The sequence below is a fragment of the Ostrinia nubilalis genome, chromosome 17 (assembly GCF_963855985.1).
Source record: "Ostrinia nubilalis chromosome 17, ilOstNubi1.1, whole genome shotgun sequence".
Taxonomy (NCBI): domain Eukaryota; kingdom Metazoa; phylum Arthropoda; class Insecta; order Lepidoptera; family Crambidae; genus Ostrinia; species Ostrinia nubilalis.
Window position 1 is genome coordinate 11,333,700 of NC_087104.1, and position 127,033 is coordinate 11,460,732.

At 41.8% G+C, this 127,033-nt stretch overlaps 6 protein-coding genes across 7 annotated transcripts; 3 read left to right on the forward strand and 3 right to left on the reverse strand.

The window, feature by feature from the left end:
- Positions 1-1,015: 1,015 nt before the first annotated feature.
- LOC135080260 (MAU2 chromatid cohesion factor homolog) lies at positions 1,016-20,744 on the reverse strand. Its single transcript, XM_063974946.1, has 16 exons — positions 20,500-20,744; positions 20,152-20,331; positions 17,648-17,770; positions 17,173-17,301; positions 16,022-16,130; positions 14,787-14,951; positions 13,671-13,857; positions 13,374-13,495; positions 13,222-13,320; positions 13,070-13,168; positions 12,766-13,011; positions 7,509-7,618; positions 4,581-4,682; positions 3,966-4,069; positions 3,214-3,416; positions 1,016-1,332 (listed from the first exon to the last, which is right to left on the reverse strand). The coding sequence occupies exons 1-16, from the start codon at positions 20,722-20,724 to the stop codon at positions 1,145-1,147; spliced, it is 2,391 nt and encodes a 796-aa protein (XP_063831016.1). The 5' UTR covers positions 20,725-20,744; the 3' UTR covers positions 1,016-1,144.
- A 571-nt stretch (positions 20,745-21,315) lies between these two features.
- On the forward strand, positions 21,316-26,001 carry LOC135080082 (large ribosomal subunit protein uL11). Its single transcript, XM_063974758.1, has 4 exons — positions 21,316-21,489; positions 21,568-21,641; positions 22,191-22,371; positions 25,777-26,001. The coding sequence occupies exons 1-4, from the start codon at positions 21,453-21,455 to the stop codon at positions 25,977-25,979; spliced, it is 495 nt and encodes a 164-aa protein (XP_063830828.1). The 5' UTR covers positions 21,316-21,452; the 3' UTR covers positions 25,980-26,001.
- A 769-nt stretch (positions 26,002-26,770) lies between these two features.
- LOC135080083 (tumor susceptibility gene 101 protein) lies at positions 26,771-29,179 on the forward strand. The gene has a single exon (XM_063974760.1). It carries the CDS (start codon positions 26,896-26,898, stop codon positions 28,096-28,098), a length of 1,203 nt encoding a protein of 400 aa, XP_063830830.1. The 5' UTR covers positions 26,771-26,895; the 3' UTR covers positions 28,099-29,179.
- Positions 29,180-29,311: 132 nt separating this feature from the next.
- On the reverse strand, positions 29,312-44,408 carry LOC135080084 (serine--tRNA ligase, cytoplasmic). Its single transcript, XM_063974761.1, has 8 exons — positions 43,997-44,408; positions 43,666-43,882; positions 42,969-43,129; positions 42,415-42,596; positions 41,819-41,909; positions 40,645-40,901; positions 39,867-39,993; positions 29,312-29,553 (listed from the first exon to the last, which is right to left on the reverse strand). The coding sequence occupies exons 1-8, from the start codon at positions 44,315-44,317 to the stop codon at positions 29,422-29,424; spliced, it is 1,488 nt and encodes a 495-aa protein (XP_063830831.1). The 5' UTR covers positions 44,318-44,408; the 3' UTR covers positions 29,312-29,421.
- Positions 44,409-50,539: 6,131 nt separating this feature from the next.
- LOC135080261 (dnaJ homolog subfamily C member 13) lies at positions 50,540-95,863 on the forward strand. Its single transcript, XM_063974947.1, has 45 exons — positions 50,540-50,661; positions 51,029-51,378; positions 51,635-51,981; positions 53,070-53,205; positions 53,616-53,734; positions 54,117-54,263; positions 54,301-54,447; positions 55,327-55,426; positions 57,214-57,386; positions 57,884-58,091; positions 59,587-59,742; positions 61,130-61,372; positions 62,044-62,220; positions 62,545-62,757; positions 63,185-63,393; positions 64,053-64,212; positions 64,308-64,408; positions 64,643-64,820; positions 66,010-66,212; positions 67,286-67,406; positions 67,807-67,971; positions 68,283-68,434; positions 69,177-69,378; positions 72,720-72,908; positions 73,708-73,843; positions 74,558-74,748; positions 75,344-76,174; positions 76,616-77,121; positions 77,279-77,537; positions 77,592-77,684; positions 78,286-78,447; positions 79,002-79,220; positions 80,228-80,360; positions 81,378-81,671; positions 83,035-83,147; positions 84,285-84,457; positions 85,769-86,000; positions 86,063-86,122; positions 86,542-86,730; positions 87,278-87,466; positions 87,950-88,159; positions 90,449-90,616; positions 91,653-91,799; positions 92,296-92,521; positions 95,594-95,863. Exons 2-45 carry the CDS (start codon positions 51,040-51,042, stop codon positions 95,665-95,667), a joined length of 8,790 nt encoding a protein of 2,929 aa, XP_063831017.1. The 5' UTR covers positions 50,540-50,661; positions 51,029-51,039; the 3' UTR covers positions 95,668-95,863.
- A 6,368-nt stretch (positions 95,864-102,231) lies between these two features.
- On the reverse strand, positions 102,232-119,327 carry LOC135080087 (tyrosine-protein kinase receptor torso-like). Of its 2 annotated transcripts, none has more exons than XM_063974765.1 (15): positions 118,856-119,327; positions 115,020-115,062; positions 114,260-114,417; positions 113,180-113,438; positions 112,623-112,684; positions 112,401-112,536; positions 111,846-111,997; positions 110,808-110,922; positions 110,297-110,439; positions 109,600-109,792; positions 108,679-108,844; positions 107,030-107,461; positions 105,710-105,847; positions 103,940-104,122; positions 102,232-103,072 (listed from the first exon to the last, which is right to left on the reverse strand). In XM_063974765.1, the coding sequence occupies exons 1-15, from the start codon at positions 119,045-119,047 to the stop codon at positions 102,961-102,963; spliced, it is 2,484 nt and encodes an 827-aa protein (XP_063830835.1). In that variant the 5' UTR covers positions 119,048-119,327; the 3' UTR covers positions 102,232-102,960. The 2 variants fall into 2 exon arrangements, with proteins under 2 accessions (XP_063830835.1, XP_063830834.1); XM_063974764.1 differs by having other exon boundaries at positions 109,600-109,795.
- Positions 119,328-127,033: the final 7,706 nt, after the last annotated feature.

Genomic DNA, 127,033 nt, shown 5'->3' on the forward strand with positions numbered 1-127,033 from the left:
ATTTTACAGGGTAATAAATTTCGTTAATAAACCCAATAATTTAGAATACTTTCGTTTAGGAATCTCCTTAAAAACACTACAAAATCTAACCATAATACTATCATAGACGCATAGGCGTGTCCCGTCTTTCTACGTCGAAGGCAACCTTTGAATTAACAATCTTACATGACATTCACACACACATTTACAGTTCCCGACATCAGATCATGAAACACAACACGGTTCGCCCGCACTATCACTATCCAAACGTCAGTTAAGTCACTGGCATGGAATATCACTTTCTGGTAATGTCTTTTAATTTAGGCCAATAAAATATTGTACTTGTGCGCCGGTGTTTAGCGACCGGCGTGAGTACTGTTCGTCTGTGCGGCTGAAACGTTTACCCCGACTCTTTTATTTACGTAGACTACAGTGAAAATGATATCTAACAGGGACCGATACGACAATAGGGGGAGTATTGCAACAATCGGGACAGAGTCCCAGTCATAGGGAAGCGGAGTGGTAACACTAGAAATATTTGTACATCGAACGAGGCGGGTTCAGCACTTTGTCACCGGACGACCTACTCAAAACACAACACATTGCACCGTTGCTCACTTCGCGCACTGATATCTCGGTCGTCAGTCACGTATTGCGCGGCCTTTTGCTGTCGCAAGGCTTTCAGGCCCGGCTGCATGGGTGGATCACCGCCACCGGCGCCAGTCGTGGTCGCTACGAGCGAAACGTAGTGTCACGTGGTAATGACGGCGCCTACGCGACGTGACGTCACGTGATTTGGGACGCCTACTCGACTTGATGCCACGTAGGTATGGGCGCTCACTCGACACGGCGCCACGAAGATGAAGGCGTCTATTCGACATTGCTCCACGTAGGTGGGGGCGCCTACTCGACTTGGCGCTGCGTTGGTGGGGGCGCCCACTCGACTTGGCGCCACGTAGGTAGTAGCGCCAACTCGACGTGACGTCACTGGAATTGTAGCGCCTACTGGACTTGGCGCCATGCAGGTGGGGGCGCCAACTCGACTTGGCGCCGTGTAGCTGGGGGCGCCAACTCGACTTGGCGCCTCGTAATTTCGGGCGCTTCGACGCGTCATTCCGGTGTCGTCGCCCAGTCCCCATAGCCCCCGGGGCCTTGGTCTCAGCGCCTAGGTGGCGTGGCTGACGCTGGGCGGCGGCGGCAGCGCGGGCGGCGCGCCGCTTGTCCAGTGCACGAGCGCGTGTTGTGGCAGCTGTGTGGCCTGGAAGTGGTCCTTGAGCAGCGCCTGCGAGAAGTTGCAGTGCATCTGGTACGCCTCGTTCTCGCGCTCCGTGTCGCCCGCCAGCCGGTACAGGTCTGCGATACAATACACAGTAGATTGAACACCGGTTAAAATAAAATCTACTTGTGACATTTATTCATACACTAGCTGATATTCAGACGAAGATCGAAAGTGTCTTCGAGGTGAAATGAATTTCAACGTATATTACAAAACATCTTAAGTGTATCAATGTGAAAAAAATATCAAATAAATGCCTTGCTTGGTGGTAAAAATTCCCAACAGTGGCTGCATGACCGGGGTCATCATGTTATTGCTCTCGCACGAGTTGTTGATGGACAGGAGATAGCATGTTATGTATCAAGAGACTCACCCTTGAGTATAGCGGAGGCCCACAGCTGGACGTGGACGTCTGGGATCTTGCTGGCGAGCTGCATGGCCGGGGTACCCATGTTCATGCTCCCGCGAGTTGTTGATGGACAGGAATACACGGACAGCTCGAGCAGTTAGTGATCAACATACACGGACCGCTCTTGCAGTCAAGAGTCAACAGCTTGAAGCTGCCAGTTATAACTGCTCGAGCAGTTGGTATAACTGCTCAACAAATCACAAACGCGCGCGCCGTGGAATGAAGAAAGTGGGCGGAGGTAACTGCGCGAGAGCTGTCGACAGCTCGAGCAGTCAGTGTATGGCTGGCGACTGCTTGACCGCACGATGAAAATTCACCGTGCTGTCGACCGCCCGAATCAGTTGCAACTGCTCGAGCGGTTCGTGTATGTGCGTCCATAGAACTCTGCAGTTCACTGTGCAGTCGCAGCTTGAAGCTGTCGACCCTGACTGCTTCAAGCGGTCCGTGTATTGCCGGCCGAAGATAATGATGATGGACAGAAGATAGCATGTCGTCGTGTATCAGAGACTCACCCTTGAGTATAGCGGAGGCCCACAGCTGGACGTGGACGTCTGGGATCTTGCTGGCGAGCTGCATGGCCGGGGTCACCATGTTCATGCTCCCGCGAGTTGTTGATGGACAGATGATGATGATGGACAGGATATAGCATGTCGGCATGTATCAAGAGACTCACCCTTGAGTATAGCGGAGGCCCACAGCTGGACGTGGACGTCTGGGATCTTGCTGGCGAGCTGCATGGCCGGGGTACCCATGTTCATGCTCCCGCGAGTTGTTGATGGACAGATGATGATGATGGACAGGATATAGCATGTCGGCATGTATCAAGAGACTCACCCTTGAGTATAGCGGAGGCCCACAGCTGGACGTGGACGTCTGGGATCTTGCTGGCGAGCTGCATGGCCGGGGTACCCATGTTCATGCTCCCGCGAGTTGTTGATGGACAGATGATGATGATGGACAGGATATAGCATGTCGGCATGTATCAAGAGACTCACCCTTGAGTATAGCGGAGGCCCACAGCTGGACGTGGACGTCTGGGATCTTGCTGGCGAGCTGCATGGCCGGCGTCACCATGTTCATGCTCTCCCGCGAGTTGTTGATGGCCAGGAATACACGGACAGCTCGAGCAGTTAGTCAATAATCAACATACACGGACCGCTCTTGCAGTCAAGAGTCAACAGCTTGAAGCTGCCAGTTATAACTGCTCGAGCAGTTGGTATAACTGCTCAACAAATCACAAACGCGCGCGCCGTGGAATGAAGAAAGTGGGCGGAGGTAACTGCGCGAGAGCTGTCGACAGCTCTAGCAGTCAGTGTATGGCTGGCGACTGCTTGACCGCACGATGAAAATTCACCGTGCTGTCGACCGCCCGAATCAGTTGCAACTGCTCGAGCGGTTCGTGTATGTGCGTCCATAGAACTCTGCAGTTCACTGTGCAGTCGCAGCTTGAAGCTGTCGACCCTGACTGCTTCAAGCGGTCCGTGTATTGCCGGCCGAAGATGATTATGATGGACAGAAGATAGCATGTCGGCATGTATCAAACACTCACCCTTGAGTATAGCGGAAGCCCACAGCTGGACGTGGACGTCTGGGATCTTGCTGGCGAGCTGCATGGCCGGCGTCACCATGTTCATGCTCTCTCGCGAGTTGTTGATGGACAGAAATATATGCCCGAGCAGCACTAAGGAGCATGACGTCAGCCGATTCAGGTCTTCGGCGTTCGCCATTTTTAGCGTTTCGCGGAGGTAACGCCTGGGAATAAGTTACAAATTAGTTTCTAGAACACTTCACAAAGGAAAGAAAAAACTATTAGAACACATAATGCTTACAGATCGTATAATATTTTGGAATTTTTAAACCACCTAAATTAGGACTACCGTTTTAAAGTTTACTAGTTGGCGCCATTGTGAAGTCCTGTGACTTGTCTCCTTAGTGGCTAAAACAGTGGCGCCAACTGTTGAGTGGCGTTCACAGTTTACTGAGTACTTAATCAGTAGGAGAGCTATTGCATTCAATAGGGTAGCATCATTGTAGAATAAGGTCCTATCATTCGCCATTGGGTAAAACAGTGGCGCCAACTCTGATGAGCGGCGCTAACTGAGGATTATTCATTTGAAATCAAGCCTTATATCAGTCGTCATCATCATTTCAGCCGCAGGACATCCATTAATGAACCCAAAGATTTCCAGATTGGCAGCGGCCTGCATCCAGCATCTTCCTGCAACCTTTTACGAGGTATCTGTTGCGGACTTTTGAACCGAGTGTATTTTAAAGAAGCACATAAATAAATAAGGAACTCACTTGGCCTCGTTGTAGCGGGCCTGGAAGAAGGCCTGCAGCCCTAGTACGTAGTACGACGCCGCTCGCAGCCCGTGCGCGTACGCCGGCAGCGCTTCGGGCCGCACCTGACACATTATACTGATCATTAACTTTTGTTCTTGGCCGGAGAGTAAAGCGGCGTATTTTCTAAAATTTGTGCTTTCATCATAATCATCATCAAGTAGTTTGGTCTCCACTGCAGGAGGAACATGCTCCTCTCTAATTGAACAGAAGCAAATGGAGAATTCGGCCTACACTTTCCACTCTGGCAAGGAGGGTTGGTGAGGCCAGGAGGAGGAAAATTTGTGTTATATACCATAATTTAAAAAAAAAACCTAATATTATTGTAATGGTAAGTTATTAAATATTAAGAAAAATATTTTTGAATCGGCGAGTATACTAAGCGTAATGAATGAAAATACTTCAACATGCATCTGCACACAAAATTACTTTGGAAACAATGTTGTTGGTGACACATAAATAATGTCGGCATGTTTATGCTGTTAGTAAGTTATGTTATGGAAATGTTTTAGATAAAATAATCATGTAATTAAAATAAATCCAAAATTACAAAAAAGTGTGTTAGATTTCACATACCTGTTCCATGAGTTGCGCCAAATCATTGTCCCTCCTGCCTCGCAAATATACAATAGCTAAGTTGAGTTTCGCAAACATCCATAGATCTCTTTCTTGTGACATCTGCGAATAGAAATGCATAATGCATTACTTTACGAGTCAGTGTGACAATAAATTGTACCTTTGTGTGATTTGAATAACGTCATTGTCAACATATTATTGTAACCTTCACGATTATTCAATCGTCATATAAGTTTTAAACACAAAATAGCCCACCCGCTATACACTACTACTTTTTTATCACCGGAAAATTTTTAACAGGTTATGTAGAAATGTGTGAAAATTATAAAGTAAAAAAAAAAAATTAAATTTTTATAAAGTTAATTTTTTTATTAAATTTTCTTTAGTCCCTATTTTACGCGTCACAGCTGGGCCACTCCGCTGCTCGTTCATTCAGTAGAGTAGTCGTACGCGCTCGCACATTGATCTGTCTGTCTCGCTCACGCCTTGACCACGCTTCCAGTGTTATTATTACTAATTTAGACCATTATAATGCAACATTTCAAGTAATTTTGAGTTCTAATAAGTGTTTCATTACACTTACGTACTTCTTTACGTGGTATTCTGACTGTTAACACTAATTGTAAGTTAATAATACAATGAAATACCTACCTACTGTGAATACGTTACGAATACACACCAATGTGTCGTTACGAGGCTACTACGACTTTAAAAGAAATTTGTAATTCAAAGATCTGCCACAACAGCGGCTTTCAGTGTTATCATCACAGAATAATAATAATGTATTACTTAGCTACCTATCTTAGGCTATTTTTATTGCAACATTTCAAGTAGGTAATTAGAATTGTAATTGAACGCAGGGCAAAGGACGAAAACAGTAATTTAGTAATTACGTAATACGTCACGTTGTATTTCTGTGAGTTTTTAACACTAGTTAATAATAATACCTACTGTGTAACTCCAATTGAGATCGCGCGTCGTTCGTAGTTCGTGAATTTAAGATCCGCCATAACAGCTGAGTAGTGCGAACAGTTTTAGATGGTGGTTTTAGTAGGCGCTTAGGTAAAATAATAAAAATAATTCAACTTTCCCTTCATACTTACCCGGGCTTAGGATCGGCCTTAGGACCGGCAAAATTCAATGCTTTGATAAGCACCCTGCATCGTGCTGAAGTGTGGCTGTCCCGGTACAGTCGCAAAACTGCACTACACAATTTCTCCGGCCAAGAATAATAATGCACGTATCATTAACACGTATTCACGTGAGGTGAATTGGTAAGACAACGTAATAATTGCACGACACTATTGACTTGATTGATACAATGTTAACAAGACACTTCACGACCGATAAAGAGCTCGCGCGCGCGCAACTGACCGACCGCGGCCGGCGGCCGGAAGAGCGAGAGGGCGGCGCGGGCCGCGGCCCCGCGCCGCCCTCTCGCTCGTGGCTCGCGGGTGATAATGGCCGCACAACAAACGTACACCGCCGCCTTTAGGAAGCGTCGGGCCGGCAACGTCGCATCTCTCTCCATAGTAACGGGCGGCCTTGCGTTGAGCGTAAATAGTGCTAGCGACGCGTGTGTCCAAATATTACCAATTTTGGGATGAAATTTTGAGTAGCTTTATTTAACTTTTTTTTTTGCATAAATAGGATCAGTATCAATAACTCATTACCCAGATTTTTTTTTTCCGGTGATAAAAATGTAGTGGTGTATACGTGCAAGACCACAATATTATAGTGGAGGGCAGCGGGGATCAAACCCGTGTTCCTCGGATGACGGGTCGGCCAGTCCGACCTCTTCACTGTTTGGCTATCGTCATGGGCACACCCAGATTCTGCCCTAGGGGAGGCAAGTCATAATAACTAGCCTAGGGGAAAATCCGATTTTTCAAATCGTTTGACATCCTTCCAACTCTTACGTTCTTCTGATTAATTTCGTTGCGGGTCCAATGACAGTTTAACTTTCCCCCGGAACAATCTTGGCCCTCACTGGTAGGGTTCTTATTTGGCGGTCAAGCTGTAGATCCTGGCTACACAGGAGTTGCAGCGGCGGGAACGAGAGTTGGGAATAGTCCCGTGCTCCCATCTGGGCACGCTCATGGCTGTCGTCGAGTTGGGTCGTGTACTCTTAGAGTTGTGTGGTGTACTCATCGAGTTGTGTGGTGTACTTATCGAGTTGTATGGTGTACTCATCAAGTTGTGTGGTGTACTCATCGAGTTGTGTGGTGTACTCATCGAGTTGTGTGGTGTACTCATCGAGTTGTGTGGTGTAAAGCCTGGTCCGTGAGCACGTAGAATTTTGTCCAATGACCCCAAGCTACCCATCCTTATCGCTCGAGCGTAATAGGCTAGTTTAATAAAAAAAAATTTTTAGTCCGTCAACATTAATATAAATAAATATTGGACACGTATATTTTTAATTGTCAATCAAACAAATAATTACAAAGTTATAGTGCGTTGAAGTTCCGCGCGACGTCACAAAGTGCTGCATTTTTACGCACTCACTGACGTCACTGGCCTTTTCTTTAGAACTTTGGCACGCTTTATCTCTTTACATTTTCATTAGTTTTAAAAAGTGAAAAATACGTGTTGAGTAGTTTTTGATAAGCTAACTGACGGACTAATTAAAACTCTTGTTTTTTTACCCAGGAAACATCCCTATTATATTGCTGTCGCGACTGTGCGACGGGCGCCCGCAGTGAGTGTGCGAGCGCGACAGCAACATTATTACGCGCGAGCGATAAGGATGGGTAGCTTGGGGTCATTGGACAAAATTCTACGCGCTCACGGACCAGTCTTTAATCGAGTTGTGTGGTTATATGTCAACGCGAAATTGTGAACTCCGTTAGTTTATAACGCGTGAGATTGTAAACTAACAGTGGGTTAGGTTAGGTCAGATTATTACATCGATATGTGTGGTGTACTCACGTGTATGGCGGTGAGGAACTGCGCCTCGGCGGCCTCCATGCAGTTCATGGACATGGCGTACAGGCCCAGCAGGCAGTGCAGCTGCGGCGTATGCGCAGCCGCGCTGCACGCTACGGAGGAACGGTCCGTTAGTATACAGCGTGAGTCACGTTAAAGTGTACATATGAAAATAGATGAAACTAGACCTATTTTTATCGACAAAAAAGAGATTTAAAAAAAAAAATTATAGAATTTTTTTTTCCATTTACTTATTGTAAAGAAAACGTAATAACTTTTAAACATTATTACTGTTTTTGTTTTATCAGGATATACCGCTTAGTTTAAAAGTTATTACGTTTTCTTTACAATAAGTAATTGGAAGAAAAAGTCTTAGAAATAGAGCTATTCTTAAAAAGTTTTGATATTAATGTAATGTGTATTACTGAACACTGGCTAAAGAAATATGAAAGCTCTTTTCATATAGATAATTATCAGTTAAGTAGCGCGTTTTTTAGGAAGTCGGCCATTCACGGAGGCACCTTAATATTTGTGAATAATAATATCAGATATAAAGAACGCAAAGATGTAGTAGGGCTATCAGTTGAGCGTGTTGTCGAAATTTCCTGTGTCGAGCTTGAGAGTTACATCATTGTATGTGTGTATAGACCCCCTTCTGGGGACTTTGGTATTTTTGAAGCGGCTATTGAGGATGCTCTTAATAAAACTTGTAACAGCAACAAAAAGGTCTTAGTTTGTGGAGATTTTAACGTCAATTTACTAGATAGCTCATCATCATATTCTGTAAGACTACTTTCCCTTTTTAAGTCATTTAATTTGTTTAGTCAATTTAAGGAACCAACTAGAATTACGGAAACCACAGCTACTTGTCTAGATAATATTTTCTCTAGCTGTGTCCCTGACAATAAAGCTGTCATACACAATCTTACGTCAGATCACTGTGGTATTAAAGTAGAATTTATTTGTAATAATTTGAATAATAAAAGTAATAAAAATGCCGTATGTAGACCTGTAACCATTAGTCGTCTAGAACGTTTTAAAATTAATCTTGAAAATAAATTGCATTTAGTCCCGTATGTGCAGGGAGACCCAGATGCTCTTTACAATAACCTTTTCGAATGTATTAAAACCGAACATGACAAAGTTTTTACGGTAAAGCCATTAAAAACAAATACCAAATGTAAGTTTAGTGACTGGGCTACTAAGGGAATATACAAAAGTCGAAATACGTTATATGAACTTTATGGCATGAAAAAGTATAATAATAGTGTATCTTTTCTTGAGCATGTAAAAAAGTATTCAAAATTTTTTAAGAAAGTTTGCTTCATGGCTAAGTCTTTCTATATTCGGGACAAGATAGGGAACGCCAGTAATAAAATAAAAGAAACTTGGAATGTTATCAACCGAGAGACTGGTAAACTAAAACCAAGAGATAATGACTTTTCTCTCAAAGTTCACAATAATTTGATATCTGCAGATAAAGATGTAGCGGAAGCTTTTGACAAATTTTTTGGTAATATAGCTTCAGCAACAACTGCCAACTTAAAGTCATCTCCCTCCGAGGCTGAAGAAATATTGAAAACCCACGTGACACCCTGTGACTCGCACTTCTCTTTTAAACATATTACTCCATTAGATATCACTAAAAGTTTTAATCTTTTAAATGTAAAGAGTACAACTGATATCTGGGGCATCTCTGTCAAGATAGTCAAACACATTATTGATATAATTTCCCCACAGTTAGCGATAATATTCAATAATTGCATAGAGAAGGGCATCTTCCCCGACCTCATGAAACATAGTAGACTAATGCCATTATTTAAGTCTGGTAGCAAAACCGACCCTGGCAATTATAGACCCATTTCTATCTTGCCCGCTCTAAGCAAGATTTTTGAAAAAATCATACAGGAGCAACTTATGATTCACTTTGGCTCTAATAAACTATTTCATAGTGAACAATTTGGTTTTACCAAGGGTCGTTCCACCACCGATGCCGGGGTTGCACTACTTAAACATATCTTCGAGGCTTGGGAGAATTCTCAAAATGCACTAGGGGTCTTCTGTGATCTCTCAAAAGCTTTTGACTGCGTAGAACATCAAACGCTAATTCGCAAACTGCACTATTATGGGGTGAAGGACTCTGCTTTGGATTTAATACAATCCTATTTAAACTTTAGAGTTCAAAAAGTTGATATAAATGGTGTTTTGTCTTCTGGGTCACCTGTGAAAATGGGAGTTCCGCAGGGGTCCATTCTGGGTCCATTCTTGTTTCTTATATACATTAATGATCTACCATATTTTGTTAAGGACTCTTGCGAAATCGTGTTATTTGCTGATGACACATCTTTGATTTTTAATATTGATAGAAGTAAAAATAACTTTGACGATGTAAATAATGCACTAACAAGAGTTTTAAGTTGGTTCACTACAAATAATTTACAACTCAATGCAAAGAAAACAAAATGTATAAAATTCTCTTTGCCTAACGTAAAAACAGTTAGTACCCAAATAGAACTTAATAATAATGCAATCGATCTGGTAGACTCTACTGTATTTCTGGGAATTACCCTGGATTCAAAACTCCAGTGGGGCCCCCATATAGAAACTCTGGCGGGAAAGCTCAGCTCAGCGGCTTTTGCAATAAAAAGGATACGGTCATTAACTGATGTTTCAACAGCTCGCTTAGTCTACTTTAGCTACTTTCATAGCCTAATGTCATATGGAATCATGCTATGGGGCAAAGCTGCAGATTTTGAAACAATATTTATTTTGCAAAAACGTGCGATAAGATACTTGTATAAAATGAAAGCAAGAGCGTCCCTTAGAGAATTGTTTAAAGAAATTGGCATTCTCACGGCCGCTTCACAATACATCTTAAACTGTATTCTATTTATTCAACAAAATATTAACGAATTCAAAAAGAAAAGTGATATTCACCAAATTAACACTAGAAATAAAAATAAATTGGCTATACCCGCTTTTAGACTTAATAAAGTGTTTGCCACTTTTATGGGACAAGGTATCCATTTTTATAACAAAGTCCCTGATAAATATAAAGAGCTACCGTATAATAAATTTAAAGGTATAGTTAAAGATCACATGCTTAAAAAAGCCTATTATACAACTCGAGATTTTCTTAATGATAAGTCATCCTGGGAGTAGGATTATGGTCCTCTCATGCTCGCACTAAAAAGAATTAAAATGAAAAGTAATATTGTATAAACTAATAATAATTTCTCAAATGTTATAGTGTCATGCTTCTCAATCTGGACTGTTACTTAGCTTTATTATTAGTTTTTTTTTAAAGAGATAACTTGGCATTGTCATTCTCACTAAAATGTCTCTGGGGTGGTGGCGTAGTGAGGCGGGTCGTTACATTCCCTCTAATATGGTCGAGTGAAGCGATGGCTGGTTCACTCGTCATGTCTGTGAACAGGCGCTGCTTTCGGGGACTGGTCAATCCAAGTTATTCAAATTTATGTATGCGAGTCATTTCTACTAGTACCTTAATATGTAAGTCTAGATATTAGCACGTCACTACCTTGTTTAATATACCACGCAATCTTGTATACCCATTCTTATGATACACCACACAAGAATGCATGGTAAATTCAGTGAACTGCTCCTGAATCGAATGTACCTACTACTACTATTTCTATTTATTTATATTAACCGGCAGACAGTGGTGACTGAGTTTGTTGCGGCGCTTCTTCTCAGCACTTGCCAAATGTTGGTCTCGAAGCGCTGGTAGGGTAAAAAGATTATGAGACATGTAGAGGCTCCTTAAGAGCATATGACGATTTGTAAGAACTATTTATTAGTCTAAACAAATAAAGAAATTTTGACTTTGACTTTGACTTTGACTTTGAAAAAAAAAATCTAAATTTTTTTTTTTAAAACTAAAAAAATTTTTGGAACTCTTTTTTGTCGATAAAAATAGGTCTAGTTTCATTTATTTTCATATGCACACTTTAACGTGACTCACACTGTATTGTGATAGATTGGGGCGTCTTATGCGGTTGTAATAGTGGCTATTTTACAACAAAAATGTAGTTGGATTGTAACTGTACTTCTTGCATGCATATAGTAATTTTATTGTACTGTCGACTGTAAGTACGTCTATGAAGAGAATATTATTATACTAAAGCCTGGTCCGTGACTGTGCGACGCGCGCCCGCAGTAAGTGTGCGAGCGCGACAGCAACATAATTACGCGCGAGCGATAAGGATGGGTAGCTTGGGGTCATTGGACAAAATTCTACGTGCTCACGGACCAGGCTTTAGAGAGTCACAAGAGACACAACAAATAGCAATGCCGTAGGTGTTAAAAATTTTAGGGAGTTCAAATGGAAGAGGATTATAGACACGAGGTATTAGAACATCTAAACAATGTCTGTAGGCAAAGATCGGCTCGTATTCATCATCATCTCAGCCATAGGACTGAGAGCCATAGTCAGCTGAGCATAGGGCTCCCCCAATGCTTTCCATGTAGCCCGGTTGGTAGTGACCTGCGTCCAACGCCTTCCTGACACCTTTAAACTTGCCTGGTATACGACTTCATCGAATCGAATCGATATCGAACGTCACATTGTCTACTGACCCGTGGGCGCGACGGACAGCAGGTGCAACAGCGATCTCATGCTCCTCGCCGCCGGCTCCACCAGCGCCATGCGAGCCGCCGCGCTAGTGTCACACTGGCTACAGACCATTCTGGGAGTGGGTAGTCAATGCGAAAAAACGCTCAACGGTTAGAATGTGCAGGTGTCAAAATGTCCATACGGACCGGCTGTTAGTGTGGCAAAAAGTATGAACGTCGAAATGAGCAATGGTTAAAATGATCTGAAGTTAAAATGTCTTCGGGTTTATTCGAACAAGTGTCTTATTGTATAATAGCTAACGTGAACACGTGCTTAAATGCATCAAGGTAAAAATGTCCAAAAAAAACGCTTTATGACTGGACTACAAGAATATTGAACATTTTGACATTTAATTTTATTAATTTAATCATGAGCACAATACATTTTATCTATCACACCTTTTGTTGTACTTGTATTTTGTGATGTGTACCATTTGTCACTAAACCATTGTAACTATGGTAATAATGTACATTTTGACACTGGGACTTTTTTCTTTTTTCATACTTTTTGCCACACTAACAGCCGGTCCGTATTAATAATGGACATTTTGGCACCTGCACATTCCAACCGTTGTGCGTTTTTTCGCATTGACTACCCACTCCCAGAATGCTACAGACTACTGACCCGTGGGCGCGGCGGACAGCAGGTGCGCGGCGCGCGCGATCTCGTGCAGCGCGTGCGCCTTGCCGCCGGCCACGAGGCGGCACAGCGCCGAGTGCTCCACTAGAGCCATGCGAGCCGCCGCGCTAGTGTCACACTGGCTACAGACTACTGACCCGTGGGCGCGGCGGACAGCAGGTGCGCGGCGCGCGCGATCTCGTGCAGCGCGTGCGCCTTGCCGCCGGCCACGAGGCGGCACAGCGCCGAGTGCTCCACTAGAGCCATGCGAGCCGCCGCGCTAGTGTCACACTGGCTACAGACTACTGACCCGTGGGCGCGGCGGACAGCAGGTGCGCGGCGCGCGCGATCTCGTGCAGCGCGTGCGCCTTGCCGCCGGCCACGAGGCGGCACAGCGCCGAGTGCTCCACTAGAGCCATGCGAGCCGCCGCGCTAGTGTCACACTGGCTACAGACTACTGACCCGTGGGCGCGGCGGACAGCAGGTGCGCGGCGCGCGCGATCTCGTGCAGCGCGTGCGCCTTGCCGCCGGCCACGAGGCGGCACAGCGCCGAGTGCTCCACTAGAGCCATGCGAGCCGCCGCGCTAGTGTCACACTGGCTACAGACTACTGACCCGTGGGCGCGGCGGACAGCAGGTGCGCGGCGCGCGCGATCTCGTGCAGCGCGTGCGCCTTGCCGCCGGCCACGAGGCGGCACAGCGCCGAGTGCTCCACTAAAGCCATGCGAGCCGCCGCGCTAGTGTCACACTGGCTACAGACTACTGACCCGTGGGCGCGGCGGACAGCAGGTGCGCGGCGCGCGCGATCTCGTGCAGCGCGTGCGCCTTGCCGCCGGCCACGAGGCGGCACAGCGCCGAGTGCTCCACTAAAGCCATGCGAGCCGCCGCGCTAGTGTCACACTGGCTACAGACTACTGACCCGTGGGCGCGGCGGACAGCAGGTGCGCGGCGCGCGCGATCTCGTGCAGCGCGTGCGCCTTGCCGCCGGCCACGAGGCGGCACAGCGCCGAGTGCTCCACTAAAGCCATGCGGAGTCGCCACGCGAGAGTCGCGCCGCTTCGCGCGCTAACCCCGCTGGATTCTTCGCTGCATCCGCTTGCTGGACATAAAAAAAAATTATTTTTTAGTATAGTCTGGTCGTCGAGCACGTAGAATTTTGTCCAATGACCCCAATGAATCCTTATCGCTCGCGCGTAATTATATTGCTGTCGCGACTGTGCGACGGGCGCCCGCAGTGAGTGTGCGAGCGTACCAGAAACATAATTACGCGCGAGCGATAAGGATGGGTAGCTTGGGGTCATTGGACAAAATTCTACGTGCTCAGAGACCGGGCTTTAGAAAAGTCAAGACAAGCTTGGATATTTCCTTAGAAAACCGCGACATTAATAACACAATGCGAGTAGGAAAAAAGACATTAAGAAAAGAAGAAGACCACATCCAGTGTTGGCCGAGTTTGTTAATAACTGTTATTTAGTACCAAATAGTTACTAGTTTTTCCCAATTACATCATCGTCAGATCATTTAGTTCACTACAGAGATTTACAAGAGACAAAAGGAGGATTAGACCAACACTGTATTGACGTGTACACATATTTATCTATTAGGAACTACGCTAAAAGGTGCGCGGGTGCCCCGCACGAAATTATCACAAGTACGGCGCGAACGCGTGTCACAGGTTTCCACATGCGCGCTTACACGTCACAGACATTCATTAAAGGCGCGCGCATACGGGTGTCTTTTGTCACCGTAACAGTATGTCTCTTTATAAAATTGTAAAAAAGAAAGAGAGCCTGTCACGGTGACAAAAAAATGCAATTAACTTATAGCCTAAAAAACGGGTGCAAGAGAAATGAGGCTAGCGTAGTTTTCATCATCTCTATCCACCAAGTGAGATGCAGACCAAGAACTTCCCTGGCTGGTTAAAAAAATAAAAGAAAACAACAACAAAAAAAAAGATTTTCAGTTTTTCCGCCATCACTCACAAAACAAGAACATAAAAAGATTTTTTATTCTCCCGCCAATACTCACCAGTGAGCTTATCGATCTGCGCCAGCGCCTTCTCAGTATACTTGTGCGCCTTGTCCATGTAGCCGGCCTGCGCCGAGTGCATCACCGTCACCAAGTAGACTAGCACGTACAGCTGCTGCCGCGACAGCCACACGAACGACTCGCCCGGCGCGCTGCCGCACACGGCTGCGAGAATAAGCCAGTTACAACACTATTCAGCCGCCGAATGTTCCATTTTTGAAATATAACTAGCGGCACAGAATAATAATAAGTACTACGTACAGAAGTTTTACTTCGCGAAAGTATTTAAAAAATGTATGCTCAATGTCATTAACAATATGGTGTAATTTAGCCTGTCTCAAGAGTAAAGCACCGTTTTGTTAACAAACGTCAGCGATCGGCACTGCGCCGAAGCTATAGGGCTGACTTCGGTAAAATGATGTGACGTGAGGTGCCAAATTGCGGAAAATGGCGGAGGAAATAGGTACATGATTTAGCATGAATTATCTACTTATTTACCTCTCAGTGTCTTGAGGCAACTTATAAAAGGACATTCTGTGTTTTTATTATTATTTAGGCAGTTAAATACTGCACAGTACACCATTTTCTTTATTTTCTTCCATCATACACAAGAATACGAGTGCGTGAGTCAATGTTCGCTCATATGTGAGGCCTTGTCGAATAGTATCCTGTAGGTGGGCCATCGTGCGTGTTTTGTTTTCGATGTAAACTCGCGGAGATGAACAGGCCTGCTAGCGGCTCGAATGGCCCGGGAGGACACTGTCGAGTTTTAGTGAGTAGGCTCCGCCTTTATGGCGGGGACAGTTCCACATAGCGCGCTGGCCGTCCTCACCGCACAGTAGGTATGCGCAAAACATTTCCCGACGGAAAACAAAGTTTAAAAAAAGTATACTATACTTTGCACACATAAAAGCAAAGTCCTTCGATTTTAATATTACGCGTCTACCGTAGTTTTTGATGGCTAAGTCAAGCATAACATGTCTTTTCGTCAGTTCGTTGAGATTACGAAAACTGCTTTTTTTATGTATCCCCCACAATATTATAGAGCTGTGGTTTTCTGAATAAAGAAAAATAAAATAAAAAATAATTGAAATTCATAAGCAATTTTTAAAGTTTACTTTTTTTAATTTTCTTTTATTATTTTAAATAAAGTTGTATTTAAAATAATTAAAGAAAATTAAGTTACAGATAGAACTTCATTGATTTATTAATATACTCTTTTGTAAATAACTCACCATCGTCATCTGGCCACGTGGGAGCCATGATGGTCTGGATGCTTTGCTGGAGCTGCTTCAGGCAGGGCTTCACGCTCTTCACCTGTCCTGCCATCAGGTAGTGGCATACCTGAGCAACAAAACATATTTTATGTAGGTACTGTATAATAAATAATCTTTTTGTTTGTCTCAAAAGAAAGCAGAAGAAATTTTTTCGTGTGATGTACGTCGTAAGACTTAACAGGAAACACTTTGCTGCTTGCCAGCTCTGTTACTTAAACTTGGCTGGACACGCAACCGCGTGTCTAGTTAATTCCTGGGTAAAAAAGCAAGAGTTTGAATTTAGTCTGTCAGTTAACTTATCTAAAAATATACAACAATATTTTTTATTTTTTCAAACTAATGAAAATTTACAGAGATAAAAGCGCGCGCCAAAGTGCAAAAGAAGAGGCACGTGACGTCAAGGCGTGGTGAAAAGTGTAGCACAGTGTGACGTTACGCGGAACTTCAACGCACCATAACTTTGTGATTACTTGTTTGATTGACAAATAAAGTTAGACGTGTCCAGATATGTATTTTTTAATAATAAGTACGATATTGTAACAAAAATGTACCTACAGTCTGATGTGTTGTAGATTTTAGGGATAAAAAGAAGCCATGGCCATTTGAGAATTGTATTATCTACAAGACAACTAATAATAATTTACAGCTGTGATATTTTTTACCTTAAAACATTGTCAAGTATAAATTAGCTGGTACCTAATTATTATCAAAAGCTGAGGTTATCTCTGGATTCATGGACCGTTCTGCATGGTCACACTTTAATTGCTCTATTGTTCTATACTTAGACAATGACACTGTAGGCTCATTGTGTATCTCACAAAAATTAATTTAAATTGACAAAAAATCTAGTAAAGCTTTTTTTTACATAATGTATCTTTAACAAAACTTTTGTATTATCATCACACTAAACTCATATAACATGAGACATACCTGAATTAACTTAAATGTGTTTTAACGCGATACGCGGATAGGTAACATTGTAAAATATTACCTGTATTTGCCTGACGTTTTGACCAGGTTGCAGCGGCCGTGGTCACAGGCTGACGGGTTAAAACCTGTTTAAATTAATACAATTGTGCAACGCGAAAGTTTAAATTAATGAGACATACCTGCAAGACAAGGAAGAACACCTTCAGATACTCCTTCTGGTGGGGGCTCCCTGTCCAGGAGTCAACTAGGTGCCCGGCCTGGTTTAACAGCGGTAACACTTCTTGGATCTTTTTGTCTATTAACAGCAACTGCAAATGCAAATAAGAAGTTTCATCGTAAGCTTTTAATTTAATTAAATAAATTCAGTGTCATTTAACTTTCTATTTCTTTCTTTCTCTAATCTTCAATCCAGATTTAAAAGTAAAACACAACATCGACATTATCAGTCTACACCCAGTGAACTTACTTTTTTCATGCTTTGTTGAATCAAAAATATTTTATTCAATTTTGACCACTGGTAGCACTTATGAACGTCAAATATAGTAAAAAACCTATGAGTCAAATATTAAAAATTAATTTTTTTGACTGAATTACTTTTCTGTAGGTACTTAAATAGTCTTCTAACAGGACTACAAAATATAAATCGATACATACCATTACCCTACTGAGCAGAAATAGTACTCGTGTGTACGCAGCGTTTGATATCTGCGCATAGTCCACACCGACACCGAGCAAACTGCTGGCAACTTCATATTCACGTTCCGTTGCATGGATTTGCTAAAAATTCAAAGAACATTAAATTACATAAATATATCAGTGCCAGTATCAAAATTTCCGATCAGTCACATATTTTTACTGGTCAGAAAATTGTGTAAGACTATAAATAGGGGTAAGGGTATTTCGCCGAAACAGTAAATTTTCTGTGTCCAGGCAGGCGAAGACATGTTTTTTTATATTTATGTGTATAAAACTATTTTTATGGGAAAGTTAATCAAAAGTTTTATTTGTTTTTGCTATTACAATAGCAGAAACTACAAATAATACCGTAGAAAAACTTAATCAAAAGTCGTTTTTCTAATTTCCTTGTTATGTCCATTACTGTTGTTTGCCAAAATGAAGGCACATTATAACAAATTGAAGCGTAATTTCATTCTAATAGCACTCTCTTTATATTTGAGAAACGTTTGGCTATCGGAAAATAAAAACTTTAAATGTCAAATACTTAAAGGAAGGAAATAAAGTGAAGTTAAGTTCTTGTCCGAGTCAAAAGTATAATTTCCCTGGGTCTTCTTTTCGACCATTGTAGTAACGAAACGAAAGAACTTAGAATGTAATGCACTGCACCGTTACACTCGGCCATTTCGTCCCAAGAGGCCATCGAGGCAGGACAGTACTTCGTTGAACAGTTTCGCGACAAATCGCATAAGTAGGTCCCTCCTTGGGTTTTTGTTTACTAAAAAGTCAATTTCTTTGGACGGTTTTTTGCAGCTAAACAATTAATTAATTTTATTGTTTATTTACAAGATGTAATGTCTGTAGGGGTAAACCCATGATTTAAATAGTAAATGCATAGGGTAAATAGGTTTTTGTCTGTGGTGTCTTTTAGGCATAAATCTAATTTCTTTGGCCCTAATTTCCTTGTTTTCCGTGGCATAAAAAGGCCTAGGAAATTATAAAAGACCATTTTTAATTCGGCGTAAAGTCAAATTTTGAGTATTTCTTTATTGGAATAAGTTTAAAATTTACATTTTAAGAAATGGGTATCAGAATAGATATACAGGGTGTTAGGTAAATGGGTATATGAGCCGACACTAGCCCATGTTAACATGGTCATATAAATGGTATGGTGAAGTCAGAAAATTGATATCTTCATTTTAATTATTTTATTTTTCATACAAATCGGATTTTATAAAATTTATTTTGTATGAAAATTAAAAAAATTAAAATGATGTTATCAAATTTTTGACTTCACCATACCATTTATATGCCCATGTTAACATGGGCTAGTATCGGCTCATATACCCATTTACCTAACAGCCTGTAGAACAACTTGTTTTTAACTCTTAACTCAATCTACTGAATTTATCTTCCTTAGTTGTGTAAAAAGGTCGTAATGATACAATATTCATTGGTATGTTTGCTTGCGAAGGTACACAAAAATGGGTGGAACAAAAAAAAAGCAAACCTCAGAAGAAAACTTAGAGAAAAAAATATTTATAATAATTTCCTTGGCTACCAAAAATTCATGACCTTATAACTTTGTTTCTAAAACGAATTATGACACCCATTTTAGATATATTAGCTTAGTTTTTGTTACTTAATACAATGGGAAACTAAAAATAGTTAAAAACAAAAATTTATTTCGTACCAAGGAAATTAGGCAAAATTGACCATTTTTGGCGAAATACCCGTAAGTAAACTGATTTTCTCCTTTTTTTCCAATTTAATTTTCTAATTGTTTGGTTATGAATTTTATAAATAAAATTTATCCATACAGGAACTATTTATTTTAGTCAGTAAATTGATTGGTAATCACAATAAAATATTTTTCCAGTCCGAAAGTTTTTTTTATAGATTTTTGTATTGACCTAAAATATTTTGAAAGTATGTGAAATTACAATTTTAATTGCAAATGAACATAATGTCCACTTTAGGAGTCAATGCTATGATATTATCTGTAAGTACAATAAATGAAGTAGGTATTTATAGTATTTATCTGCATAAATTATTTTAAAATGTCTGGAGCTTTTAATTTCATGTACATCATTAGAATTAATTTCAGGTATGTTTTTAAATTTTAATTAGCTTAGGTCATTGATTAACACTAATAAGCAATGAAAACAGCTGATTAATCATAAATTATAATAAAAAGAAAAGGTTTGTTTTTATGGGACTTTTACACATCTATTTTGGAAGTTTTATACAGTTTTGACAATAAATTACTACCTATCTATTCATGGTTTATGAATGATTAATATTATAATAGTAGTAATTAGAATAAAAATCTACAAAAACAAATTTAAAATGACCATGGCGGCAGTGGGAAAATTCCATGTTATCACAATCATTGCATTTGCATTTTATGATGTCAATAGCCACAATCACTTGTCATGTATATTTATTTAGCAATGTCCTATAGAATATAACATAATACTTACTGCCAGTTGGAATATCAGTCTACAGTGCCAGTAAACACTGTGTTGTGACAACTCAATCGCTTTCCGTAGAATAGGTTTGGAGTGAGTGGGGTGGCCCTGCTGCTCAAACAACTCGGCCAGCACACTCGCAGCCTCGAACTTGACATCGTCGAATCCATTGATAGTCTGAGACAGGCACCACTGCAACCAAAACACCATACTGACCCATTTCTACATCATTGTTTACATTCATGACACTTCCCTTTCACAAGACTCAGGACAATTGGGATATATCCAATGACTGCAAGGGCTAACACTCCTAACCACAATAGACACTTCGAAATCCACAAATAACAGAAAAAAACTTACACTCTGCTCTAAATGCGTCCTCGCTAAGTCGATGTTTTTAGTGTGTGTCAGAAGGATATTACCGAGTTGTAAATGAGTTCGGGCCTCCACTCTTTGAGGTGGTTTGAAATTAAACACGGCTTGTAGGCATTGAATACAACTTTTTATGTCAGGAGGATTTGATGTACGGAAATGTTCTGCTAAACCAAGTAAAGAAATATACCAAGCGTCCTGCGTTGACGCCATTTTGACATTTCTGATTGGAGGGAACGGTGTTGCAAGCAATACACTATCAAAATCTACTAAATTCTACTAAAAAAGCTTCAATACTAAAAATGGTAGCTTCTATGAGCATTATAAAGTTTTTTTTTATGGAGGGAGGACATGCCTTAAAAGAATTTCGATTTTTGTCTGATCACTTGTCCGTTCGGTTCTTAGGAGTTAAGCGGAGTTATAGAAATGAAACCTATTTTTTTAGGGTTCCGTCCGTAGTCTTGTCTGTCTGTTCTGGCTACCGATTGCGGTAAAATTTTTCATCTGCAAGTGCAACGCGATTGACGATGAAATACTTAAAATATTTTAACACGGAACCCTACACGGTTTTATTTATTTATTTAATTTTTAATAATAAGTCTTATTAGATAAAACTGGAAAAAAAATATCCCTAATAAAATGAAGTACCACTTTTTGTGTTTTTTTTTAAGTTAAAAAAATGTGATCTACACGATACGATACGATAGTGGAAACCAAAAACAATATTATTCAATTAGAATCGAATAAAAATATTTGCCCATCAGCACCATGTCCCATCACTATAATCAAATAAATGTCAGATTGACAGCTGACCGAAGTCTTTTTCCGGCGAGCTTGCGACGTTTACGGAACGTGTAGAGCGTAGCTCGCTTTTAAATCCGTATTAATCGGTGTGAATTTTATATTTAACACGGGTTTAATACATAAAATAAACAGCCACAATGCCGCCTAAGTTCGATCCTAATGAAATTAAAATCGGTAAGATTGATTGTCAGTGCAAATTCAAGTGAAACTTTGAAAGTGGATTTTGTAGCTATTTTCTTGAATTCTTTACAGTGAACTTGAGATGTGTTGGTGGGGAAGTCGGTGCCACATCATCCCTGGCCCCTAAAATCGGTCCTCTTGGTTTGGTAAGTATCATAGTTTTATCCTAACCTCTAATCTGCTTGGCAGTCTTTATTATGAGAATGGTGGTGTGCTGTGGTTCTTCCACAGTGCACTGTTTCAGGGCAATCAAGATTTGGACCTCAAATCTATTAAATTAAGTAAAAATTTAAAGTTACATTCAAATACATGTAGTTGCACGTGATGTCTTGATTGCCCCATATTGATGATTGAATGATCTTGGGGGGTGCCTCCCTACCAGGCGCGTCCTTCCGGGTGGCGGATGGAAGGAACCCGCGACTCAGGATTCTTTCCCTGTCGCGGCTACTCCGAATGTCCAATAAGGAGTCGCGGACCAGGCAATATTATGACTGCCAAGCTTTCTTTCTAGGTTATATTCTGTAATGCACATGTTCATTGTTCATTAAATATATCTAATAACCTACATTTTAAACATGTTGAATTAGATATTGACAGTCATGGAATGGAGAAATTTCATTCTGCAAATGACTGACCCGTAAGTATTTCTCTGTTCACTGACTTGTGGATATTGTACTAATGTTTTTCTGCTGTAGTCTCCCAAAAAGGTGGGTGATGACATCGCCAAGGCGACCAGTGACTGGAAGGGATTGAAGATCACAGTCCAGCTGATCGTACAGAACAGACAGGCACAAATCTCAGTGGTACCTTCTGCTGCTGCGCTGGTCATCAGAGCACTCAAGGAACCACCACGTGACCGCAAGAAGCAGAAGAACAGTAAGTTAAATTAAATTATTAGTTTAAACATTAAGCACATGATGCAATTATTTTGTAGTTACAATTAAAAAATTAGTTTTTAGTAGTAATCCCCTATACTAAATAATAAGTAGTAAACCCCTGAACTTGAAGCTAAGAAGAAGATTTTTGAAGAGGATTTGCAACATAGCAAATTTTGTTCTGTCTAAATACTTAACCTTGTTTGTAGTACATATCTATTTCACACTTGTTGGTAGTTTTGAGACTGGTATGCTCAAGTCATGGCTAACCTCGTAGCGCCCACGGATTTTTTGGATCCTCTTTAACTACGACCAAACCGTCCTTCTTATAGGACTTATAGTTATAGTCCTATCAGCCCAAGATTTTGAGTTGAAATTCGTATGTGTTAGAGTTACCGGTTTGAAGTGAAACTTTCAGGGTATAATTATGATTATATTAGCATGTGTTTTTAAATTCAATTATTTGTCTACCTTTTGTTCTTTACAAAGGCCATCGGGCCACAAATTCTAGATTAAAAGGAAGTATTAAGTGATGTAAAATTAAATAATACAAAAAATTTGTAGTGTAAAAAGTATTAAATTAATAATAATAATAAATATAATAAATATTTTTGAACAATTTCACACATAACGCTATCTAGCCCCATAGTAAGCAATTAATATGCTTGTGTTATGGGTGCTCGCTTAACGGATATACTACATTATACAGGGTGTCCCGTAATGTAACGTCAAGCCGGAACTGGGTGTTGAGGCAAGTTGTGCTGGTTATCAGAAAAATATAAAAAAAAATCTATGTGGCATATTTTAAAAATAATAGGCATTTAAAAAAAATCAAAAAATTCTACTCCAGGTGACGGTCCTTTTACTCGTGTTGCCACAAATCTTCACTTTTTCCACATTTTTTTTTTGTTATGTAACCCTGAATAATGCTTCTCTAAATTGTTATCAAAATTACAAAACCAGCTGCTCCAACTTGGATGAAAAAAATACATTATTCCCAAAAAAAATATCAAAATAAAAATTTTGCCTAGTTTAAACTGACTGTACTGAAAAAAAATTGTACTACGCGAGTGTGGCAAGTGACGTCATAATTTGGCGCATTTAGTAAGGATTCCAAAATGGTATAACACTTTGTAAAATCTTGCTGTAATTGTCGACAATTTTTGTTTATTGGAAATAATCGCGTTTTTAACTTTATCTACCTTGGTTAAAAATATTATTCTAATGTGCCCAAAATTTAAGTTTCTGGTTTAAGTGAGGTGGAGAAGCCATTTTAAAAGGTATGAGCGGGACGGAGAGGGCCATCTTACCAAGCAGGGATGTTATGGATATCCGTAACCGTAACCGAAACTATCGGATATCCGAAATAAAAAAATGTCCATAACCGTAACCGAAACTGATTCAAAAGTTACGGATAGTTTCGGATAAATGCCAGACTGCAAAACTCTATGAAATTTGCAGTATACACGCCGCAGCTGCAATGCCGCGCTGCCGATTTCATAGTTTTGCAGTTTGCGGTTGCAGTTTGCGGTCTGCGGTCCGTCTTGGAATTGTACCTTAAATCTTAATATTTGTTACCAACTTGTCTGGCATTCGCTGGCGCCATCTAATATGCCAGCCTATTTTACCTTTATCATACATAGGTGTCGTCTTAGTTGGTACATAAAGTAGCTATGTGGGTCACGCTCACGCAGCATCTTGCTATTTGTATTATACCTACATTTTTGAAATTCTAATAATTCCGTAACCGAAATTATCCGAGACTTTCGGATAATCTGAAATGATTTCATATCCGTGACCGTGACCGTAACCGAAACCGGTATAATTTATTCTAATATCCGTAACCGTATCCATAACCGAAACTTCATATCCTTATTATCCCTGTTACCAAGTACAAGTGCAGGCAGAGCAGGTAGTAAAGGCGCGCGCGCACGGGTGACTTTTGTCACAGTATGTCAACTACTAATTACTGTCATGGTGACAAAAGTTTCTGTGACTGACTGTACGGTAGTCAGTCACAGAAACTTGAATTTTGGGCACATTAGAATAATAATTTTTAACCAAGGTACCTAAATAAAGTTAAAAACGGGACTATTTCCAAAAAACCAAAAATTGTCGACAATTACAGCAAAAAATTACCAAGTGTTATACCATTTTGGAATCCTTACTAAATGCGCCAAATTATGACGTCACTTGCCACACTCGCGTAGTACATTTTTTTTTCAGTACAGTCAGTTTAAACTAGGCAAAATGTTTATTTTGAAATTTTTTTTGAGAATAATGTATTTTTTTCATCCAAGCTGGAGCAGCTCGTTTTGTAATTTTGATAACAATTTAGAGAAGCATTATTCAGGGTTACATAACAAAAAAAAAAATTTGGAAAAAGTGAAGATTTGTGGCAACACGAGCAAAAGGACCGTCACCTGGAGTAGAATTTTTTGTTTTTTTTTAAATGCCTATTATTTTTAAAATATGCCACATAGAATTTTTTTTATATTTTTCTGATAACCAGCACAACTTGCCTCAACACCCAGTTCCGGCTTGACGTTACATTACGGGACACCCTGTATACGTTTTAAATACATACATATTATACTAGTAACACCCAGACCCATCACAGAAATTAAAATTCATCATTTCAATTTCTGCCCGGCTGGGAATCGAACCCGGGACCTCTCGGCATAGTAGTCCCTTTTAGAACTACTACACCAAACGGCCGACAAATAATTAATTAATTAAATAAATTATTAGTGAAAGATAAGTTGCATTTTTATATTAGTAATATTCCATAAACCAATATAACACAAAGCCACAAACTAAAAATATTATGATATTTTTAGTACTAGCTTCGACCCAACCGCCTTCACAAAGTACATATTATTTCAAACCAAGATTTCGCAGAATTTCTGCCCTAAAAATGCAAAGTAATTATCTCTATTTAAGTAATACCTATTCGTTAGCAACTTTTTGCATAAAAACATACTCGACAACCACGGATTATCATAAAAAAATGCGATTTACTAACTACGTGTTAGTGAGCCGTCCATACCGCCGGCCATTTTTCAAAAAATCCCATCTGTCAATTGTGACAGCCAATGGTAGCATACCGGAAACTGTTCCCTAATATTTCGTTCAGAAATCGAATTAAATTATTTCTTTAAGCCGCGAAATTTCAAAAATCTAGACAAAGTTTAATAATATGGCCTTCTGAAAGGCGCATGGGCGGTAATTGAAAGTTAGTTGAAAAAAGTTCTGGGCTGTAGTCGCCATGTTTATTTTGGGTTATCAAAAGGCGCGTGGGCGCTACGAGGTTATAATAATGACACACCAAGATAGGAATTGCCCAAAAATCTTGCCAAATTATTATTCCTGTAATTTGTAATAACATATTAACTTTTACTTCCAGTCAAACACAATGGCAACATCACCCTTGAGGATGTCATCGGCATCGCCAAGATCATGAGGCCCAGATCCATGGCGCGTCACCTCTCCGGCTCAGTGAAGGAGATCCTCGGCACCGCACAGTCCGTCGGATGCACAGTGGAGGGCAGGCCTCCCCACGACCTCATCAATGACATCAACAGTGGAGCCCTGACCATTGATGAATAAAGATTTAAGGATATAACTTAAATTGTTGTTTTTTTTGTCCGTATTGTTATCCTTTAGTTAGAATGTCGATGTTTAGATTAATTAAATTACAAAAAACTGATAAATATTCTAAATGTCGTTTTTGGACTTTGAAGGGAATAAATATGTGGGTGTGCTTTGAGTGAGCACCCCTTGGAAAGCATTACATTTATACTTATCTATTAGTAAAAGGCCTGAAACAATTTGTAAAAACAATCTCCATTTGTAAAAAGATTAATGAATCGTCAGAGTAAATATATTCTTTGATTATATTTCCACTGCTGGGAAACGGGTTACAATTTTTTTATTAGATAGCAAATCCTAAATAAGGAGGCTTAGAAGAGAATCTTAGGAAATGATATTCTAAACTTCATCTAAATCCGTTCAGTACTTTGGTACCCATTTGCTTGAAAGCAACAACGCGCCCATCATCTATCTTCTTCCTTCACAGAGTAGGTGTGATATTTGTAAAATGTAGGTAGGCAACATAATAATAGTATGAGAAAATAACTGCTAGATTTTTTAAATATAATTTAAGTATTCAATTCTATATTTAATTTTATGGTCAAATAAGAAATAAAGCGATTTTTTTGGTTGATAACTCAGACCAAGGATAAAAGTTGATAACTTTTTTGTATGGACAAGAATAGCCTATAAGTTTGTATGATCTTTGGACATTAAATTCGATTATCGATTGTATGAATTTGACACAAGAGCTCTTTTGTCTGTGACCTTTTATGCTCTTTGTCTGTGACTGTAATGACAAATCAATCGTCAGAAAAGAGTTTATCTCCGTCTGTTGAAGTGAGTTTGTTTCAATAATTCCTGTTTTCGTAGACTCATTGGAGTGTTTTTCACTAAATCGAGTTATTTACTTTATTGTACAACCATTTCCATCATGGCCAATGACGAAGTGATCCTAAAACAGTACTTATCAAAATATAAACACAAAGATTACACCTCACGAGAAGTGATTAATTTGATTCAATTGTACAAAAGTCTGACCTATCGTTTGGAGGCATTTGTTTTTAACAATGGCACGAGAAAGGATTTATTAAACCTGGAAGGTACTATACCAGTGAATTACAAAGGCGCATATTACAATATTCCCATTTGTATCTGGCTCATGGATACTCATCCTCAGAATGCACCTTTGTGTTTCGTGAAACCTACTGCCGATATGTCGATCAAGGTCTCCAAGTACGTTGATAGCAACGGGAAAGTATACCTGCCATATCTGCACGAGTGGAGCTCAAATGGATCTACATTGCAGACATTAATCCAGTGTATGATCACTGCGTTCGGGGAATTACCGCCTGTATACTCAAAACCGAGGACCGAGGTGAGGCCTCCGTATCCTGTGAGTTCATTCATGCCTCAGCCTGGCTATCCTTATCCTCAGCAAGTGACCTCACAGCCTGGTTATCCAACAGTGACCCCATATCCTACCACTTCAAACTTACCCTACCCTAACTATGGGTCCCCATATCCAGGAGCTGTCAATACAAATGGCACCCCATACCCACCACCTGCTACCTCCACACCCTATCCACAAACAAGTAACTATGGAGCTGATCCCAATGCCACTGGAGGTACAATAACTGAAGAACACATCAAAGCATCTTTACTGTCAGCTGTAGTTGACAAAATGAAAAGGAGATTGAATGAACAATCCCAGCAGTCTCAAGCAGAACTGGAGACTTTACGTCGCACTCAACAGGAATTAAGAGAAGGCAAAACCCGGCTTGAAGATATTCTAGCAAGACTTGAGAGAGAGAGATCAGAGTTGGATAAAAATGTAGTTGTCCTGCAAGAAAAAGAAAAGGAGTTGCAAGCTGCAGTGGAACGCCTAGCTGAACAGGAAGGGATAGACGTTGATGAGGCAGTTGTCACCACTGCTCCTCTTTACTCTCAGCTTCTAAATGCTTTTGCTGAGGAAGCTACATTGGAAGATGCTATTTATTACATGGGTGAAGCTTTACGTAAAGAAGTCATTGATCTAGATACGTTTTTGAAACAAGTACGTACACTAGCACGCAGACAGTTTACTCTACGCGCTTTGATGCACAAGTGCAGGCAGAAGGCTCAACTGGCGTGCTAGTAACTATATCCAGTTGCTTTTGAATGTTAATATCACTTTCTGTGTACCTACCATTTATAGACAGAAGTTTAATGCTTGAACTATTTATCCATCTAGTTTAATTTTGACATGTAATAAAATATCTGTAACGTTTAAATTTTATTCATGATCTTGTTATATTTCACAATATTGTTTTATTTGTTCATGTTAGATTATATTTTTATTGCTTTAGATCTGCATCTTTTATGGTCTTTTGTATCCACTGTATAGGATAAAAATTGTGCTATATTATGAAATATATTTGAGGCAGGGTGTTTTCATTTATGTATGCTAAATTGGGTAAGCTTAAAATTACATATTTATTCATAAATCCTAGATAAGCATTTGTGAAGTGTTTCCCTTGCTTTGGAAATTGCAATTGCTTTGTTAATCATGTCTCTTATTTTAAGAAATCAAGAACTCTGTAGAATGCAAAGCACTGTTGTGGCACTCGTGACTGTTATCACTTAGTAAATAGTGCTAGACAATAAGATAAAACACATTACCAATATGTTACATGTGAAGAGGATCCTAATTAAATGTAATCACTGGTTGTTAAATTTAGATGTGCCATTTTTCAAGGCAGTAATGTGATTAACTATGAATATGTTGTTATTGTAGTATTTAAAGTAAGGTTTGCTTTAACCCTGGATGACTGTACTTGTCTTTTTACAAGTCACACAGGTAAATATTTTTTTTGGAATTACATCAGCTCAAAGAACTTTTCCCTTTACAGAGAAACTACTCTGAAGACAAATAATTACTTTTGTATTAGGATACCAAAAAAATTCACGTAAATAAAGTAATTATAACAATAAAAGGTAATGATATGCTAAATGTTTTAAATATTTTTAATTTATTTCCTTGTAAGGTTTTTTTACAGAAAATAGTTGATAAATACTTGCTTTACTTTATGCTGTTTAGTACATTTTATTTACTACAATAGAGGAAGAGAATATTATAATAATCTGTTTTATATCTTGAGATTGTAAATAGGGTAAGTTTTACATTATACCAGTCCATTGGCTGATAAACTTTGTCACAATAAATAATGAAAAATATATCATAACATGGTTTTATTTTGGGTTTTACAATTCATAATCATGTTAATGCAATAGTTGAGTCATACATTCTGTAGCAGAGATAAGATACAAGCAAGTGTATTTATTATCTGAAACTAAATGAAACAGCAGAATAAATCAGGCCATAATTTACTCAAAATATAAAATTGTAAGCTAACAAAGTAGGCTTAGAAAATAAATAATGCTTTATCTGGCGGGAATGACGCTTTGAGCTAAATTGCGACTATTTCTTGTCTTCTTTTTTCTTGCCCTTCTTGGCTGCAGCCGCTGCCTCGAGGTCGATCGGCGCTGGCTTCACGAATGGAATAAGCTCTTGGTACTGTTCTGGCATCCATGGCTTCAGAGCTTCTGGGACCTGTATGAAAAAATAATGTTTTAGTCACAGAAATACCAGTGATATCAAAGTTCAAATTAAGAGATGGGGAAAATTGTAAATATAGTTTTCCACATGTTAAGTTTATATTTTCGCTTTATACTGAGCGAACTACGGCATGGATACCTGAAATGACGGCTAGTGTTTACGCTCACTAGTTGAGCTACTGGCAAGTGGCAGGACCTTACAGTGGCGCTAACTGGTGAGAAGCAGCTGTGACTCAAGTGCGAAGGGCTAAGGTCAGTAGGTAGAAGATAGCCCTGCAAGCAGGCGAAGCCGGTTCGCATAATATTGCCCGTAGCCGCGTTCATCTTCTGACCGTCTCTGTGGGCGCGGGCACAGCTAGTATATGACACTGACCTTGACCCCGTCCTCGGTCTGGTTGACCTCGAGCAGCGCGCAGATGACGCGCGTGATGGCGCACATGGTCGCGTTCAGTGCACGTACTCTGTGGCCGCGATCATCTTCTGACCGTCTGTGGGCGCGGGCACAGCTAGTATATTTTAGGGCGAGCGAAAGGGTGTGTTACTTATATGCTTTTAACGCTGTAACGCTGCCAATTCGCTCATTGCACGGTCTGTCCCGGCCGCTTGCTTTGGTGTTGGCCTTGAGGGAGAGCGCTGGTTGTGTAGATCCTCAAGGCAAGCCTGACTGTTATCCTTCTCGTGGTTGCCGCCTGTTTTTGGTCTGGTTCCTTATGAAACAGACGTAACGGAAATGGTCAGACGCATCCCATGCTCCTTAACACCCTTTTCCTACCCCAATCCTGCTTTGCTTTTGCATTTCCTTCCTCTCCTAGGGATACCACAAACCTTGAGGTCCTTAGCCTCCTCAAAAAGTGTGGTCATGGCTACCTTGGGAAAGTACCATGGATGATTTCCCCCTAATTCAAGGTGTGATGCGAACCGTGCCGATGAACGCGTGGCTGAGAGGGAGCTCAGTCTTGAACGGTGCCTGCCCGAGACCAGAGCGATTCGGTGCAGTATTCAGCTCTTCCCTGGGCATGCGGGGCTCTGCCGAGGGTGACCGATTACTTCCCTAGCTACTCGTGGGAACTTTTATGAATACCTTTTCCATAAAAACACCCAAAACTCCTCCCTTAGGGGAACAATTGGACAGGCCTGACGGAGAGCCTTCATTGACCTCCAAATCGCCTTGCTCCAAAATTTCGGAGAGTCTCTCGGCTATGTCTGTGGGGGGCACTAGTGCTGAACCACAAACAGAGTCGACAAAGACCCCGAAGGACACAAAGCGTGCCAGGCTTTGTGGTGCGGCCAGGAAGAGGTTCCGGAGGCTGATTGCAGCGGAACTTGGTGCTGAACAAGCCCTTGCTCTCTGCAGGAAGCCCTGGGATCAAATTCCGGTCGACAATCCTCCTCCCGATCCAAAGGCGAAAAAACGCCTACGTTCGGAGGAAGAATCCCCGCGGGAACAGCCGAAGAAAACCTCTAGGCTGGACGTCACGGCAACCCCCCTCCCTAAGGTACAATACAGCGTTGTAGCTGGCGCCGTGCGAGTGGGTGTCCGAAATTCGGCCCCCATGAGCGAGGACCAGATGCGACTGCTGCATGACGCCCTTCTCGAGTCCATCGCCAAGATGGCCGGGAAGAAGGGAGTCCCGCGACCAAGATTTGCTGGTTTCTCCTACAAGACGGGGTGGGTCCTGGTTAACTGTGAGAACCAGGAAAGCCATGACTGGCTTGTAGGAGAGATCAGGCAAATCAAACCGTGGCCTGAGGCGGAACTCTCGACCATACCCGAGAGCGAACTGCCTAGGCCACAGGTGGGGACCACTTTCATACCCATCAGCGAGGCGGCAACGGTCGAAAAGGCTTTGCCGCTGCTGGAGGCGCAGAATGATGGTCTCAACCCGGGGCTATGGCGAGTTCTCCATAAGCGGGCCGAGGCGGGAGGGACTGTGGTGACCTTCTCGTTGGACGATCCGTCGGCGGAGACTCTCCGTGCAAATAACGGCAGAGCTGGCCTTGGCTTTAAATATGTAATATTTAATGTCAGGGGGGGCTCTGCCGCGGAACAGCCCAACGTGGAAACACCTAGGCCGTCGACTTCTGCTGGAGTGCAAGAGGCAACGAGGAGCCCTGCGGGGACCTCGCGCCAAAGGCCTCCGCTGAGGTCGACCAAAGGCCGGGGTGGAGCCACGAGGGGCGGCACAAGTCGTAGGGGGGTAAGAGGTGGCGGAGGGAATAGAGGACGTCCACATCCCCTACCCAAGAAGCCTCACACACCCGCCCTACGCTAAGCCAATGGCTCCCTACAACAGCAGAGCGAGGATCTTGCAGGGTAACCTCCATCATGCAGCAGCTGCGACTGCGGTGGTGGAGTGTTGCTTTGCCAAACAGAACATAGACCTCGCTCTGATCCAAGAACCTTGGATATCCAACGGCAACATCCAGGGGCTAGGGGCCGCCGGTAAGATTCTCTTCAATAATGGTGGCTATAGACCCAGGGCGTGCATCGTTCATAACAAAAATATTGACCTTTTACCTGTTCCAGAGCTTTGCAATGACGACCTGGTCGCAGGATACATCAATCTCCAAGGGTGGAGTGGGGCTAGAGTAATCGTCTGCTCAGCCTACCTCCCCGGTGATAAGCCCAATCCCACAGAAGACCTGGTGAACGTTGTGGCCTACGCACAAAGACACAACGCCGACCTGCTTGTGGGATGCGATGCCAATGCCCACCACACCTCGTGGGGGAGCACCGACATCAACAAAAGAGGGGAGTTACTTTATGACTTCCTTCTATCTAACAATCTGCATACACTTAACCTAGGATGCACACCGACCTTTGTAACGTGTAACAGACAAGAAGTTCTTGACATAACTTTCGCAACGAATGCCTTAGCCAGGCACGTCATCGACTCACAGTAGTTTGATTTTAAAAATAGGTGGACATACGATCGAAAGTCATAATTTCACCGAAACAAAAATTGTTTTGGATAGCATTTTGAACGCTGATCAACATTTGTCATTATGCATTTTTCGATAAAACAAGCCTTTCATGCTTAAAAAAAATATGTCAAGAAAATTTGTATGGAGAAAAATCTTTTTTATTTTTTTTCTGGCTACTGTTGCAAACTGTAGCGGTCAAACCTTATGTAGTCGTAAGTACCTATGGTGCCTAACATTACTACATAAATACTTTTTGTGGGCACGCGCGGCGAAGCGAGTAATGGACATGCAAAATTTTAAATATTTTCATTTATTAATTATTGATTTTAATGCCCTTAAAGTAATTATTAATAGATAAATATACTTAGTCTAACTTACTACAGCCCCCTATTACCTCATTTCACGCTAAAACCTTTCAAACTAGAACCTAAGTTTGTAGGTACTAGGTAGTCTAAGTTGTTTTTATTGTCATTATAATATTCACTACTGGTCTACTGGTTATCGTTTAAGATAGATTAGGTAGATATCAACCCTTTACCTAGGTATATACCTACTTCTTGGCACTTATAATACCGACATACATGATTAAAAAAAGTCTTCAAGCAAGAACCCTTGACTTCAATGGTTATGAAAGATTTTTTAACTTTCTAGAGTAGTCCTGAATAGATCCTTAAATCATTTTGACTGTCATAATCGATTACAGTAGGTAGCGGGATAGTTTCAATTTTGATAGAACTGTAATTTCCAGTTCTTCTGTTGAATAGTCTTATACTTTCGCAAAAATATTCTTTTTTTTTGGCACCTTTAAAGAGGTGTAAGTTTCTTTCCCTTCGTCTTAAAAGATAACGTACATAACACCTTTATAAGTAGCCTCAAACATAAAGCATAAAGCATACTTTTACCCAATCAACGAACTGAGAAAAATCTGAAATCCGACATTTATCACCTTCTTCCATTCATGTCTTCAATTATTATCTTCGTTCGAAAAACAATCAAAAAAAGATATTTTAGCCTATTCACTTATCTTGATCAGAGTGTTCAAAATAATCAAAGTCACTCACATACTTACTTTTTCCGAAAGAATCCAATAGGCAGGTTTGCAGTACACAAAAATGTTATCACATTATCTGCACCATGTATCAGTAGTTTTTGTGTACGTTAGCTGGCATATAAAACTATAGGTAGAGGTGTACATAATGGATCTGCAATAATGTGTGGCAATACGGCTCGGAAACGTGGCCTCTCAATATAGGCCTTATAAATAAGCTCAAAATTGCACAACGTGCTATGGAGAGGGCTATGCTCGGTGTTTCTTTACAAGATCGAATCAGAAATGAGGAGGAGATCCGTAAACGAACCGAAGTCGTTGACATAGCCCAACGGATTAGCAAGCTAAAGTGACAATGGGCAGGGCACATAGTACGCAGAACTAATGGCCGATGGGGCAGCAAGGTTCTGGAGTGGAGGCCACGTACCGAAAAGCGCAGCGTAGGACGTCCACCCACAAGGTGGACCGACGACCTCATAAAGGTAGCAGGAAGGCGCTGGATGCAGGGCACCACCAAGCGGCCATTGTGGAAATCATTGGGGGAGGCCTATGTTCAGCAGTGGACGTTCTATTGTTGAAATGATGATGGATGACGAATAATGTGTAGAAGAGGGTTACGGATATTTCCATTTATGATGGAATTATTTGACTAACTGAATGGAGAGCCATAAAAATGTATTGTTTACTATATGGGTTGAAACCCGTACTGAACCCACTACCTACTGTAATCGATTATGACAGTCAAAATGATTTAAGGATTTATTCAGGACTACTCTAGAAAGTTAAAAAGTCTTTCATAACCATTGAAGTCAAGGGTTCTTGCTTGAAGACTTCTTTTAATCATGGTATGTCGGTATTATAAGTGCCAAGAAGTAGGTATATACCTAGGTAAAGGGTTGACATCTACCTAATCTATCTTAAACGATAACCAGTAGACCAGTAGTGAATATTATAATGACAATAAAAACAACTTGACTATCTAGTACCTACAAACTTAGGTTCTAGTTTGAAAGGTTTTAGCGTGAAATGAGGTAATAGGGGGCTGTAGTAAGTTAGACTAAGTATATTTATCTATTAATAATTACTTTAAGTGTATTAAAATCAATAATGAATAAATAAAAATATTTAAAATTTTGCATGTCCATTACTCGCTTCGCCGCGCGTGCCCGCAAAAAGTATTTATGTAGTAATGTTAGGCACCATAGGTACTTACGACTACATAAGGTTTGACCGCTACAGTTTGCAACAGTAGCCAGAAAAAAAATAAAAAAGATTTTTCTCCATACAAATTTTCTTGTCATATTTTTTTTAAGCATGAAAGGCTCGTTTTATCGAAAAATGCATAATGACAAATGTTGATCAGCATTCAAAATGCTATCCAAAACAATTTTTGTTTCGGTGAAATTATGACTTTCGATCGTAGGGGAGACCTAGGAGAGTTGTGACAGAGGTGAGTTGTGACAAGGACGATTTCTCCTTACTTAATATAGTTAGGAAGCTGGAAAAAACGCTTGTTTGTCGCTTTTAACACGCTCTTCTTGACTAAGTACCTGCGGGCGGCGCAAGAGGCACGGTTACGTAAATATGACGTCTGTGTACAAAAAAATGCGAAAAGTAAGTTTTTCGTCAAAATTTTATTTCAATTTTAATCACGTCTTAGTAATTATGTGCACTGTTGTGTTATTTTTTCTCAAGTTGCATGGTTATTCAAGTTTCAAAATGTAGCACAGATATTTTGTGTGCGCATCGTGTTTAGAAAATAAAAATTATTATTCGAACCAAGTCGTCATTTCAAACACCTAGGAGAGTTGTGACAGGCTGTCACAACTCTTCTAGCTTACTTAATTTTTCTGATGGGCCATTTCCACGATGTTTTTAGATGTTTTTTGTGTGTTAGTAGGTTCATAATTAATTTGAATAATTGCCTGCTGCTACTTTTTTGATTCTGAATGCCTAATGACTATACATGAATACCATATAGAGGAACTGCTTGCTGGAGTCGAAATATAGGACCTGGCTTATGTAGACGTGATTAGGATAAAAAGGGTTAAAGTTTAAGATATGCTGCGACCTCTTACAATCTAAACTTGTAAAGATATGTTAAGAAGAAAGAGGCTTATCAAGTAAACCCAGAAGGCGAAGCTCCGTGTATGGATTATACCACCGAGTCTATTTTATTTTTACAGAAGACGAAGAAAATATATTAAGTGACTATATTAGCTAAAAAATATAAGTAATTAAAAAAAATCCAGTCTCGTGGGAAAAAAATGAAAGCTGGAGAAATGGGGCTCAATCTGCGTAACGATATCCTATAACTATTTGTTTTAATTGTTACGAAAGGATGATGAAAGTACTTTTTTGCTAAAAAATAATATTTGATTGAGTATTATGGTATTTTTATATCTAAGAGATGAAATACAATGCTGTCACAACTCACCTCGGTACCTGTCACAACTTACCTCGGTGCTAGGAGAGTTGTGACAGAGGGAGTGGTCTAAGATTTTGGTGATTTTCTTAGAAACCCTAATACTTTAGTTAACTTTGGTGATTGTTTTGAAAACAGAAGGAACGGTGCTACATTAATTTGTATGATTCATAGCTGTGGAATGTTTTTTGAGCGAGATATGGCCCCTAAAGTAAAAATTGTCACAACTCTCCTAGGTCTCCCCTATGTCCACCTTTTTTTTAAAATCAAACTACTGTGCGACTGGCAGGTAAGTAATGAAAACACTATGTCAGATCACCGACACATTCGATTTAACCTGGAAGCATCGCTGCCAAGGCGAATCGAAACCTACAGGGATCCAAGGGCTACTGACTGGGACCATTTCAGGGACCAGTTAAAAACCAACCTTGATGTGATCCCAAAAATCATCAGAACTGTGGAGTGCTTGGAATTAGCAGTGGAGGTAGTCACAGTAGGAATAACCAAAGCCTACGAGGACAGCTGCCCTGTGAAAACCAAAGCATCCACAAGTAAAGTCTCATGGTGGAACTCTAAGCTGCAAAAGCTACGAGAAGAAACCAGGAGACTCTTTAATAGAGCTAAAAAATCCCATGAATGGGACACATATAAGAAAGCTCTAACCAAATATAACACTGAGATCAGGAAAGCAAAGAGAGCATCGTGGAGGAAACTGTGCGAGGATGTCGAAAGTCTTCCTCGAGCAGCAAGACTCCAAAAAATGATCTCCAAAACTCCTGTTAGGCAGATTGGGCTTCTGAAAAGACCCGATGGAACTTTCACTTCATGTGAAAACGACACATTGGAGCTGCTGGCAGCAACCCACTTCCCTGGATCGGTGGGCAGCAATTGCTCGGCGACTACACATAGCAACCTTCGCAGGCCGAAGAATGACGACTGGCGGAGGGCTGCTATAATCATAAGACCCAACCAGGTAAAATGGGCCATCAGCTCCTTTAAACCATATAAAGCGTGTGGCGAGGACAACATATTCCCTGCTCAACTGAAGGAGGGGATGGAAATCCTCACTCCACATCTGGTCAAAATCTTCAGAGCCAGCTTGGCCTGGGGACATATACCGGAACGATGGACCACAGTAAAAGTCATATTCATTCCAAAGGCTGGCAGAAAGGACTACGCCTTGCCAAAGTCCTTTAGGCCAATAAGCCTCTCATCCTTCCTTATGTAGGTTATGGAAAAGGTAATTGACATCTATATTAGGGACGTAGCACTAAAAACGAAACCTATTCACCACACACAGCATGCCTACCGCAGAGGTAAATCTACGGAAACAGCCCTGATCAGCCTGATTGACAGGGTCGAAAAGGCACTGGAAGACAAGGAAATCGCGCTTTGCGCATTTCTAGACATAGAGGGAGCTTTTGACAACACTCCTACTACACTGCTGGTCGAAGGTCTGGTTGCAAAAAGCCTTGACCTGACGACCACGAGATGGGTGGAGTCGATGCTCTCCAACAGGAGAGCTAAGGTATCTCTGCTTCAAACCACTATGGAAGTTACAACCACCAGAGGATGCCCGCAAGGGGGCGTGCTTTCGCCCCTTCTCTGGACTCTGGCGGTTGATACACTACTGTATAAAATGGCCGACCTCAACATTGACACTCAAGGGTACGCTGACGACCTTGTTGTCATAGTAAGGGGCTTCTGCCAAAGTACAATATCTTCCATAATGCAAAGAGCGCTAAACACCATAGGTGGGTGGTGCAAAAGAAACAGTTTATCAGTTAACGCTGATAAAACTGTCATTATTCCATTTACCAGGCGTAGACAGTTGAACAAACTAGTCAAACCCTCTCTAAATGGAAAAGAGATCGAGTTTTCCACGGAAGTCAAATATCTGGGCGTCACTATCGACCAGAAACTAACATGGAATACTCACCTTAATAACATCATACAAAAGGCAAAAATTGCCTTAGGCTCCTGTAGCCGCATGATGGGCAACAATTGGGGCTTGAATCCCCGATCTGTCTTATGGCTGTATACCACTATCGTGAGGCCGACTATATCGTACGCCTCTGTAGTGTGGTATCACAAAACCAGCCAAAAGACAGTAACAGTTAAACTAGGTAGTCTGCAAAGGCTTGCCTGTCTCATGGCAACTGGGGCAATGTCAACCGCACCTGGGGCGGCCCTGAACGCACTACTGTGCCTAACGCCCCTAAGTATGCACATTGCTAAGGAGGCGGAGGCAAGTGCCTACAGGATAGACGCTCAGGGGGGCTTCCATTGCATATCCCAGAGAATGAGAACATTACTGGAGGCTATAAAGAGCACACCTACTCTTTGCATGACTTCTGACATCATGGTTCCAAGTTGTAGCTTCCAAAAGAACTACAAAGTGGAAATACCACACAGGGAGGACTGGCTGAACAAGCAAGTCACCTGTGAGAAGGGCAGCCTTATATGGTTTACTGATGGGTCAAAAATGGGCCCTAACGTAGGCTTTGGCGTGTATGGAGAGCAGCCGAAGCTTAGGCTATCTCAAAGCCTGGGCAAATTTGCCTCTATCTTTCAGGCAGAAGTCTACGCCATTATTGAATGTGCGGAAGCTAACCTGCGAAAAAATTATGCCAACCACATAATTTACATTAACTCAGACAGTCAGGCCGCGCTGCTGGCCTTAAACTCCAACTTAATCACCTCAAAGTTGGTAGAAAACTGCATGAGTCGACTAAATACTCTAGGAGAACGAAACAGAGTAACGCTGAGATGGGTTCCAGGTCATGCGGGAATCGAGGGCAATGAAAATGCCGACGAACTAGCCAGAGCGGGAGCGGAGGGAACACAATATGGTCCAGAACCCTTTTGTGGTGTTCCCAAAAGTCTCGCTCGAATGACCCTGGAAAACATCTATTTAAACAAATCCTTTATGGCATGGTCAGACACGCCAGGATTAACTCATTCCAAAGCTCTCATAAAAGCCTATGATCGAAAAAGCTCTAAGCAGATCATAGGACTGAGTAGGACCAAAATGCGCATCTTAGTTCGAGCCCTCACTGGACACTGCAGCTTAAACAAGCACTTGTCCACTATGGGACTGTCCGAAACAAGAACGTGCAGGATATGCCAAGAGGCAGATGAAACGCCACTACACATGCTCACGGACTGCGGACCTCTGATGCGCAAGCGGAGCTTACACCTGGGCAAACACATCCTAAGCCCACAAGATGTAAAACATATCGCCCCCCAAAAGATACTGCACTTCCTAATGGATGCAGGACTCGGAGTCGAACTGTAAGGAAAACAGCGGCGATCACAATAGATCGATAACGGTCGCAGTGATACTAGGACTTTATTGAACTAGAATAGCCGCTCAACACAAATAATAATAATAGTATATGACACTGACCTTGACCCCGTCCTCGGTCTGGTTGACCTCGAGCAGCGCGCAGATGACGCGCGTGGTGGCGCACATGGTCGCGTTCAGTGCACGTACTCTGTGGCCGCGATCATCTTCTGACCGTCTGTGGGCGCGGGCACAGCTAGTATATGACACTGACCTTGACCCCGTCCTCGGTCTGGTTGACCTCGAGCAGCGCGTGGTGGCGCACATGGTCGCGTTCAGTGCACGTACTCTGTGGCCGCGATCATCTTCTGACCGTCTGTGGGCGCGGGCACAGCTAAAGCCTGGTCCGTGAGCACGTAGAATCCCGTCCAATGACCCCAAGCTGCCCATCATTGTCGCTCGCACGTAATTATGTTGCTGTCGCGCTCGCACACTCACTGCGGGCGCGCGTCGCACAGTCGCGACAGCAATATAATTACGCGCGAGCGATAAGGATGGGTAGCTTGGGGTCATTGGACGGGATTCTACGTGCTCACGGACCAGGCTTTAGTATATGACACTGACCTTGACCCCGTCCTCGGTCTGGTTGACCTCGAGCAGCGCGCAGATGACGCGCGTGGTGGCGCACATGGTAGCGTTCAGCATGTGCACGTATTCTGTGGCCGCGTTCATCTTCTTGGTCTGGCCGTATCTGTGGGCAACGCATTTCTTTTAATACTTTTATTTCGACGAACTGCAGGGCTAGGATGCGCGCCGGGATAAAATCTTATCGACGATTTTAGACGACAAATGTATGAGCTTATCGCGTAAAATCGATAAAATGGCACGATAAAAGCTTATCGGGCGCACATCCTACGCCTGCTGGTAAAGATTGCGGGAAGCACCTAGATGCGGGCAGCCAAGGAACAGTCGTTGTGAAAGACCATGAAGGAGGCTGTTTTCCAGCAGTAAACAGCATTAGGTTGAATAGAAATATAATTTTTGATACTTGAGGATGAAAGTCACGTATTCACCTGGATTTGCCACACAAATTAAGCGCACGGTTTTTCGGTTCTGTTACTTTTAGATGAGTTTAGATCAATAACTTTTGCAACAAACAAGGTATCTCTTTTGCCCATTTTTGACTTTGAAGTAAACCTATCACGAAAGTAATCAAATGCCCTACTCTACTCTTTCCTCACAAAAAATGTGACAGTTGGAATCAACTCTGTATAACAGGACTATTCCCACCTCTCGTGCCCACCGCTGCAACTCCTGTGTAGCCAGGATCTACAGCTTGACCGCCAATAAAAACCCAGCCAGTGAAGGTAAACCAACCCTGTAACCAACTCTGTATAGTTACCTAACAAGCAGCCTCCTAGCCTGGTACTCCAAACAGTTGCTGCACGACACTAGCTCACGGTAAGCACCAGAGCCCGGGAACCAAGCCTCCAAGTCCAGCTTCTTGGCCGCGGCGTGGTTGAGAGCCCCTGACACGATGTTCACCACACGGTACGGGATGCCAAGGACTTGGCAGAACTCCTCGGCGTTTTGGATCATCTCATCCATCATCTTCCAAGAGGCATCGTCGTGGGGAGACGTCAGCACGAACTGTTCTACCTTTAAAGTAATAAAACATCTTAAAACAGCACTCTATGTCAACTACTCTTAAAAAGTTTTACAGTACTACCCGTTCGCGCTAAGTTTGCCGGTCCGTGGAATGCGCGTCCCCTCTCCCAACCGCCATTAAACGCAATTAGTTAGTGATTAAACGCAATTAATGTGTCTTATTTTACGCAAATACACAATTTTTATCAATAACTAGCGGCCGCCCGCGACTTCGTACGCGTGGACCCCGTTTTACCCTTAGGGGTGAAGTTTCGAGTTTTTTAGGGTTTACCCGGAAATTATTCAAACTTTTCTCGCTGTAAAAACCATCCTTGGACTTAACAAACATTAAAAAAAAAGAATTGGTAAAATTGGTCCAGGCGTTGTTGAGTTATGCGCTTACCAACACATTTTGCGATTCATTTTTATATTATAGAGAAGATAATATATAAAAAATATTTTAAATATAGTTTGTTATAGTTATAGACGATTCCATTCGAGTGACGTCATATTATCGCCAGCGGAAAACTTAAAGCGAACGGATAGTAAGAAGGTTTTAAGCAATCACGCAAGCTTTTATTGTACATCATCTATCATGTTGTGTGCATATTTTTAACAACTTAAAAAAAAACATGTTTTATGAGCAACATGAGAAGTTTGATGACTTCATGGCTTTACTATCCATCAGCAGATTGATTCATTAGCCCGCAATTCGTTTCTTTTTTCTCCAGTCTTTAATTATCTAGACTTTTTTTTCCATTCACAGACACAATAAAAAATGTTACAATGTCCTAATTAAATGTTACATCATGCCATAATAAGTGATTTCTTAGAAAAAATGATGATGCAATGTTCACGCTAAGTTACATCATGTTCATCTCTAATGAATAGTCGTACATAAGATTTTTTATTATTTAAACTTAAATTACCTTTTCAAATTGATGTACCCTGAAAATACCGCGAGTATCGCGACCGTGGGAACCGACTTCTTGTCGGAAACACGTGGACAGACCTGCATACCTGTGAAAATAAATAAAACTTAATATGTTGGTGATCATAATCGGGTCATTTAGTGCCTTTTTCCTGTGATGCGGATTTCGGCACGCGTTTAATTAGCACGCGGGCTGCCCGCATTTAATTATTTCATACATCTTTTTCCTTTTACGGCCGGTTCACACATGTCTTCGTTTTACTGTTTCGTTTTATCGTGTACGTTTTTTTTTGGAGACATGTGTGAACCGGCCGTTACGCGGACGGACCAGACCCCCACGCGTGCAAAAAACCGCGTTACTGGACAAAGCCACTTGGACTTCCCTACTACAACTCTACTCTTTCTTTACAATTACTTTACTTTTCGGCAGGAGTACAAATAGCACAACCCTCTCTAATATTATAGAAGCAAATCAAGGATTTGCACCTATAAGATTTTTTTTTCTATTGATAAAGCACAATGATAAAGGCACCATTCATGTTTAAATGACTATTGCTGTTGAATGATTGTACTTAAAAGTTAAAAATGAACTACCTAATAGGTAAGGAAGATTCTGGTAGCCACTCATCCCTGTGGTAAGCTGCAATAGGCTGCTCTGAGGTAGCGATCAGGTACTTCTCTTCAATGGCCGCATCTCCCTTGTTTTCAGATCCTTTGCCAACCACTTTGTACAGTTCTTCATCAAATTGAGCTAGCTGGGCCACTTCTTGCATCACCTAAAATGAAATAAATACATATTTCATCAGTTTATTTTTTCTGTATTACAATAGATATAAAATAGCAGACTTAATGCCAAGAAACATCCTCTACCTGTCAGCCAATAGACATCAAAGAAGTTGATATTAAATTTTATTCATCTGTCTACCTAGCAAGCTAGGAGAGCTACAACTGTTCACAATCTTCTATGCTGAGTTTTTAGTAATTATTAGCAAACTATAGCCTCAGCAATAACTAATACTACTAATAACTGATTATTGGCTTCCATTTGTAAAATATATTTACAAAACAGTTTTTCATCCATGATTAGGGGAGGACTAGCCCAAAATAACAAAGTGTCTAGTTAAAAAATCTAGTATGAGTGTAATCACCTCTTTCCTCATGAAGAATGGAGTGTACAGTGGCGTGTATCCTTTTTTCAGCAGTATCCTTAGAGAGAGTTGAACCAGAGCTTGTTCTAGGAACACTGCTGGGCCCTTGAGGTAGTAACCTCTGCCACCAGCCACTGCTGCACCTCTTTCTCCATCCATACCTGTGGATTTATAAAAAAATAAATAGGCATGTGATTCTGCTTACTAAATGGATTTATTCCTGAGTTTTGCCCATCTAAAGTATCCTAATTATCATCATCATTTCAGCCATAGGACGTCCACTTCTTTCCATGTTGATTGATTGGTAGCGGCCTGTGTCCACGAAACTATCCTAATGATTATTCATACAATGACTATTGGACTTGGGCTATATTGGACTACATAATTTCCTAATAAATATATTTGTGTAACAATTGCTCCAATTACTAAAGAGTACATACAATAGAAAGAATATAAAAACAATAGAAGTTATTTATTTTGTACTTAAAAAATAATAGCACAGTTTAATGCTTTCTGACATTATAGTCATCAGCTTCACTGTTATTTATTACACACATATTTACACAAGTGTTCATGAATGTAAAGTCACATTCATTTCAACAAAACAAGTTTGGAGTTCACTATTGAATGTTATCTAGTTTTATACCTAGACAATACCTTATACTAGATATTAGTTGTAAGAAAAGGATAAACATACCATCAATCATACAAATCAGATCCACATGAGAGTATTTGTTCCTCACAGTGCAGTCACCATGCGTCCTCTCCACTGCATTGTGGTCTTCATCGTCGTCTACTGGCACCGAGGAGTGCAGGTGGTTGCCCACCTCTCTCAGGGCGTTGGAGCGAGCCTTCTCTGCCGCAATGAGACCCTGCTCATTCTTTGTAATCGCCTCATCTATCAAAATTCGCACCTGAAAAGTTATTTAAACTGAACAGCTGTCATTGATTTCAATAGGTTTTCTTTTGAATTACAGAAACTTAACTAGATAAAACTGCTATTATGTGGCTGGTTAACAAACACCTACCTTTTTAATCTGGTTCACTGTGAGAGGTTTAAGATTATCGCCAGTTAGTTCGCTCAGGTTACCGGCGACTTCAGGCGGCACTGGCTGGTCCTCCGGCCCAACAGGCTCCTTGCTCTTCATTTTAAGACCGATCTCTTTGCTGCAGACATTCTTCAGCTTGTTCAAGTTGTCTGCTTCGTGGCGCAATCGTCTCCAGAGTAAGTCTTGTTCCACCACGGTGTCCACCAGACCCACATCTTTGAATCTCTTGCGCTGGTTTTCGCGGATTTTGTCTGGGTCACCATCCTTGTCGGCACGGAATAAGTCTAAATCGAGCACCATGATGATTTTAAGTAAAAGTAATGATGAAATGTGAAAGAAAATGTGAACGTTGCAGTCTCACAGCTGCATGCGACAAGAACTACGTTCAAAAACTTAAACTAACTGTCACCCAGTTTGACTAATATTAAATCAAAAACAGTGAAATTTAAAATAATTTTAGCATATCCTACTGTTTTATTATAGTAAATTATGCTATTATTAACTTTAATTATCAAATAAATAATATTCCAATAATTGATCATTTAAAAAATAAGTTTTTACTTTTATTGTTAATCGCAGTTTTCGAACGTTACCCGCTGACCTCAGCCGCTGACAGCTGTCGTCAAAGAGCATAAAAGAGTAGAGACGGCACTCCATAGATATTTTTTGAGCTCACGCACACATATGCATTTTAGAGAACGACCCGCAAATCTTTACCAACCGCACAAACTACAGGCGGAGCTACCAACATAATGCCTTATTTTCTGACAGTATTAGTGACGTTCGTAATAACTTATCGATTATCGATACTTTGCTAGGGTTGTAATTGCATATCGATATCTAGTATAGGAACCTTCAATATTTTAATGATTACTATTTTTATTTTATACTATGTGTAAGTAAAACGAAGTTTTGTAACGTAAATTATTTATTTCGAAATAAAATAGGTATATTACAATAAGTATTGAACATGACATAGCAGTTGTAGGCATGAGGAATTATTGAAAATTATAACAAAGTACAGAAATGATAATTTTGTAAACTTTTATTTTCACAACTTTTTCTAAGAAAAAAGAGGATATTTATTTATAAACATCTTTAATTTTCTTATCAGCTGATCGAACCTCAGCCTCAAGATTACTTTTCAATGCTTTGTTGCTGTGCTTTTTTACTTTTGTCAGCAAAATTGTTTTCACTTTTTATGAAGCTGTCATTAATGATTTTACAACTTTTTCTTAGAAAAAGGTAACTTAATATTTTAAACATCTTATCATAAATTTCTTTATTATGTTGTTGACATTTAAACCAACTAAAATTACAATTTGTACTCAACATTAAGAAAATGAATTTTCCAACATTTTCCATATATATCTGGTCGGCAATATGGTCATGATAAAATTGTTTAGCTTCATTTACGGTGGTACATAATTGAATTGTTGGATAAACGAGACTTTTTTTATCATGCCACCATTCGCGAAGAGATATATATGCATACAAATCATTGTCAACAGGAGTTTTCACGCTCAAACACTCTTCACAAATTAAACAAGAACTGTTCTGTAATAGTTTGGCAGCTAAATACCCGCTTACATATACTACTGGTTGGTTTTCAAGGCTACACAAATTTTCAATGGGCTGTTCTAAGTTTTCAGGGTCCGGGATAGACAACACAGGATAAAATTCAGTGTCTGTGGAATCTTGAACATTAATTTTTATTTCTGTTGTTTTTAAATTAGTTTTTAAAATGTCTTTATATTCCAGCATATGTTTATTGTTGTCTGCTTCACAATTAGCACTTCTGCTATGAGGCACTTTCAGCCCAGTAACCATGCTTGTTTTAAGCGCTGCAGTAAAGTGCGTGATAGTGGGATTTCTATTGGTTACACTGTGTTGCCTAATGATTCCAAATAAGTTTTCCAGAGAGTCTTGGTTAAACTGTCTAAGGTTCATATATTTAAACCCTTCATTCTTTAACTTTTCCCAAATATCGTTTAAGGATTTGATAGATATTTGATATCCCTTTACGCATTTAACATTTTTTAGTATCGTGTTTTCTGCTGTTATAAATTTTATGGTTTTTAACTTATCAGTATAAAAGGTCCAAGACTCAATGTGATTACTTGATGTGGAAACATTTTCCCGGATCCCTTTCTTTACGTCATTTAAAGATGATGGACCATTTGTACAATCAAATAGTTTATCTAACTGTTCAATCACAAATGCTGTATCATTGCAATCAGAAACTTCTTTCCATGCCATCATTTTTAAAATAGCTGCCACGGTATTACTCAGAGCATGCGCAGCATACTTCACCCTCATCTTAGTTTTGAATGTTGGATTTACAATGGTACTATTCAGTTTTTTAAAATTTAAAAAATTTCTGTTGTGTTCTTCTGCAACTACCAAATGCCTCCATTGTGCAATTTTTAAATCGAAAGACATATTTCCACTTTTAAAGAAATTGTTTCGTAATGATTTGAACAAGTGAGGGATGTCATCCCAACTAATATTATAAATGCGAAAGTAACTCTGTCTGTCTGTCTGTCTGTCTGTCTGTCTGTTACGCTTTCCCGCTTAAACCTCGCAACCGATTTTGATGAAATTTGGCATAGAGATAGTTTGAGTCCCGGGAAAGAACATAGGATAGTTTTTATCCCGGTTTTTGAAACAGGGACGCGCGCGATAAAGTTTTTCTGTGACAGACAAAATTCCACGCGGGCGAAGCCGCGGGCGGAAAGCTAGTAGATTATAAAAATTTTGTCATTATTTACAGAGAAAAAGTTGCTATCTATGCCTTGTCCACAGTTTCTTTTTAACATGTTAAGAGCTCCTATATTTGTAGATCCCTGATCACAAACTGTTGTTAGAACCATAAATCCGATTTCTTTTAATTTTTTGATGATGTCCGATATAATTTTTGCCAGTTTTGCTGTTGATATTGTGCCTTCCACAAAATAGTGCGCAATATATTGTTTGTATTTATGTTTAGCACCCTGTATCATAAACACTAACGCATGGTCTGCAATTTTCTTTTCTCGTCCCATGTTCTCGCCCTCACCATAATCCACGTAGCCATCCACTTTATCAGCAATTTCGTTATAAATTATCCGTTTCTTTAACGCCATCTCGTCAAATATTAACGAGCAATATTTATTTTCCTTTGGCATACTTGATGCTTTTGCCTCTAACATATCAATTATATTTTTATTTATACCAGGCTCCATTGGTATATTTTTTAAAATCCTTTGGAGCGTTTTAGTGCTTGGTAGCGTAAACAGCTTTTGCATATAGCGGTATGCTTTAGGGGACCGTTTAAATATAGCCAAAGCATATATTTTGTTGGCTAAAGTCCACCTTTTTCCTTGTGACTTTTTTTTGTTATTCTGCACTACATCCTTTACTAACGATGTCAGCACTTCCGAATCTAACTTGTCTAAATTCACTCTTGACTTCGCTATATTCCTTATTGTTTTTTTTGCATTTTGTAACTGTCGCCAAAGCCTCTTCTCTTTAATTGTAAATGTTGATGAAGTGTCTGTAATAAAAACATTTCCATTAGTAAAAAAAACAACATTAAAGCAAATTGAATTGAATATTGGTTAATTAATCAGCAATTTTACTTAGTTTTTTAAATTAGGATGTTTTATCTTACCTTTCATTTCAATGTTTTTCTTAGGTCTTTTATAACTGTGGACTAATATTTCTGCCTGTGCATCTTGATGGCAAATGTTTTTATCATCTGAAATATTATAAATATGCAAATTAGTTTAAAATTTATTTTGTTGTTTTATGAAACATATTATTTCCAAATCAATCAATCATTATCAAGTTTTAAAAAAATGCAAAGACAGGATAATGATAGCTCTTCTCATAAAATATGAAGCGTGGGCCCACCTTCAATAACAATGACATAATATTAAATTAAAGGCATTTAGAGGTTTTAATGTTCTGCATTCTGGATGCAGTCTGCGGGTATGTCAAGACAATCTGTAAGTGGTCGTGATAAGGCAATCAGTCACGTGTGCTTTGCGTTCTTTGTTCGTATCCGCACGGTCAAATAGCATTAATATAAAATGTACAGAAACCTAGAATGTTGTACATATAAGTTCATTTTGACCTGACTGCAGACTGCAGAACGCATCCAGGGTGGCATTCTTTAGTTTGAGGGAAGGCATATTTTAGAAGGTAAATAATTAGTTTGTACACTTACCATGAGTAATGGGTTTATAGGTCATATGTTCTGGTGCATTGGAAGTAGAAGGAAGAGGTTCAAAAGTTGTTTTCGCAGAAATACCAGAATCTGGTATATCCACAGCTCCCAAACATGTTGAATTTAGTTGTTTGGTTGTAGTTGTAAGGGGAACTGAAAGCAGATAATGAAATGTGAATTGGGTAATAAAATGTCATGTTCTTACCCAACTTTAGGGTACAATCAGTCTAGTACATGTCTTGCTCACATTAAAAATTACTAGCTTATAAATATTATTAAACTAGCTGACCTGGCTAATTAATGTAGATTGCCTAAAATTTTTCAAATTGGTCCGGTACTTTTTTTGAAGAATTTGTATTACACAAATTACTAAAGTCCCTCTAACTCAACACACTAAGCTAAATTGTGTTACGAGTGGGTTTACTACAATATTCAAGCTGTGGGGTTCTAACCCGCACTTTAGGCTATCTTGGCTTCGAGTTACGGAGCCGATCAAATACAAACAAACAATTAAATATTTCCTTTTTATATTATTAGTATAATTTTAGATAAACATACCTCGTTCAACTGGATTTGACTTCTTTAGATAGATATAATTAATAATTAATAATTAATAATTGATAATATAGATATAATTAATAATTGAAATTATATATTATTTATTGATAAGCATACAACACATGTTTGTGGTTACAAAGAAAGAACCTTGTTAAATTGCATTCGGTTGGTTTGTTTTGGAAACCAAAGAAAATTAATTAAGACATCTAAATAATTCAGAAAAATTGATAGTAAATTAAATTTAAAAAAAATAATTGAAGTCATCATCATACCTGTCTTGAGGTTTTCTTTATTGGAGTCTTTTACATGAAGAGGAAACTCTGTCAAAACTTCATCTGGCAAGATGGGATTGCTCAATTCCAGTGTTGGAATAGCTGAGTTCTTCAGCCGAGTTCCTTTGGCATTGAAGGATTCAGGAGTGAAGTGCCCACCACAAACAAACTTCAGTTGGTGTAACTTTTCAATAGGTACATATGCTAAGTCTTCTATGCCAGCATTTTTAACCCACATTCGACAACTGAAATAAGAAATACCTATTAGAAAAGAAAAAGAATAACAAACTGAAATTTATTCATCAACTAATTTCTTTTAGTATTGTTATGCAATTCATTTACAGAGTACGAAACAAAATACTGAAATTAAAAATTGGTTATGGTTATTTACTGTATGATTAAAAATATTAATCCCAGCCTTTAAGTTTACACAATCAGTAAAATTATCTTGTAATAAATGAGTGTTATTAGAAACTTACCGGTCAGAATCCAGAGGAAACCTACTCAAAAGTAAGGGTGATCCACCACGACTTCGCCTCTTATTACAAATAACGCACTTCTTGTTGTTTCTACTCTCCATTATCAGTAGAAGCCTAAAATGAAATAGGTATTAATTAAACAAAGCCTATAATTTCTCTCCAACCAGTGTCAATGCCCTGGTTCATGCATTTACCAGTTTTGAAAGTACATTTACATTTTCATCACATAGGGTTGTTTTTAATGAATAATAGATTTGTAATAGATCTAATATTTCAAGTAAGTAGATAACATACCCATTAAACAGAAAAGTAAATAAGAGTTTAAACTTCTGTAGAAGTTGAAACACAGCTTATTTAAAAGAGTCTCTATCTCACAAAAAACATAACACTGAACAGCAAACTTTATCACGCCCGATACGGAGGAACTTAATCAACTCAACGTAAACGACAGAAAAGTTTATTTACAGTAATATTGCACCAAATCTGAGAAAATAACTTCACACGAATCAATTCGCCGGTTAAAAACTCAAACTCAATTGACAGACATTTTTTTTCATTTGTCAAACTAACAATACTACCAACATAAGGACACTAACAATTATTTTTAGTATGGTGGTATTGATCCGCGGGTTCCCCTGCTGTAGTGAAATCAATCCAAAATGCACTTTATTGCTTAAGGGATAAGGTTGTATATCAATTGCTACATATAGAGACTAGTTTTTGAATGAGAAGTGTCTACCCACTGGCTGTCGTGTTGGTTCAGTCCGATTACTTTTCTCTATGGTCCGAATCCTATGTATTACTTTTCTCTATGCACCTATAGAAAATTCACAAAAAATATTGTAAAGTTTTAGCTAGGTTTGCTAATTATCGCCTAATGTTAAAATTTGTATTTTTAGTGGTATCTTTATTTCAAATAACAAATAGACCACACATTGATTAAAATAATTTGATAATTAATTTGAGCTAAGGCAACATTTCACTTTAGCTGTCAAAAACGCGAATGATTTGTCGGTCCCTTTCATAAGCTCATCGTTTCGAATTTTGTGATTATTTTGTTTATTATGTGGCTTATTTTTGATACTAGATGAGGCGACAGAATCTGTAATATCTCACCAATAAATTGTAAGTATTATTACTGTTGTCATTTAGCTTTGTAAGGCCTAAAACAACGTTGCTTTAGTCCTTGTTTACACGTCCACAGCGCCTTGTTTCCCGATCTATTTACAAAGGGGAGGATTCGTACTGATTAAGTATTGGTTGCCTGTTTAAATGGAATATCTTAATTCAGTTGTCATAAGATATAACTGATTCCGATTGCAAACTTCGTATTGATGCAAGGATCAGCAATATGCTGCGACTTGCCTACACCTGACTGTTATTTTATCATGAAGCAACCCACTTGCTCACAACTGTAAATTCAGCCCCCTTTTCCCGTATTTGCGCAGTTGGAATACGGCGTAACAGAATAATTAATGTTTTCATTTTTCAGGCGATGTTAAGATGATTCCTTTGAAAGATAACCAAGATGTGGCTTCTTTCCTCGTCACGAAACACTCTTGGAAGGGCAAGTACAAGAGAGTATTCTCGGTGGGGACTCATGGAATCACCACATACAACCCGGACCGTCTGGAGGTGACCAACAAGTGGCTGTATTCGGACGTGGTCACGGTGGCCTCGGCCAAACACTCCAATTCAGCCTTTAACCATGACTTCACACTGGTCATGAAGAAAGAGAAGAAAGTGGATACTATGAAGTTTTCCTCTGAACACAAGTGTCTGATTCTGACTGAAGCTTTCAAGTACAGGCACCTGTTTGCTGAGAAACCTAAAGATGTTTTTGTAAGTTACCTCCTTTTTAACTTATAAACTAAAAAGCTTTTATTTCCAGAAAAAAGTTTGACTACAATAAATAAATTCTTTAAAAATATTTGTTTTGCTAATTCTTGTGGCACCCTGTGTGGGCAAAAGCCTCCTCCATCTTGCTCCACTTTTTCCTATATTAGGCTAGATCAAGCCAATTTTTGCCTTTTTAACTTATGCATTTTAAATTTATTAATTTTCTTATTAGAATCTGATTAACAATCCTATATTTCAGAGATATCAAGCATACAAACACCACTGGAGCGGGACTCGTCTCCCAGTTGTGTTAGAAGTGGGCCCTTGTGCCCTAGAGCAGCTGGATCCTTCCACTCACACCTTACTGGCCAGCTATCCATACCATGACATCCAAGGCCTGTTACAAGTGAGGGATGTCCCTGGGGGCATAGTCCTGGCTGTGGGAGGTTATAGTCGGCTTCATCTCTTCTCCAATGCGATGGAGCATCAAGCAATCATTAACAAAATGCTGGAGATGGCCAGCCTAACACTGAGTACAAGCATAAAAGTTCTCTCCACTATGATTACGCTGAATGACTACCATGATCAAAGATTTGGGAAGTACAGGTGAGATAACTTACTAAACAAAAGTGTATTCAATAGGTTTTTGGACCACGCAGGTCCTGTAAGACACATTTTAATTTAGTAGCATAAGCATATTGCACCATGTTTCTTCAAGTTTTATTATTTGAATGAACATAATGATGATGAAGTAACAAACAACAAAAGCTTGTTCTTATTTGCATACTCAAAAACAAATAGAGAAAAAAAAAAGATTCTATAAAGATAAAACATTTTTCAAAAATATTGCAAACAGCAGATTATGTAATGCAACAAATACCTAATGTATAACTCTAATGTTAATTAATGGTAATGTAGTTAACTTAGTTCATGATTAATTAAAACAGCTAAATAGAGTCATTGTCCATTTTCGTCATGCAAACAGAACAATGATTCACATGACCTTGCAACTTATCTATTTAATATGATGCTATCACTCCCTAGTGGATCAAATTATAAAGTTTTGGTTTTGATGTCATGTATGTTTTTGTTACCTTTTAATTTAATAATATTCACTCCTAAAATGTGAAAAGAGATGTCGTTTTAATAGTTATTTATCCACATACTATAAAATACTTCTAATTACAATATCATTTAGAGGATAATTTAGTTTCCTTTTAGATATTGTTCTATTTTGTTAGTCTATTTACGAATCAATAAAAAATGTTTACTCTTTTACCTGATAATTATCCATTCTTTTCAATATGGTTTATTTATCCGAAATAGTATTTGAAATCTTTTACCGCCCGTTATTTCGTCGCCCAGTGAAAATATCTCGCTCTAGCACATTACGACAAGCCTAGAGGGTTACTACACATACAATAAAATCATTCTAATTACAATATAATTTAGAGGATAATTAAGTTTCCTTTTAGATATTGTTCTATTTTGTTAGTCTATTTACGAATCAATAAAAAATGTTTACTCTTTTACCTGATAATTATCCATTCTTTTCAATATGGTTTATTTATCCGAAATAGTATTCGAAATCTTTTACCGCCCATTATTTCGCCGCCCATTGAACATTATCTCGCTTTATCACATTATGACAAATCTAGAGGGTTACTACATGTTGTTTTATTTGTTATTTCTAGTGGGGACCAGCACCAGACGTCGCTAAGCGAGTTTATGGTGCATAAGGTGAACCCCGCGCGTCACATGGAGCCTATGAGACGTACGATGTGTCTTTCCGACACCTGCATTCTGGAGAGGGATCCTCAGACTTATTCAGTAAGTTAGAAATGAAAAATCTTTTTCATTTATGCTTGAATTTATAATCAGGCGCATAAAGTAAAGCGGTAGTAGACGCGCCATATAGCTCGTAGAACTGATGGCCTTAGGAGCAGTTCTCTCGATAGAAGTGATATAAACAGGCCTTTACTCGATGGACTGACGACGTGGTGAAGATTGCGAGAAGCGCCTGAATTTGGGCAGCTCAGGACCGATAGTTGGGAGGCCTCTATCCAACACTGGACCTCAGATGGGACTCGAAATCGCAACCTATTTACTACTGCTACAAAGATGCTAATCCGAGTGAGCTAGCGTCGCAATGGAGTCGATTATTTTCAAATAACACACCAGAAATCTTATCTCTACCTGTCATATCGACACCATTTCCTCAAATAAACCGTTAATTCTAGGTGGTGTGTCTGCGCCCGTTATGCGACGTGTTCGCTTTAGTACGAGACCCCGAACATCCTCAGAAGTTCTCCATCGAATACCTCAACGGCCAGACACGCACGTACCTCGCGGGAGAAAGGTCAGATTCTAATATAAGAAACGCAAAATTAATTTCAAAGCATTAAGTTAAATTTATTCTACTTGTAATTGAACAACTCTCTTTGTTATATCATCGTTGTAACATTGTAATCTGTATGCATTGGCCTTCATATTATCAGTTACTTCACAGTTTACACTACTCATTATGAGCTGCTAAGCTGCTTTACATAAGACTGTATTTGTTCAAGCTTGGCATTAATAATAGCATGAAATAACGACTAGTATAATTTTAAAACGTGGTGAGATAACACTGAATGTCACTGAAACAGCTAACCTCGGACCGTATTTGATCGCCAGAGTGTCATAATATCTTCTCATATCGGAATACAATTTTAATTTGGTCCTTATTCCCACGTGCATAGGGACGCGCTGCTAGCCTCTTTATTAGACGGCGTGCGCTCAGCGGGACAACGCGACGTGCACGTTCGCTCGGTGCCTACGCCGCGCGGGTTCCGTCTAGGGCCGCTGCATCAACCGGTGGACGAGGAAACTGAATCTAATCATCTCAGGTATGCTTTATTATCGATTTTATTCCCACGTGCATAGGGACGCGCTGCTAGCCTGTCTGTTAGACGGCGTGCGGTCAGCGGGACAACGCGACGTGCACGTTCGCTCGGTGCCTACGCCGCGCGGGTTCCGGCTAGGGCCGCTGCATCAACCGGTGGACGAGGAAACTGAATCTAATCATCTCAGGTGCGCCGTGTTCCTCTTCCTCAATGGATTTTTATCTTTACATTTTATGTAGTAAGGCTAAAGCCTATTAATCAATATTGTCATTTCTTGGTAAGTTCAATACAAACATAATAAAAAAAAACAGAATAGAAAAAGAAAAACTTTATTTAACTACAATGGCAGCGCAGAAACTGAAAACAAGAAAGAAGTGAATTTTATGTCTAATAAATAGCGCGCTCAGTATCCATCCGATTTGCAGAGGCTGCTCTTAGCAGTTTTGCCAGGCCTGTTCATCTCTGCGAGTTTACATCGAAAACAAAATACGCACGATGGCCCATCTACAGGATACTATTCGACAAGGCCTCACATACGAGCGAACATTGACTTACGCAAGCGTATTCTTGTGTATGATGGAAGAAAATAAAGAAAATGGTGTACTAAAAACTGTGCAGTATTTAACTGCCTAAATAATAATAAAAACACAGAATGTACTTTTTTAAGTTACCTCAAGACACTGAGAGGTAAATAAGTACTAATAAGTAGTTAATATTATTCATGATAATTCATGCTAAATCATGTATTTCCTTCGCCATTTTACGCAGTTTGGCACCTCACGTCACATCATTTTACCGAAGTCAGCCCTATAGCTTCGGCGCAGTGCCGATCACTGACGTTTGTCAACAAAATGGTGCTTGACTCTTGAGACAGGCTAAATTACACCATATTGATAATGACATTGAGCATACATTTTTTTAAATACCTTCGCGAAGTAAAACTTCTGTACTTAGTACTTATTCTGTGGTTTTGCTAACAACTGCACTGCATGTTATAAAACTATCACAAATGCTACTTTGTCAGGTTTGATTTTGATTCAATATCGATATGTTTTTTGTCCTGCAGGCTGTTTCAAAACCCAGTGGGCATGTGCCGCGCGGAAGTGATCGAGCGTTTCAACGCAAACGTCGGCTACAGCGGCCTCAACTACTCCGTCAGCCAAGACGTAAGCCCCGCCCCTAGCCGTAGCCCCGCCCACTGCCCGCTTGACTAACCGGCACGACAGACGAATATCAGCCGTATTGGTATTGTTATAGGTCTTTAAGTAACGTTAAGACAACTACGGGTCGAGCTAAATAGAGTCGTATCTGTACTTGTAATAGTTGCGTGATGATCAGTCCGTTAAAATAAAAAGTATGTACAAGCGACAGGACAGCGTAATTTTCTGTAAATGGGTGTTATTTTGATTAAAAAATTCAAGGTCTCATTTGAAAAATCTCTTCTGGACCACAATGTTGAATGCTATCGGGCAATATTGTATTTACACACGAGATCTCTGGGATTAAGACACTGGGCTTTTATTGACAAACAAAAATTATTTAAAAAGATTTTAATCTAATAAAGTGTCCGTTTTAGATGAAGCGATTGCGATAATAGTGGACTGTACAATAACGAAAGGGTGAAATCACAATGCTGATATTTGTCTGTCTTGTTTTCATACAATTAATATCTATTAATTTCATATTTTTCGTTTAAAGATAGTTTTTTTTTGTATATAGAGTTCACAATATTAACAAATTAGGCCTAATTTCATTTAAAATAAGATATCAAATGAATTAGTATAAAATCCATAGTTAATACATCAGTAGCCTTATTCACGTAACAAAACTTCAACGACAACAAATCGCTGAATGCTATCCTATCGAGTAATCGTTCTATCGAAATGACCCTTATGAATACGGATTTAGAGCTGTTTTTCAATGGGACGACTTCTGAACGTCAGCGAGATTTGACTGTCAAAATACGTGAATTAGGCCACTGAAAGCCCAACGTAAACTCGCTTGCTTTTGTGATTTGCTTTGCATCTTCAATTCACGTTTTGCTTGATTTTTGTTGCTCTCGACTGGGGTGTAACATGATGTTGTGTGCCCTGTAGGCTCGCCCCCTGTTGTGGCTGTTTCTTACGTGGGATATCGTAAGTCCCTCATGTTATTATTATCTATCCACCCTCTGTACACTTAGATCGGTCTTGGAAGACTCAATGCAGAATAATAAAAAAATATCAAAGAAGCATGACTGTGGTGATTGGATTTTGGTGACAGGTTTTTGCATGAACTTGAACTCTTTTCATTTTATTTTACTCGGTTCTCAATTTACTTTTTTTCTGAAAGTTTCTGAAAATGTCATTCAATAACTATAAATAGAAGAAAATTTTTATTATTCTGTGATCTATACGTATCTTTTCTAGAGACTCAACCGAATTCATAATTTTTGAAACGGTGTGGGATATGAAATTTATTTCATTTTTATCATCAATATTAATAAAATTACTAAACATAGACATATCACTTCACTTTTAGTCATTACAATTAATAGTTGATTTTAAGTTTCTGTAAATAGCCATCATTTTATTGCTTTGTAAAAATATGCAGATACCTATTTGTGTTTTTTTGAAAGTTGACAACAGGCCGCCTGGCCGTTCTAAAATCATTACATAAAAGATTGTACCACACTGATTACGCTAACACATGTATAAAATCAACATCTCCAAAATTAGCTTCTCAAAGCAGTTCGCAGAGAAAACAAAACTGTAACTGTGGTTAACAAGTATAAAAGATTTATACCTCATTGATTACAGCTTGATAATGGCTTCTCAAAGGTGTTCTGTCGAAAATCAAAATAAAAAATCTATTCAATTTATACCAACATTTGGCGCTTGTGTTGTCAATAACCAAAAGAGTGCCTCACTTATTACGTCATCACACACAATACCAACACACCTCCTCTTCTCAGAGGCTGTTCGCGGAGAACAAAGAGAAGCTGATTACCGGAGCCCTAACTGCTCTGGTCAGCAGTGCCACGTCTGGTGGAAGTCTACCGCCGCGGGAGTTGGAAGCGCAGTTCCATGCGTTGAGACGACTGTGCGCCAGCAAAGTTGGATTTGCTGCATTTACTGCTCTGCCGGGGTGAGTTCAATGACTTTTGTAAAGTTTAGTGATGTTGTGAGGTGTGACTTACTTGACCTACCATGTGGTGCACCTTTTTTGCCTCTCTCGGCTGAAAGAACTAATCCCACTTTTGGTTTTCACCACTGTAACTTCTGTCTGTACGCTACACAGGTGGGCTCAACTCCTTAGGCCCGGTTTCAACCAAGCGGAGCAGAGCGGAGAAGTATTTTGAATAATCAATCAGATTTCATTATTTCCAATTCTCTCCGCTCAACACCACGCCGCTGCCGCTGTCAAATTCTATAGAAAAATAAGTCCCCCCAACACTTCTCAGCTCTGCTCCGCTCCGCCTTGGTGGAAACCGAGCTTAAGACAGAAATGTGTAGTAGTGTGTTCCGATAATACAATGTCTTGACCTTTCTGATCCTGAATTAAATGGTCCAAATTTCGTCTAGCTTATTATTTTTTGACGAGAAACCTTGTTGATTTGTATTTGTAAGTTATCCCTTTCACAGGTTCCGTGAATGGATCGGCACAGCTGTAGTCACGGCACTACGCCGCGGATCTCCAGCTTGCTCTCACGCGGCTTTAGACGCGGTCTGCGCTCTAATGCAGCCCATGCACCAGGAACCCGACCTTAGACAGGAGCAGCTGAATAAGGCCAGCATGCTGTCTTCGGCCTCTTTCTTGGAGGGGCTGTTGACCATGTGGGCGGAGCATGTGGTGAGTCCTCCGTCCTTGTCTACCTACAGCGCGGGTGTAGTGACGTCACTGATGCAGCACGGGTGTAGTGACGTCACTGATGCAGCATGACTGTAGTGACGTCACTGATGCAGCCCATGCACCAGGAGCCCGACCTTAGGCAGGAGCAGCTGAACAAGGCCAGCATGCTGTCTTCGGTCTCTTTCTTGGAGGGGCTGCTGACCATGTGGGCGGAGCATGTGGTGAGTCTCCTTCCTTGTCGAACTATAGCAGTGACGTCACTGATGCAGCACGGGTGTAGTGACGTCACGGATGCAGCACGGGTGTAGTGTCGTCACTGATGCAGCCCATGCACCAGGAGCCCGACCTTAGGCAGGAGCAGCTGAACAAGGCTAGCATGCTGTCTTCGGCCTCTTTCTTGGAGGGGCTGTTGACCATGTGGGCGGAGCATGTGGTGAGTCCTCCGTCCTTGTCTAACTACAGCGCGGGTGTAGTGACGTCACTGATGCAGCCCATGCACCAGAAGCCCGACCTTAGGCAGGAGCAGCTGAACAAGGCCAGCATGCTGTCTTCGGCCTCTTTCTTGGAGGGGCTGTTGACCATGTGGGCGGAGCATGTGGTGAGTCCTCCGTCCTTGTCTAACTACAGCGCGGGTGTAGTGACGTCACTGATGCAGCCCATGCACCAGAAGCCCGACCTTAGGCAGGAGCAGCTGAACAAGGCTAGCATGCTGTCTTCGGCCTCTTTCTTGGAGGGGCTGTTGACCATGTGGGCGGAGCATGTGGTGAGTCTCCTTTCCAGTCGCACTGCAGTTCGGCTGTAGTGACGTCACTGATGCAGCCCATGCACCAGGAGCCTGACCTTAGGCAGGAGCAGCTGAACAAGGCCAGCATGCTGTCTTCGGCCTCTTTCTTGGAGGGGCTGCTGACCATGTGGGCGGAGCATGTGGTGAGTCCGCTCCGCCCTGATACCTAGCAATCCTCCCAGCCATCTTCCCATTGAGCTTTAATTTCAGTCGTTCAAATTTAATTGAAAAAAGATGTTTAAGAGTGTTCTATCAAGTTCACAATAAATCAAAAATCCCTTGACAGTGTCAAGGGATTTTGCAACAAAAACACTTGTATAACGGTAAACAGATATTTACCCTCCCGACGTTTCAACTCGTTTGCACGAGTCATGGTCATAATTTTATTTATAGTAAAAATGCAACACATTAGTTTAAAATATTATAAGTCAGAAATGACTAATTGTGAGACCTAACCATTAACTGTATCCATCTCCTGTACCACATTTATAGCAAATAAATGATGATTCTGATTCAAAATGGCACCAACAGATGTCGCTGTATGGTATTTTCATTGCTAGCTGCGGATGTATTGTGTATTTGTAATCACGGTAAAACCTTATTGTTTTGAGACAATAATGTGGAGCAATTTAGAGAAGAAGCAACGTTTAATGCTGATGCGCAAGCGTAACAAAACGTTTATCCATCGTATTAACCTGCTCCATTTGTCAGACATCGGGCAGTGGTGCGCTAGTCGTGGCGGCCATGTTGGACTTCCTGACGTTCGCTCTGTGCGTGCCGTACAGCGAGACGACGGACGGGAAGCAGTTCGACCAGCTGCTGGAAATGGTCGCTAATAAGGGACGCGTTCTGTTCAAGCTGTTTGAGGTGGGTGCTTTTATTTTCTGAAATATTTTGATTGTAAGCATTGTTATTTTTGTTGTGATAAAAACCGATCGAAACAGATAAAACGATCAGAAAATACTACAATATGTGCTCTAAGCAAGTCATTATACATGTCGTTATAATTTGGAAAAAAAAAACAGAAACATATTCCTTCCTAGTAGGTTTTTTACGTTATTGTTTATTTTAGATTCCTTGAATATGTTCACTGTATTAGTGGCAACCATTTGTCATTTATGCCCATGACAATCGGTATAAAAATATATCATCAAATTGATGGATGATCGCAGTGGCGACCATGGGCTGGAAGACGTAACGTAAGCAGGCCTCTTACTAGGCGGACCGACGATCTGGTAAAGGTCGCGGGAAAAACCTGGATGCGGGCAGCGCAGGACCGTTCATTGGCCTTAGGGGAGGTCTCTGTCGACGTCATCTAACTGAAACGAACGAAAGATTGATGATAAAGAATTATGAAATAAATGCTGATAATTATAGTCTATCCAATATAGCTTGATTAGAATGACGGCTGTCAAACGAATGTGACTAGTGCTGGGTATGTTTCGTACGGTTCACATAGATGTATCGATAAGTTTTCGAAAAAATGATATAAAAAATGCACCCAATTTTTCTTCATATCTTTATTCATAAAAATGACAATTATAATTTAAATTTAAAGACAGTAAAATTTAAAATTCATGTCAAGGGTGTACAACCTAAGTTGTAGTCATTATCATCAGTGTTCTTCAGTGGTTTTTTCCTCTCGCTAGAAGGCGGTGGGCATCTCTTCTAGAGCAACGGTGCTATGAATACCCAAAAAAATACCGGTGATTGATTTCCGATGTTTGATTATTTAAGAATGAAATGTTTTTTGGTTTTTAATAGTGAACATTTAGAAAAACGTATAACTTGACTTAAATATGTTAAAAAATTAGTTAGAAAAAAAAATTGTTAAATATGTTTAAAAAATAGTTTTAATTTAATATGACATTTGTCGATATGTCCCAACACTAACATTTTTGTAACTCGAGATAACCTTGTAGAGACGTCGTTAATACTCTAGCTTGATTTTTATAATTTCGAATTACTACTTATTGGAGTAATTTAACGCTGCATTTACACGAAATTAACATTTTTATTGGAAGCACTGTCGTCGAAAATATTGTTTGTAGGTCAGACGTGAATTATTTCTTGTCCGCCAATATTTAGCTCTCATTGATCGCTACTACAAAGTTATGTCGTTACTTTTGATGGCAGCTGTCATTCTAATCAAGCTATATTGGATAGACTATAGTTTCCATACTCATGCTTAAACGATTATTCTAGTGAACAATAAACGCGTCATTCACAACCAGTACTATTCTTGTTCCAACAGCACCCCTCAATGGCAATAGTAAAAGGCGCTGGTCTCGTAATGCGAGCACTAATCGAGGAGGGCGGCGGCACCGTTGGCTCCCGGATGCAAGCCCTAGCGCTGGCCGAAGCGGCGCTGCCGAGGCATCTGTTAGCTGCACTGTACGCACCGGCGCGGCTACACCACCGCCATCTTGCGAGGCATTTGGTCGCGCTGTGGTTGGTGGATCATGCGCCGGCGCATAGCCTGCTGACGAGGCTTATGGTGAGTTGGTGTTTACTGAATTTGTAGTGTAAACGGTTGGTAAAATATGAAGCTATAATTTAAAAACGTTGTGAAATGAAAGTCCCGATGCAATTGATTTAATAAAAATCGAAACCTTTCATTTTCAAATCAAATCAAATCATTTATTTCTATAAATATTTCTAATTTATCATACCAGTCTTAATATTTATCATTTGTAAGAAGATCCTTATAATAAACTATGGAATGATGATTAAGGCTAGAAGCAGGAGTACAACATCCAAGATGATTGGGACCAATATTATGGAAGATGCTTTCTGAATATTTGTAGTTCAAGCCTGTGCCAATTAGGCTCGCACTACAAACATCAGGAAAGCATCTGGCTACAAGCTACGCTAGCAGTCGTTGGGCCTCCGAGTCTTCAAACATCGCTATCAGTGGTCAGCAGTGCAATGCGTTATGGATATGGAATTCACCATTCATTAGTGCTAAAATAAGTGTTTAGTACTACTTGTCACCTTTTACGTCGACGTAAGAGTATCAACAAGAACAATATCTTACTCTGTGGGATTTTCCTATTTTCCTACTTTTGTAGCAAGCTCTTTGAAATTTTGATTTAAACTTTCAATCTTGCTTGCAAATATCAAAACATACAACAGTACATATATCTAAATAGCCTCATTCTCATCCAGCCATCAGGTCTGCTAGCGTTCTTGGAGTCAGCGGAAGCGCCGCCCGCGGCCGCGTTAGAAGAGGAGCGCATGCAAGAGCGAGACAACCTGCAGCTTGCGCAGGCGACGGTGAAAGCGCGTGCGCCGCACTGGGAGGCCTTGGAGCGGCAAGTCAAGTACGTCGAGAAGCATATCGAGGTGAGTTTAAAGAGATCTTATTTGGCTGTGATAGATGCTATTTTGCAACGAAAAAATTATGGATACTAATGAAATAAAATGAAAAAATGATGTACTTAGATTGAATGGGAGATAATTAGCACTGGGCACAACGGACTGGGCGAGGTGCCGGGGTAGCATTAAGCCCGTTGTGTAGTCCCTTTTTTAATCAGTTTTGAAATGAAGTGTTTGTTTATGGCAGCACGTTGGCACTACAACACTGGGCACAACGGAGTATACGCCACGCCGGCGCATAGTCTAGCGTCTTGTTTTGATCATCTGACAAGAAATGTTTCTTTATGACAGCACTACGCAGCGTTAGCACTTCAGCATTGGGCACAGCGGACTGGGCGTGGCGCCGCGGCAGCGGGGGCTCCGGGGGCGGGACGCGAGGCCCGAGAACGCCCTGTAGTGCTGCGCCGGCGCCGCGAGCGCCTCAAGAGCACGGCTAACTGGCCGCTGCTGTACTACCAGTTTCACAGAGACCATGCGCTGCCTAATCTCATATGGAACCACACGGTGAGTTGGTCTTGTATGCTGTAGATTTTAAAGATTTATTTAATTATTCGCCGAGACAACAATTAAACTAACATGAATATTTGGAAGAACGAAAGAAAGAAAGAAGAAATGTTTATTCAGTATCATCGACAGTATTTCTGCCCGTTACTTCATTGAAGGAGGCCTATGTTCAGCAGTGGACGTCCTGTGGCTGAAATGATGATGACTTCCACGACTATGTAAGTCCTTTCTATCAAAAGATGTACGGTATAAAGTAGGTCCTGTCTTTAAAAGACCTATGGCTTGACCATTAATACAAATCTAAGGCATTGTGTCCCAAAAGACTGTTAAAACGTTATTCTTTTTATTTGGTTTGGAACAAGATGGGTAATGTATTTTCCATTGGACCCACATTTCGAAAGCAATTACATCAGTATTCTTTCCACAGACTCGCGAAGAGCTCCGCAACGCTTTAGAGAGTGAACTTCGCGCGTTTATGTCGGATCGTGAGTCCGCCGGCGGCGCGCTCACCTCCTGGAACCACACGGAGATGGAAGTCCACTACCAGTGCCTCCAGAACGAGGTCAAGATCGGTGACTACTACCTCAGGATACTGCTGGAACAAAGAGACAGCGACGACAGCCCGATACGCAAGTCGTAAGTACGTCCCGTATACAGCGAACAGCGAATTTTAAAGGACTCACGCTCGCCGGCCGTTCGGCAGCCGCTCAAGGGACTATTCCCACCTTTCGTTCCCACCGCTGTAACTCATGTGTAGCCAGGATCTACAGCTTGACCGCCAATAAAAACCCAACCAGTGAAGGTCAAGTTTGTCTCAACATTGACGTCATGTTATTTAGATTAGAGAGAGTTGATGTGCTGCGACGACGAATGCGCAGGCGCTGGTGAGACGTCGACGTTACGACGACGCTCGAAAGACGCTAGTGTTGGGGATCCCTTAAACCATTGTTGTTGCATCGACTTCTGGTTCATAATGGCCCTCGCCCACGGCGACTTAATGTCGCGCGTCTCGTTAACGAGCGACAGCATCGCTACTAACGCGCGTTAGTCGCATTTGCAACGCACTACTGAAGTGATCCCAACGCACTACTAACGCGCTATTACAGCGCGGCTGCATCGCTTCAAAAAGTCGCCGTGAGTGAGGGCCCTTATACTCACGTGCTAATTCTATGCTTGTATATTGTTTTAAAACACCTAGGATACTCCAAATGCTACTCCTTTTAAACAGTTTTATTTTAAAAGTCTAATATTTTGCTGAATTTCGTTTTATAGTTGTCACGTGTCTTCTATTGCAGGTATGAATTCTTCAACGACTTGTACCACCGGTTTCTATCAACGCCGAAGGTCGAAATGAAGTGCATGTGTCTGCAAGCTATGAGTATTGTCTATGGGAGGTACTACGAAGACATCGGCCCTTTCGCGGACACCAAATATATTGTACAAATGTTAGATAGAGTAAGCAAGACTTCTTATTCGTGAATTGTATTTGTAAATAATTGATTCTTATGCCTAATAATTTTAATTTTATTTAAAAAGGTAATTTCTTTCAGACATGCGACAGAATGGAAAGAGATAGACTAGTACAATTTGTTGCAAAATTAATACTTCATAGAAGAAATGTTAGCGAGATTTTAGAATGGAATGGAATTAGGTGAGTTTACAAAAAGATTTTGTATGATTAAAATACTTATAAATCAATGTGCTTACTTATGTACCATCGGCAACAGTGTTAACTATCCATTGCCTGTCATGTCGTCTCGTTCTATCGCAAAGAATCACCATTTGATAAGAGCGAGAGCAAAAACGGAAATGGATAGTTAACAGTGTGGCCGTGTGTACTTGATACGAAGATGTATGCTTATGTGGAAGTTTACTTCTCCACCAGGATATTAGTAGACCTGATGACCTTGGCCCACCTTCACACGTCTCGTGCGACAGTACCAGCTCAGAGCAACGTGATAGAGGGCCCTACTCAGCAACCAGGCGGCGGCGACCGCGAGTGGTACTACAACTTAGAACAGGGGGAGAAGGTGCAGAGAATGGGCCCTGTTAGCTTCCAACAGGTAAGTTTTTAGTGTTATAGCCTGGTCCGTGAGCACGTAGAATCCCGTCCAATGACCCCAAGCTACCCATCCTTATCGCTCGCGCGTAATTATATTGCTGTCGCGACTGTGCGACGGGCGCCCGCAGTGAGTGTGCGAGCGCGACACCAACATAAGTGTAGGAGGTCACTAACATAAGTCTTGAGAAACAGTACCAGCTCAGAGCAACGTGATAGAGGGTCCCTCGCAGCAACCAGGCGGCGGCGACCGCGAGTGGTATTACAACTTGGAACAGGGGGAGAAGGTGCAGAGAATGGGCCCTGTTAGCTTCCAACAAGTAAACGGCTAGTGTAGGAGGTCACTAACGTAAGTCTCAAGACACAGTACCAGCTCAGAGCAACGTGATAGAGGGTCCCTCGCAGCAACCAGGCGGCGGCGACCGCGAGTGGTACTACAACTTAGAACAGGGGGAGAAGGTGCAGAGAATGGGCCCTGTTAGCTTCCAACAGGTAAGTTTTTAGTGTTATAGCCTGGTCCGTGAGCACGTAGAATTTTGTCCAATGACCCCAAGCTACCCATCCTTATCGCTCGCGCGTAATTATATTGCTGTCGCGACTGTGCGACGGGCGCCCGCAGTGAGTGTGCGAGCGCGACACCAACATAAGTGTAGGAGGTCACTAACATAAGTCTTGAGAAACAGTATCAGCTTAGAGCAACGTGATAGAGGGTCCCTCGCAGCAACCAGGCGGCGGCGACCGCGAGTGGTACTACAACTTAGAACAGGGGGAGAAGGTTCAGAGAATGGGCCCTGTTAGCTTCCAGCAGGTGAATGACTGGCGTAGTTCAGTTGGCACCATTGTAGAGTAAGGGATACTGTGGCGCCACTGTGGCGCATTCAACTGCTGTTTTTATAATTTCAAGAAGCCCAATCCACGTCGCGTTTGTCACGGTAGTAGGGCTGCAACTGCCTTATTTTCTTGTCACTCGTTAGAGCAGACAGTAGTGTCAACTGGTTAGCTGATGACCTACGCATTCACCAGAACAGCAGTGTTGTACAGTAAGTAAGGTCCTCATTCGCTAATGGCACCAACTAATGAGTGCAATTATTTTTGCGCTGGAAAGACCTACTGTGTTGCCACTTTTTCCTCCATAAATCTGTCATAAACTACTAGAACTTCTGTTCCTAATCAACTTTATTTTTTATCAACAGCTCAAAGACCTGTACAAGTCCGGCGAGATCAACAACAAGACCAAGTGCTGGGCAAACAGCATGGAAGGCTGGCGAGCCGTGGGCGGGGTCCCGCAGCTCAAATGGACCCTGGCAGCGCGTGGGACCCCCGTGCTGAATGAAAGCGAGCTGGCTGCTACTATCCTGGACCTGCTGATCACTTGCGCGCGGTATTACCCTAGCAGGTAAGCGAGGAAAACAGTGCTGGGTTAATAGAACGGAATTTGGAGAGCAGTGGGCTGGGTCCCGCAGTTAAAATGGACGCTGGCGGCGCGCGGGACCCCCGTCCTGAATGAAAGTGAGCTGGCTGCTACTATCCTGGACCTGCTGATCACTTGCGCGCGGTATTACCCTAGCAGGTAAGCGAAGAAACTAGTGCTGGGTAATAGAACGGAATTTGGAGAGCAGTGGGCGGGGTCTTGCAGCTCAAATGGACGCTGGCGGCGCGCGGGACCCCCGTCCTGAATGAAAGCGAGCTGGCTGCTACTATCCTGGACCTGCTGATCACTTGCGCGCGGTATTACCCTAGCAGGTAAGCGGGGTTCTAGCATGTAGTTTCCAGCAGGTTAACATAAAATGATGAATGGGTTTTTATTCTTCGTACAGTCAGCCAAATGACGTCTACTGCTGGACAAAGGATTTCCACAATTCCAGTCCTACACTGCCTTAAAGTCGCGGAAAGTACCTAGATACTTATTTGAAAATTATAAATAACTTGAAAAAATCGAACTGCCTAAGGCGGGAATTGAACCCACGACCTTCCGCTTGCCGGGCGACTGCTCTTCCAACTGAGCTACTTAGACACTGGATGAACCCGTCGAAATTTTCAAGTGTAATACGCTGTTATGGCCAGCGTTTGTTTCATCAATGTTGAGTATACATACCTACCCTACATCTAACAGAAATATTGTTGCAAATATTTAACTGTCAGTTAAGATGAAACAGCTCTTTTTACATAGTTATTTAATTTTTTAGCGTTAAGAGTCGCAATCTCAAACTAATTTGAAAATTATAAATTATATATAATATTTAATATTATAAATTATTATTATTATTATTAATAATTAATATATAATATTATAAATTATTTATAATTTTCAAATTAGTTTGAGATTGCGACTCTTAACGCTAAAAAATTAAATAACTACCTAGATACTTGCCACCAGATCGTCGGTTTTTATTCCATGCTCGATTTTTTTAAAATTTGTGCTGCTTTTTATAAGAACATTGCTGAATTATTTGTTTCCTTGTCCTCCAGAGACGAAGAAGATGCAGTAATACGACCGCTGCCCAAAGTCAAGCGACTGTTATCAGAGCCGGCATGTCTCGCTCACGTCGTTCAGTTGCTGCTTACTTTCGACCCTATTCTTGTTGAAAAGGTAGAATATTTATAAAAGTTTTTTGCGTTTTGTTAACTCTGTGAGATTCTTAAAAACCTCCTGAAATACCTTGATTAATCATCGATACGATAAAAAAATCGTTCCATGTCAAAAATAATTGCTCAAAGCGAAAAAAAAACTGGCCGCTAAGAAACTTTTACAAAAAAAAAGAAGTTTCTTAGCGGCCACCAGGCGCATATCTCAATAGTCATATTTCCTTTTCTTCTCATTAAACGAAACAAAATAAACTAAGTTAACATTTTTGATATAATTTTCTTGCGTCACTGCTAACACGTCGATAAATAAAATCGGCTAGAGCTAAATTTCATTTCACACTTCTGAATATTAATTTTTCAAAAAGGAAAAGAGATAGATTTTCTTACTTAGGCCTTTTTTGTAGGTGGCAACATTACTACACGAAGTGATGCAGGACAACCCTGAAATATCGAAGTTGTACTTGACTGGAGTATTCTACTTTATGCTGCTGTACACTGGGTCCAATTTACTTCCAATCGCCAGGTTCCTGCGGCTCACGCATATGAAACAAGCGTTCAGGGCTGATCAAGTGAGTTTTTAAACACACGTTAATGAGATTTTTGAGATCCAATTGGAATTTTGGGAAACATAAATCATTGACACAAATTGTGGTAATGTTATTTTATCACTGAACATTTTATTTTATTGACTGATTGACTACAAAATTTCAGTCGATCTTTTTTGTTCGTTTCTAAATTACATTTACACGAAACCTTGTAGAATGAGATTTAAAAAAGTGTTTGTACCCTAAACGAACGAATAATTAACTTAAGTTAGTAATGTAAGTAACGTCGTCTAACTAATTTAAGACGGTTTTACATACTTTGTTTTTGTTTTTAGACTACATCAGACATAATGCAGCGCTCGATACTTGGCCAGTTGTTGCCCGAAGCGATGGTGTGCTATCTTGAGAACCACGGCGCAGAGAAGTTCGCTCAGATCTTCCTCGGGGAATGGGACACCCCTGAGGCTATCTGGAACTCTGAGATGAGGTAGGATGGTGATAGAAAATTTAGTTTTTCGTCGCATTTTTCAGGTGCCTATGGGGTGTTGAATGCCAGCATCAATCTGATAATGATGATAAACATAGATACTGTTCTTGCTTGATTTTAATAGCACAGTGTTTTTCAACCTTAGTATGAAAAAATATTTTGCGACCTCCCGACCATTCGCTTTTTTTTCATGCATTTTATTATGTTACAAAGATGTTGTAGGGACCGAATACTTCAATCCATACAACATTTATGCATTTGCATAATTAGGTTTAGGTTTATATTTTTTTAACTTTATCGTATTTTTGACGACCTCTCGCGACCCCCCTGTAGAGTAGACCCACAGGTTGTAAAACACTGCAATAACATATGTGACCCCTCGGGATATTTTAACTTGGTAACTAGTGTGTCTTTATATCGCAGTCATAATTGATAAGCTATGTTACAAGTATGAATCTTCTTGCTTGACTTTTCAGTCATAAACCCGTAACACGTTGTGTCTAAGGGCCTTGCCACACTGGCGGATTGCAGGCGTTTTCTGGGCGGAGCAGCGGCGCGGCGCTCCGCTTGCAATCCGCCAGTGTGGCAAGGCCCTAAGTCAGCGTATCGCCGTATACTGGCTCGTAGGCCGCAATCAAGAGATGCAATTTTGGTGTGATCCTACTAATCGCGTCACTTCGCAATTTGTCGCTGACTGAAAACACCTCGTCAGCTCACGTGCTTGTTTGTGTTATCTTCACAGACGCATCCTGATAATGAAGGTAGCTGCGCACATCGGCGAGTTCACGCCGCGGTTGCGCGCGCACGTGGCTGCCCGCTACCCGTACCTCGCCGTGCCAGCTGTCCGCTACCCGCACCTGGAAGCAGAGTTGTTCTGCAACACCTTCTACCTGCGCCACCTGTGCGACACGCGCCGCTTCCCCAACTGGCCCATACCCGACCCGGTACTGTACTGACGCATACCAAACCCGTTACTGTACCGCCCGCTGTAGTGACGCCGGCTCGCGTCCGCTACCCGCATCTGGAAGCCGAGTTGTTCTGCAACACCTTCTACCTGCGCCACCTGTGCGACACGCGCCGCTTCCCCAACTGGCCCATACCCGACCCGGTACTGTACTGACGCATACCAAACCCGTTACTGTACCGCCCGCTGTAGTGACGCCGGCTCGCGTCCGCTACCCGCATCTGGAAGCCGAGTTGTTCTGCAACACCTTCTACCTGCGCCACCTGTGCGACACGCGCCGCTTCCCCAACTGGCCCATACCCGACCCGGTACTGTACTGACGCATACCAAACCCGTTACTGTACCGCCCGCTGTAGTGACGCCGGCTCGCGTCCGCTACCCGCATCTGGAAGCCGAGTTGTTCTGCAACACCTTCTACCTGCGCCACCTGTGCGACACGCGCCGCTTCCCCAACTGGCCCATACCCGACCCGGTACTGTACTGACGCATACTATACCCGGTACTGTACCGCCCGCTGTAGTGACGCCGGCTCGCGTCCGCTACCCGCACCTGGGGCCGAGTTGTTCTGCAACACCTTCTACCTGCGCCACCTGTGCGACACGCGCCGCTTCCCCAACTGGCCCATACCCGACCCGGTACTGTACTGACGCATACTATACCCGGTACTGTACTGACGCATACTATACCCGGTACTGTACTGACGCATACTATACCCGGTACTGTACTGACGCATACTATACCCGGTCCTGTACCGCCCGCTGTAGTGACGCCGGCTCGCGTCCGCTACCCACACCTGGGGCCGAGTTGTTCTGCAACACCTTCTACCTGCGCCACCTGTGCGACACGCGCCGCTTCCCCAACTGGCCCATACCCGACCCGGTACTGTACTGACGCATACTATACCCGGTACTGTACCGCCCGCTGTAGTGACGCCGGCTCGCGTCCGCTACCCGCACCTGGGGCCGAGTTGTTCTGCAACACCTTCTACCTGCGCCACCTGTGCGACACGCGCCGCTTCCCCAACTGGCCCATACCCGACCCGGTACTGTACTGACGCATACTATACCCGGTACTGTACCGCCCGCTGTAGTGACGCCGGCTCGCGTCCGCTACCCGCACCTGGGGCCGAGTTGTTCTGCAACACCTTCTACCTGCGCCACCTGTGCGACACGCGCCGCTTCCCCAACTGGCCCATACCCGACCCGGTACTGTACTGACGCATACTATACCCGGTACTGTACCGCCCGCTGTAGTGACGCCGGCTCGCGTCCGCTACCCGCACCTTGAAGCCGAGTTGTTCTGCAACACCTTCTACCTGCGCCACCTGTGCGACACGCGCCGCTTCCCCAACTGGCCCATACCCGACCCGGTACTGTACTGACGCATACTATACCCGGTACTGTACCGCCCGCTGTAGTGACGCCGGCTCGCGTCCGCTACCCGCACCTTGAAGCCGAGTTGTTCTGCAACACCTTCTACCTGCGCCACCTGTGCGACACGCGCCGCTTCCCCAACTGGCCCATACCCGACCCGGTACTGTACTGACGCATACTATACCCGGTACTGTACTGACGCATACTATACCCGGTACTGTACTGACGCATACTATACCCGGTACTGTACTGACGCATACTATACCCGGTACTGTACTGACGCATACTATACCCGGTACTGTACTGACGCATACTATACCCGGTACTGTACTGACGCATACTATACCCGGTACTTTACTGACGCATACTATACCCGGTACTGTACTGACGCATACTATACCCGGTACTGTACTGACGCATACTATACCCGGTACTGTACTGACGCATACTATACCCGGTACTGTACTGACGCATACTATACCCGGTACTGTACTGACGCATACTATACCCGGTACTGTACTGACGCATACTACACCCGGTACTGTACCGCCCGCTGTAGTGACGCCGGCTCGCGTCCGCTACCCGCACCTGGGGCCGAGTTGTTCTGCAACACCTTCTACCTGCGCCACCTGTGCGACACGCGCCGCTTCCCCAACTGGCCCATACCCGACCCGGTACTGTACTGACGCATACAAAGAAAGAAAGAAAAATATTTATTTGGTCCAAAACAATTACAGTGAAACCTGGTTAAGTGAGACATCAAGGGACCTGCAATGTCGTTTCACTTATAGAGGTATTCCACTTACCCAGTGTCTCAGATATACAGGTATAAATAAATATCTGTCTCATTTACAGAGGGTTCCATTAATAGAGGTGAGAATACAGGTTATTTCAGTTATACAGGTGCGATCATTAAATTCGGCACAAACTTCTTCGCTTGTCTTCCCACTTTCATAAACGGATATTAACTTCAGTTTTTCACGTAATTATAACGATTGTAGCTTTCGTTTTGGCATTTTTCAAATAAACATCTGTATGATAGTAAAGCGAAACTAAAACTGAAGGTAATTGAAGCTCAAAATTTGTACTACGTACTTGGAATTACGTGTGGAATTTGTGGGTAGAATAAGAATGAGTAAACAAACAATGTTATCTCAGTTACAGAGGTTTATGCATATAAAATTTACTCGCTGTCTCAGTTATAGAGGTAACTATGATGATAAATCGAAAGAACAAATCCCAGATATAGAGGCTTACCTAGTCCCACTAACAGAGGTAATTCAGTGTCAAAGTGTTGGGACCTCAGCATAAGTTCCAGTTATGGAGGTTTCTCACTTATCCAGGTCCCACTTAACCAAGTTTTACTGTATTACAATTTTAAAGTACAAAGTATTTGTACATGTTTGAATCAAAATGGCATCCGCTCAGCATTGCGTCCTGCTCTGAGGTAGACCCCAGAACAGGACGCTGTTATTCTGCCAAACCCGAATGCGTATTAAGCGAGGTTTAGACGAGCAATAAAACTTGCAGAAGTTGACTTCCAGAAGCTGTTTACCATTGTGTAAATCTTGCAAAAGTTGGCTTGCCACAGCTATATTTACACAATCGTAACAGCTTTTTTATTGCTAGTCTTAACCTCGCTTTATAGACATATTACAGGTGGCGCTAGTTTCCATACATTTTTAAGCAAGCGGCTGTTAAGATTCGTAATAACACCACCGGGGACTGTGCCATAACGCCGTAGTGACGCACAACCACAAACTTAGAGCTGTCGCTAAACAGGACATGTTCAACGATATCTTCAATCACTTATTACATCCAAAAATATCGCCGTTGATCAATATGAATCATACAAAGTGACAGTTGAATACCCTATTACTGGACTTAAGTCATTTCTCAAAGACTTCAATGTGCCTTACAAAAACTCATTGCACCTTTATCTCACCAGGTGGGCTTACTGAAAGACGTGTTAGAAGCGTGGCGCCGTGAGGTGGAGAAGAAGCCTCCATCCATGACGGCCAGCGAGGCCTACGCTGTGTTAGGCCTGAGCGGCAGCCAGCACGACGAGGCCGCGGTCCGTAAGGCCTACTACAGGCTCGCGCAGCAGTTCCATCCTGATAAGAATCCTGAGGGACGGGTGAGTTATCGTACATATCGTTATATACACATAGGAAGCCCTTGCCATGACGGCCAGCGAGGCCTACGCTGTGTTAGGCCTGAGCGGCAGCCAGCATGACGAAGCCGCGGTCCGTAAGGCCTACTACAGGCTCGCGCAGCAGTTCCATCCTGATAAGAACCCTGAGGGACGGGTGAGTTATCGTACATATCGTTATATACACATAGGAAGCCCTTGCCATGACGGCCAGTGAGGCTTACGCTGTGTTAGGCTTGAGCGGCAGCCAGCATGACGAGGCCGCGGTCCGTAAGGCCTACTACAGGCTCGCACAGCAGTTCCATCCCAATAAGAATCCTGAGGGACGGGTAAGTTATCGTACATATATCTATATTCATTTTGTTCTGATACTTGTCTATCACACAAGTGGGTAGAAACTTCTTGCATCTTCTTTTATAGCAAGGGAAGCAGCTCTTCGAGTCTTTATAAAACTCATGAAACTCATTAATCTAAGCAAGTAGGCTTTAAAAAAGCACTTTTACACGTCCCAGTATTAACCCGTTTAACGGCGGCAATAGCAGTGCGGTCTTGCTTTCTCATTAATTTTAAGTCTTGATGAGATTTTTCAATCCCGGTGTTTTATACAAGCACGACGTGTTCATTGTTATAATATGCAAGGAATGATGGTAATAAGCGATATTTTTTATGAAACCTTGTCACCAGCTCTTGAATGTGACTTGTAGCAAGTGCATATAATATTACCGCGACACTGCCTTGATGATATCCTTCCACCATTGTCTCATACGAGCCATATGTTCACCAGGATCGCTTCGAGGCGGTGAACCAAGCATACGAGTTCCTCTGCAGCCGCAACGTGTGGACGGGAGACGGGCCCAACACAAACAACATCGTGCTCATCTTGCGCACCCAGACGATACTCTTCAGGCGGTACTCGGATGGTGAGTGGCTTTGCGGTTTATGTTATTACAGACTGGTAATTAACTTCAATATAGAAACATCCTATGTAAAGGCAGCTATTCACGCTGTGACAGAGGTAAGCGATCGAGGCAAACGACCGAGACGAGAGACCGCGACCGCTACTTGACTTTAGGCAATGTATAAGAGTCAGTTCGCGAGCGAGACAGAGACAGGAGACAGAGAACTAAGTCAAGTAAAGGTGGCGGTTCGCGTTGCGACAGCGACAAGAGACCGAGACAAGAGACCGAGACAAGAGACTGAGACAGGAGATCGCGTCGCGAGAACTGTCGCTTATACATTGTCTAAAGTCAAGTAACGTTCGCGGTCTCCCGTCTCGGTCTCGCGTCTCGGTCTCCTGTCTCTGTCGCGATGCGAACCGCCACCTTAACGGTCGCAGTCTCCCGCCTTGGTCTCTTGTCTTGGTCTCCTGTCTCGCACGCGAACTGACGCTTATAGCATTACCTAAAGTCAAGTAAAGTTCGGGGTCTCGTGTCTCTCCTGTCTCTATCGCGCCGCGGACCGCCGCCTTTAGACTAGTTCCTATGGTAAATGCCTGTGTTGTATATCCTTCCATATTTATACTTTTGTTTCCCATATGTTAGCCGAATTTTTGTTCTAATTAATTTCATCTTAAGTCAGGTGGAGATAGTTGATTGGGGTTTAAAAATCCTCACAAAAAATATTTTTGTCGCCAGTTCTCGCGCCGTACAAATACGCGGGCTACCCGCAGCTGTTGCGCACGGCGCGTTTAGAAGTGGAAGCGGACCAGCTGTTCGCCGAGAGTGAGGCCCCGGCCTTACTTCCAGCGGCGTGCGAGCTGGCACATGCTACTGTGGCTTGCTCCGCGCTGAATGCAGAGGAGCTTCGCAGGGAAGGAGGCTTGCAGGTTTGTGACCGACGTTAACAAAGACAATAGGCTAGTTTCCTAAGGACAAGGTGGAAGCGGACCAGCTATTCGCCGAGAGTGAGGCCCCGGCCTTACTTCCGTCCGTTAGTGTCCGTGTCATATAGCGAGGTACAACACGTGAGACATCGGACTTGCTTATCGGCTAGAGTTACTGCATGATCGATACATGTATCGATAATGTCAAATAAATTACATCGATAGTTTTTTTTTGTTATCGATAGTTTTTATTTCTATGTAACTAAAGATAAGTTGGCATCAAATTGGGTTCAGCTGTGAAGGCAGTGACGCCACTGATCTTGTTACGGCTATTGGTACTCCGCGAGGTCCATTAGGGGGCCATAACTAATCTTACGGCAGCGCTACTGACGGTAGATTTTACTGCTTTTATTAGTAGTGCCGGGTTTACGTATTAAAGTTTGTCAAGCTAAAATTTATCATTCTTGGATCTTAAGACAAGACAAGATTCATAATAACATTATAACGAGTGATCCACTCGTATATCCCTACTCGTTTTACCTTGAGTTACTTTGTTCTGGTGTTAGTATTATTAACTGGTGTTGTTCTTGTTTCCCAGGTGTTGCACGAAGCGATGTCGCGCTGCGTGCCGGTTCTCTCCGCAAGCACGAAGCCTGGCGACGTGAGCGCGGCGGTGTGCGCTCACTGTGCGCGCTGCTTCGCGGTGGCCGCCGGCTTCGAGGCCTGCCGGGAGGTCTGCGCCGGCCTGCCGCAGCTGTGCCAGGACCTGGTGCCTTTGCTGAGGCGACCGGTGAGTGACTCTAGCACGAGGCCTGGCGACGTGAGCGCGGCGGTGTGCGCTCACTGTGCGCGCTGCTTCGCGGTGGCGGCCGGCTTCGAGGCCTGCCGGGAGGTCTGCGCCGGCCTGCCGCAGCTGTGCCAGGACCTGGTGCCTTTACTGAGGCGACCGGTGAGTGTCTCTAGCACGAGGCCTGGCGACGTGAGCGCGGCGGTGTGCGCTCACTGTGCGCGCTGCTTCGCGGTGGTCGCTGGGTTCGAGGCCTGCCGGGAGGTCTGCGCCGGCCTGCCGCAGCTGTGCCAGGACCTGGTGCCTCTACTGAGGCGACCGGTGAGTGTCTCTAGCACGAGGCCTGGCGACGTGAGCGCGGCGGTGTGCGCTCACTGTGCGCGCTGCTTCGCGGTGGCCGCCGGCTTCGAGGCCTGCCGGGAGGTCTGCGCCGGCCTGCCGCAGCTGTGCCAGGACCTGGTGCCTTTACTGAGGCGACCGGTGAGTGTCTCCTCAAGCACGAGGCCTGGCGACGTGAGCGCGGCGGTGTGCGCTCACTGTGCGCGCTGCTTCGCGGTGGCCGCCGGCTTCGAGGCCTGCCGGGAGGTCTGCGCCGGCCTGCCGCAGCTGTGCCAGGACCTGGTGCCTTTACTGAGGCGACCGGTAAGTTTTTAGCCGACTGGGTGAAGGAGGGTGATGTTTTTAACAGCGCGTATGTATAAATTGTGGATGTTTGTACTTTTGTGTCACTAAAGTTCGGTCGCCGAGCAGATAGAATTTCGTACAATGACCCCTTATCGCTCGCGCGTAATTATATTGCTGTCGCGACTGTGCGACGGGCGGCCGCAGTGAGTGCGCGAGTTTAAGAGACTGTGCTGTGTGGCGCTTTTGATTAATTGATTGAGTCATTAGTCGATTTTGCGAGTCACTAAACATGACAATAATCTAAATTCAATATGGCGAATGCCTGATGACATATTATAAAGAAAATCTACATGTTTTGAAGTTTTGAATATTGAATAGAATCTTTTTTCACCAAGAAATCTTTTTTGTTCGTTTTGTGCCGAATATAGTTTAATCTATTGAAAAATGTTTTGTTGTCAGCACCTTGGTGATACGGCGTGCGCAGGCGCCGAGGCCGTAGGCGCATTAGCGGCGGCGGCTGAATGTCGTGCAGGACTAGCGCGCGCCGGCGCTATACACGCGCTTTTACCGGCTGCGCTACGCTACGACTACACGCATACTGAGTCCGGCGTGGAGGCTGATGAAACTAACAAGCAGGTTCGTTGCTTTAGAAACAATAACTTGGTGACAAGTCGCGTGGGGCTAGCGCGCGCCGGCGCTATTCACGCGCTATTGCCCGCTGCGCTACGCTACGACTACACGCATACTGAGTCCGGCGTGGAGGCTGATGAAACTAACAAGCAGGTTCGTTGCTTTAGAAACAATAACTTGGTGACAAGTCGCGTGGTGCTAGCGCGCGCCGGCGCTATACCCGCGCTACTGCCCGCTGCGCTGCGCTACGACTACACGCATACTGAGTCCGGCGTGGAGGCCGATGAGACCAACAAGCAGGTTCGTTGGTCTAGATACAATAACTGGGTGACAAGGCGAGTCGCGTGGGGCTAGCGCGCGCCGGCGCTATACACGCGCTACTGCCCGCTGCGCTGCGCTACGACTACACGCATACTGAGTCCGACGTGGAAGCTGATGAGACCAACAATCAGGTTCGTTGCTTTAGAAACAATAACTTGGTGACATGACAAGTCGCGTGGTGCTAGCGCGCGCCGGCGCTATTCACGCGCTATTGCCCGCTGCGCTACGCTACGACTACACGCATACTGAGTCTGGAGTCGAGGCCGATGAGACCAACAAGCAGGTTCGTTGCTTTAGAAACAATAACTTGGTGACAAGTCGCGTGGTGCTAGCACGCGCCGGCGCTATACTCGCGCTACTGCCCGCTGCGCTGCGCTACGACTACACGCATACTGAGTCCGACGTGGAGGCCGATGAGACCAACAAGCAGGTTCGTTGCTTTAGAAACAATAACTTGGTGACATGACAAGTCGCGTGGTGCTAGCGCGCGCCGGCGCTATACCCGCGCTACTGCCCGCTGCGCTACGACTACACGCATACTGAGTCCGGCGTGGAGGCCGATGAGACCAACAAGCAGGTTCGTTGGTATAGATACAATAACTGGGTGACAAGGCGAGTCGCGTGGGACTAGCGCGCGCCGGCGCTATACACGCGCTACTGCCCGCTGCGCTACGCTACGACTATACGCATACTGAGTCTGGTGTGGAGGCTGATGAAACTAACAAGCAGGTTCGTTGCTATACATATTCATCTATTTTGAACCATGTCGTTGTACGAGAAAGCGTCTAAAGGTGGATATTTACATCAATGACTGTTACACTGTCGGCGCAAACTATATCTATTTGCTTGTCGAATTGACAAGATCTGTTAAACGCCTATCTCCCCCGCACACTCAATTAGAGTCCAGTAAATTCCACAAAAATATCAACAGTAGCCTAAACAAACTTATTAAATCAGTAGAAGAACAAAAAGCCATTTTTAATGCTTGTTGTGGTGAGCCCACTCGTAACGCTTGTGTTACGAGTGGGCTCACCACCACCATATTTAGCTTACCACGAGGGGCTAACGGGACTATTAGTACTTTGTATTGCACAAAAAACAAAACATGCTCAACTGTTTAGCTGCAGGTCCTAGGTCTTTCAGTTGATTATTTTGACTTTGATTATTATTATTTGCAGGAAATCGCAAACAAACTAGCAAAACAGTGCATAGTAGCGCTGGCAGCGTTGTACGGCCCGCATGAAGAGACTACCCCGTACGACGCGCGGATACGCGACGCGCTGCACACGTTACTAACGCCGCACCTATGCAGACGACTGGCCGAGACTGATCAGCACGAGGTAATTAAAAATATAAGATTTTAAACTTTCCCATTCCATTTCAACTAAAATAGTAAGACGCGGGTCTTAACGCGACGTTTATTAATGAGTTACATTATGTACTCACGGCTTGACGTTTCGGATGCGATGCTGCAGCCGTGGTCACAAGCAGACTGGCGGCTCGCGGCGTCGTCCGCCTTATTATTTTAATTAAAAAATATGAATGAATTACTCTTTTCTCTAACCAAATTCTGACTTCAAATCCGTATTATGTCATTAGAATTAATTTGTTGCAAATAGTCTCTCAAAAGCGCTTTTATTGTTACGCTAACCTAATCTTGGGACACACTGAAAACCAGTGTCGTAGTTTGCATCATCGAGGGTCACAACATACACTAACTCCCATTGCAATTGGCATCGCGATTGCGCTAGGATGTCACTGCGCAGTCCACTGTTACTACTTTATTCATGTTTTTTTGTGCTACCTTTATGTTGGTATTTTGATGTACCTATTTGTGTTTCCTTGATGTCCCATTGTAATTTTCTTCTTTTCTAATCCAAAGTGTCTTTCACAGCTCCTAAAGACCTTAACATCCAACTGGCGCACGCCGTACCTAGTATGGGACAACAGCACACGAGCCGAGTTGCAAGACGTGCTTCAAAACAGCCGTCTCTCTGATGAGGAAGATGGGCCTTTATTGGAGCCATTCGCGTACTCCGCTCATGAAGGCCTGGTCTCCGTGGGTGGCGTTTACATTCACATATACAACGAGCAGCCGGAGTTCCCTATCGAGGTGAGTGGTTATGATGCAAAAAGATGACGTCACGCCGCACCTAATACGGGCGCTGACGTCACGCCATATTATAGACACTGTCACGCCGCACCCCTTTTGTGACAAAATAGTACGCGCACTGAGGTGTACGTAGCGTGTAACATCTACAACGAGCAGCCGGAGTTCCCTATCGAGGTGAGTGGTTAAGAAGACGCTGACGTCACGCCGCATCTAATACGGGCGCTGACGTCACGCCAAATTATAGACACTGTCACGCCGCACCCCTTTTGTGACAAAATAGTACGCGCACTGAGTTGTACGCAGCGTGTAACATCTACAATGAGCAGCCGGAGTTCCCTATCGAGGTAGTGGTTAAGAAGACGCTGACGTCACGCCGCATCTAATACGGGCGCTGACGTCACGCCAAATTATAGACACTGTCACGCCGCACCCCTTTTGTGACAAAATAGTACGCGCGCTGAGTTGTACGCAGCGTGTAACATCTACAATAAGCAGTCGGAGTTCCCGATCGAGATGAGAGATTATGGCGGAAGGTGTTGACGTCACGCCGTACCTAATATGGGCGCTGACGTCACGCTGCACCTTTGTGGTATAATAGCACGTGCTGAGATGCAAGACGTGCTTCAAAACAGCCGCCTCTCTGACGAAGAGTACTCCGCTCATGAGGGGCTGGTCTCAGTAGGAAGCGTGTACATACATACACATCTATAACGAGCAGCCATCTTTTGTAGGCGATTGTTGATAAGAGAATCAATCGCTCGGTTCGTTTACTCCGCTCCTCTCGGAACACAAGTTTGTAAAATTCTAATACCTCCCATGGGATAAATTTCCTCACTTAATCACGTTGATATCTTTTATAGTTTATTTGTTGAATTTTTCTTTCTTTTTAAACGAGTCGTCCTTCCTATACTCCAGTAATGAAGAAATTAAAACTTTTGCTTTCCGCATACTTCACAAACGACCATGAGTATTAATAAATAAGCTAAAATGTGTCTTCTTGTCACCAGAATCCTCAACAGTTCATCCTGGAACTGCTGAAGTTCATCCAAGAACAGATACAACTGGATATGACGCCGGACCGAGTTGAACACATCACGCTGGCGCTTAGCTCCATCGCCAACGTCATCATCAAGAACCCTGGTGAGTTGTAATAAGGTTCATTTTGCTATGAATAGACGTTTATACGCAACTGCATTTTCACTAAGACATCATGTGGTTGTTTTTTGAAGTGTTGTTTGTATTAATCATCATCATCAGTAGCCTAATTCACGTATTTTGACAGTCAAGACCTTGCTGACGTTCAGTTCAGAAGTCATCCCATTGAAAAACAGCTCTAAATCCGTATTCACAAGGTTCATTTTGATAGAACTATTACTCGATAGGATCGCAACTCAGTGTTTTGTTGTCGTTGAAGTTTTGTTACGTGAATAAGGCTAAAGCCTGGTCCGTGAGCACGTAGAATCCCGTCCAATGACCCCAAGCTACCCATCCTTATCGCTCGCGCGTAATTATATTGCTGTCGCGACTGTGCGACGCGCGCCCGCAGTGAGTGTGCGAGCGCGACAGCAACATAATTACGTGCGAGCGACAAGGATGGGCAGCTTGGGGTCATTAGACGAGATTCTACGTGCTCACGGACCAGGCTTTACAGGTAATCTAGGCAACGATAGAGGGACGGAGAATTTGGTCTACGCATGTGTAGGCGAACAGTATAGAGTAGGACCCACCACGTGACTCTTATTTGTGGATACCGCTAGGGGTGACTAAGGGAAAAATATACCAACATCAGGTCACCTCAACCCGTCTTGGCCAGACGGGCGCGGGGAGGAAATATTAAGCTATGTTAAAACAAATTATCTTTAACACTACCTATCATTTTACAGTAGGCGCGCGAGTTCATGTCCATCCTGAGGAATGCGGTAGTGCTGTTACCTAACTAATTATGCTAATGTCGATATCGATAATTATTACCAATAAAGTAGGTCAACCTTATCTATTGCATATTTTTTGCAACTCATAAGTAAGTAAGTATAAGTAAGTAAGTAAGGCCCCGATGGACACGAAGTCGCGCGCCTACTGTACGTCCATTATCATTTATCTTACTTGACATGACGCCGCATTGACATTTGAATTTGAATTTAACTTACCTTTTTACAGGTGTTGAGATCCAATGCATCGGGCAATTCGGTCTAATTTTCGGGCTACTCTCCGCCCGATCGCAACCGCGCCTCCAAAACGCTGCGTTACAAGCGGTCAGAGCCACCGCGGGCAGCCGGGAGTGCGTGGAAGACGTGGCCGCTAGTGGCGTTCTGGGCCACCTGGTGGCTTTGTTACCGGTGGCTGGGCTGGCGAGAGTGGCCATACCGGGAGCTCCCGATGTACTAGATGTGTTAGCGGCGTTGTCTGCGTTGCTAGCCAACACTACGCTGGTTAAAGAGGCTTTAGCTAAAGGTAAATTTTGATTGAAGTGAGGTTATTATCTCTCTCTTTCTAGCAGTTCGAGAAACTAAGGCTGGGTTGCACCATCTTACTTTAACATTAAGTAACGTCAAAAATCTGTCAAACTCCATACAAAATGAACCGGTTATCGTTATAGTTACGGTTAAAGTTAGGTGGTGCAACTCAGCCTAAGAATGTGTGAGCGTTAACCAGCTAATTTTGCCAGAAGTAAAACTGAGTGGCGCACGCTGCATCCGCGCAAGCATAGGCAGTTAATATCATGAGTAGCTTCCCTTTCCTTTCTCTATAGAAAGATTTAGTACAACCAGGCCTGTTCATCTCCGCGAGTTTACATCGAAAACAAAACACGCACGATGGCCCACCTACAGGATACGATTCGACAAGGCCTCACATACGAGCGAACATTGACTCACGCACGCGTATTCTTGTGTATGATGGAAGAAAATGTTGTACTAAATACTGTGCAGTATTTAACTGCCTAAATAATAATAAAAACACATAATGTACTTTTTTAAGTTGCCTCAAGACACTGAGAGGTAAATAAGTAGTTAATATTATTCATGATAATTCATGCTAAATCATGTATTTCCTCCGCCATTTTCCGCAGTTTGGCACCTCACGTCACATCATTTTACCGAAGTCAGCCCTATAGCTTCGGCGCAGTGCCGATCACTGACGTTTGTCAACAAAATGGTGCTTGACTTTTGAGACAGACTAAATTATACCATATTGTTAATGACATTGAGCATACATTTTTTTAAATAATTGCGCGAAGTAAAACGTCTGTACGTAGTACTTATTATTATTCTGTGGTACAACTTTAAACTATTATCAGAGTAAATACAAATGAGTAAGTTATCTTCATAGAGTTGCGCCAAATTTTGTCAGTGTGTAAGTGCGCACCGCATACGTATTGGCACGCTCACATACAAACCGCGCTCGGTGCGTTTCTATGAAGATAACCTTCTTCTTCTTCTTCTTTTCAGCCAAATGACGTCCACTGCTGGACAAAGGCCTCCCCCATGAAGATAACCTACTCATTTGTATTTACTCTGCTATTATATTGCATTTTTACTATAAAATTATCACTGTCACGGGATTTTTGCAACAAAAACACTTATAACGGTAAGCAGATAACGGTAAACCCTACCGACGTTTCAACTCGGTGGCACGAGTCATGGTCGCGGGCAGACTGAAGAGATGCGGCGTCATTTGCAATGAATTTTATGTTATAAAAGTGTTTTTGTTGCAAAAATCCCGTGACAGTGATAATTTTTGTGTATTTTTGTACTTTACCGTATACTGTTTTATTTTGTACGTTAGCAACATACTGACGGTAGCGTTGTGTCCGCAGGTGCTGTGATATACTTATTAGATCTGTTCTGCAATAGTAAGCTGCCCGAGACGCGAGAGGCGGCCGTTGAGCTGCTCGCGCGAATGATGGCGGATAAACTGCACGGGCCTAAGGTGGGTTGTACACTGGCAAATAATAACAATAAGAAATCTTTATTCAGAATAACAATGTGGCGGACAAAACAAGAGTAGAAAATCGCGACATGACTTAACCGTCATGTCGAGATTTGTCGTCATTTCAGCGGGAACCAACGCGCGATGAGAATTGCTCGCCCCTTTGGTCGAAACGGTTTGATCAGACAGATTTATAGGCAAGTTACAATCTAATGGCACGGTCTATTTAAGAAAATAGGGAATATGCAAGGTTTTTAGATAAGGAAGAACTGACGGCCGATGGGGCAGCAAGGTTCTGGAGTGGAGGCAAAATACCGGAAAACGCAGTGGAACGTCCACCCACAACACACTTCCTGCCCCGTACAACCAAACTGTGGAATGGACTGTCGTCTGCGGTGTTTCTGGACGGATACGACCTGCAAGCTTTCAAGAGGAGAGCGTATCTTCACCTTAAAGGCCGGCAACGCACCTGTAACGCCCCTGGGTCTGCGGGTATGTATGGGCGACGGTAATCACTTACCATCAGGTGATCCGTCTGCTCGTTTGCCTCCTGTCACATAAAAAAAAAACAAGGTGGACTGAAGACCTCATAAAGGTAGTAGGAAGACGCGTGATGCAGGCGTATGAAAACGTCCTGACTCGGTCTATTTAAGGAAATAGGGAATATGCAAGGTTTTTTAGAGCAGCAAGGTTCTGGAGTGGAGCCCACGTACCGGAAAACGCAGCGTGTGATTCGTGCCACACTGCTTATACTATTTTTCGATACAAACAGCTGGAGTTTTAGCGTAGGCCCTTTAAATACCAATTTATGTGATAATTACTTTATTTATTTATTTATTGAGGTATACCAACAACATTACATAAAAAGTAATTACATGAAAATCTTACATATATAGAACTTTATCAAGCAAAGTAAGTTGATGTTATGACATAATAAGCCGTATACAGGGTGGAATTTTGTAATGCAAACTGAAGGGAAAGTGCTCTTAATACTGTAGATAGAAAATTTTACTCAAAGAAAACATTCCTTTATTTTTTATTTGAGTAAAATTTTCTATCTACAGTATTAAGGGTACTTTCCCTCCAGGTGGCATTACAAAATTCCACCCTGTATAATCGGTTAAAAATTGTTCACAGGTCCGCCTAACGATATCCCGCTATGTCCCTGGAGTGTTCGCCGAGGCGATGCGGGAAGGCGGCGCAGCGAGTGCTGTGCACATGTTCGATGCTCAGCACGAGCACCCCGAGCTCGTATGGAGCGAGGACACGAGAGCCGCGGTCGCGCGCACGCTCTCTGGACTTAGAGACAGGTAAACAGGACTATTCCCATCTCTCGTTCCCACCACTGCAACTCCTGTGTAGAATAAGCTGTAGAGCTTGGTCGCCAAAGAGTCAAGGTCAAGTTTGTCTCGAGGGAAAGTTAAACTGTCATTGGACCCGCAACGAAATCAATCAGAAGAACATAGAAGTTCGAAGTTGAGGTTCGACTTCCCTCCGTTGCAAAGCGTATGACAGGTGACAAACAAAGGTTTAGTAATCTTTATGAAAAGATATGCATCACGGACAATAAACATCAATTAAGGGTGCCTATCTTATGAACTATTAGAGACAGGTATGTATAAAGATAAGATCTTCTTCTTGTCGTGTCGACAACAAACCTACACAGCGTCAGCCCAAAACTCCGCCACAAGAGTGGCTACTAAAGATAGGATAAATAGTTTATTCAATATAGGCCCGTTCCAGGGCACTTATACGCTACCCAAATCCACTTCGAGACAACATGTTAGCTGGTGCTGAGAAAGAGGCCCTAAGATTAAAATTCTCAGAAAATACAGAAGCAGGCAGTGCATTCCAGTCCCTAGCTGGACGCATTATAAAAGAGTTAGCGAAACGCTTAGTGCGAGCTGGTGGAATATCTTACATAAATAGTAAACGATATCCCGCTACGTGCCCGGAGTGTTTGCCGAGGCCATGCGGGAAGGCGGCGCAGCGAGTGCTGTGCACATGTTCGATGCTCAGCACGAGCACCCCGAGCTTGTATGGAGCGAGGACACGAGGGCCGCGGTCGCGCGCACCCTCTCTGGACTTAGAGACAGGTATGTATAAGTGACTTCATAAGTCCATGTCATCTGTGATCTATTCTTTTCCGAAAAAACTCATAATACTCATTTATTTATGCAATTAGGCTTTTTTAAAAGCACTTTTACACGTCCCAGTATTAACCCTACTGCTGCTTCAGCACAATAAATGGGCCAGTGCTGAGAAGAAGCAGTGCAAGAAACTCAGTCACTATTGTCAGCCTCTTAAGGATGGTCAACTCCATTTCCATTCTACCACTCCGTAATCATAAGTTGTTATACCAATTTTCGAACCATATTCGACCCGACCGAACGTGTCAGGAGAGTTAGGCCTGTTTTTCTATAGTGACCGACAGGTCCTGATGACCTGATGACAATCAGGGGTAGCCAGAGCAGATGGTTTTGGTAAATGTTGGCTTTTTTATGCTAGCAATTCAGCTGCTATTCGACGATTAAAAACTATCAAAAACGCACTTGATAAGTCTCTTAGCTTCTCTTATAGTCTCTTCGAGTGAACTACAGTTTATTTAATTGCGTCTACAGGCACCAGTCCAGCCAAGTCCGCGACGCCAACTCAATATTCGAGGACCGCGAAACCCTCGAACGGACCTCCGCCGGTGACGAGGCGTGGGCGCCGGCCGGCGAGGTGGTGGTGGGCGGCGTGTACCTCAAGCTGTTCCTGCAGCACCCGCACTGGAACCTGCGCAGCCCCAAGAAGTTCCTGCAGGAGCTGCTGACTGAAACACTTAATGCGCTGTCCAAGGACACCACCGAGGTACGAAGGAAATAACAATAGCTTGTTCTATCCCAAGCCAAGCCAACCTGCGCAGCCCCAAGAAGTTCCTGCAGGAACTGCTGACTGAAACACTCAACGCGCTGTCCAAGGACACCACCGAGGTAGGAAGGCTACGCTCTCTTCTTGAAAGTACATTACAGTTTCTTTATTTCAACAAAAAACAGGTATCAATGCAGCCGAATCCGCGATGCCACCAGTATTCCGCCTGGTTCATACACAGCAATAGTCGCGTGGTTGTTGAGCAGTTCTCGTTCATTTACATCATACCGCGCACGGCTCTCGCCTCAGTGCCGCCAATAAGAACGGCCCAGAAACTGGGAGATTACCGCGCGTGACTGAATTAGAACTTCGAGAGGTTTGACGCAGATCTTCCCATTTGCATTTCATCAGGAATTCAAATATGGTCATTCATTTAACATTTTCATTCAACTTACAAGTTGAATTATTTCAAAAATGGCAGGCTTTAACTTTTATCTGAGCATGACCATTTTGCGAATGTCTCCGTCAAACTGACTTCGAGGACCGCGAGACACTCGAGCGGAGCTCCGCCGGCGACGAGGCGTGGGCGCCGGCCGGCGAGGTGGTGGTGGGCGGCGTGTACCTCAAGCTGTTCCTGCAGCACCCGCACTGGAACCTGCGCAGCCCCAAGAAGTTCCTGCAGGAGCTGCTGACTGAAACACTCAATGCGCTGTCCAAGGACACCACCGAGGTAGGAGGGAAATGACAACAGTTCGTTCAAGCCAAGCCGCGAAGCCAACATAATATTGAACCTGCGCAGCCCCAAGTTTCTGCAGGAACTGCTCACCGAGACGCTCAATGCGCTGTCCAAGGACACCGCCGAGGTAGGAAGGCTACGCTCTCTTCTTGAAAGTACATTACAGTTTCTTTATTTCAACAAAAACAGGAATCAATGCAGCCGAATCCGCGACGCCACATGTATTCCACCTGGTTCATACACAGCAATAGTCGCGTGATTGTTGAGCAGTTCTCGTTCATTTACATCATACCGCGCACGGCTCTCGCCTCAGTGCCGCCAATAAGAACGGCCCAGAAACCGCGTGGTTATCACGCGTGACTGAATTAGGACTTCGAGGGGTTTGACGCAGACCTTCCCATTTGCATTTCGTCACGAATTCAAATATGGTCATTCATTTAACATTTTCAAATTACAAGTTGAATTATTTAAAAAATGGCAGGCTTTGAGTTTTATCTGAGTGTGACCATTTTGCGAATGTCTTCGTCAAACTGACTTCGAGGACCGCGAGACACTCGAGCGGAGCTCCGCCGGCGACGAGGCGTGGGCGCCGGCCGGCGAGGTGGTGGTGGGCGGCGTGTACCTCAAGCTGTTCCTGCAGCACCCGCACTGGAACCTGCGCAGCCCCAAGAAGTTCCTGCAGGAGCTGCTGACTGAAACACTCAACGCGCTGTCCAAGGACACCACCGAGGTGCGAAGGAAATAACAGTTTGTTCGATCCCAAGCCAAGCCGCGAGGCCAACATAGTATGGAACCTGCGCAGCCCCAAGACGCTCAATGCGCTGTCTAAGGATACCACTGAGGTAGGAAGGAAATAACTAGTTTCATTAATCCAACAAAAAACAGATACCAATCCAGCCAAGTTCGCGACACCACCAGTATTCCGCCTAGTTCAGACTTCAGATATAGCAATAGTGGTGTGGTTGTTGAGCAGTTCTCGAACATTTGCATCCACCGCACGGTTCCCGCTTTAATGTCTCGCCAATAAGAACGACCCAGAAACCGCGAGATTATCGCGCGTGACTGAATTAGGACTTCGAGGGGTTTGACGCTGACCTTCCCATTTGCATTATTCGAATATGGTCATTCATTTAACATTTTCAAATTACAAGTTGAATTATTTCAAAAATGGCAGGCTTTAACTTTTATCTGAGTGTGACCATTTTGCGAATGTCTTCGTCAAACTGACTTCGAGGACCGCGAGACACTCGAGCGGAGCTCCGCCGGCGACGAGGCGTGGGCGCCGGCCGGCGAGGTGGTGGTGGGCGGCGTGTACCTCAAGCTGTTCCTGCAGCACCCGCACTGGAACCTGCGCAGCCCCAAGAAGTTCCTGCAGGAGCTGCTGACTGAAACACTCAACGCGCTGTCCAAGGACACCACCGAGGTAGGAGGGAAATAACAATAGCTTGTTCTATCCCAAGCCAAGCCAACCTGCGCAGCCTCAAGAAGGTCCTGCAGGACCTGCTGACTGAAACACTCAATGCGCTGTCCAAGGACACCACCGAGGTACGAAGGCTACGCTCTCTTCTTGAAAGTACATTACAGTTTCTTTATTTCAACAAAAAACAGGCATCAATGCAGCCGAATCCGCGACGCCACCAGTATTCCACCTGGTTTATACACAGCAATAGTCGCGTGATTGTTGAGCAGTTCTCGTACATTTACATCATTCTGTAGGTAACCGCACGGTTCCCGCCTCAGTGCCTCGCTAATAAGAACGACCCAGAAACCGCAAGGTAATCGCGCGTGACTGAATTAGGACTTCGAAGACGCAGACCTTCCCATTTGCATTTCGTCACGAACTCACGAATTCAAATATAGTCATTCATTTAACATTTTCAACTTACAAGTTGAATTATTAAAAAAATGGCAGGCTTTAACTTTTATCTGAGCGTGACCATTTTGCGAATGTCTTCGTCAAACTGACTTCGAGGACCGCGAGACACTCGAGCGGAGCTCCGCCGGCGACGAGGCGTGGGCGCCGGCCGGCGAGGTGGTGGTGGGCGGCGTGTACCTCAAGCTGTTCCTGCAGCACCCGCACTGGAACCTGCGCAGCCCCAAGAAGTTCCTGCAGGAGCTGCTGACTGAAACACTCAATGCGCTGTCCAAGGACACGACTGAGGTAGGAGGGAAATAACAACAGTTTGTTCGATCCCAAGCCAAGCCGCGAGGCCAATATAGTATGGAACCTGTGCACTACTGTGAAGCCCGAAGTTTCTGCAGGAACTGCTGACTGAAACACTCAATGCGCTGTCCAAGGACACGACCGAGGTATGAAGGGAATAACAACAGCTTGTTCGATCCCAAGCCAAGCTGCGAGGCTAACATAGCATGGAACCTGCGCAGCCCCAAGTTTCTGCAGGAACTGCTCACCGAGACGCTCAATGCGCTGTTTAAGGACACCACAGAGGTAGGAAGGAAATAACAATAGCTTGTTCCATCCCAAGCCAAGCTGCGAGGCCAATATAATATGGAACTTGCGCTGCCCCAAGTTCCTGCAGGAACTGCTGACTGAAACACTCAACGCGCTGTCCAAGGACACCACCGAGGTATGGACAGATGCCATGATTGTGGGCAATGGCTTAAAGCAGTGTTCCGCAAAATGTTTGTGTTCAAGGTACCTACATCTAGGAAAACTAAATTTTTTGGAGGTAGGTACCACACATGAAAAATATTTTTTAAGTATTTACCTTATTTTTCCGAGGTGCACCATCTAATGACCACGGTACACCAGTGTGCGATTTCTTGGAGACATTTTTTGAATTCTATTCTGTACCTAATTAATTTCGTTCTATTAAAAGCCCAAAAATAGATTACGAGATTCGATATGGACTTGAACTTCTGCCTAGAGGCAGACTTCTACTTTCTACCTGCAGGCGTAGTTCAAAACCACGTTCCTCAACGACGACGATAACGTTGGGCTATTGTCATCTCAGGTTTCGAGATTGGATAAAAATTGAACTTCTATCCTCAGGGAAGCCGCGGCGAGGCTTAATTCGAGCCTCAACGACGATGATACCGTTGGGCTATTATTATCTTAGGTTTCGAGATTGGATAGTAATTGAACGCGGGAAGAGTCTGGATGCGGGCAGCGCAAGACCGGTCGTTATGGATAGTAGAAATTCAACGCTTGGTGTAGTGGTTCAGAACGGACTACTATGCCGAGAGGTCCCGGGTTCGATTCCCGGCCGAGCAGAAATTGAAATGATGAATTTGATTTTTCTGTGACGGGTCTGGGTGTTACTATGTATAATATGTACGTATTTACAAAAAAAAAGTATTTAAGTATGTTTATATCCGTTGTCTAGTGCCCATAGTACAAGATTTGCTTAGTTTGGGACTAGAAGCGCAGTGTAAAATGTCTAAGGATATTTATGGAAATCCTTGGGGGATGCCTTTTTCCACCAGTGGACGTCATTTGGCTAAAACGAACGAACGATTAATGAGGGCTATCGTTTTAGCGCTCACCAGTTAGCGCCACTGTAGAGTAAGGTCCTGTCACTTGCTAGTAGCGAAGACAGTGGCGCCAACTTGTGAGCGCTAAAGTGGTAGGAGGACTATCGCGTTTGCACTCATCAAGATGGCGCCACTGTAGAGTAAGGTCCTGTCAATCGCAAGGGGTGCCAACTGTTAAGTATAAAAACGATAGCCCTCATTGAACTTCTATCCCCAGGGAAGTCGCGGCGCGGTGTGCGCAGCGGCATTAGCGGCGTTGGTGCGTGCCCGACCGCACCTGGGCGGCGCGTGCGCGTCGTACGGCGAGCTGCCGCGGTTAGCACGCCTGCTGCCCGCCTGCCCCGAGCACGCCGTGCCCGTGCTGCACGCGCTCGTGCAAGCGCAGGTTTGTGCCACGTGTATAAATAAAGCTAAAGCCCGGTCCGTGAGCACGTAGAATTTTGTCCAATGACCCCTAGCTATCCATCCTTATCGCTCGCGCGTAATTATGTTGCTATCGCGCTCGCACACTCACTGCGGGTGCCAGTCGCAAAGTCGCGACTTTGTATAATTATAATTTTCGCTATAATTACGCGCGAGCGATAAGGATGGGTAGCTAGGGGTCATTGGACAAAATTCTACGTGCTCACGGACCAGACTTTATACAGGGTGGAATTTTGTAATGCCACCTGGAGGGAAAGTTCTCTTAATAATTAGTTGTAGGTAGAAGATTTTACTCAAAGGAAACATTCCTTTATTTTTGAAAAGAAATAGAACTGCATTCAAAGATTTCCAAAGCGAAAGGTCACTGACGGACTCACTCACTCATCACAACATCTCTGAAACTACACGTGCTAGGGCTCCCGAATTTTGCATGGGGGTTCTTTTTAGAACGTTGATGCTCACTTAGACGGGATTTTGCAAAATTCAACCCCTAAGTGGGTAAAACGGGATCCACGCGTACGCAGTCAGGGGCGGCCACTAGTAAATAAATAAACATAGGTGCTGCGTCATGCTCCGTGTGTGACTGGATAAGCCTTCATTCGTCAAACGTCTGACATAGCATACCGATGTCGTAAGCCAGGAACTCACGGAGCGATGAAGTGGCAGAATTCAGCTGCTTTATTTTTCTGTTTCTTTGGATATTATGAGATTTCAAACTTCCATTTCAATTAAAAATTACATAATGTACTCGCGGCTTGATATGTATTATTTGTATACTGTCGTCACTATTGCGATCAATCAAGGTGCCGTTGGCACACACGTCAAAAAAACTATTGCATTATTCGCACATCACAGTCGAATAAAATGACTGCCTCATTCTGAATGTATGTATTCACTGATTTTGAAAAAATGTTTTTTTTTCTACGGGTATCGCCAGGACGTGTCTTCGTTTATCAGGAACGATCATAGCAGATTATTTTAAGTATTTTCTTTTACAGGCATGCGTGGTGGCGCTTTCGTCAACTGACGTAATGGCAGGCCTAAAAGCGGCCATGAAGGCGTGTCCCGAGGTGGTGGGCGTGGCGTGCGAGGCGCTCGCGACCATCTTCAACAGCAGCTGCAACACCGACCGCCTCGTTAATCAGGTTAGTTATGCGAAGATCTCGAACAAGAAGTCTTGGGAGGGAAGGTATAAGTTGTTGCAATTCACAAAGGCGAGTGAATTCGTTTTTCAAAAGTTTTGACAGACATTACACTATCGTTATGTCCATGTACACGTACGCACACAAGTAAAGCTCACTCGCGTTCGTCAGTTGCAAAAACTATACAGGATACGGCGTAGTGAGCACCTAAGATTGTGTGTTGTTACTCACGCGTTTCGAATCATGCGATCGTGAGGTACTTGAGGTTTATACATTCTATCCACGCGACCGCAAGCATCATTAGCAGCGACTCAACCGTTCAGTGAATGAGTTGACAAGTGAAACACCGCTGCTTCGTTCTATAGAGACCAAATCCCACCGGCGTCAACATTGGACTGCCGAGAGTCGGTAGCTAAATCTCTGTCAACCGTTTTTTTTCTTTAGTAATTGTAAAAGAAAGAAATCTCCACATTAATCATTGAACTGTTTATATTTATAGGCGATAGAAACGGACCTGATCACCGAACTACTCTCACTCCTGGAGACGCGTCTCGACGGCCAAACAGCGGCGCAGCTAGTTAGCGCGTTAAAAGCCATGGCGCGCTGTCCCACGCATGCTGAGCGAGTACGAGCGCTGTTAGCTCGCAGTCGTGTGTGGGAGCAGTACTCGCAGCAGCGACACGACCTGTTTATTGCCGCCACGCCGCAACACCACTCCATTGCTGGTTAGTATAGGGCCTTACAGCGCTCTGAAAGGGGCCGACAAATGCTCTAAAGGGGGCCTTCATGCCCTAAAAAGGACCATCTTCAATAGTAGCTGCTACACCGATCGCCTCGTCAACGAAGTGAGTCTCGAAGAACTCTTAGGTAGTTCACTACGCCGTATTAAGATGTAGTGAGTTACCTAAGCCGCGTAAGCGCGCCGAGCGCGTGCGAGCGCTGTTAGCTCGCAGTCGTGTGTGGGAGCAGTACTCGCAGCAGCGACACGATCTCTTCATAGCTGCCACGCCGCAACACCACTCGATTGCTGGTAAGTGTTCTTTGATAAAGGCCTACAAGTGCTCTGAGAAGTGCTGACAAATGCTGAAGGGCCGACATGTGCTCTGATAAGGGCCTACAAGTGCTCTGAAAAGGGCTTACAAACAAGTGCCCTAAAAAGGACCATCTTCAATAGTAGCTGCGACACCGACTACCTCGTCAATCAGGTGAGTCTCGAAGAACTCTTGGGAAGGGCTTAGGTAGCTTACTACGCCGTACTAAGATGTAGTGAGCTACCTAAGCCACGTTAGCGCGCTGAAAGCCATGGCGCGCTGCCCCACGCATGCTGAGCGCGTGCGAGCTCTATTGGCTCGCAGTCGTGTGCTGGAGCAGTACTCGCAGCAGCGACACGATCTCTTCATAGCTGCCACGCCGCAACACCACTCCATTGCTGGTAAGTGTTCATTGATAAAGGGCTGCAAGTGCTCTGAGAAGTACTGACAAGTGCTCTTAGAAGAGCCTACAAGTGCTCTGAAAAGGGCTTACAAGTGCCCTAAAAAGGATCATCTGTAATAGTAGCTGCGACACCGATCGCCTCGTCAACCAGGTGAGTCTCGAAGAACTCTTGGGAAGGGCTTAGGTAGCTCAGTACGCCGTACTAAGATATTAGTGAGTTACCTAAGCCACGTTAGCGCTCTGAAAGCCATGGCGCGCTGTCCCACGCATGCTGAGCGCGTGCGAGCTCTATTGGCTCGCAGTCGTGTGTGGGAGCAGTACTCGCAGCAGCGACACGATCTCTTCATAGCTGCCACGCCGCAGCACCACTCCATAGCTGGTTAGTAAAGGGCCTTACAGAGCTCTGAGAAGGGCCCACAAGTGCTCTGAAAAGGGCTTACAAGTGTCCTAAAAAGGGCCATCTTCAATAGTAGCTGCTACACCGATCGCCTCGTCAACGAAGTGAGTCTCGAAGAACTCTTAGGTAGTTCACTACGCCGTATTAAGATGTAGTGAGTTACCTAAGCCGCGTAAGCGCGCCGAGCGCGTGCGAGCGCTGTTAGCTCGCAGTCGTGTGTGGGAGCAGTACTCGCAGCAACGACACGATCTCTTCATAGCTGCCACGCCGCAACACCACTCGATTGCTGGTAAGTGTTCTTTGATAAAGGCCTACAATTGCTCTGAGAAGTGCTGACAAATGCTGAAGGGCCGACATGTGCTCTGATAAGGGCCTACAAGTGCTCTGAAAAGGGCTTACAAGTGCCCTAAAAAGGACCATCTTCAATAGTAGCTGCGACACCGATCGCCTCGTCAACCAGGTGAGTTAAGAACTCTTGGGAAGGGCTTAGGTAGCTCACTACGCCGTACTAAGATGTAGTGAGCTACCTAAGCCACGTTAGCGCGCCGAGCGCGTGCGAGCGCTATTAGCTCGCAGTCGTGTGTGGGAGCAGTACTCGCAGCAGCGACACGATCTCTTCATAGCAGCCACGCCGCAACACCACTCGATTGCTGGTAAGTTCGCCTTTTTAAGGCGAGAATGAATAGGCGCTTACAGGGCAGATATGTACCATCTTAGACTGTATCTCACTTAACACCAAGTGAGATTGTTATCCATAAAAAAGAGTTAATTGATAAACGCCTACAAGTGCTCTGAGAAGTGCTGACAAGTGCTCTGAAAAAGGCCTACAAATGCTCTAAAAAGGGCCTACAAGCTACAAGTGCCCTGAAATGGGTTTATCAGTGCTGTGAAAAAGAGCCTACCAGTGCCCTGAAAAGAGCCCTACAATTGCTCTAAAAAAGGTCTACACCTCTGCTCTGAAAACAGCCTTAATATAAATAAAGAACTTGATTTTGAATAATGTTCTCTTTAAAAATATAAATAGACAGTCGGAAGCAAATACAACTGTTCGTTTCATATTGCTGGACAAAGGCCTCTTCCAAGGATTTCTTCAACGACCGGTCCTGCGCCATTCAACTGTATTTATTAATTAATTAATTTGTTCTAGTATTCTTCTAGAATTAGAATGAAGTAGGTAATATAATAGTATAATTAGAAAGAAATAACCGCCTCTGTGGTCTAGTGGTTAGACCACCTGCTTCAGACCCAGAGGTCCCGGGTTCGATTCCCAGTGGGGGCAGAATTTTCTGTTCGGTTTGGTTGGTGGTAGGGCTTGTTCCAAGTCCGCCTGGCTAGCTACCACCATCTTACCTAAGTCTGTCGCCATAACAACAATGTTAACAGCATTGTTGTGTTCCGGCAGTTAGAGCTAGAGGTAAGATAGCCAGTTCCTCTGTGGTTGAGGAATCCGGGTGAAGCTCGCTTCCACCTTCGGCCTGATCATCACTTACCATCAGGTGAGATACAGGCCAAGAGCTTCCTCGTTGTGGATAAAAAAAAACTATCAATAATGTTAATATATTTAAAAGAGGATTGAGGGCTTACCTGCTGGATAATAGTTTTTTTAGTGTGGAGGATTTTTGTAATATGGTCTAACTTTAATTTGACTTATTTTATTGATTTATTGTTGTGACATTATTGAAATGAATTTGAATTTAATATGAACTAGATTGAATTTAAAAAAAAAGTGACATGGTATAAGAAAATATTTTAATCTGTTTTTTTTTAATTTGCAAGTATAATTGCTATTGACATGGTTATTTTTGACATTAGTATAGATTCTGATTAATTGTAATTTTGCATGCTTATTTATTATGTTTATATTATTATTGTACCTATTTCCAACACAATGTATATTGTTTTTAAATGGAATAAACTTATGACTTATGACTTATCAATGGAATACCCAATTCCCGTATGATTGCAGGCGCGCCGCACACCGCCGGCTACCTGACGGCGCCGCCCGCGTCGATCCCGGCGCAGCCGCCGCCCATCGACTGACGCGCCCCGCCCGAGCGGTAGAACTACAGGTGCACGCTACACTCCGGTATTTTACACTATCCTATCTATTATACAGAATGTCCAGTCGCCGAGCACGTAGAATTTCGTCCAATGACCCCGAGCTACCCATCCTTATCGCTCGCGCGTTATAACTGTCGCGACTGTGCGACGGGCGGCCGCAGTGAGTGTGCGAGCGCGACAGCATATATTATGTAAATGTCCAACTTCGTGGGTGTATAGGTAAGGTCAAATGGGCGAACTTGTATTCTCAAAATCACCTTACCTATACACTCACGAAGTTAGTCTAACCTTCCGCCAAACACCCTGTATAATGTCCGGTCGCCGAGCACGTAGAATTTCGTCCAATGACCCCGAGCTACCCATCCTTATCGCTTGCGCGTAATTATATTGCTGTCGCGCTCGCCTTTTCAAAGCGAGAGTGAATAGGCACTTACAGAGCAGATATACAGTACCATCCTAGACTGCATCTCACTTAACATCAGGTGCGATTGCGGTCAAATACCTGCCTTGTTCCGCATAAAAAACTCACGAAGATGATGATCTAAATAGATGGTTGGCCCTCGTAGTAAATTTATACTTAGACACATTTGATTTTTAGCCTTATCTTATTGCTCATGTAGAAATCCTCCTCCAATTTTACCACAACTTCAGATTGAGGGCACTATTAAATGTACAGAGAAAATCTAGATCTCCTGTCAAATAAATAAAAGATTATGGTTTGGAGTTGCCATTCCCTAAAACTGCAACCTACTGCGAGCTATAAGCTTCACAATCACACACTACGTAGTTTTGTGGCTTCAGACTTCAAGCATCGTCCAGCCAATAAAGTTTATTTTCTCTTCAAACAAAAAGATTAGAGCGCTCTTTTGTTTTTTTTTTTTGTAGGGATTGTGTTAAACGTGGATAGATAGTTTAAAATACCCTATTTCAAAGGCTGTACTTTGGGTGTAGACAAACCTCGATTCCTTATGAAGTTATTAATAAGAGGAGGTAGTTAGTTATTTCATGTTCAGAAATTTATTCAGGTATTCCTGCGCATTACGTTTTTAACATACAATATTCAGCTTACAGTTAACCAAATTGTTAAATATAATTAAGTTCTAAAGTAGCTTTCTTAAAAGATCAACTCCAGTTTTAATAATATGTTAAAGACATTAATTACGACTGAATTATTTAGACTGATTGAATTTTCGGTTCTTTTCTAAATTTTAAATAATAACATACCTACTATAAATTCATCACATTATACATCCTAGCTTTTAATAAATCATGATTGTTGTACCATAATTTTGGCGCCACTACCCATATAATTATTTTCATTTTTATGTGCGTATCATTCATATTATGGATAAAACATATATTTAATCCTAAAAACTCAATTATTATTCCATGTTGTTACATACTCGAACGCTTATTTTTAATTTTATAGATCGCGAACTCACAATGTGTACTTATGTAAAAATATATAAGAGATGTTAAAGTATTGGTCATTTTATGCAGGGTGTCCCAAAATTGTGTTGGAACTGTTAGAAGTCCAGAGTTAAATACATACTAGTGCCGGAAATACTCCATGTTCCAAAATTTTTAATAAAGTTTTAATTTTTAAATATTTCATCGCAACTGGTATGCATCATTCAGTTATGAGCTTGCTTTTGTTAGATGGGGTAGAATAAGGTATCACAAGAGGTATAATATCTTTAGATTTCTACAATATGATACTTGGGACATTCTGTAAAAATCAACATAACTTTAATACTAGTAATGACATCATTAATGTAATACACATTTAGTATTATCAGCCAAAGCTCGTTATGTATGATTGTTCGTGTTAATCGTGTCTGTTAGCGTGTAGGCTCGGCCAGTAGACTGCCGACATCTAAAATTAAAAACCCCTCACTCAATTGGCAGGGTTAAACTGATGAAATTAAACGATTCGTCGACGTTTTAACGCAATTTATTATGTTGTTGTGTTTTAAAATCAACTGTAGGCATAGTTTTGCTCTGATCTATGTGGGTGGGCAGATATTTGATATCTATCATTTTAATCCTATTATTCTATGTAATAATACAAGTAGACTTCGCACTTTTCTATGATATAAATTCATAGACGCCAGATAAGAAACTCCTCACCAACTCAATCTTATAATATTTATGAATTAATCGGTGTTGTCATAACAAGCTTAGAAAATATGACTGAATTTGCTTTAATATACCTCAGTATCTATAAAATATCGTCTTTAGACTCCTCACCTTAAAAGTTTCATAACATCTTATACAGAATTTTCGAAATCTGTCCAGCCTCTCTCTATTTTTGTTACTCTAATGTCGTGCGTCATTTTAATTTAGAATAATCTTGGGTTCCAAATTATTTTGATTTATTTGCTAATATTTAACACTATTAAATCTTAACTCGCAATAAAACGATATTACATAATTTTGTACATAAAGTGCAGGAGAGAGTAACTCCATTATGTTTTATGTTTTAGTCTTGCCATTCCTAAATATATTTCACAGTATTAATGTGAGACTTTTTATTGCAAATTTTGCGTTGCGTTCAGTTTTAAAATTGTGTGAAATGATTTAAATGAGTAATATAGATAGTGCCATCCACACAGACGCGCCCCACCAATTTTGGTTGAGGGAAGCGCGTTATGCGGGGAGTTTGATCCGAGCATCGGTCGCGAAATTATTGTAGTGTGCGTATGGATAATTATTAGCGTGTACCGATAACACTCAAACATTAGCGGAGGCATGCAAATATAAACTATAAATAATTAGGACGATTAATGGGGCGCGTCTTCGTGGATGGCACTATCTATATGCAGTGGTTGTTGTTTAATCACTTGTCAATATCTCCTGTGCTGAGACACCGAGCACCCAGAAATTTAGTGGAAATCGATTGACAATAAAATACGGAAATTATTTGATAAAGCTTTCTATATCGTACTTGTTGGTAAGAGATATACTAACCTACAAAGTAGAGTTTCGGTGTAAAACAAACATAATGAAACATAATTTACTGGGCTACGGTTGTCTGGCACAAGTTATATCAATTTGAGCTACAACTTTAACTTGTAACTGCTTGCAAAATAATTTTGGAAAAATGATAATAAAATGATAATGAAATCAATGAAACATCCTTGAAGATTATGTATATTAATATATTCCATTATTATTGTTTTTGTTTCAATCATAAGGTATTTTTATGTAAATAAATATTTAGTGTGATACTGAAATTAAAAAACACCACTTGTTGATTTTAGCCATATCATAAAGAGTAAGCAGGTATAGTTAAGATGAGTTTATGCTATGGAGTCTTGTTTTGCTCATTGAGTACGTCCTGTGTCGTTGGAATAGCTTGTAAGGGCACGAGTATGGTCTTGAATTTGTGTGTTCTTGGCTTTAATCATATTGTCGGCATGAATCATGTTACTTTATAAAATAAAGCTCTGAATACACAATCAAGAATGGACGGTCTGAAGGCAACACGTGATGTTAACGAATGTAGTAATGAATAATGGATATTTTTGTATTTAGAACTAAGTTATATCATTGTAAAAATATATAAAAATAATATAATATGATCTATTTGAAAAAAATACTCTTTCATTTCGGAACTCATTTATTTAATTTAATTAATTTTAAAAACAGAATGTCAGGGCTTGGTTTAATTAATTTCTTGGTCTCGTACGCACGCTAGCTAAAATACTTAATTATTAATCACTTATTCCTAAAACAACTAGATATAAAAGTTTACAATTAATAGTCCAGTCATTATAGTAAGTTCACCTTGGAATTCGAGATACCCAGCTGTAAGTCTGTAAATACGTGTATATTGACACCCTAAAAGTTGTCTCAAAACCTACATATGGTAGGGTGTAAGCAACTGTTAAATTTCAAGGTCAACGGTCACAAAAATCGGTTTTTTGCGCTTTTTTTAGAAATATCTCATTTCCTGTGGGTTTTTTGCTATTTGTATTTATCATCAATATTGTAGAATACTAAATTCTCTACAAATTTTGTTTAAAAACTTTTTTTATACGGTGAACCGTTTTCGAGATAGAGGGCGGAGAGCGCGCGGTCACTGCATCACTTCAGGTCTACTTAAGCGGTTTAGATTTTTCATACAAAAGGATTTTCCCGCTAATTCCTGTGGGAATTTCGGGAATTCCTTGTTGTAACTAAGCTTTGAGTTTACTAAGGTACCTACATGCCAAATTTCAAGCGTCTAACTTCCGTTAAGCGTTTAGATTTTTCATACAAAAGGATTTTCCCGCTAATTCCTGTTCCCGTGGGAATTCCTAAGTATACTATAACCTGCCCAGGTGTATGAAGAATAATTGTACCAAGTTTCGTTAAAATCCGTCGAGTAGTTTTTGTTTCTATAAGGATCATACAGACGGACAGAATTCTATACATGAAATATATTTTCAAAATAACTATCAGGGGGTGATTAGTGATCGATACTGATGCCAAAAATGCAATCAGTAAAATTTTTGTCTGTCTGTCTGTCCGTCTGTATGTTCCTTATAGAAACAAAAACTACTCGACGGATTTTAACGAAACTTGGTACAATTATTCTTCATACACCTGGGCAGGTTATAGTTTACTTAGGAATTCCCACGGGAACAGGAATTAGCGGGAAAATCCTTTTGTATGAAAAATCTAAACGCTTAACGGAAGTTAGACGCTTGAAATTTATTGGCATGTAGGTACCTTAGTAAACTTAAAGCTTATTTACAACAAGTAATTACCGAAATTCCCACGGGAATTAGCGGGAAAATCCTTTTGTATGAAAAACCTAAACCGCTTAAGTTGACCTGAAGTGATGCAGTGACCGCGCGCTATCCGCCCTCTATCTCGAAAACGGTTCACCGTATAAAAAAAGTTTTTAAACAAAATTTGTAGAGAATTTAGTATTCTACAATATTGATAATAAATACAAATAGCAAAAAACTCATAGGAAATGAGATATTTCCAATAAAAGCGCAAAAAACAGATTTTTGTGACCTTTGACCTTAAAATTTAATAGTTGCTTACACCCTCAGATCATAGAAAGAGAATAGATATGAAGTCGCGCGTAACTACAACGAGAACCAGTGTCCCCACATTTCCCCCACCACAGCTCCCACACACACATTCAACTGTGTAAAAACAAAGCGACTGAGAGTCTACGACAACATGTGCAACCGGCTTAAAAGTGCTGTGATTGGCTAGAAGGCGTGCCTTATGGCCAATCAATGGCCGCGTGACGTGACGCACACTTTGAAAAAAGCAATTAGAGAGAAGAAAGATAAAATGGAGTCGATAAGATATCGATACTTTAAATCCTGGGGGCAAGGCTCGAAATTGGTTTAAAAAATGCTTGTATGAAAACCTTTTTATTATTATACGTTCTTTAACGATTTTTGCATAAAGGAGTTCCATTTTGTATGGACGAAAAACTCAGAATCAATTATTGGGACTAAATGAAGTTACCTTATATTAATTTACCCCAACCAAAGCTCAATGTCGTTATCGATGGAGTATAGAAGTTATAGACTGACAAAGTTTGTATGAAAAGTCATGGGTTAAGTAGGTACTTGCGATTTTTACCAGTATTTACAATATTGGTAATATATTATTATTTACTTTAATAATAATAACAGGATCACTGTAATTATTATTAACTACTATCGCGCATTAACTTTTTAATTATGGCGAAATTCGTACCGCCTATGTTTATCAAAAATAATGCCTATTATTAGGCTTTCAACTAGCTCTTATAGTAATTACATAGTTGATAGTTACTAATCCCTTCTACTATTGTTATTGTTTTTGTAAAAACTTAAAAATCGCAAGCAACTCATGATTTTTTCATTCAAAATTAGAAAATAGAAAATAATAATTTACTTCTATTTATCGATAATAGGAAACCGTATTAGAACACGAGCCCTGCACTATGTTACGACCGGCACATGCGGCCGTACTGTGTATTTTCTCGCGTCAGTGGATATCGGAAGAAATAAAATACATTGCGCAGTAGTTACGCATGACATAAAGTGGTTGCTAACTAAATCGTCAATGTACAACGTGTTTGAATTTTTATCACCACTAATTTCGATATCGCAGTAAATGTCACGGCACTGAATTCGTTCGTAAAAATGTTTAGTTTTTTTTATTTATAAGCAAAATACCAATGGATTTGCAATACTTACATGTGGTAAATGACTTCATTGTCCCTGTAGTTCTTCGTTTCACTTATGTTATTGCACGTTACGACGCATTATCCAACAATATCGGAGAACATTTCCTCAGTACTACTGAATCGCGACTAACCTGGCGTCGCGGGCGATGTTCGTTTCTGGGCATATCGCGGAGACACGCGCCACGCCCCCGTTTCACATCTATTCCCTTCTATGATCTGAGCTTACACCCTACCATATGTAGGTTTTGAGACAACTTTTAGGGTGTCAATATACAAGTAATTACAGACTTACAGCTGGGTATCTCTAATTCCGAGATTCTTACCTAATTTAAGCTTAAATGACTGGACTATAAATGTAATCGCATACATTGTTCATTTCTTACAACACACAGCCATGCTCATAGGCATTGTTACATTTATGAAAAACTATTCTAATATTTTTTATTGTAAACTAGTTATTGTAAATATAAACCCAGAAATTATTCACAATTACCTACATGCTACAAATACGGTTACTTACTTATAAGAGTTGTAGAGTACATATTCATTTATGAATTGAAGTACATAGAAGTAAGAGATCATCAACGTAAACATCGTTGAATTGATTATTCACGACTTTACTTGAATTTCTCGGTGTTTCTTTTAGTATTGTTTTATAAGTGGGCTATATTACAGATGTTGGTGAGTAATTTTATCTAAATAATAATATTATAATTCTAGATAACAATCCTGTTCATGACTTTTGATTTCGCTGCTTTTACAGGTGGGACTCGAACGCAGGATCATTTCACAACGTCTTTTTAATGAGCAGTCGACTAACAAGCAAAAGGTCATAGAGCCGAGTCCCACTTCGATATAAGCTCATACAAAAGTGAGTTACATTAAAATTATTTATCTACATAGACTAGCTAGCTAGAGGTTACTGAAGTGGTAAATGGTAACTATCTTTTCAAATACAACCGAACTCATCATACGTAGGCGGCATAAAGTAGGAACCATTATGATTAACATTTAAAATTATCCAATGCACATACACATTAGTATTGGTCCATTTTTAATATCGGTTTGGTCAAAATGACACTAAGTCACGACACCGGTAGTTTGCACGCGGAGGCAGGCGGCGTGGAGTAGTGGTTGCTTTGCGCGGTTCGTATAGGCCGCTCGTACTCGTCCCCGCTAGACCAACCAAGCTTTTGTCTAGAAAAGGCAAACAAAATATGATATAAGAAATCATGACGCATCAATGTGCTCCCTAGTCGCTGCAATCGACTGTTGAGTTGTTTTTGAGCCCGGGTCTCCTGCGCTTAGATATTTGAGGAGGATACATAAGGTAGGTATATGTATAGGATATAATTTATGTAGGGAAGGCAGCTGCCCCTCCCCCTGGGTACATTTATCGATAGCGTGCGATTTTTCTGCTGCATGTGATGCTTTGAGAGCTCACTGAGATGTATCGGTAAGCGTATTGTGGGTCGTCAAGGTGGACAGATGACCTAAAAGGTTGCAGGAGGCGCTGGATGCAGGCCGCTACCAATCTAGAAATCATTGGCGGAGGCCTGTGCTCAGCAAAATGGACGTCCTGTGGCTGAAATGACGACCAGCCGCGAAGCTGACTAAACTTTGGCCAAAGTATGATGGCCGATGGGGCAGCAAGGTTCTGAAAAGGAGGCCACGTACCATGCGCAAGCGCAGTGTGCTCAGCAAAATGGAGGTTCGTTCGTTCGTTTCAGCCAAATGACGTCCACTGCTGGACAAAGGCCTCCCCCAAGGTTTTCCACAATGAACAGTCCTGCGCTGCCCGCATCCAGGCTCTTCCCGCGACCTTAACCAGATCGTCGGTCCAACTAGTAGGAGGCCTGCCCACGCTACGTCTTTCAGCCCGTGGTCACCACTCGAGAACTTTTCTGCCCCAACGGCCATCTTCTCTACGAGCTATGTGCCCCGTCCACTGCCACTTGATTTTAGCGATTCTGCGAGCTATATCGGTCAATTTAGTTCTCCTGCGGATCCCCAATATGGACGTGCTGAGTGCTGAAATGACGAACACTTGGAATATGAACATACTTGAGGTACATCTTGACGTATTTGTGCGCGGACAGCCGCGGCACGTCATCAGGATCGGGCTCAAACGTGAGGTAGTCTTCCGCGGACGCCGTGTCCAACAATTCGTCGAGGCGCGCGTGTAGCTGGACGAACGTCGGCCGCTCGCGCGCGTTCTGTCGCCAGCAAGAGAGTATTTCTTCATACCTGTATTGATAAATTAGATTGATTTATACGAAGATAAATAAAATGAAACTGCTTCAAATGCTCTATCAAAGCCTGTCTGTGTAGCAGTGACTTGATATTGTGGTAGCAGCAGTCACTGTGTCAGTGGCAGTGTGACGGTGCCAGTCGTGCCAGCGGACCTGGATCGAGTCTGGATCGCAGTGTTAGTGTCAGAATTGCCCGTCAGTGTCCTGTCATCTTTGCGTTTAAGAATTACATCCACCTGAACGCGACCAGTCGGAAAGACCTTGTTTTCTGTGGCCAACGCACCCGTTCACAGCTCTGAAGTTGCCAAAAACCCATTATATTCTCTAGAACTGACTCTCAGCTACGTTAATAGCTCTTATTCCGATTTAAAAAGTAGTTCAGGGATATTGCTATTTAAGGGGTTGTCGAGGCAGTGTCCTTTTTAGGCCTTTCTTTCTTTCCTTTCTTAAACGCAAACGCACCAGTTTCTAGTGAAGAAAAGCTACTTATCAATTATTATTTTTTTAGCATCAAGAACTTTTTTGAATAATTTGGAAGAGCATGTCGCCCGGCAAGCGGACGGTTGTGGGTTCAATTCCCGTCTTAGGCAGTTCGATTTTTTCAAGTTACTTATGTATAATTTTCAAGTTACTTATCAATTGTTTTTCAGGACGTAGGTTGGCCGTAGTAAGGACAATCTAGTCAGGTGGGGATTCTTGGATGGCTTAAACATGGAGTGCAGGTGCGGTTTTGTTCCCCAGTCGATGAAGCACCTGATGTCGTGCCCTGAGTGCCCAAGCAACTGCACTCAGGAGGATTTGATGAGTGCTATTGACAACGCGTCAACGCCACTCTTGTGGCGGAGTTTTGGGCTGACACTGTGTAGGTTTGTTGTCGACATAAAAAGAAGAAGAAGAATTGTTTTTTAGATTTTTTGATGGCTAGAAATCTCCCCTCGTATACTCACAGCGGTTGGGAGCAGTTGACGGGGCGCGGCATGCGGTACCCGGCGCGCAGCAGGCGCGGGCGGCACGCCGGCGTCCGGGCTGGGCCGTGTGTGTGTAGTGACGTGTACCAGGCCTGTTCATCTCCGCGAGTTTACATCGAAAACAAAACACTCACGATGGCCCACCTACAGGATACTATTCGACAAGGCCTCACATACGAGCGAACATTGACTCACGCACGCGTATTCTTGTGTATGATGGAAGAAAATAAAGAAAATGGTGTACTAAATACTGTGCAATATTTAACTGCCTAAATAATAATAAAAACACAGAATGTACTTTTTTAAGTTGCCTCAAGACACTGAGAGGTAAATAAGTAGTTAATATTATTCATGATAATTCATGCTAAATCATATTTTTCCTCCGCCATTTTCCGCAGTTTGGCACCTCACGTCACATCATTTTACCGAAGTCAGCCCTATAGCTTCGGCGCAGTGCCGATCACTGACGTTTGTCAACAAAATGGTGCTTGACTCTTGAGACAGGCTAAATTACACCATATTGTTAATGACATTGAGCATACATTTTTTTAAATACCTTCGCGAAGTAAAACTTCTGTACGTAGTACTTATTATTATTCTGTGCGTGTACTCACAGCGGCTGGGAGCAGTTGGCGGGGCGCGGCATGCGGTACCCGGCGCGCAGCAGGCGCGGCAGGCGCGCGGGCGGCACGCCGGCGTACGGGCTGGCGCCCACGCTCACCACTTCCCACATCACCACGCCGAACGACCAACTACCCTCAAAAAAAGAAAATCATTTATTGTAGTGCCAAGTAAAACTTCTGTACGTAGTACTTATTATTATTCTGTGCGTGTACTCACAGCGGCTGGGAGCAGTTGGGAACTTTAACATCAACAACACAGATTAAAAGTAAGAATGTACTACAAGTGGTACTACAAGTACTGGAATGGAGGCCGCGTACCGGAAAACGCAGCGTGGGACGTCCACCTACAAGGTGGACTGACGACATCGTAAAAGTAGCAGGGAAGCGCTGGATGCAGGCTGCTACCAATCGATCAACGTGGAAAGCATTAGGGGAGGCCTATGTTCAGCAGTGGACGTCCTATGGCTGAAATGATGATGATGATGACTAAAAGTAGTTTTAACCAAAATTGGCCACCGCGCAGCATGGGTCATGCTCTGTGGTAATAAAACCCAGAACATGACGCTGTTATTCTGCGGAAGTCAAACATAGAGAGATCAATTATACTTAATTGTTAAATAGGCTAGATTCCTAAACAAAATGGTGAAAACGGGCATTAGTCCGTCAATTATATTATAAAAAAATTGGGCACGTATATTTTTATTTGTCAATCAAACAAATAATTACGAAGTTATGATGCGTTAAAGTTCCGCGTGACGTCACAAAGTGCTATACTTTTAAGCACGCCTTGACGTCAGGGGCCTCTTCTTTAGAACATTGGCGCGCTTTATCTCTTACAATTTTCGTTAGTTTGAAAAAGTGAAAAATACGTATCGAGTATTTTTTGATAAGTTAGCCGATGGACTAATTCAAACTTGCTTTTTTTTATCCAGGAAGCATCCCTATTGTCTAATGGTTCGAAGGCAATAAATACATTTTTTTTTTTTTTTTTTTTTTATTGTACACTGATCCCTATTGTTCTGTTTTGTCTAACTTTCTGGTTAGCTGGAAAAGAATGCCACATGGCATTAAGCTCGCCTGTTGTACCACTGTTTTTTATGTGTGCAATAAAGATTTTAAAGAAATAAATAAATATTGAACAGTATGTAACTGCCAACAACTCATTAATATACCGATTGGAATATTAAATTGACTACACAATTTTGTATGGGTCATTGACAGTCATACTCCTTTCATCTAAGCTATTCCAGACTAAAAGCCACGTTAATATTAACGGAACATTCAACTCAAATAAGTACAAGTTCAACTTACACATCGCTCTGAGTAGTGTAAATCCTTCGGGTCAGCGATTCTGGCGCCATCCACTTCATGGGCAACTTGCCGTTCCCTTTCTGCTTATACAAGTTTTCTTCATACACGTCTCTGGACAGCCCGAAGTCTGCGATCTTCAGCGTTCTATCACTGGTCACCAGAACATTCCTCGCGGCCAAGTCTCTATGGACCAGCCTGTTTGCCGCCAAGAACTCCATGCCCATGGCAATTTGCCGGCAGAAGGACAGCAGATCTCTCGTGGTCAACTCCGTGCCACATGCCCCTTGAAGCTCATATAAATTATTCGCCACCAGTTTGGAGTCCTCGCCTTGGAGCGGAAACTTGAATAAATCCTTGCGGTAATCGTACCCGTCGATGTTGTTGTTGAAGTATTTTGTGTTTCGCTTGGTCACCATAAAGTCCCAGCAGCATCTGAAAGAAATTAGTGTGACAATGAAATAGGCTAGTAGGTATTTAAATTCTGAGAAAGTTTGATTCATAATTAAGGGGATATACAGGGTGGAATTTTGTAATGCCACCTGGAGGGAAACTACTCTTAATAGAAAATTTTACTCAAAGAAAACATTGTTTTATTTTTGAAAAGAAGTAGAAATGCATTCAAATATTTCCCAAAAGGACATCATCCATTTTGGTCCAAAATCAAAAGTGCCGGCCAAAAACTAAAAGTGCTGTATTCTGATAGAATACGTCCGCCTTAGCATTTATTACTATGGCACCAAAGCTGTAGCACCACTGTGCATCTGTCTGTGTATTTGAGTTATAAAAATATATGAAACGACTGACTTTGATCTCAAATACTACGACGCACAGTGGTGCTACAGCTTTGGTGTCATAGTAACAAATTCTAAGGCGGACGTATTCTGTCAGAATACAGCACTTTTTTTTTATTGGCCGACATTTTTGATTTTGAACAAAAAATGTATGAATCGTCGATGAATTTTAGATCTCAAATACTCGACGCACAGTGGTGCTACAGCTTTGGTTCCATAGTAACAAATGCTAAGGCGAACGTATTCTGTCAGAATACAGCACTTTTTTTTGTTGGCCGACACTTTTGATTTTGAACAAAAAATGTATGAATAGTCGATGACTTTTAGATCTCAAATACTCGACGCACAGTGGAGCTACGGCTTTGGTGCCATAGTAACAAATGCTAAGGCAGACGTATTCTGTCAGAATACAGCACTTTTTTTTGTTTGCCGGCACTTTTGATTTTGGACCAAAAATATATGAAACGTGGATGATGTCCTTTGCTTGCCACACCCGGGAATCGAACCAACTAAAATCTGTTAAAAATTACACCCTGTATTTTATTGCATCGATCGTTAGGGTTAAGTATAAGGATGAAATCTCCCTAACAAACTTAATAAATCAAATGAAAGGAAAGCTATGAAATCTTTAATGGTTTTAATTATATACGGAAAATTGGATGGTGTTGTGGTGAATTTTCGTAAATTTTTTGAAAATCTTTGAATGCAGCTCTTTCATTTAAAAAATAAAGGAATGTTTTCTTCGAGTAAAATGTTCTAGTATCTTCAGTATTAAGAGTACTTTCCCTCCAGGTGGCATTACAAACTTCCATCCTGTATAGATTTAGATGTCCTACTGGGATTTGTCAGTTGTCTTACCTAAGGTAGCTGAGCAAGTCTCCCCTGCTGCAGTACTCGGCCACGATGTAGGGCTTGCGGCCGCTGGAGCAGCCCACCAGGCTGACCACGTGCGGGTGTGCGCCTACGCTCTTCATCACCTTGATCTCAGTGCGGAATGATCGGATCTCATCTAGGGATGGGAAATCTGCAAAGCGAATATCGTCTGAAGATCAGTTTTATTCCTTTTACGAGTACCTACTGATGATATGAAATATCAAAATTTCTGATGAACTCTGGAAGGAGAGTTTGTGCTGTCTATGGTATATTAGAACGTTATTTCCAGTATCTAAATGATATTATTAGGCATTTTTCGGTTGATCTAGGGTGGTCCTCCTCTCCTAATTGCCGTGCCCTACAGGACCCATAATGTTCTAATTTTAAGTACCTACCTACATAATGGATGCAATAAAATATTGAGTATTAATCTACCTTAAAAGTGGGGGTGTGGACCTGTCTAATTACCTTTGAGCATTTTCACAGCGACCTCCATCCCGACCGGAGCCAGAGTGCCCCTCCGGATAACGTCAAACGCACCTTTCCCTATTACTTCGTGGAGGAGCAAGCTCTCTGAGGGCAGTTCTCACGCATCCTGACTCGTCGCGGCCTCGGCATCCCCCATTTCCTTGCGACTTGTCAAATGACGCAACGACGTCGCAACCTTATGACCTTAGTATTAGTGTTTACCTTTCAGCATTTTCACAGCGACCTCCTTGCCCAGCGATGCCAATGTGCCCCTTCGGACGACGCCGAAAGCGCCCTCTCTTATGACCTCGTGGAGGAGCAGGCTTTCGGAACTCAGCTCCCAAGCGTCTTGGTTCGTCGTGGCCTCCGCGTCCTCCGCCTCCTTGCGCGACTTGTCAAATGATATCGCAACCTTATGACCTTAGTATTAGTGTTTACCTTTCAGCATCTTCACAGCTACCTCCTTGCCCAGCGATGCCAATGTGCCCCTTCGGACGACGCCGAAAGCACCTTCTCCTATGACCTCGTGGAGGAGCAGGCTGTCGGAACTCAACTCCCAAACATCTTGGCTGGCCGTGGCCTTGGCGTCCCCCGCCTTACCCGCCTCCTTGCGCGGCTTTTCAAACGGTTCCTGCTGGATAGAGGCCAAGGATTAGGTACCTGATGGTAAGCGATCACTATTTTATAAGAAATCACTGTCAAAAGAGTTACTGATGGGCTTTTTAGACCGCTTTTTTTACTTAAAGACCTCAATGTTGCATTAGGTAAAAAATACTTAATGAGGAATGACCCGACCCACAAACGGTTGGTAATAAATACCCGTGTCTCGATAGCCATTTCAGTAGATAATGTTCAAGGATTTTACGCTAACATACGATCCATTTGCAAATAAGAAATAATACATACTTATAAAACGTGATGTTTATAACCTTTCTTGATTTATGAGTTCATTGAGTCCAGTTCACCTCCAAGTCTAGCCAAACACGATAAATATTTTCCAACTAGCCAAATACGATAATATTTTCGCTCCATCATGTTGGAAATCGACCAAGTTACGAACTCGACTATAGGTAAGCATAAGAATATAAGTTTGTCATATTTTTCGTCCGAATCAGCCTTGTGAAGTTGCACTTACAGGGAAGTAGATATGTTGCATCCTGTTCGCTTGGCGCCTTCGCCACAGCAGTAACACAACCGCAGCCACGACGCCCAGGCCCACCAGTGCTCCCCACGTGCCGCCCAGCGCTGGGCCCAGGTTTACACCAGACGGTACTTTTACTGGAGAGAGCACGACGAATTGATTGAGAGACATTTTTACCAGCAAAGATGGGACTGCAGCAAAAACCTTACCTCGAAGCAGATGAGATCAGAAGCTGTTGTCAATGAACGATTTGATTTGCTAGATGACTTTCCTTAAGCATTATTATTCTTGACATCAGATGTTAGTGAGTGGTATTGAGTTACCAGCAGATGATGATGCTGATGATGACTTAGAACCATTACCTCAAGCTGATGACTTCGGCGTAGTTTTAGCAAGAAACACACATAAGTGATACAAACAAAAAGGAAATACTTAGTTAAAGGTATTAGAAGTTGGAAGAATTAGAAGGTGATGAATGGTGATGATGAATCGTAATCACACTTACTAGGAAACTGGGCCCTGCTGCTGGTGTAGACCCGTCTCTTCTCCAGAACTGAAGCGATGACTACTAGATACAACCCACTGTCTTCTATATCTTCGAACACTACCGATGTTACGTTCTGGTAACAATATAACAGTTTATTAAAATTTTCTTGCGATTAGAGTAGCTTCTCAACTGAATTAGGGTAAACCGACAGTCATTGGACGCTGCCAGTCATTGGACAAAACAACCCTTGAATTTTCTTAAAATGAATATTCCTTATAATACAATGAATATTCCTTCAAAAACACCCTTTCCTTTTATCTTATCTATCTCCTATAAATATTACAGAGTATTACACTTGAAAATTTCGACGGTTTCATCCAGTTTCTAAGTAGCTCGGATGGAAGAACAGTCGCCCGGCAAGCGAAAGGTCGTGGGTTCGATTCACGCCTTAGGCAGTTCTATTTTTTCAAGTTGTTTATTTTTGATTAAAAGTTTAGATAGTACGTTGTAACAACATGTACTCAAGACTGTACTCGCGCCAATTTTCTCCAGATACGAAACAAGTATATAATAAGATGATAAATTATTTTGGTGAAGACGTGCATGTGATGAAAATAGGAAAACATCTTGTGATCAAAAATTTTAAGGGGTGATTTATTAAATGCTACGCAAATAAATAAGAATCAGAGATGGGCCATTGTGACCTGACAGAAAATGATATCTCGGAAGTTTGGATAACTTGATGACGTCAGATCTAATAACTTTAGGCTGAGTTGCACCATCTTACTTTAAACTATAAAATTAACCGGTGTTTTTTGTATGGACTTTGACGGATTTTTGGACGTTTGTTAAAGTTAAAGTAAGATGGTGCAGCAACTCAGCCTTAATGTCAAAGATTTCGTACGTACCTAGTTTCGTACTAGTTTCGTCGTAGGCCACTGACTAATTTGAAAGAAAACTTAGGACCATGGGCGCCGTATGATGTCGGGGCAGACTTGCACCTCGGGGCAAGCTTGACTAACCAGGAGTAAAAGAAGTGTATGAAAGAATACTTACCCCGGGAACCTTTATGCTCCTTTTAACGTGTTTTGCTACAAGTGTGACGTTGAAGGCGAGAGGCTGGTGGAAATAGGTCCAGTTCACGGACACATCCCACCCGTGCTCGGCAGGGTCGGCCTTGACTGACAGGTTATGAGCCCTTTCGTAATCTGCGTAAGAACAATTTGGCCGCTTGTAAACATCCGTTTTTTACCGGACTAGGGCCCGATTTTTTTGCCAGATTTAGCGGTGGGTGGTGTATGGTTTATAATGAACGTGTGCACATGCATCGGACATAGGTCCGGCGCGAAAATTGCCAGCAAACAAAGGATATCCGTTTTTTGATTTTGATAATTTGACGGTCCGACGTCCGGTGAAAAAACAGATGTTTACAAACAAGCGGCCTTTGAAATCTTATTCAGTTACTTAAAAATGCTATTTTTGACTAACATAAAAAAACTACAACACTTATGTTTTGTGGTGTTTGTGGTGAAGAGAATTGGATTTTTTTGTAATACTTTCTAAGTAATGTTTTGTTTATACAAACATTGATTTGATTGACGGGTCGCTCACCTATACAATCTTTCATGTTCACACAGTCTGGTGTGTGGTAGGAGAAATGCGTGACTCCATACTTCCCGATTAACCGAACTTGGCACTTCTCTCCCATTGGCAATCCGCTCACTTCCATGCTTGTACTTTCGTTCGGCTAGAAATTTACAATATGACTTGTTATTATTTGTATTAAGTACCTACCTACTGATCCATTATCTAATTTATTAGATGAAAACTTACCCAAATCTTAAATTCTGTTTTTCCGCTGCAAAAGTTCACGAAATCGAAACAGCCGTCTTCAGCTATTGGAAAAATCAGGAAAACATTAGTTTTCACGAATTTGAAACACAGACTTTTTTCTTTTAGGCCTGGTTGAGCACACAGCTGCACAGCAATAATCGCGCGGTTTCTGGGTGGTTTTCATTGGCGAGGCACTGAAGCGGTAACCGTTCAGTAACATTCTGATGCAAATGTACGAGAACTGTGCAGTTTCGCCGTGACTGAACTACTAGGCCTTGTTCAGAGGGCTTGGTGTGAGTTTACATCAAACCGTCACTAACGAGCGCGTTAAAAAAATGTATGAAGAATTCAGTTCTTGAAAGTTTCCACTAGGGGCGCTGTACAATCCGTCATACATTTCGTTCGTTCGTTTCAGCCAAATGAAGTCCACAGCTGGACAAAGGCCTCCTCCAAGGTTTTCCACAATGCACGTCATATGCACGACATCGAATGCGTTTGACGTAAACTCACACTACCTACGCCCCCAGTTACTTAAAATTCTTATCCTAAAGTCTTACCATCAAGCGGCTCCCAACTGACAAGAGCGCTGACTGCGGAAGTGCCATTCACGACCTGGTGTTTCTGTGTCACTTTAATGCTGTAGTTTCTGCTCATCACGTCCCCTGTCTGGTTCCAAGATCGTACGACGGGTCCCCGAAGCCAGGGCGAGTGGTTCCCGTCGAACGAGATTAAAGTAGTCCAGGTTTGGTATTCACCAGAGGAGATGTCAACTTTGCTCAACTGTTTGTTGTTGTTTTCTAACAGGTCGTAGGGTAACTGGAAATGAGTTATCATACTTAATATAATGTACTAGCATTAAACGAGGCACAGCTTGCTCGGGTAGAATTTAAGGCTGGCTGGGTTGCACCATCTTACTTTAACTTTGACAAACGTCAAAAATCTGTCAAACTCCATACAGATCGAAGGATATAGGATGAAATACCTGTTTACCTATAGAACCCACACTAGCTATACCTACCTATCACTCTCAATTCCACGTAAATTCCATGAATAGAGGAAAAGTCAAAGAACCTAAATAACAGTTTGCTAGTTGATAACATTGTTGTAGGTACTTATTACCTACTTATCTGAACGATGTGGAAGTTATTTTGGTGCACTTTGCACCAATAGCTTTGAAATCGAATGCAATATTTATTAGGGAAAACGGTCTATGCACGAATACGGGTAAATTTGCGTACCTATCTAGCTGCATTCATGAACCGTAAAATCATTTAAAATACAGCTTTCATTGTTATTATTTTATGGTAGGCACTACTTACTAAGTAGGTAGGTAGTTAGTTATTTGAAAGAGTAAGGTGATGATGATGACTGATGAGCATGACGGCCGAATATCTAAGCGGAGCGGAGAGGAGAAATGTTTTAAAATAATAAACAATCATTTTCATTAATATTGAAGAAACCTTGGAGAGGACAGCGGGCCTGAGTACCTTGGTACTATTACTTATTCTGTGCCTGAGTGTTCGAGTCATATACAACTTATTGTCTCTATTTAAATGGGTTGTGATCCTATTGATATACAATTCAAATGTATCGAGTTGTGGAAAGCCTGTGAAATAATATGATATACTCAAACTTACATAATCTCCTTCTATGGCAGCAGGGTGGATCTTGGTGAGGACTGTCAGCCTTCGCACCCCAGGGTCGTCTATGGGCTCTATACCATAAATAATCTTCGACGGGTAAGTGCACCTCGCTTCTATATTTGGTGGTTTCTTGTCCTGGTACTTAGTCGAATCTAAAAATAACATCATGTCATGAATGCTGGGGCCACACTAGCGGCTAACGTCAATGCCCACTAGCGCGATAATTATTGCGACACTGACGTAGTGTGATGTGGCCGCTTCATCGCATTAATTCTCGCGTTAATCTCTGATGTACCGCCACTTGAGCTATGCCAAGTCAGTCAGTCTGTCAGTTCAGCCAACTGACGTCCACTGCTGGACAAAGGCCTCCTCCAAGATTTCCACAATGAACGGTCCTGCGCTGCCCGCATCCAGGCTCTTCCCGCGACCTTCACCAGATCTATCGCCAAACAGCAATGTTATTGCCGTTGTCAAATTATCGCGTTAAGTCGTGGCTACGTCGTGGCTACATGTACGGTTAACGTCCATCATCGCAATAATTAATGGTATTTTTCGTTAGTGTGGCTCCAGCATAAAAGTTTAGTTGAAGGATTTGAAACATTAAATGCGGTCTGCGGTCAGGTCAAAGTATAGAAAGCCCGCACCATGAAGTATGATTGACACTTTCTCACCGCGTAGACCCCATTATGTGTGACATGTCATTAAAACTATGTACATAAAATGTTATTTGTTTAAAAAAATGCGTTTAACTTACTAATGAAATTTATATGGCAGTTTTCTGCTGAAAACGGGGTGGACTGAAACAAAAAACAAACTCATGAAAGTTTCATTCATGGAAAGTTATGCTCCACGTTCCGCACCTTCGATTGTAGGTAATATAAATTCAAAAAGACTCGGAGGCAACAACAAGTCGGTTTGTTTTTTAAGTGTTTGTGCTACCAAAATACTTTATTGCTACGGAGGATTTTGTTCCTACCTATGTTGTACCGATTCCAACGGAATGCAAAATTTCCGTGGTATTTTGGACTATGGCCACCCAAATTAGGATCTGTAATTGCTTGGCAGCAGCAAAAGCTATCTTTGGTCATGAGCTTCTGTTTACGAGACCCCATGGCATGCGATTGACTCGTGCGCACCTCGGTTTGTCAACACCACAACCGAAATAAATGTTATTGCCATTCCTAAGAGTTCTCGCGATTCTTCAACTCGATTATAAAGTCCAAAATCCTTGATTTATTACTTAGGTAGCTTGTATCTGACCTTTAAACAGAATAAGAGATAAAGAAGTAGTTAGTTGTTTGTGTACATTTGCAAGTATTTTGTTGCGATAATTATTAATCTTCTTTGGATCATCGTCGCTAGACTACGCAAGTTTAGTGTGTTCATAGGTAAATAGCTGAGAATATCCAATTTTCATAATCGCTACCCCCATGATTAGGCTAATTATTCAGCATAATTTCTAATTATATTCTTATTCAAATAATTTTGTAACACAGTTCATTCATTATTGAGTACTTAGTTGTGTTTCAGGTATTTATAGTGCATTGTTAAAAAAATAGTGATTTTCTTGTTATGCAACGCGAACGCCTTTTGATCAATTAGGACTTAGTAAAATTAGAAAGACGTTTTCACATTTGAAATAGTAAGTTCACATAATTTTGCATTAATGTTAATTAATGGTTTGATTTTTACCACAGTATAAATACGCCTCTGCTGTTTCACAACTTATTTTCTTAACGCGAATGAACTATAGATCTAGTGCAAACCTTGGAAAAACATATAGGAAAATACCATTCAGCAGGACTATATATATTATATTTAGAAGAAATTGTTTTGTCAAATAGGACTTGCGAAGTGTTTATTTAGTTATAGGACTTCTTCTTCTTGTCGTGTCTACAACAAACCTACACAGCGTCAGCCCAAAATGTCGTGTCGTGCGTGCGGTTATTTGGGCACGCAGGGCACGACAACACATTATTGTGCTTCGTCGACTGGGGAACAAAACCACACTTGCACTCCAAGTTTGAGCCATCCAAGAATCCCCACCTGAACAGATTGTCCTTACTACGGCCGACCTGCGTCCGAAGTTATAGGACTTATAGGTAATATTGACCTAGTTCCGTTAGATTATTTTTGCGAGAAGACTATAGACTATTACTATAATAATAAATATCTTTGGACAATTTCGCACAGCGCTATCTAGCCCCAAAGTAAGCAATTAGTAATAATGCTTTTGTTATGGGTGCTAGCTTAACGGATCTACATTATATGTATACTTTTTTTAAATACTAAAAACTATAAGTTCAGTTTGTAATTAGTGAAAACTAGCTGCATTTTTTTCTAAAATGAACAAAAATTAATTTAATGTCGTCGCTCCGTCTTCTATGGACATTCTAGTTATTTTTACTTTTCTATCGAACGTTAAGTAATAAATGATTTCCCCTTATCTCCTTCTAGATCAGTGGTTCTTAACCTTTGAGTCATGAGGAACCATTTTACCAAATTTCTGCCTTGTCAGGGACCACCTTATAATCGGTCAAAACCAGTTTGACTGCAAAAATCAGTTAAAAGTGATTTTGACCAAGGTGTGCAAGTGCACTTCGTGGACTACTTGGAATGCCTCCAGGGACCACCAGTGGTCCGCGGACCACCGGTTAAGAACCACTGTTCTAGATAGATAAAAAGTATTTAGTGTCTCAAAACAGATTACCTACAATTAGCTAGTACATAAAAACAACTTAAAACGGTCTACGATTGTGATTTCAGGAGACCTTTTTATTCCGCTATAGCCAAAATACTACTGGAAAAATCCCTTGCTCCGAGTGAACGATTCGTTCATAGACCTGCGTTAATGTGACGTTGATTTTAAAAGTTGAACGGTATCAAATGATGAAGAAGAATCCCTACTAACCAGACTAATAAAGTCCGATTTTAATGAAGTTACGAGTATTTTGTAGACCTAAGATAACAAAAAATTTTTATTAATCTTAATAAAATTAGGCTTTTACGTGTAAATCCTAAGTACTAATATTTTATAAATGCGAAAGTTTGTATGGATCTGGACGTATGTATGTTTGTTACTCTTTCACGCAAAATCTACTGAGTGGATTTTGATGAAACATTACAGGATTTTGTATATTATACTCGTATACAGGGTGGAAACGATAAGTGATCTCACTCGATTATTTCTAAACTATACAAGATATCCAAAAACTGATTACTGATCCGGAAAGTTCTTCGAAAAAAAATAACACTTCTAATATTGTGTGGCTGGCATACATTTTGTATGCAGGCTGAAAACATTAAATTTTCGGATAGATCCAGTTAATTCTGTAACCTATTACTGATACCGTTTGAAAGAGCTCGTGAAGCACTTTCAGGATCAGTAACCAGTTTTTCGATATCTTGTATAGTTTAGAAATAATCGAGTGAGATCACTTATCGTTTCCACCCTGTATAGGACATCGGTATAACCTAAAGATTATAATTTATAACGATCTGACAAGCTTTTCACGCGGGTGAAGCCGTGGGCAAATGCTAGTATACAAACACTAAGTACCTAGTACCTAATAAAACGGTGTAATACACTTTTAATCATACATTGTGACGAGCACGTGCTTTATAGTTCTATGTAGAGTGCAGTGAAGAGGTTATTGAAGTTATTATACATGAAGTGTGTAATTATTATCCTAAAATGTAATAACCATCAAACAGGAGCCTCCACAAATAGTGATACAGTATATTAAACACGTCTGCAGCATTTTCGTTATCTTGATATCGACCCAAGTTATTCCACGTTTGGAGTAGGTACTTACCTACCTAGACATCAATACATAGTTAACATTATTTTTTCTTTAGATGCCTTGTTTGTATGTTTTTATGCAAACATGAAGTGCTCTAGCAAATTAGAATGATATCCTCATTCTAATTTGGGGCGGAAATCAAACCTGCACTCGACCTTCTAAGCCAGGGGTTCCCAAACTTATTTTGTTTACTGCCCACCCCCATTTTTTCACCTTTTTAAAAACCACTAAGATGAAATTACAAATTCCCTCCCAAGCCTACACAATGCTTTTTCTGGGTCGCCCATATACCGCCCCCCTTTAGTCCTGCTGCGCCCACAAGGGGGCGTTATCGCCCTCTTTGGGAAAAGCTGTTCTAAAAGATTTACAGCTTTATGCACCATCGGGCAGTGCAAGTGTAAAAATACTTAAATAATAATAAAAAACATTTTTTTTTTTTTTCAAACCGATATCACAATATTTTGTGATATCGGTTTACAATATTATGTCTATCTGACAATAAGTGCATTTAATTAACAAATTGTAGTAAAAAAGCAACTTTTTATGTTCTCGTTAATTTGTTATTTAAAGCAACATTATCAACACTCAAAGTTTTTTAACCATTCCAAACAAAGGTGGATATGATAGATCGCTGTATTATCTAAGTGTATTATACTTTCTAATAGTTAACTGCCGCTATACGCAGTATCGATGAAATTGATCCGATTACTTCCTGTGATAGAGTGACTATTTGAAATGAATTATGCATAGTGAATTATTATTTATCTTATAATTATAAAATACATACCTTATTGGAGTTGATGTGGTAAAACTCTAAGTCGAAGCAAATATCCGATGCAAGTGCGACCACGGAATTTTCATTTGTATCCAGATTGTTCATGTAAGTATAATTTCCAACATTTCCACCATGCACATTAACTATAATATGTGTAACCACCAAAACTATTGCTTTTACCAATAAAATATTAATGAAATACATTTTTATTTGTGCTAAACAAACTTGCACATCGATTAAACTTTTGTAAAACTATGCATGCATGTACCCACTTTTGTTTTGTGAAGTCAATTGTTTTTTATTCTTAAAAATATTTTCTTTTTATTAACGAAAAAAGTAAGAAAGTCACTGGCTAGCAAAATTGATAGAAAAAAAAAAACACTACGAAGGGCGGGAAAATTGTGAAAAGAAGGAAAAAAGTTCCAAATTCAAAGTGTCAAACGCGTTGTATCGCTGAAACGTGCGGCTGGTGCGTTAGCGCGCCCGCTCCTCGGCAGAAACTGGGGCGCCGCGAAGCGCCACAGAGCTTTATGGCGCCGCCGCGAGCTAACACATCTTTAGTTTATTTAAATTATGCCCCTTATTGTTTAAAAAGACACATTGGTTTTAATTTGATTAGATAGCCTGATGATCCACTGTTGGATCCTTATTTGTTAATTATTTGATTATCTGTACACCTATTCCATGAATTAAGGTTTATTGCGATTGGTTTGAATTATTAATTTCATCGAAAATAAAATTGGTGTTGCATTTAAATTAACTTACTGTTAACGTTCACATTTAGTGCGGTACTAACTATGACCACCATAGGATGTAAGCGCCAGTGTGCAATTTACTAAATTAATTTAACTGAGTTTTCAGGGCTTAAACACGTACTTATTCAGTACGTATTTTTATGAACCTAAACTCGTGTGTCATTAATTAATCACATGAGAAAAGTTTACGCCCTTTTAATACCAATATTTATTAGCTACTTACCTATTATAAAAGTTAATTAATTAATATCATAATTTTTCAGTAAACATTGGCAAAGAGCTTGTAACTAATTTTCTTGGAAAACGTTCAGAGTTCGACCACCCAGCATCAATGAAAAATATACAAAATCTCTTCAAGTTGTCTGCAGCTTCAAAAATTTACTTTATTAAATTCGATTTTTTTAAAATATTATTAGTAATTTGTTTTTGCACAAATTACTAATTAGGTACTAGACGTAGCGTGGGCAGGCCTCCTACTAGGTTGACCGACGATCTGGTGAAGGTCGCGGGAAGAGCCTGGATGCGGGCAGCGCAGGACCGTTCATTGTGGAAAACCTTGGAGAAGCATTTGTCCAGCAGTGGACATCATTTGGCTAAAACGACGACTAATTACTCCTCTTAGCCCCTAGTGGTAAGCTAAATATGCTGGTGCTACGAGTGGGCTCACTACAATAGTCGAGCGGCGCGGTGGGATTCGAAGCCGCGTTCCTTGGATCTCGAGTCGGCCAGTCCGATCACTTCACCGTTCGGTTATCGTAGTTTCGTAAATTCCTTATAAATAATTCTTTATTAGCATGTAGGCCCTTTTCAGAGCACTTGTACGTGTGCGTGTCCCAAATATAGCTTTCTAGGTAATTTTTGAGGAAACTAGGATTTAATTTACCCTCATCCCTTCGTTCCTATACTTAGCTACGTAGGTATATAATTTACCATAAGTTATTTAACTGTGAAGTATAAAATACTTTGAGGCCCATAAAATATATGATAAGGTCGCTGCCCCGTGGAAAGGTACTCGCAGACAGACAAGTGTCTTTTATACTCGTAGATATTTTTAATTATGTATAAAGTCAAAATTATAATTAATGCTATTTATAGCATTAATTATAATATTTAAGATTAGCATGTTTCGACTGAAGCTCGCGAAGTCAAAGTCGAATAGACAAGACAAAGTAGGCTTACTTACCTATCTACCTACTAACGTGATAGATGTAACTTTTGCTATCGCTTCACGTAGCGAAATAACTAAGCGTAACGAAGCGATCACGAATTTTAATCTCTGAAGTCTAAGGAGGCTGAAAATTTGTTACATCAGTAGGTAATCAAGAAGGACATTTAGGCTGAGTTGCACCATCTTACTTTAACTTTAACAAACGTCAAAAGTCTGTCAAACTCCATACAAATATCACCGGAGGTTATAGTTACTGTTAAAGTAAGATGGTGCAACCACAGAATACTTACATAATAGTAGCAAGTGCAACTCAACTCAGCCTAAGTATCGAACTACAGAAATATACTTACCTAATACCTTTGTAACCAGTTTTTCTCTTAATTATAAGTACCTACAGAAGCGATTAATATCCCCGTTTGAAGTCACTCCCCCGTTGACCCAGGTATATCACGGTAGGGCAGTGCTTATCGATGACTCAGAAGGCCGTCGATATCGATACCCGTCGAGACAGTTTATGGGCGGTTGGCCGCCACCCGGTCCCACCCAGATTGTCGACCCCAAACGGTTCATGCACCTACGTTTCGTCAGGTCTTATTAGCTGACCAACTGAAACAGGTAGGTGGAAGGTTCAAAGTACACACTTCGGTGATCAGGCGCATGTCTCGTGTGTCACAGCTCTTAAGTGTCAACCCTAGTCCTCATAGAGATGACGTAACTTCTACTAAGTATTGCTATAGTTCTGGTTTAATTGCTCGTGCTCATCACACTACGAACACCCTAGCACGAACCGCCCGCCAGGGGTAGTCAATTATAATCTGCTATAGTCAAACGATTCTGAAACGTGACTTTGAAATAATATTAATCCAGTATTGATAGCAGCGCCCTCCTGTAAATATCGTAATTATATGGGACCCTTCAGTGTTTTCCAACGTGGCAAAAATCGGAACTAATAAATAACTATTGATATCGATAGCCCTGTGAACCTAGCGCCCTTCTGTCAATGTTATAACTGGGACGGTTCAGTGTTGGACAACTATAACTATTCGGCTCAAATACAGTCTGTAACATTATTATAACACATAAAAATTCGTGGGGAAGGTTTTTGTCCAGCTGTGGACGAAATTCAGTTGCAACGAACGTAGATACACGTGCGCGCCAGTAGATTGCCAATCTTAATCAACAAGACTAACACAAAACAAACTTCCTAAAATATTTATGACCAGTCTTACTCGTATCTATCGACTCCAAAAATAGTATGTGATTTACCAAATATGTAGTTAAAAATAAGTTGAATGAGATAAAAATACGCAACCATTTACAAACATAGAAACTGATAAAATGTCAACGTAAATATTTAGTATTAATTTCATTACGTCATTTTTTCCTCATTTGAAGATTGTAGCATTTCCCAATTATAACTATCCGAGCGGTTAATGACATACTATTGGCCAATATTTCAAAACATTACGAAACCATTTATGTGTCATATTAATTCGTCGTAAGTAGATTCATATTTTTTTCATATACGAACAATATTTCTTAATAACATTAGCAACTGCTCTAATGATTATGTTGATGAGATGCTCTGATTGAGGAGACTTAAGTTTTGCAAATTTACTTAGCAGTGGGTGCACATTATCCGGCATTACAAGAGAAATTGTGGGAATTTCATAGGAACTTTCACGCTTTCCTTATTACCTACTTTTGGGGCTCATTACAGTGTAGGTCGTACACTAAACAGGAAGAGGGAAATGAAACTAAATAAGTGTCAGTATGTACAGCTACATACTGACACAGAATAGGCAGTAGGCACAGAATAACTGTAGATATCCACACCACGTGTCAGAGGCCTGGCAAACTTGATCGCGATCGATTCAAGCCCAACGACAGAGAACAAACATTTTCAAGAACTCTTTCAATAATATTCCAAAAGTCTCAGAATCACTTTCATTTGCGATTGAATTCCAATAAATTGAACGTCTACAAACCGCCAAAATGATTCACCAGTCAGTAATTTTACGACAAACGCGTCACCTGAAGAAGTCTACTCATTGATAGCATTCTCGCGACGGCCGAGACGAGAATGCAAATGGAATATTTTTACATAATTGGGCTTGCATCAGACGTCTTTAATTTTTTAATAAAGGGCATCCATTTTATATATAAAATTATGTATTTTGGATCCGTGAGTGTGTGAATATGATATTCGTACAATATGTTACTGCAGTGTTAAATAATCAAAAGTCCTACTTATATTATTTTGCCTACATGTACCTACAGGAAATGATTTAATCCAAGGATTTAATGTAACTAATACTCGTATTACCTATGTTATTTCAGTCATATAAGTTCCTATACATGCAATCAACCCTCAGATCATAGAATATGATCTGAGAATCAACCTAATCTTTTGAGACGTTCTCGTTGACGAACTTAGGTAAGTAGGTATTTTTAAAAAACAAAGTTGCAATTTTCACTGCGGAAAAACAAAATTAGAATTGTAAAAGGCTGAAATATGCTGCACCTGGACTCATTTGGCTGGATTAACATATATTTTCGCATTTGGACCGTGGACGTTGAGGGTCGAAGGCAATGAACTTGAGAATGCGCCCCTCTTGAGATTTTGATGTTCTCAGATTTAAAGAGTAGGTATTTTATCTTAAGATATGCCGAAAGCCATTATTGGTGACATTATGAAGTATCAGATCAGTAACCCTGAATCTGACTTCCAGATTCTGTGGTAGGTATTTTGACTTGGTGAAAACTTAGCGAAAAGTAGGAGCCTTGAAATGACAAGAGCTGACAGACGTTTTCGAGTGGCGACCATTGACCGGAAGATGTATTGTGAGCAGGAATTCCACTAGGTGGACCGAAGATCTGTAAAGGTCGCGGAAAGTACCTGAATGCGGGCAGCGCAGGATCGGTCATTTTGGAAATCCTTGAAGTAGGTCCTCGTCCAGCAGTGGATGTCATTTGGCTGAAACGAACGAATGGAGGCCATGAAAACTTATAATAGTTATTTAGTTAACTATAGTTTAACGATCCTATGACACCCTGTTTAGAAGGAGGAACTGCCGTAGAATCCGGCTCTTTTTTGTGTGAGGATGCTTTTTTATATTTATAAAATTCACGATCGTTTATTTACTCGTTACGAGTACCCAGCTATTACACATATGTATAGCGTGGGTAAGGATAGTAAGGTAGTTATTTTGTTTTGTGATGTAATGAGAATGCAAATTAATCTTTCGTTGTAGTTTTCAACAGGTCGTATGATCAAGAGACTTTGGTGGAGTCTGGAACGGGTCGCCGACATTCGTTTCTTCACATGACTGCCAGCCGACACAACATTTCGTATATCGCCGCTTCGCCGACAGAACCTTTCACCAGCGTACGATTCGTCGACAGCACAAGTCGTCATTAGATATTTCGCCTACGAACGATTCACTAAACTGATACTTCGTCAATTAACTATTCAAATAAAGTTAAGCCATGTAGGTATTAATTAGGCAACATTTGTTAATAAACTGTTTATGACTAGACAGTGTAAATCAAGTTTACTATAAACACTGGTTTCTGAAACTTGGCCGTCCACACTTGCTCTCCACTCATAGCGGGGAGCACGGCAACATGTATCATAAACAATGTTTCATCACCTTTGTTTAAAGACTGTTTACAGAGATGATGAAACATTGTTTATGAACAGTGTTCATCAACAAATGTTGCCTAATGAATACATGGCTTAACTTTCGGATTTATGAAATTCAGCATTAGGGATATATAAAACTTTTAATAGTCGAGGAAAATAGAAAAAAATAAAAGAAGATAGGAAAAAACATTTATTATAATCAAAATAATGTAAATACAAACTTAAATTAGCAATACTTTTGTAATGTGCCAATCATCAAAATCTTTATTAATTAATTTAAAAAATCATGGTGACCCAATATGTTTATTTATTTATTTTTTTGTAAATATTGCAATTGTCTATTTATGTATATAGTTTTTATTTATAACGTTTGTAAAATAATTGTAAAAAATATTAAATTGTAAATAATCGTTCGTAGGCGAAATATCTAATGACGACTTGTTCTGTCGACGAATCGTACGCTGGTGAAAGGTTCTGTCGGCGAAGCGGCGATATACGAAATGTTGTGTCGGCTGGCAGTCATGTGAAGAAACGAATGTCGGCGACCCGTTCCAGACTCACTTTGGTGTGATTAATTGAAGTCGTCTCTTTAGCAAAGTGTTTTTCAACCTGTGGGAAGCCTCTATAGGGGGTCAAGAGAGGTCGTAAAAACTACCTTAGTAAAAAAAAAACAGTATCCGAAATCTAATCAAGCAAATAAATGCATAAAAGTTGTATGGATTGAAATATTCGGTTCCTACAATACAACATCTTTCAAGTGACATTATAAAATACATGAAAAAAGGGGTGGCAAAATATTTTTTCATATTGACTACTTAGTCGTGTCATGAAAAAGGTTGAAAAACACTGTTGAAACTCATCCTCATCAGAAACTAACGCCAGTTTGATTTGTCTAAAGGCCTTCTACTCATACGTCACAGACAGAGCCTGAACATCCCTAAGGAAGGTTTCTACCTCTCTTCCTTCTTCAGCTGGTGGTAGCATCTCTGCGAAATTACAGCAACACCATCTCGCAACTCTGTGCTTAGCAAGATACGGTACACTTTGGTAGGGAGTTTGTTTTTTATTCTCTTTAAAGTTTAAAATCTACCGCATCGAGTAGGTACCTACAATGAATACCTACTTACTTAGAATAGAATCCTAAGTTACGCTTCGACAGATAAAGTAGTACTACGGCCTGGCTTTTATTAGATTTTTTGGTTGAGATCTAATACTGGTTTCCAGGCAAGTCATTAATTATGCGATAGCGTCCCGCATCATGAGGTTACCAGCGGTCGCCGCGTACGCAGACGGTTTGACGGCACAAAGTGACCCGGAGTGGCCAGGTGTGAAGGGGACTTCGCTCTTCCGGAAAATAAGCCTGCTCTGCCACATTCCTGGGGACTTAGATCCAATGAAAATAGGAATAAGGATAGGTAAGGATTCTAATTCATCCAAAGTGACCAAAAAGTTGACAAGACAACACAACCTTATTCCAATGTAACAAAGACGTGTTGCGAGTTATGGCTAAGTTGTTTGGGTGTCACGATCATTGACGCTGAATGTACCTCTAGCTCTGGCTTCGCCTGTATGAATTTCGAGCTATCATATATTTAAGCATATTCTCGCGAGTGTCCGTTTCTAAATTCCGGTATAAATCTAAACTGTTTTTCCCTGAGTCTCAACGTATCTCTCCAAATTTCATTTAAATCGGTAGTGATTTAGGCGTAAAAGAGTAATAAACACCCATTATCCTCATGCTCATCATCCTAACAAACGTTGATATTATTAGCAGAAAGTGGTATAGAATAATATCTCGGAATCCATTAATTCGTATTTTTATCAACGAAAAGAGAGCCAATTAAGGCACGTTTGTAAGAAATAAAAATGTTATTTACTCGTAGGTAATTAACTATTGGAATCTTATCTTATTAGTAAAACAGGATAGGACAAAAACCTCGCAGCATTCTCAAATGTTAGCTACGGGTCACAGATGGACAAACTTTTTATGAAAGGTCGTTGCATTTCAAGGATTACAAAATGCAAAAGGTTAATGATTCAACATTCAAATCGACTAGAACAATATTTTATAGTTGATATTTTACAACTGATACGTATTTTTGTCTATCGTCGGCAAAGTGCATCTTTACAAGTTTTATCCTAATTTAGCAACTGGTTTGTTCAAAGAACAAATTGTAACCCTGAAACCAGGCTCTCAAAGCTGTATTTTCCGGATTTTTAATAGTGTAGATTAGATCTGTAACTACATATTACCTACTGCGAGAGCTGAATCAAAATTTCAAAAAAATGTTTACGTAGAGATTTGCATGATAAGGTAAAACTTATACAGGGTGCCCCAAAAAGTTGTGTCAAGCCGAAGCCCAGAGGATCAAGCCAGAGGAAGAGGAAGTAAGGAGGAAGAAGCCAGAGGTGGTCACTAGGGCTACCGGAATCCAGAATTTTCCAGCCAGAATTTTTTTAAAGCTGAAAGTCTATCAGCACATGCTTCCAACCCAACACAGATATGAACGATGGACCATCATGACTCATGAGCCCCTGAGCAGAGGATCAAGGGGTTATGTGGACAAAAAGTCTATCCCCTACCACAGCCCCTACGCAGCGGATTTTCTAAGGGTTTTTTT

What these genes read in the sequence shown, in the direction of transcription:
- LOC135080260 (XM_063974946.1), bottom strand. Translation starts at nt 20,724, where the DNA reads ATGGCGTCAACGCAGGACGCTTGGTATATTTCTTTACTTGGTTTAGCA. An exon ending in GCAGATCGATAAGCTCACTG is followed by an intron (nt 13,858 to 14,786) that starts GTGAGTATTGGC and finishes TTTTATGTCCAG; the next exon opens with CAAGCGGATGCAGCGAAGAA. An exon ending in TGGCGCAACTCATGGAACAG is followed by an intron (nt 4,070 to 4,580) that starts GTATGTGAAATC and finishes ATAATGTGTCAG; the next exon opens with GTGCGGCCCGAAGCGCTGCC.
- LOC135080082 (XM_063974758.1), top strand. Translation starts at nt 21,453, where the DNA reads ATGCCGCCTAAGTTCGATCCTAATGAAATTAAAATCG. An exon ending in AAATCGGTCCTCTTGGTTTG is followed by an intron (nt 21,642 to 22,190) that starts GTAAGTATCATA and finishes TTTCTGCTGTAG; the next exon opens with TCTCCCAAAAAGGTGGGTGA. An exon ending in CCGCAAGAAGCAGAAGAACA is followed by an intron (nt 22,372 to 25,776) that starts GTAAGTTAAATT and finishes TTTTACTTCCAG; the next exon opens with TCAAACACAATGGCAACATC.
- LOC135080083 (XM_063974760.1), top strand. Translation starts at nt 26,896, where the DNA reads ATGGCCAATGACGAAGTGATCCTAAAACAGTACTTATCAAAATATAAA.
- LOC135080084 (XM_063974761.1), bottom strand. Translation starts at nt 44,317, where the DNA reads ATGGTGCTCGATTTAGACTTATTCCGTGCCGACAAGGATGGTGACCCA. An exon ending in CATTCTTCATGAGGAAAGAG is followed by an intron (nt 42,597 to 42,968) that starts GTGATTACACTC and finishes ATTTCATTTTAG; the next exon opens with GTGATGCAAGAAGTGGCCCA. An exon ending in AGACCGAGGACGGGGTCAAG is followed by an intron (nt 29,554 to 39,866) that starts GTCAGTGTCATA and finishes TTTTTCATACAG; the next exon opens with GTCCCAGAAGCTCTGAAGCC.
- LOC135080261 (XM_063974947.1), top strand. Translation starts at nt 51,040, where the DNA reads ATGATTCCTTTGAAAGATAACCAAGATGTGGCTTCTTTCCTCGTCACG. An exon ending in ACCCTATTCTTGTTGAAAAG is followed by an intron (nt 67,407 to 67,806) that starts GTAGAATATTTA and finishes CCTTTTTTGTAG; the next exon opens with GTGGCAACATTACTACACGA. An exon ending in TAAAGAGGCTTTAGCTAAAG is followed by an intron (nt 81,672 to 83,034) that starts GTAAATTTTGAT and finishes TTGTGTCCGCAG; the next exon opens with GTGCTGTGATATACTTATTA.
- LOC135080087 (XM_063974764.1), bottom strand. Translation starts at nt 119,047, where the DNA reads ATGTATTTCATTAATATTTTATTGGTAAAAGCAATAGTTTTGGTGGTT. An exon ending in CAGTTGGGAGCCGCTTGATG is followed by an intron (nt 112,685 to 113,179) that starts GTAAGACTTTAG and finishes TTTTTCCAATAG; the next exon opens with CTGAAGACGGCTGTTTCGAT. An exon ending in TACGTCAAGATGTACCTCAA is followed by an intron (nt 103,073 to 103,939) that starts GTATGTTCATAT and finishes TGCCTTTTCTAG; the next exon opens with ACAAAAGCTTGGTTGGTCTA.